The sequence below is a fragment of the Carya illinoinensis genome, chromosome 10 (genome assembly GCF_018687715.1).
Source record: "Carya illinoinensis cultivar Pawnee chromosome 10, C.illinoinensisPawnee_v1, whole genome shotgun sequence".
Taxonomy (NCBI): Eukaryota; Viridiplantae; Streptophyta; class Magnoliopsida; order Fagales; family Juglandaceae; genus Carya; species Carya illinoinensis.
Window position 1 is genome coordinate 17,692,066 of NC_056761.1, and position 144,179 is coordinate 17,836,244.

The window sequence follows — 144,179 nt, forward strand, 5'->3', positions numbered from 1 at the left end:
CTCTCTCTTAGTGTTATTGCTGAAAAATATAGAGGTTTTGTCCAAGTTCAATCTTTGACCAGAAGCTTGTTCATACTTGCTCAGGACTTGCTGTAGTCTACTCCACTCTGCTGGGTTTGACTTGCAGAAGACCAGGCTATCATCTGCAAATAGAAGGTGGGTAACATGTAGACCCCCTCTGATTGCTGGGATCCCAGAAACAAGGCCTTGCATTTCAGCTTGGTTGAGGCTGTGGGTTAAAAATTCTGAGCAGATGATAAAGAGGTAGGGAGATAGAGGGTCTCCCTGTCTGATACCTCTAGAGGGTGAGAAAGGTTCCTGAGGGCATCCATTGACTAGCAGTGAATAACTGACAGTCGATACACATTCCATCACCAAGCTTATCCATGTATCAGCAAATCCCATCTTTTCCATGATTCTTTGCATAAAAACCCACTCCACACGATCATAGGCCTTACTCATATCAAGTTTTAAGGCCATAAAACCATTCATCTTCCCTCTTAATCTGGTTTGCATAGTGTGCAACAGTTCATAGGCAATAACTACATTATCTGAGATTAGTCGCCCTGGGACAAAAGCACTCTGAGTTGGGGAGATTATGTTAGGCAGGATGAGTTTGAGCCTATTAGCAATAGTTTTAGAGATGATCTTGTATAAAACATTGCATAGGCTGATGGGTCTATAATCTGTTACTGCTTGAGGGGATTTCTTTTTTGGGATCAGAGTTATATAGGTCTGATTGAGCTCACCAATACCCTTTCTATCGTTGAGTGCCTCAAGGACTGCTTCTGTGACCTTCTTACCTACAGTGTCCCAATGATTCTGGTAGAAGGCAGCTGGGAAGCCATCTGGGCCAGGGGATCCCATTGGGTTCATGCCTTTAACAGCTGTGATTACTTCATTTTCTGTAAACTCCCGAGTCAATACAACATTCATATCTTCACTGACTGAAGGCTGAAAAGACTGCAAAGCAGCCTCTATATTAGATGGTTCAGAGGTGGTAAAAAGATTCTGGTAGAAGAGGAGGAAAGTTTTGGCCACTTGTTGCTGGTTATAAGCTAACACCCCTTCCTCATTGGCAACCTTTTTAATAGAGTTTACTTGTCTTCTTTGAGTAGCACATTTATGGAAGAAATTGGTGTTTCTATCCCCATCTTCCAACCACTTTTGTTTGGCTCTTTGTCTCCACTTCAGCTCTTCCTCTTCCAAAAGTCCATCTAGTTCTCTCTGAGCAGCTTTAATATGGCAACTATGATGGCCTAGATCAGATTCTTGTAGCTGTCTTAAGGCTTCTCTTTTTTGAGTTAGAAGCTTCTTATGGTTTCTAAAAGCCTCTTTGCTCCAGAACTTGAGTTTGTTCCTGCATACTTCCATTACTTTCCTAACAGCTGTTATCTTCATTCTTGCAGGGAAATTCTGTTTCCACACAGCTTGCACCAGATCACTACAACCCTCTCTCTTTTCCCAAGCTACTTCATACCTGAATATCTTCTGTTTTGGGACAACTTCTTGGTCAGGGTTCCCACACACTACCAATAGAGGATTATGGTCTGAGCATTGGCCTGGGAGTACATATGTCTGGTTAATAGCATAGGTGTTAAGCCAATCCTCATTTACTACTGCTCTATCCAGTCTAGATTTAGTGAAGCCATCACCCTCCCTTTTATTACACCAGGTATACTTGGATCCAATATAGCCAATATCCTTCAGACCACAATTAGATAGGGCCACTCTGAAATCCTCCATTTGTTGGAAGGGTCGAGCATTAGAGCCAATTTGTTCTTCTTGTAAGAGGATCTCGTTAAAATCTCCTACACACAGCCAAGGGTTGTTGATATTGGTATGGATTAGCCTCAGGAGATCCCAACTTTCACCTCTTTTTGCAGTTGCAGGTTGGCCATAAAAGCCAGTTAAGATCATTTTATTGCTTGTGATATCAGATTTAACAGAGATGGAAATATGGTGATGTGAGTATGAGTCTAACTCAGCCTCCAAGTTTATTTTAGACATTTTCAATCAGAGTTTATTTTAGAGAGAGAAGCTCTCACTTCTCTCTAGAGTTTCAAAACAGCAAATCCCCCAAAAGGGAGGGGGAGCCCTGCTCCTTTTTTTTTTTTTTGTCTTGTTTTGGTGCTCGATAATAAGACATCTGCGACGAGTAAAGATATGGTGGCATAAGCCTTGGATTCAATGGTTTTGTGGCCAACGTAGGCTTCAATGGTGATTCAAGGAAGCACTCTGTGGATGTGCATGGATATGGGTTTGTCCTGAGCAATTGTTTGTACATCACTAACCGTCGCGAGCCCTAGGCAATCTCACGGGTATAAAGTGCTCAAAGAAGTAAGCGATGCAGTCCGTTGGTAGAGGAAAGCACCAGAGCTCAAACTCAGCCGTTTGCGAAGTCATCTTTGGAGCCAAACTTCATAGTTGAGATGGACAGAGGAGCTCTATTTTCAGCAAGGAAAACAAAGGAGATCATCAAGCTGGGGTACAGGCTACTTGGGGCTAGCTCACAGTGGGGCAACCAGGGGGGTTGGCTCTAACATCTAAGAATGTTACCGTCACTAGCCATGACCTTGGTGAATGATGCAGCCATGGAAGGTGGTGGTGACTCGTGGTTTACTGTCAAGCTTGGTGTCCAGTCATGATGTGGAGTCACACCGTGAGATGTGGAGGAGGATTGCCGCTTCAATGATGAAATGGACTGGGCTGTAGTGGACGTAGAGGAGTAGAAGAATGTGGTTGTTCTATATGTTGGCTAGGTTGCAAACCACCCACGCATGCTTGTTGCAAAAGGTGAGCAGAAAGTGTTTGGTGTGGGTGTATGCCAAACACACATAGAACTTGAAGGGCAAAAGGTGCGCAGAAAGTGCGGCGTGGGCTGGACAAAAGTCCATCATGACAGGCCATTTATGAGTATTTTTAATATTTTAATGTTTTATGTTGTTTTTATGTTATAGTCGGTAAAAATAAATAGAAATAGTTTATTGGACTTATTATTCATAGCAGGCTTGTCCCTCTCCTCCATTGGAGGAGAATGGTTTCTCCCTTTCCTCCATTGGACGAGGAGGGTTTTCTCCCCCTCCTCCTTTGGAGGGTGGTGGCTGGATGTGCTTTCTCAGATAAGTCAAGATGGATACCTCTATTGTTTACAGAGTCTTGCATCTCAGAATGTCTTGTCATTAGAGAGTTTATTTGAAGTTCAGATAATATCCGTCACAAAGAAATTTGTATGTAGGGAAGTCTAAAATAGCTGAGTAGCCTGGCTTGTAATCGGAGTTTTTTCCCTATATTTATCAATCATAGCTATAACTTCCTTCATAAATGAATAGAAGTCTATTTCTCATTTTTTTTAAAAATGAAATGCTTTAATGGAGAAAATTGATCCACTCTTGATATTAAATTTTTTTTTTACTTCATTGAAGTACCATACTATCATGAGATTCAATATGATCAAATGATCCACAATGGTGTTTGACGGACGAGGTGAAGTGCTTGGAGTGCTCATCCATGACGTGAATAATGAATAAATGTAGAAAATGAAAAAAAAAAAAAAAAGAAACAAAAATTTACTTGATTTAGCACTAAGTATGATATCATGTAGGAGAGTGAAATCTACAATGTATGATATCCATACAAACTTTCATAATCTCACTTTGTTCTCTTTTATAATGGTTAAAATGGAGGAAGGTAGGTGATATGAAGAGGATGCTCAGGTCCCCTTGTGTATAGAAGTACTAAGGTTGGGTTTGGGTGTTGAGAAATGTTGTGAATAGTAATGAAAATATAGGTGAAAAGTAATAATAGAATATTGAATAGTAGTCAAAATTAATAAACAGTAGTAAAAAGTAATAATAAAGTAATAAATAATAGTGAAGTATGTTGAGAAGTGTTGAGGTAAAAAGTAATAATAGAATATTGAATAGTAGTAAAAAGTAATAATAAAGTATCCTCAACATCTAAACACAGCTTAAAAGTCCGATTTGCTAGTCATTCCTCTCCCCTTCTGTCCAACTGTCTCTTCCGCTTTATATCTTGTCCTTGTCAGACTTCAATCCCTACTTGTGTTTGTTTTCTCCTTTGAGTCTTGTGTTGTTAGATAGTTTTTTGCCTTATTACAACTAACATGCCAGACCACTTGTATTTGATCTCACATTTCTTCTATTATTGTGGAGATGAGAATGAGATGAAAATTTTTTATTTTAGATGAAATTTTAAAATATTATTTTTTAATATTATTATTATTTTAAAATTTAAAAAAGTTGAATTGTTTATTATATTTTATGTGAAAATTTAAAAAAATTATAATGATGAGATGAAATAAAAATTTTGTATTTTGTCTTGATAGCCAAACCTAACCCGTTGGATATTAAGATGAAAATTTTCAGTTTAAAATAAAAGTTAAAAGTTGAATAAAATATTATTTTTTAATATTATTATTTTTTAAAATTTTGAAAAAATTGAATTATTTATTATATTTTATATGAAAATTTAAAAAAAAAAATTATAATGATAAGATGAGATGAGACGAGAATTTCTAGTTTAAAAAAACTTCCAAAATCAATGGGGTGTGCATGGACTTGTTACATTTATACCCAATTAACATAATGATTTATTTTCATGATTTCATAATCCTTTTTTTCAGCATTGAAAATCACTAATTAAAGTTGTTAAACGCGTACTCGCTTATATTTGGTTTTAATACTAATTGTTGCACGTGTAATGCTAGATATAGTTATAGATTGTGTAAATACTGTAAATTTATTTTGAAAAAGATGGATTTATTATTAAAAAATTAATATTTTCATGTGAATCTCATATTGTATTTACTCATTTATTTTCAAAATAAGTGCGCAGCACTTATGCATACCTACGTAGTTTATAACTGTAAATATTATTTAAAATAAAAAAACGCTCAAATTTTTTTGATATTTTGTTTTGTTTTGTATGGGTGCGTTGGGCCACTGGAGCAATAGCCTGATGCTATGGACTTGGCTGAAGTAAGGAACCAAATTCAATGGAGAAATTGGGCCCTCGTATCTTCTAGTCCTTTTTTTTAATCAATTTTAATTTTGACCCTCATATCTCCTATAAGGATTAACATGATTTTCTAGAGTTTGTGCTCAAATTCTAAGTTCTACATAAATGATACAGTGCAAGTTTTAATTTATTTTGTTTTTAATTTTTTTCCAATGCAGGCGATGGGTCATGTTGTGACTCATGAGCTGGGAAATAATGCCTGCATTGCTATATAAAAGGGTTGCAATATTTTACAAATGAGTTATGCTATATACAGTTAATTTTACATATTCTTTGTGGACTCCTCTGATGTGAATGGCCAAAGTAATTATTTTATATTAAAAAATATGAGGCAACCAATCACATCAATAAAATATGTATGTAAAAATGACTTTACATAAAATTTCTGTAAAAAAGTAATAAATATATATAGATTTGGTGTTTCATGCTGCATGCTACCTCCTAATATGTTGTACAAAAAGGGTCTCTTGTTTTGCTCGTTTAAGACGAATAAGAAAACATATAAAGATCTTCCAATAAATGAAGAATCCATTCACATGCATTTTATTTAAATGAATTTGGACCACCTCTCTACTACTTTATTTTGTTTTATTAATTTCAATTTTCAATAGGGATTCGTTTAGAAAATTCTTGCTGGGGGAGGGGATTCTGTTGTACGTTGTAAAGAGAAACAACTTTTCTTTGTCCATAGACAATGTGTAAGAATATTAATCCTATAAACAATGTGCGGTAACTAATTATTTGAGTTGGCTATATATCATGATCATCTCTGATCTCTCCTGTTAAGAAAGTCATGAAAGGATAAGATATCTTCACTTATTCATGGCAACAATAGATCTTTATACTCAATTATATATCTTTATAGATATCATTTATCTATATTTATTTATATAAAAAAGAGATCTTTGAGGTTGATATGGTCTAAAATATTACATACTTAAACCACTTGGAAGTTGGAATCTTGATTTTTATGTAAAGGGTCTCATTTATTTTTCTTATTTTGTTTTGAATCTACTTGGACGTTGTTAATGGAAATGAGAGGTGGAAATTATGGATAAAGGAAGATATATATATATATATATGTATATAAATATATATTTCTATACATTAGGTTACCTAAATTTCTATTATATAGTTATTTAAGAAACTATCATCTTTGAGTTCCCTTTCTATCATAAAATAATTAAATTATCTAAATATGAATTTCTTTTTTATCGAATGAAATTACAAACTGACGTTTCTTGATAAAGAATGAAAATCTTAATTTCGCTTGTTATAATTTTTTTTTTTTATATATTTGAGTATTAATATTGTTTTTATCTTAAATTTTGTAATCTTGATCATCACAATGATATGAATGATAACATGGAATCGGAAGAGATTTAAAAAAAAATAAAAAAAGATTTTTGAAACATTTGATGCTTTTGATCAGACTAAGCTTTCATTAACTGCCACTACTGACACAAAAAACTTCCATAACTAACGTGGGTGACATTTTGTTCAAAGTCACATGCATTGCCTTTATTGACTCATTCATGACTTAATTTCTCTCTTCACTCTATCTCTCTCTCTCTTTCCGTGTCACAGTCGACACGAATACATAAATGGCCGAGTCATCTCCAGATGACATTAACAAAACAACAGTTATTCTGAATCATGGCCACGTGTTCTGTCGGCCGATTACACATTTGACCAGGCAACGCATGATCTGATCACATCATAATTACTCACATGCGTGGCTTTTCAGATCCAATTTCTTTATATATTAATTATATATTTATATATCCAAATTAAAAAAAGAAAATATATATGGCGCCACATACAGGAATAATAATTCCCTCCATCATGCATGTCTTCGTGACCATTTCTCCCTTAATTCTCCTTTAGATACTTTCTCATGATCGAGTTGCAATGCGAACTAATCAACCGCCCTCCATGTTTCTAGAAAAGAATGGTTGTCTGCCAATAAAACTTGTCGACCTTTTTCTTTCTAGGCTGCTTGGGAAACATCAGGCAGAAATCATGTTCTCACTACAAAAAAATGGACAATTGCAACTAATATATAGGAATAAAATAATAGTCTTTTCGTTATTATAAATTAGTCATAATTATCTATTTTTCTTATAGCGTCTCTTTGAAAACATGTAGATTTCTCTTGCCTCACGTGAATTACGCAGTTAAAACCTGCAGATCATCAATATGTAAAGGGAATTGTGCAACCACAGTAGTATATATAATATATATACATACATTATTTGTTTTTATATATATACGAAAAATAATAATAAAATCTAAAATAAAGAACATTATTTCTCGTACTTTTTACCTAAAATTAAAGTTTAAGGTCGGAGTAGATCGAGGTCGTTTTCCGGGGGGCGGTTGTAGAAAAAGAAAGAAATTATTGACCATTAAGATACAGTTAGGAAAACCAAATCAAATGTAAGTTCTCCACTACTCCATAATCATTGGTTACGTATCCACTTGAAACATGACACCTGTAGACTATAAAAAAAAATAAATTTTTATAATTAATTTATTGTAACGAAAAGATTGTTTACAATTAAATTTAATTATAAACAATCTTTTCGTTACAATAAATTAATTATAAAAAATTCATTTTTCTTATAGTGTTATATGTCACTACTATTTCAAATGGCCGCAGAATTCAACCTCAAATATTTAAAAGAAAAAAATAAGATTTATTAACTAATTTCTATGCTGGATCTTCACATTTATATGGTATTCGATGATCCACTCCTCGTGCGTCTCAATTCAAAGGTGAATCCATGTTATAGAAAGAAGGTATCAAAACCCACATGGCCGGCCTCCACACAACATTAAAGTTGAATAAAATATTTATATGATCACGAGATAGGGTTAGGTACGATGGTTACAAAGTCCAATATCATTATTCACACCCTAGCAAGCAGTACTACGTGGCCAAACTTCACATCCTTTTATGCTCTCTCTCTCCCTCTCTCCCTCTCTCTCTCTCTCTCTCTCGTGCATATTTTCTACGTCCAAGGAGGTTTAGATATCATATATCTGTATGTATGTATGTATATTGTATGGGGATAAACATATATATATACATGCAACAAAGAAAGATCAAGAGCTAGAGAGCTCTACCGCTCTCCCAACAAACAAAACAAGTCAAGCACGGCAGTACTCGTTCAAACGAAAACAACTCAAAGGTGCATTCGTTGTCAATGACGAGGCAAATCCTTTTCCTGCCTGCACCGCTCCTTATCGCATAAGTTTCATCCTCATGAACAGAAAATGTAAACTTCGTACAAGCTGGAAATTTCTAATATCATGACTTGTTCAAATAACGTTATCTAAAGTACATAAATCCGGGTCCCATCCTTGTAATATATATGTTCCATTTTCCTTTTGTCCATTTGTTTGTGTTTCCACTTACCCCCAAAAAAAAAACTGTTTTTCCCTACAACTTTTTGACCTAAAAACACTTGGTTTATATATACATGTGCATGTGTCCATTTCCTTTTAGAAGCACTAAAAGTCCACAACATTTTCTCATGTGTAGGTCAACCGGTTCGGCGTATGCTAGTTGTATACGTACCTCGACCCATCTTGAAGGATTTTTTTTTGGGGGGAGGGGGTGGGATCTTTCCATGTAGGAAGGACAGAGTCACAGACGTACACCAATGGCGCCATGTTTTGGCCTGCAGCTTGCACATGTACCTTATCATGATAGGGCACATGAGCTTTCAAGTACTCTGATTATAATCCTCGACTTTTGCTTCAAGTGCAAGTGAAAAGACATAATTGAGCTACCATTATTAGGGGCAGATGATAATAATAAACCAGGGGAAAAAAAAAACAAAAAACAAAAAGAGAAAACAAAAAAAAAAAAAACTGCAGAAACAGACTATCGTTTGGATTCTTCTTCAATTTAAATGTTAAAAATATCTCAGATCATCGATAAATTAATAATAGTGACCTATTTATCAATAACATTTGAGAATATTGACTGAGCACGAGCTTTGGTATTAAATTTCACTGCAGATAAATAAAGCCATTGACAGACTCGATCGATGGAAGAAAAAGAAGCACATGCATGATGGGAGAAGTCATCAAAGTCGATCAGGTCATCATGTGATGAAGTTGACAAATCAACCGAAGAAATCTCAACGAATCCAAATCGTGGCACTTTCCATGGGCACGTTACTATTATTATTATGAACATTATCCTATCATATGATGGTATTAAACAACTTTTCATGCTCACAAACTTTAGTGAACTTTATATATATATATATCCGGAAATAAAGGAATTAAAAAAGCTAGATATATAAGAGTCGACCGGCGACCCTCCTGAAGATCCTCCATTAATAATGCATTTATGAGCTTTAAAATAGTTGAGGATTCGGTGCATGGCTTCTGACGATTTTCAGTACTACTGCAGCTTGAATAAGACTTTGACCCAATAATAAGTTATTGTTTCTTCAAGAAGTTAGTTAAGTTTGTTAAGTTCTAGAGATCGATAGTTGGGATCGAGCAGCAGTCTTGCATGCAGGTTAGACGTTCGATGAAAATTAATTATAACGTTTGATTGGTTTGAGTAATTTATAGCTAGGAAGTCGGGATGCATGTGTGATTAATCTGTCAGAGACGTACGTACAGTAAAGAGTTTTTAAGTTTAGGGTGCTCTCATCACATGCCCATGTGTTTAGGCTTTACCTGTCCGGCCACATCTTCCATTACCAACTTTCCTTTAATTCTCTATCTGCAGGCAGGTGTGTGCGAACCATAGTTTGCTTTTATAAGAGTTTTTATTTCTTGTTCTCCCATAAAATAATATTAATAATAATTTTGGATTTGAGATAGATAGATATATATATATATATATATCACTATAAGACAAATGAACATTTGTGACGAAAATGATTATTTATAGCAAAAATAAACTCATTTTAATATAAAATAACTATTTTCACATGAAATAGTTGGTCACAAATAAGCAGCTTTCTTGTTATATAGTAGAGTACTAGTACATGCAGTAGTTTTTTTTTTTTTTTCTAAGCAAGCATATTTCATTGAAGTAAAAGATTATATAAGTTAGAGAGGGTGGGGTTCCCCAACAAATTCCCCAAAGCAAACAACCACAATACAAATGAGGTGGAAAAAAAAAAAGAAAAAAATGGATTTTGAGACCAATTTCTTAGTCTCTATCCAAACCCTACAAAGAGGGTATCGTCTTAAAAGACGTTTTGAAGGTAAGCCACTGCCAAAGGCAGTGCAAGCGGAAGTACTGTAGTTGAAAGCCTTGAAGTATTTGTTGGTGAGGTCCTTAATCTCTTTCACAAGATCACCAGTTAGGAAAAGTAAAACTCCGGATAGACTAATATCGAAAGGGCAGAAATGTAGTCGCCTAAAAGCCGAACGGCGCCTCTGGAGTGGCGCGTGAGGACCACGCGCTAGTTGAAAAGATGAGAGGTCAAGCTGATTGGAAGGATCAGAGGGTGGGGAGTCTGATGGTATGGCGCGTGTAGCCAGCAGAGCTGTCGGAGAGCGGCAACGCGTGATTGCCATGTGCGGAAACAAGCCGTGCGTGAAGGCCATGCGTAGACATTTTTGGTGCGGTTCCGCGTTGTTCCAATAGATCGGCGGAAGGCGAACGTGATGGTGGGACGCTTGTCAACCGTGAATGGCTAGAAAGCTATAGATCTAAAAAAATTCAAACCGGTAGAAAAACACTACCATATAAGCATATTCATATATAGATAGTAGAAAAGGAACGGAAAAAGAAAACGAGATGAAGAGGAAGGTGGAGCGCCGGAACTCACACCTTCCTCTCCGACAAAAACAAACGGAGAGATTTATTTTTCTAGAGAGAAGTCAAAACTTCTCTTTCTAAAAGGAACGGACATATCAAACTTGTACATGCAGTAGTTGTTGTTTAAGAATTCTTGATGAATGAATTGTGTAAAATTATATCATGGCCAGATATCAATGACAAATCTTGTAGAACCCACTCTAGCTATCTATCACTCACTCATTCTTAGTTTTAAAATTCGTGTAAGAATTCCAATGAATAATTTTTTCATTCTCCCAAAAGAACTTTTGTTTGTGAAACAATATTGACCGTTCGATCAAGTTCTAGAGAATAATACTATATTAGAAATAGCCATGTTGGCACAATAGTTAGTTCCTATTGGCTGCAATGTTTTCAACTTAGTAATGGATTGAAGATTATTGTTTGCTAAGATTATATCATCAATATAAATTAGCAAGGCAATAAAAGAGGAAGCATCATGTTTGATAAACAGAGAGTGATATGAATGTGCTTGATGAAACCCATAATCAAGTATTACAACAGATAACTTGTGAAACCATTGTCTAGACCCTTGTTGTAGGCCATAAAGAGACTTTTTTAGTTTGCAAACACGATGGTCCCCCTCTTTTGCGTAACCAAGAGGTATATCTATATAAACCTCTTTATTGAGGTCAACATGTAAAAAAAAACATTATTTACATCTAATTGATATAAATGCTAATTTTTAATAGTTGCTAAAGCTAACAAAGATCTCATTATAGTCAGTTTAGCAGCTGGGAAAAAAAAATTTAAAAGTCTAAACCTTCAACTTGAGTATACCCTTCAGCAACCAACTTTGCCTTGTATCTTTCTATGCTACCATCAACCTTGTATTTAATTCTATAAACTCATTTGCAGCCTATAGATTTCTTCCCTATAAGTAAAGAAGTAATTGTCCAAGTTTCATTATTCTCAAGAGCCTTGATTTCAACATTTATTGTTGTTTTTCATTCAAGTATATGGAAGGATTGGGAAAAAGATGTACGTTCTGTGTGTGAAGAAATAATTAAGGCAAAGTGTTTATGAGAGGGAGAGAATTTATGATCAAAAAGGAAACTAGAAAGAAGAAATTTTGTACCTGAGGAAATATCTGTAAAAAAAATAGATTGTAATGGGTGAGAAGCAGCCAACTGACAATAATAGTCTTGCAAGTAGCTTGGTTGTTTCTATGGCCTTGTTGATTGTCTAATGGGAAGAGAAGTGGTATGAGGAGATGAAGGATTTGTATTTGAAGAAGAGGAATTATGGACAGAAGAATCAGCAATGTCTGAAGTAGAGAAGAAGAATTATAGTAAATGGGATCAACAATATCTGGAACAGTTTTGGGTAGAGCAAATGAAAATTGTTGTGGAAAGGAAGATGAGAAGTAGGGGAAGAAAAAGGAAAAATTGCTGCATGAAAAACAACATCCCATGAGTTTAAAACAGTATGAGTCTCAAGATCAAATAGTTTGTATCATTTGATAGAAAATGGATATCCAATAAAGATGCGTTTTCTGGTGCTATGATCAAATTTGGTTCAATTTCTGGTTAGGGTGGATGCAAGACAAAGACAACCGAACACTCTAAAATGTGTATATGAAGGAGAAATGGAATGTAAAACTTCATAAGGTGACTTGTTTGACAGCAAGGGAGTTGGAGTTAGGACGTTAATCAAGTGGGTTGCAATTAGGACACAATCACTCCAAAATTCTAATGGTAAACAAACTTGAAAGGCAAGGAGCGAACAACATTCAAAAGATGTTGGTGTTTTCTTTCAACTATACCATTTTGTTGAGATTTTTCCACACAACTTTAATGAATTAAACCATTGATGGAGAAATATTCAAGCAAATGAAATTCAACTCCATTGTCTATTCTGTGTTTAATCTAAGTTTGAAATTTTGTTTCCACTGGACTAAAGAATGATTGCAAATAGGTCTTGGTTTGAGATTTGTTTTGCATAAGATAAACCCAATTAGATTTTGAATAGCCATCTAAAACGGTTAGGAAATGTTTAGAGCCATCAAGTGCAGAAATAGAAAATAGACCCCATATGCCACAATATGCCACAATGGATGAGAGCAAAAGGAAATGTGGAGACATTATTACTAGGTGGAAAGAGCAAGCATTTTTGTTTAGCCAATGGGCAAATTGTACAAGGAAAGGAATCTGACATGTATATATCGTATATAAATTTATTAAGAAATTTCAATCTAGAATAAGAAATGCGATCTAGTCTATAATGCCACAAATCAAAATCTTGATGAACCAAGGAAGTGATAGAGGAACCCGACCAAAGGTTGTTGCAAGAAATGATATAGGCCAGCTCTTTCCTCACTCATTCCAATCGATGTCCATGTAGATAGGTCCTCAAGAAAACAAATGTTAGAAATGAAAATGAGGCAACAAAAAGAATCATGGATTAACTTGCTAGCTGATATAAGATCAAATGAGAAAGATGAAAGACAAAGGACATTGTTTAAGACCAATTTCTCTGAAAGAGAAACTGTGCCAACATGAGTTACTTCAGCAAGATTACCATTTGGTAATTTTATTGAAGATTTAATTTCAGAGTTAATTGAAAAAAAGAATTGAATGGAATTGACCATGTGGTCTGCTGCTCCTGTGTCGATTATCTAAGGTGTATGGTTAGAAGAGATTGTAGGCACTGAAGATATAGATTTTCTTGAGAAAATCTCACAAGGAGAAGACAGCGGAGTTGGAAGAATACCAGCTAAAAGGGATGTGGAATTTGATTCTTTTAGAGAAGAAATAATCTGCTTTCCAGAGGGAGGAGTGCCATTAGAAGGTTTAAGAATTGCAAGCAATTGTTGACACTGCTCTTGAGTAAATGTCAATTGTGGAACTTCATTTCTTTCTTGACCTGCAGCATAAGAATATGTTTGATTTGTTGAATGAGTTGTTGCTCTTTTAGACTTGAATATGGGTGGAAAACCATGGATTTTGTAGCATTTGTTAGAGGTACACCATGTGTGTCCACAATGGCTGCATACAAGACGATCTTTGCAGAAGCCATATTGCTTGAAAGTTGCTTGAAAGATGAGTTGCTAGGTTTTTCAGATTTAGACATCAATGCAACAATTGACTCAAGATTTGGTGTTTGTTTTGTCAGTAATGCTGCAATCAATTCAAGATTAGGTGCAGAATCAATAAGCATCTCTCTTTGTTTTGCTTCTTGAAGCACAAGTGCAATAACCTTGTTAATGGAGGGAAAATGTTTGATTAACAGAATTTGACTTCTCAAACTATTGAAAGAGTCGCTCAAACCCATCAAAAACTGTTACACATATTCCTCTTGTTGTGATTCTTCAAAAAAATTTAGGATTTCATTAAAACATAATGGTAGATTTCTCTTAAAATTAGCCAATTCATCCCAATATAATTTCAACTCTGTATAGCAATCACTAACTAATTTTTGTTTCTGCTATAGAGATTTGATTGCTTTCTTTAGTTGAAAAATTATTAGTCGATTTTCTTGTGAAAATTGGTCTTTGAGATCTCTCCACATATCAACTACTACGTCAATGTACAAAATACTAGAACCAATGTTCTTGGCAACATAATTGATAATCCATGACACTACCATATCATTACATTGAATCCATGCCTGATAAATAGGATTTGCTTCATTTGAGGGTTTCTTGAGAATTCTGTTGATGAAACCGATCTTATTCTTCACACTAAGAGCCTTAGACATCGATCTTGCCCAAGAATGATAGTTATCTCCATTTAATCAATCTGTTACTAGCATAACTCTAGAATTTTCTCCATCAGGACTCGGCAGATCTTCGTAATGGATTTGAGAATAATGAGAAGAGGAAGTCATTATGAAATCCATGGAGAATTCGAGAATAAGTAATCATAATGTTTTGATACCATGAAAAAATGTGAATTCTGCCATAGAAGTTCCTGGAAGTAAGGTTTAGAAAGAAAGAGAGATACACGTAGAAGAGAAAGAGAATTTGAACTTTGCTTGTATTGAATCTAAGAATTATTTCTTTCAACACTTATGGAATTACATGTAAAGTGTTTATAGTAAAACAGAGTGCATACACAGTTAAATGAATTAAGTGAACTGAATACATTACAGCCAATAGGAACTAACAATTGTGCCAACATGGCTATTTCTAATAAAAGTTAAACTAATTATGCTATCTAGAAGTCGAATATGTGAGTAATTTAGTTAAAATATATGGTGCATTAAGAAATATAAGCATTGGCCAAAAGCTTGAATACATGAAATGTCAAACCAAATCCATCTTTGGTTTGGAGAAAACCATACAATCCATGAATGAGAGGGATTGTATGCTTTTCAAGACTTTTTCCCAGTAAATTAAATTCTAGGGCTATCGAAATCAAGATGGATAATCATGTCATCAGTATATTAATGCATATTTAATTCACCGGCCTATTCCTAGCTATTAGGTTAATTAATCTTTTTGAAATAAATGATGATTTTACTTGATATCAAAGTAGATCAGGTTTCAGCCAAGAGTCTAATGGCTTATGACCCGGTTTTCTAAATAAGAAATCTAGGTAATTTAAAACCCCCCATCCACTTATATATATATATATATATATATATAAGTAGATCATGTTCCAAATTTAAAACATAACCCCACAACACTTGTTTGAGAATAGTAGTAGAAATCATTCTAGTATGTCTTGAATCCAAGGGCACAAAAGTGCTCGAACTGCGCGCAGTTGAAGAGGACAGACTTCACTAAGAAAATAGTAGACTTGATGAGGATGAAAATCATGAAATATCCAAAACATGATATATCTATGTGTTCAATATCTAATTATAGTTTGGTTGAAGAAGCAATCCATTGAGGATGACGTAACTACTGTTTGATTTCTCATCATGATGATCAATATTAATTGAGGTACCACATGTTTGGGTTATTCTATAATTTTTTTCACTCAATGCAGTCATTATATATGTTAACAATTACTTAATTTATAAAATTTGATTTATAAGATTTAAAATTTAAAATTAATTTTTTAAATTAAATTATGTCATATAAACCATGTATGATGTAGAAATCTTAAAATAATACAATTTACTTGTATGAAAATTATCACAAATGTTTTAAACAATTACACACAATTAACTCGTTCTTACTATTAAAACTAATTAACAAATAATGAGAGATATAGTTATAAAATTGTGACTTGAGGTGTATAAAAAAAAAAATTATTTTATAATTAACTAAATTAAGAACGAGGTTGAAATAGTACTCCGAAATATTATAATTATGAATAATGCTAAATCCCTGCTGGGAGCCTTTTTTTTTTTTTTTTTTTTTTACTTTTTTTTAGTGATTAAGAAATTTTTTTTTAATATTATTGTAAATTTTTTTATTTTTTTTAAATATTTAAAAATATTAAAAAATAATGTAAAAAAAACAAAAAACAAAATTAAGCCAAGCGAGACCAGCGGTGGCTCCTATATTTATTTAGACCTTACCACGTACGTGTCATTAATATGTTTGTTTGAATTGACAAGGTCTATAATGTTGTCTCCCAAGGGGTGAAACGTGGCATGCCGGGGCCACCTTAGATATCCTCTTGATTCTTGCTCCTGTCTGTGTGCATGCCTCATTGCTTCCTCGATTTGATCCGGTCGGTGCATATATTTATTGGGGGGGGGGGGGGGGGCTCTACAGCCAAGTTGCTAACTAGTCCCGATGAGTTCATTTTATATATATATATAATATTTTTTAAATTAAATTTTTTTTTTCAATATTATTAAAAAATACTTTTTTAACCCCTAAAAAAAATTATTTTGTGACAAACTACCAAGACCCAACTTTCAGTAAGTTTAGCACTTCTGTATATTTAACTTACAATAAAAATTTGAGATGTTTCATTGCAACATAATTAAGATTCAACTGCTTAGAAAAAAAAAATTTAAGATTCAACTATTGTTTAGTTTATAAATATATTTAATAATAATAAATCTATAAATTAGTGAAATTTTTTTATAATACATTGAATTGTTAATTTTTTTCTAATAAATTAAATTTAACGTATCCCGACTACCTAATTTTAATTACATCAATATGTGAGTTTTATTTTTATAAAAAAAAAAAAATTGAACATAGTAATTCTCTTAAATCGTATTCATTAATATTAATGCAAGTTGAAATTTATCTCCTGTTATACTTCAAGTTCATATTATATGATCTTATAATAATATTTGTCACAAATATGTGCGTCCCTCAATTGCTATATGTCCAAAAAGAATTATTTTATATTTGTATAGAAGTTCTATAAAAGTGATTTTACATGATGATTTGTTAGTTTTCTTTTAAAATTCATTTTTTAATTAAATTTTTTTATTGAACTAAGGTCTCGTTTGATTATACAATTTAAATAAGGTGTAATTAAATGTTTTGTTAAAAGTTAAATAAAATATTGTTATCATATAATTTTTTAATATTAATTTTGTTTTAAAATTTGAAAATTTTGAATTGTTTATTGTATTTTATATGAAGATTTAAAAAAATTATAATGATGAGATGAGATAATTTAGGATTGGATAAACAAATGATGTCTAAGACTTATGAGCATTTACCTTTTTGTAAGAACTTTATATATAGACTTAAGGTTAGTTTGGGTTCAGATATGAGATAAGATGATTTTAGATAAAAATAAATAAAAAATTGTTAAAATATTATTTTTTAATATTATTATTATGAAATTTTAAAAAGTTTAATTGAGATTTGAAAAAATTAAATTGTGTATTATATTTTATATAAAAACTTATAAAATAATATAAAGAGAAGATTATATGAAATAAAATATTTTTTGAATTAAAAAAAAAAAAAGTCAACTCTAAACCACATGGTAAAAGCATTTTTTTTTTTTTTATAACGAAGTGGGATAAAAACTTACACAATTTGTATCCAACATTAGTAAAAAACTACTTCAAAACAAAAAAAAAAAACATTAGTTAAAAACATTGTTAAGGGGCATTTCGTGAATGACAAAAGCCATGAGGCCACCTACAGCAAATGATAATTAATTTAACAAAAATAAAACAACTTAATACTTATTATATTATAAATAATAAAAGCAATGTTGTCGGCAGGAGTTGGGATTGGTAGGGACAAGACTCCGTACGCATGGACGTTCAACCGTCGGAATAGGCCCACCATAACCAACAAAAAGGGATGAAACCACGTGTGCCTAACGTGGCAAACTGTCTTAACCGACAACAACTGTGACCTCGCCCCTCCGCCTCGATTCCTGCGTTAAGTAGCCCCACTTTTCACCAAAACCAAAACATTTAACATTTAAAATAATAAATAATAATACGTACAGTTATAAAATATATAAATATTATATAATTAATTTTAAAAAAATTAATCTATGATTAAAATGTTAATTATATTATATTTTTTTTTTATGGGAATATGCTACTGCATTCATTCATAATCGAAGTTACAACTGTGACTTATCAATACAGGAAAAACCAGACTATAAGTCAACTAACGCAACTGCTCAGGAGCTCCCCCGACAACAAATTTCTCTGTGACGGACATTGTCTAAACTTCTACACCTTCTCTTCTGACAACAGTCAAAAGAGAAAGCGCTCTGTCAAAAACAGAGCTAACGACCTTTCTTCCAAAGAAGAGAGGTACACTCACGCTCCATCCTCCCAAGGAGGAAGAGTACAAACCACCTAACTTCCTCCAAAGGAGGAGTAGGACTAACACCCACATTCATCCTCCAAAGGAGGAGTGGGACTCAAATCCATTTCCTTTTTATTAAAAAACTAAGCTAAACTAAAACAAACAACAAGTACAGAAATCAAATAAAACTGTGGCTTATGGACTGTAAAATTAAAAGGCCCAGTCTGAGACAAAGCCCAGACTAAGTGCCTGAGAAGGCCCGGCCCAAACCCGTTAGGGTTTCCAAAACAAACATCTGCCGCCGCCACCCTCTTTCCTTCCTCTGCATCTTCCCTCGACGAATCTCCTGCACCAGCGTACGAGAAGGCCTTCACCACGCTGAGCAACCGGCTTCTCACCAATGCTAGCTCCGTCACCGTCACCGACACCAGCCCAAGCCCCCCAAAAACCAACCATTCTCCACTTCGGCTAGAAGAGACGGAGAGCAGATACAAAAGCCAGAGACCAACAACCTCCATAACTCCACTAACTGCCCACGCCGAATACCCATGCGGTATGCACGTTCTCCGTCTGCTCTGGTATTCTGCTGTCCCTGCCCTCTTCCCAGCACCGAACCATCCCCCACCTCCCGATTCAGGTATCCAGCTCCATCGCCTTCAACCTTTCATCTTACCGGTACTCCAATCGGCAACCACCATTTTTGGACTTACAGAGACAATGCCGAGAACAAACCAAAACCAGAACAGAGCAAAGCCAAAACCAGAACAAACCAAAACCAGAACAGAGCAAAGCCATAGACATCCATGCACAGAGCTTATTCACCTATTGACTAAGAACACTCTTAACAAACAAAACACTCTTAACAAAACAAACCACACGAAAGCAGAAAAAACAGAAGAAACAAAAACCACCGTTTGACCGCATTGCTTGAAATACCAAATACCATTCGTGAAGGCAACCACCGTGAGCTGCGCCCGAGATCCATCCTAGAAAGCTTTATCCCCTCCATGCATCTCGGCATACATCCCCATACAATCCTCTGTTTTTCATGGATAAAACAGAGGTCCTATAACCCGTAGGAAGCACCCCAATCAGCAAGTTAATTATATTATATAAGTCTTATATTAATTTACTTTTTAATATTTTTAATTCACTTTTTTATACAAGTTTCATATTAATTTATCTTTTTTAAAAAAATTGCATGACACTTACACAATCACGACTGTAAATATCAATTCTTAAAAAAAAAAATAGAAAAAGATAAGGAGAGAGTTTTACAAGAGGTTAGGTAAAAATATCTCAATTTAAAATTTTTATCTTAATTAAAAAATTTTATCTTATTATTATAATTTTTTTAAATTCTCATATAAAATTTAATTTTTAATTTAATTTTTTTAAATTTTAAAATAATAATAATACTTAAAAAAATATTTTAAATTTTCAACTTAATTCAAATTGTTTATCTTACTTACCAAATTTGCCCTTAAAATATTCTCACAAATACAAATTCCAGCAGTGTTTTTTTTTCAATATCTCGACTTTTGTTTATTGGGAGGCAATTACACACACAATTTAATTTATAAAATTTAGATTTTAAAATTTATTTTATATATTTTAATTATATAACATAAAAATATATAAAATAAATGATTTGTAGTGTAAAGTTCTTCAAATATAATTATTCTTATCTTCATAAATGTTCGGCATATTTTGATGTATCCGTAGTTTGTATTAAATTATTTTTTAATACTTACGTGTAGCAAATTCACTGGTCGGTTCCAGATCATAATTTTTAAAAATACTGTATGTATTAAATTTCAAAGTTAATCCTCCATTAAACTTTTTGAAATTGCTCAAGAACAGTAAATATGAATAGAACACTATTCTCCAACATGGAACTACACTGATAGGCCAGCCTTTTTGTCCTCCAACAACCAAAAATTACAAAAAGGTGATGATGCTGATCAGTGATTCAATTGTCATGACTCCAAAAGTCTTCGTAAACTTTTAAAATCAAAGATAATATTTAGTTAAAGAATAATTCGATTTCAATATATTTACGCTATTCACGTAATATAATTTAATTTAAAATATAAATTTAAAAAAAAAAATAATAATTATAGTTATATGTAAAAATCGTATAATTATTTAAAAAAATTAATAAATACAGAACATATATTAAAAAAAATTATATATAATATTACTCTTTAAATCATTAAATATCTTAAAAATTTAAAGTACATTTATTCATTTATAATATTCTAACATATTATATCTATATATACTTTAGACTTTTGAGCAGACGTGAAGTATGTTCATGATCAAGACCCTCAAAGCATCCAAATTAGAAAAAGGGGAATGGAACAAAGAAAGTTGTGGAGTTATGATGTCAGAGCTTATGTGGTGACATGTAAAGCCGAGGTGGCAAGCTAAGAGAGGCGGTGGGTGGGGACCGGGTACGTACGTATCATGCAAGATTCATGGAATTAATTGGAATAAGAAGCTAGCCTTTGAACGTTTCCCCATCTCAATCATGGCAATTAATTTCTACATAACCCTACCCAATTGACTATATGTATGTAGAATCTTGATGGTCGAGGCGCCACCACGTTTGCACGTGATAGCTCTTATAGTCATACCACGAGTGCTTGAATATTATGCTTTGTTTATTTTCAGTAGTCTTAATCTTTAGCCATTTTTTCTTATCTTTGCACATGAGTTATATATATCTTTATTTGACCTACCTACCACCAATCCATGTAATTTCTTGTTGGTTGGTTTTTAAGTTATGGCGTCTTATGGTTGTAAAATAAAAAGAATTAAGACATTTTATTTATGATTACTATAAGAAAATTGCTTATTTACAACTAGTCAATTTTAACGAAATGATTATTTCTAATTAAATTAGTTGTAAATAATCTTTTAATTGCAATTAATTTATCATAAAAATTCATTTTTTTTTTTTGTAGTGGATGGAATGATAACAGTACCACATCATCTATAGTATTACTATAATAGTAATCTCTAATTACCTAATAATATTTCTTTCTTTCATCATTTCTCTTATCCTTAAACTCAAATATTAAAATAAAATCAAAAGAATATATCGAAAGAGAGTGTTTTTAATTCGGATTACTATATATACTATGACTTGAATAAATTAGAAGCAACCACCATATATATTATATATACGTATGTATGTATATGTATATAACCCCCCAGCAAACAATAGTGAGCTACATATCATTAAGCACTCTTTAATCAGAAATGATACAATCCCGCCCTTATTGTACCGTTCATTATTTTTAATTTTTTATTTAATAATTAAGAAAATGATTTTTAGTATATTAGTATTTTTTTATATTTTTAAAAAATATTTTAAAATGATAAAAGAATATGAATAAAAAAGTTAAAAAAATATAATAAAATAATTTTAGACTGACAGTACACTGAGCGGTCAGGTGTAGACAGCACAGTAGCGGGACTCTCCTTAGTTATACGTCGTTTTCTCACCTTAATTTGCGCGTACTCCCGGCCCCTAATACTCGTGAAAAATAAGACAACCGTCAACTTGTCTGGCCACCGGAAAGACCTAAAATTAAGGCGGTAGCCATTTTCTCTTATATCCACATTAATTATATATATATATATATTAAAAAAAAAACCTAAAAAAAAATTCAAAAACTTGTGGCAGGTACTGTAAATTGGCCTGGGAGTAATACTGGCAGACGTCATGTCTCAATCGCCAAGTTGCATGAAAAAAAGAAGAAGCAAAAACTATATTGGAGATCGATCATCCAAACCCTAAAATTCTTGGATATTGGATATATATATATATATATGTACTTATCCAACCAACTGTATGCATGCTATTGGGTAAAGAGATCATGACCGGCCCCCTCTGAATGCACCAAGAGGTTGGTGGTGAGATACCATGAATATTCAATGTTCATAAATAAGTACTAGCCGTGCATGTAGGTCAAATACGAGGAAAAATAGAATATAATACAAAGAAAATGAACTGTATAACTATAACTTAGAGTCAATTATCCTTTGCTATATTCATCATGAGTACCACTAATTTAAATATGCCTACGTATATATAATATGAAAAATGAATCCTAGTTGAATATTCCTTTGGGCATTTGTCCGTTGTTTGTTTGGTGGTTTTATCCTACGTGTAATTTACGTGGCATTATTTATTAAGTATTTTAAACCATTATAGTTAAATTAGTAGTGATAAAAAAAAATATGGTATTGGTACAATCATACCATGCAATCTAATCATGTAGAATCAATAAAAAAAAAAATATTTGTGATTAGTTATTTGTAACGAAAATAATTATTTGTGATGATAATAAATTTTATCACAGAAAATTTGATACCGAATGGTATAAATTATTATTTTTCTTTATTTTGTAATCATTTTTAAACCCTTTAAGCATTTTTAAAAATAAAAAAAATTACAAAATTATTAAAAAATAACTCATTAACTATTAAGTAAAAAAAAGATACAAAATATGTGTATGTTTTTTGGTGGCTCTATCCTTTCTTAATAGATTTATTTTGACCGGAAATAGTCATGCAACATATTGCCCAGATGACTAACACAAAAGGGTGGTGAATTGAATTGCATTTAAAAAAATAACAATTATAAATCAAATATACAATATAAAATATAAACAAAATACATAACAGCAATAAATATAAAGAGTAAGGGTAAGAGAGAAGCAAACTCAGTATGTTAATGAGATTCGGCCCCACTCCTATGTCCTCGTCTCAAGCTACCCCTTGAGAATCCTAAATTCACTATTCAATCTTGTTCAGGTGGAGATAGAAATCTATTATATCTTTGAACAATACCTACAAAGGATCCTTGTAGAACACCCTCTACACTTGCAATCACCTTATACGTGGTGATTCAACTATTTCCTGTGTAGAACACTTTCTACATACACAAGGGTTATACACACAATTTTACTGATACAAGAGCTGATAGTGGGTAGATTATCAGAAAACACTCATCAATAAGTGAAATAAGAACAATACAATACAAACTATATATTTCAAAATGAATAAGGATTAAGACTTAATACTTAAAGAAGAGAGAATGAAAGTTTTGAATGAATGTTGTATGCTCTAAATCTTGTAAATGTGAAGCTCTCAAATGATCTATTTATAGGCATATGAGACTTCATATTCAAATTTAAAAAGATTCACATGTCAAAGACAACATCATTTACTTTTTCAAAAAATTCAAATAAAAGGTTATTCCATTTCAATTGTCAAAGACAACATCATTCATTTTTCAAATACTTCAAACCTAATCTTTTACTTTTGGCATATGACAAAATGAACAAACTTTACTTTAAAAAAAAATTCAAATCTAATCTTTTACTTTTACATATGACAAAAGGAGCACACTTTACTTTTCAAAAAATTCAAACTTAATCTTTTTATTTTTTGCATATAACAAAAGAGCAAACTTTCCTTTTCAAAATTTTCAAACAAAAACATCTACTTTTTGCATAAGTCAAAAAAATATCAATCACTTTTAAAAGTATTCAAATAAAAAATGAACTTAATATTTTCAAAATTTAAACTTTTAATCAAGGCATGCACATGTGAAAGATGACAATCAATCATCTTTCAAAATTTTCAAAATATTCATGCACATGTGGAAAATATATTTTAATACTTTATAATAAAATATTAATTTTGAACCTTAGTCCTAATTTCAAATTTTTAAGAGATTTACAACATTACTCTATGACTTTCATATGAACTTATTCCCTTCTTACTCATTCTTGTTTTCTTGATGTGCTTGACTCTATTATGTAGACAACTTGAGCTTGAGACTCTTTTATTTTTTAAATTCATTTGTTATCACAAAATCTATGTGTAAATATATAATTACACAAAACTTAAAACTTTGAATTCAACACAACAAATAAACAGTTTTCTTATAGTACTAAATGACTATTTTTTGATGTAAAATCATCAATTTTTTCAAAAGTTTAAACTGATGGAAAGATATAAATTTTATTATTTATTTTATATCTTCACACTTTCCCTCACGTGTGGACTTAATTCTTCCTAAATAGGTAGTCTAATATGTAAAATATTTAATTAAATGAGTTTGAATGTAGAATTGGCGCTCAAACTCATAATCTCTATTATGATAGTGACTGATATTATATAAAAACACCATTTATTTTAAAAATTTAAATCGATATATCATTTAAAATATACGGAGTACTAGTGGCCCTCCAAATTAAAGCTTTTCCTTTCGGTCGTGAATCTATCCTTTTGAGAGTCTTTATTGAGCTTGGAACACATTCTGTGTCCTCAATTTTCTCAATTATTTTCCCTTTTGGACACGGAGTACCACTTTCGGAGAAGCGTCAGCTGCGATAAGGAAATTAAAGAGAAAAGAAAAGCCCTACCTTCATGTGAACTCGTTCTGCATGTTGACCACAGAATATCCTTTCCTTCCTCACTGCAAAAGGACTGATTGCCTAATATCAAAGACTTTTGTCTATGACAAAAGTATATTTCCTTCAAATTCTTAAAGTTGGTTTCAAATCAAAGAATTTGAAAAGGATAAAAAAAATAATAATAATCTTACAATTTTCAAAAGGCAGTGATAGACTTACTACCTTATCACTATAAATTTAATTTGATTATTTAAATATGAATAATTATATTTGAAGCCCTTCACATGTATAGAATTAAGGCACTAAGTATATATTGGTTGTTGTACGGATGGTGATGACGGTCGTGGTGGTTCGTGGTGGCGATAATGTAAGAAATTAATTTATGTTGAAGAGATTTATAGAGTATTAATAAATATCGTACGTGAAATCTACTTTATACATCCAATTCTCTTTGCTCTTAACAGTAAAATTTAAGCATAAATTCTATTTTTCTTTTTTCTTATTTAAGAAAATACAAGATTATCCTTTAGATAAATCAAGAATATATAATTTCGTACAAAAAGTTCAAAAAGAAAAAAAAGAAAAAAAAGAAAAAGAAGAAAAGGGAAGACTGGATATGCTAAAAGAGAAAAGCGGGCATGAATGTCGTATAATAAATCAAAGAAAGGTCCACCGGCAGGGCAGTGGGTCCAAGCGAAGAAGATAACCTAATTGGAAAATTTATAAATTGTAACGAAATAATTTGAGTTAAGGTGTTTTATTAAATTTTAAAAAAAAAATAAAAAATTAAATAAAAATATTATAAAATTAAAATATTGTTAGAATATAATTTTTATTTTAAAATTTAAAAAAATTGATTTTTTTTATATTTTATTTTAAAATTTGAAAAAGTTATAATGATTAGATAATTATTAAGTGAAAGAATTGAAAAATTAAAAATTTGAAATTGAAAAATATTTGTGTTAAAATGGTATTTAGATGTTAAAATGAGATTATATAAGATGTGTTTAGATCATTTGTGAAACCATACAGAATCTTAGACACAATCATTTTTCACCTTACATCTAGGATAAACAAAAGTATAAATTCTCTTTTCCTTGTTTTTTTTTTTTAAAAAAAAAAACAAGATTATCCTTTAGATAAACCAAGAATATATAATTTCATAAAGAAGTTCAAAACTGAAAAGAAAGGAAAAAAGAAAGGAAGACTAAGGCTCCGTTTGGATAGTGAAGAGAAAACTCAACTAAAATTTATTATTTTATCATTATTTTTATTTATTTTTTATTTTTTACTATTATTTATTATTATTTAATATTTTATTATTAATTTTTCACAACCTTTTTATTATTATTTCTAAAATTTCTAAAATCAACTTAATTACCTCCCAACCTAACTAAAAAAGCGAGCATGGAGATCGTAATAAATCAAAGGTCGGTCTAGCGGCATCGCAGTGGGTCCAAGCGAACAAGATAACCTAATTGGGAAGTGGCTGGGTTGGTAGATCTCATTACACATGAATAAAATGTGAGAAAAAAAATTACAAAAAGAAGAAGTAGAAACTGATTATGACTGAAATTGGCTCTCTTGTATCATGATTTGATTCTCTTCCTCTTTTCTTTTTCTTTTCTTGTCTTTCTTTTTCCCCCCCACTCTTTTCATGCTTATTTTTTATTTCGATTTCGATTCTGATTTTGATCTTAAGCTAGGCATTATCACAAGGACATGATCTTTATTTATTTTGGCTCTTTATTTTCTTCTTTTCCTTTCCCTTTATAGGCATGATCTAACTTTACTTAATTAATTTGAGTCAATGATGATATCAGTGCACCTATGTCATATGTAGGCCATTGAATAGAGAAACTACCCTTTTAACTAAGGTACTAGATGATAGAGAAAATGAAATTAGATGATAGAGTTTACTTTTACCTTCGCAAATTTGACAAGTGGGATGAGATATAAAATTCTCATCCCATCTTATCTTATCGTTACAATATTTTTAAATTTCTATACAAGACATAATAATTTTTTTAAATTTTAATTCAAAATTTTCAAATCTTAAAACAATAATAATATTACAAAATTATATTTTAAACTTTTATCTAAAATTAAAAATTTTCATCTCACCATTCAAATCTAAACATATGCCCTGAGTCTTAAAATGGGAGGACAAAGTTTTTGAAATTTTATAAAAATGACAAATTCCCCTTAAGTATGTGAGAAGCACTTTTTTTTTTTTTTTTTTTTTAGTGAAATAACTTAATTTTTAAAAAAGCACTTTTTATTTTATTTTATTTATATGGGATGGGGTGTGAGACGTTCGAACCTGATTTTCCTATTTGGAGACCATACTTTATGTTAGATTTTCCTATTTAGAGACTGGAGACCATACTTCATGTTATCTGGACTAAAAGATATAACTTAAATAGAATTAAAAAATAATAAAATAGAGTAGGAGCCAAAAAAGGAAGGAAAAATAAAAACTATATGTTATGAAAATGGTGAATGTGAGTTTTATTAATATTAATATTAATATTATTATTGTTGATAGTTTTTTCCTTTTTCTTTTTTTTTTATTTGTTTTTGCTTTCAAGACAGAGTTTTTCTCCAAATAATTTATTTGTATAAATCTCATATCCTTAAAAAAATATTTCTTTATAAGATGTTTAAGAAATTAAATCATGCTATTCTTAACACTTCGAACATAACTTTCGTATAATATCAACACTTGCTAAATCAATTATAAAGAATATTAATGCAATTTATTGCTATTTAAGTGGTGTGACACAGATGTAATTTTACTATTATTTTTTCCACCCAATATAAAATAAGTAAAATCGGAAAAAAAATTATTATTTATTTTTCTTTTAACTATTATTTATATATAATTTTTTTTAACGTGTGATGAAATATTTGGTAAATAATTAAAAAAATAATAAACTAATTATTTAATAATATATTAATAATTAATGAAATGATAATGGATAATAGGAAGAGGAGTAACGACTATTGTTTTTAAAATCATACTGTACCAATTGGTACGGTCAGTATATTTTGTATCGGCTATCGGACTGGTACAAAAATTCTACATATTTCGTACCGGTTCAAATATCGGCCCTAACCGGCCGATATTTTCACTTGTACCGGCCGGTATTTCGGTTTTATTTTTTTTTCATTTTTTTAAATTACAAATTAATTTTTTGACTTTAATTTAGACTAAACTATTTATAATTTATATATATATGTATTTATGTATAATTTATTTATATATAAATTATTATTTTAAAATATAATTAATATATATATTTATATATATAATTTATTTATATATCAACAATCTCAAAACGGTACACGAAATAATATCAATATTAAAATATTTAATCAATACAATATCCGGTACGATATTAAAAAATGGGTAACGACGTAACGCTATCACTGATGACCAGCGAAGCCAGAAGTGGGCAAAAAAGGAGAAAAAAAAATAAAGAGAGAGAAACGTTACTGCCTTGCACCGCGCAAGGGCAGTTTCGGCCTTTCATTTCAGGCATAATTTATATTTTTTTTTACGATTATTTTAATAAATATAAACTCTAAAAGAAAAGGGAAAAAGGGTAATTTTTTTAAATAAAAAAATAAAAATAAAATTGCGATATTTTCCCACTGGGTTTTTGGTTTTATATAATGCCGCCAATGCTAAGCAATCAGGAACTCATTCCTCTGGTTTCTCACCATTCTCATTTCATCCGCTTCTTTACTCTGGTTTTGGTTGGTGAATCTCTCTCTCTCTCTCACGCTCTTGGCACTGTGCCACCTTCGTTGTTGGATGAAGAAGAGAGAGAACGAGCGAGCATTTACGTTCAAAGACCCAGAGTATTCGACTAGAAAGATAAGATAAAGATACCGGATTTCCTTTCCTTTTGATCCTCAACCCATTTCATTGACGTGGTTTTTTTTTTAGTACCACAGCATAACAAAGGTTCCCACCATTTTCCTCTTCCTTATTCCTGAGCAAAATTGTTGTCGCTGATGCTAAATGTCTGCTCTGTTCTGTTCTATTTCTCTCATTCTGTCTGTTTACCAGATATAGGTGTAGACTAAAACAAGGTAAGAAAACGGAAAATGAAGTACGTGTTGGTGACGGGTGGAGTAGTTAGCGGTCTCGGGAAGGGGGTCACCGCCAGTAGCATTGGTCTGCTTCTCAAGGCCTGTGGACTGCGCGTTACTTCCATCAAAATTGGTCTCTGTTTCTTCTTTGATTGATTTTTATTCTTCTTCTTCTTCATCGCTGCTGCTTTTGTTTCCTTTTCGCAGTTTTTTAGTTGAAAACAGGTCAGCTATGTATGCCTTTTGTTTTCTCAGCTGCAAGATGGATATACTCTTCCGTTTTCCTCTCTCTCTCTCTCTCGTTCTTTTTTTGTTTTTCCTTTGAAAAAATAGTTTTTTTTCTTTTTCCCTAATAAGCTTCTTGAAGCTTTATCGCCACATTTTTTTTTTTAACTTTTGGATTCAACTCAATTTTTCGTGCATAAAATCTTTCTCAGAGGTTCCAAGTTTTAAATTATTTCCTTTTGAGAAGCAGATACTAAATTTAAAACGTAACTTAGACTCACAAATCTGTTTTATAAGCATGTCAAAATACCATTTAAATTTTCACTTGCTTTGCTTTCTGGACTCCTCTAACGAGAGCTAAAATTGGCAATATCACGCAAATACATCAGTTTTGTGTGAAAATTTTGGGCATATTTTTTCTCGCAACTCTTGATATGACTGCCATGGTTTGTTTTTTTTTTTTTTCTTCTTGATTCAACGTTTTGATATAGTCTTTGGCTCCCTTTTTCAGATCCTTACTTGAACACCGATGCCGGAACAATGTCCCCTTTTGAGCACGGGGAAGTTTTCGTGTTAGACGATGGCGGTGAGGTATAAAAGCTCTCTTTTCTGCGTTCATTATACTCTAATTTTACTGTGTATTTGCTTTGTAAACGCTATTTTCCTTCTTGCTTCAACTCTCTGACGGGGTCAACAATTCGTCGGCGTTTAGCCCCTCTATGGCCTAAACGGATAGTATGATGAAGTTGTTAATGCTGTTAAACCAGGCATTTGGTAGGCTATTTGGGTGTTCGTCCACATCGTACTGCACTTCATCGGATCAATTTCTTGTTCTGTTTTTGCCTGACCGCAATGACATCAACTGTTAGGCTATTATCTTTCTTTGGCACAAATAATATTTAAAGCTACCCATGTTAAAAATAGGACAGAAATGTAAATCAGTGGTCATAGTTTTGGAAAACATGGGAGATTGATCGAAATTGACTGTAACAGTATGAAACACGACTTTCTTTTGTGTTCAAAGGTGGACCTGGACCTTGGAAATTATGAGCGGTTCCTCGATATCAAGCTGACTCGTGATAATAATATCACTACTGGAAAGATTTACCAGGCAAGTTAGTCAAACGCCACATTTCTGTATGTACATTATATGTTTCCTAGCTGAAGATTATAATATACCCAGTCACTGAAGTTAATAGTTATCTTTTCTTCTTTTATGGCAGTCCGTTATTGATAAGGAGAGAAGGGGAGATTATCTGGGGAAAACTGTGCAGGTTTTTTTCCCTGCTATAAATCCATCTTCTTTAATTGTATTATTCTTAAATTGGGTATATATGTATGGCCCTAAGTCTGTTTATTTTCTTCTGTTCTTTAGGTTGTCCCTCACATCACAGATGCCATTCAAGAGTGGATAGAGCGTGTGTCAATGATACCAGTCGATGGGAAGGCAGGTCCAGCTGATGTTTGTGTCATAGAATTGGGTGGAACTATAGGTATAACAACAATGTTCTTGACCCGTGGAAGCACATGTGAGTTCTATGTTTTTCAAGGGTTATAACAACTTGACTCGATGCAGGAGATATTGAATCCATGCCATTTATCGAGGCTTTGGGGCAATTCTCTTACCATGTAGGTAAGGACATTGTCTATGCAGCTTCATATGACACAAGTGTCACACCTTATTTTTTGTATCTTATAATTTCATTTCTTTTGTTCATGAATTCTTCTCATTTTAGGGACTGGAAACTTTTGTTTGATTCACGTCAGCCTTGTGCCCATTTTAAATGTTGTCGGTGAACAGGTGACTTCTTAGATATTCCAGCACATCTTGTATGCAATATTTTTCTAGCATCTATGTACATATCTCTCTCATTATATTAGAACAATTTAATAATGCGGAGAATCTGTTGTTCAGAAAACAAAACCAACCCAGCACAGTGTTCGGGGACTAAGAGGCCTGGGTTTGACGCCACATATCTTAGCTTGCCGCAGTACAACGGTCTCCCACTCTCTCTTTGTTTTCCTCTTGTTCACGTGCCTGTGCTAAGCTGCACGCACACAGACACATAAGCACTCACTTTATGCTTTTGTTTTTACTTTATTGGATTTTCTAAGGTATTAAATTTAATGTGTTGACAGGCACTTGACCAGCATGTAAAAGTGAAACTCTCTCAGTTTTGCCATGTTGCGGTACTTTTACAAGAACCAAATTTTGATGTGCTTATAATTGAGATGCATACTTACCTGCTTTGCAAGATTCTCTTTATTGAAACTCCATGTTTTACAGGAAGAAAACATCATCACTCTCTATGATGTAACAAACATCTGGCACATTCCTTTGCTTTTAAGAGTAAGTAATTCTTGGGCGATTCTTGGAATGTGGTTGCTGAATATTTAATTACCATTACTCACAAATAATGTGTGGATATGCTCTTTATTCTCAAATAGGATCAGAAGGCCCATGAAGCAATCTTGAAAGTGCTGAACCTGCTGGGGTTTGTCTGATGATCTCAGCTCTTTATAATTCTGTTAACTTAGAGCTGGAATTTACAGGCATGCGCATCACATAAAATCATTTTCAGTTTTCAGCATCCTTATGCAATATTTCCATTATGGCAGTGAAGCAAAAGAGCCTGCACTCGAGGAATGGACTTCTAGGGCTGAAATCTGTGACAAGTTGCATGAGCCGGTGGGTCTACTGAGCAATTTGAGAAATTCAGAATCTTGTTTTGTTTCTAATTGTTGACAGAACTTTACTTCTATATATCAATCTAATTGACAGGTCCATATTGCCATGGTTGGAAAGTATACAGGCCTTTCCGATTCCTACCTCTCTGTACTGAAGGTGCAATTATCTGTTACTTAACTCAGAATCATTTTATTTTCAGCTGGAAATTTAATTTTCTCTTATGGTATAATCATTGGAGGTGTTGCTAAACACATTTGTAGCATGTATTTTGTATGTGGTTTCCCTTGATTTTAACTACACCTTACACATGCTTCCACTCAGTTTTTTAATTATGTATCTTGCTAAATAAATATTTATTAGTGGATAATAATGATAAGAATTTTCAAGACATGAACCCTATGCCTCAAAACTTGGACTTATACAGTAAGATAAGATGATTATTTCAATCCATGCCGGCATTGTTGTGGTTTGTTTATCACCGGCCCGGATTGTTTATACAAAACCAAAAAACTCATCTCATCTTATCTCAACTCATCATTACAACTTTTTCAAATCTTCATACAAAATATAATAAACAATTTTACTTTTTCAAATCCCAATACAAAATTAATATTACAAAATTATATTATAACAATATTTTATTCATTACTATTTAAAACATCTCATCTCATCTCATTTGTGTAACCAAACGGGGCCTTAGGATTCCTGATCATCTGCAGCATCCGAGCTGCTCTATTTTTCTGTAAGTCAGTTGTCTTGGAAATTTTAGATCCATTTTTAGCACCCATTATGTGTTCCAGAAGGTTAAAAGGGCAGATACACAGCTGACTCCTTTGCTGACAGAATTTAGCCACTGATTGTTTTATTCTTGTTTCTGCTGATTTAAAAAAAAAAAATAATAATTTAATTATCTTTCTTTGTATTCATACTGAAGAAGCTAGAACACGTTTCGTTTTGCTGGTTTACCTACTCATCTTAATTAAAATCTTCAAGATCTCACTGCACGCATAGAGTTGTGTGAAAAGAAAATGCTTTATGCATGTAATTTCTCTCTCTCTCTCTCTCTCTCTCTCTCTCTCTCCCCGTGTATATATATATATGTATAATTAAATTTCATTTCCATTAGATATGACATACAGATTGGTATAGCTTGAGTGGATATATAAGCATATAGTTTCTGTCTATATAAGATGTAATCTGTCTACAGGCTCTTGTGCATGCTTCTGTTTTCCATCGAAAGAAACTCGTTGTAGATTGGGTTCCTGCTTCCCACCTTGAAGAAGCAACAGAAAAAGAGGTTCAATAAGAAGTTTTAATGCTCATATTGTATATCTTTGTTAATTAATTCCTCATCTTACAAACATGTAACTTAACTCTTATTGCAGAATCCAGATGCTTATAAAGCTGCTTGGAAGTTGTTGAAGGTAGTTTTTTTTTTTTTTTTTTCCATTGGTCTTGGATTTGCTAGCTGATACTGCTATTTAAATATGATCTGGGCATCTCCTTTATTGAGTTGTGGTAACTTTCTCTATTTGGTCTCTGACTAGTCTTCATCTTTAGGGTGCAGATGGTGTTCTTGTCCCTGGAGGTTTTGGTGACAGGGGGGTGCAAGGGAAAATTCTTGCAGCAAAATATGCTCGAGAAAAAAGAGTTCCGTTTCTTGGCATTTGTCTAGGAATGCAAATTGCTGTCATTGAGTTTGCACGATCTGTTCTTGGTCTGAAGGATGCTAACAGCACTGAATTTGATCCCGATACCAGGAATCCCTGCGTTATATTTATGCCTGAGGTCATATTCTGTGCCTTTTGAGTTCATTTTTGTGATGGAAATTGTGTTTCCAAACCATTCTTAATATTGAGCTGAGAAGTGAAAATGTTGAGTGTGTGTGTGTGTGAGAGAGAGAGAGAGAGAGAGAGAGAGAGAGAGAGAGAGAGAGAGAGAGAGAGAGAGAGAGAGAGATGAAAACCTTCATTTTTCCCCTCCAATTTTCAAGTTGGCTATTGAACTAGTGATGAAGCATGCGATATATGTATTTAAAAGAAGTCCATTTCTGATATATGTACCATAAGCAGGGCTCAAAAACACATATGGGGGCCACTATGCGTCTTGGATTAAGGAGGACATATTTCCAGGTTATGGACTGCAAATCTGCAAGACTGTAAGTATTGCTTTACAAAGTGTTAGTACACGTGTATACAGGGAGTCAACAAGTAATCAGACTTCGTGGAGCTAAGTTGACAATCAGAAGATAATCTAATATAATGTTGACCCTGTGTTCAGATGGATGTTAGTAATAAAATGCTAATGAAATATTTTTCTTTTCAAAACTGTTTGATTAGATTATATATTACGTAAAAAAAGACTAATCTATTCAAATTGTAGGGTCTTGAATCAAAAGACAAATTTTATTATTAGGGCTATAACACAAAAAAAGAAAAAGAAAAAGGAAGAACAAAAACTCAAATAAATAAGAGGAGCTGTCACTGAATTTGGATTTGTGGTTCGTGGGTCCAAAATTTATCACTTATGTAACTCAGCTGTAAATGTCATGCATAGATTTATAAGTTCTGAAATAATTGTGAATGTGTACTAGTTTGCTGATGAGATGTATCAGGTTGGCTAACCTTTCATGCTATGCATTCATGTTAGGTATGGAAGTAGAAGCTTCATTGATGAAAGACATCGGCATAGATATGAGGTCTGTGTGATCAACATGTGTTAAATTTTCTTATATCAAGCTACTTTGGCAGGGGGATAATTCTTTATCATGCAGGTCAATCCTGATATGGTAGCTCGCCTTGAAAAAGCTGGCCTCTCTTTTGCCGGCAAAGATGAAACTGGTCAACGCATGGAGGTATACTTATCAGCCCCAAAGCATCGAGCTCTTACTTTTTGACTGTAGTGATCTGTACATAGTGGTTGCTCTGTATTAATATTTGGAATGCTGATGTTACAGATTATCGAGCTACCTAGTCATCCATACTTCATTGGGGTGCAATTTCATCCTGAATTTAAATCAAGACCTGGAAATCCTTCTCCTTTATTTTTAGGTACCTGTCTTATCTTTTTTGATATACCCACTCAATGTTGTTCAATAGTAGATGTTTTACCAGAATCAGTTACTGTTCTATTCATCTGCCATGTACACACTGCATCACATGCATGCCCTTTTTGGTTGGTATTCGTGATATTTGCTATGTTGCTACTAGTCCATTTCTTTAGGCTTGTGTATAGGCTACAATAGAATTTATTGAGGCCAATAAGGCTATGTTATGATCTAATACTTTCTGGTTTGCTTGGTCAAAGTAAAAGCCTCAGCTTGATCTTACCCTGGTATACCTTGTCAAATTCCGTGGTCCAAATACATAAACATGGATGTGTTTTACATTTAAGAGGAAAAAGTTCAAAAACCTGCATGAGTCGACATATTGTTACACAATGAAAGAGTTTTGCTACATACAAGCACAGGCGCGCATTAATCTGTGTACCAATACTGATTTATTCATACTTAAAATTTAAATCAACATTGTTTTCAATAAAATCTAATTTTTGACTAATCACATCATATTAGTGTACAGATTAGTGCACAATTGTGCTTGCAACTATATTTTTCCACAATGAAAACATTGTACAAATATATCAAAGTTTCTGACAAGTAAAGATTCTCTGCTATCTTGTTCAAAAAAAAAGGACTCGTACAAGTTTGAAAGTTATGAAGGTATATCAATAATTCAGTTGTATATCATGTTCAGATCCTAGGATAAAAACGTGGCACAACTGCCTGAGCGTCTATTTCATTTGATCTAATACCACTGTGCAAAGTATTTGTGTCATGAATGAATTACCACTTACAGTTTGAAAAAGAATGTAATAAAGAAGCATATAAGGACATATCTCAGCAAATCAGTTGATAATTGAGAATGTCTCTCTCTTGCTTTGATGGCCACATGTAACAGGAGTTTATTTGGTATGTCTTGCCAAAATGCGTCCAACAGAGTAGTACTGATATCAGCAAATATGGGTCAGCTTATTAATAATGAGCAGATTCTCATCCCAGAGTACAATTAAATAATAGATTTAGAATCTTCATGTTGTCAGAACTTGACTACTTTTAGGCGTATATATTTATATTGTTTTTTCTGTTTTTGGATCTTACTTGTATTTTCATATATACACAAGTTAAAATACTTAAAATGCATATTTATATAATACAAATCTCAAAAAACAAGGAAACAAAACCATGTTTACCAGCTGGTTTTGTGGAATATGCCAGGCAATCGGACAATTCTATCTCTTGCACGTTATTAATTTATTAGGTATCTATATTGACACCTCAGTCTATATCGGGTGAACTACTCGAAATATCAATTAGCCAAGAAAAAAAACATAGACGATCGTGAGTATAGGAGATGCATTGTAATTATTATGAGTAAGGAAGCACTCTAATATCAGCGCCCTATATATGGGACCAGATCGAAGAAGGATTTGCTCCATTCTATACGGCTTTGTATTGAAGGATTGCATTGTTAACAACCTTACTTTAGTATTTTATTGTGGGAGTTAGTCTACTTGAAGTATATACTGCTTGTTTTAACTTCTTCCCCATATACAAATGAGATCCTCAATAATGCTATACAAAATAAATTAATATTTGGAACTGCAATTTGTAATAGGTAATATCACATTAGCTTGAATTTGAAACTACTTATCATTTCACTATGGCCAAACTTATGCCCAACCAGCCTGTTTTAAGGTATTATTGGATGAACATGTTTTGGATCAACGGGTATAGAATTTGTGAGCATGCCCGATTTACAGCTATTCTGACAAATAGAACATCCTCTTCAGTTGTGAAAGATATTTCTGTCATTTTTGTGAAGTCTGACGATACCTTGTGCCATCTTTTAGGTTTGATATAGATGTCATATATGCTAGTGAGGATATTAAAATTTATAGATAAAAATATGTTAATTTATGTAGTGACTGTTAAAAAGAAACTTAAAAAGTATAAACTGAATGCTTTTCATGATAAATGTTCTTTTAGGTTTGTGCCTGAAATATTATTTAATATCTAAATATAAATACAGCCAAGAACACATTCTTCACTAATTTCTGCAAAATCTAGATGATCTTTGTGTTTAGAGCAGGCTTTTGATATCAGTTCGAACATAAAAATAATAAGAAGTGAGATTCATCAATATTAATGTTGTGCGAATTGCCATTGCTTTTATCTTTTAACGCTGCTTTGGCTTATGATCATGTATTCATTTACTAGTTAAGGGGGGCTGCAATTTCTTTTTTCTGCTAAAGAAGTCCTCCGGCTGTTGGTTTTTAATTCGGACCAAAGTTTTGTGACTGGGAGGGTTCAAGTTTGTGTAATAGGAGTGAAAGGAGGTTTCGTGGTTTGTTGGAGGGCTTCCTGCTGCTTGATATTAATTTCCATTTAATTATTTAATTACATTACTTAATGATGAACCTGACCCAATTTTTGATATGCTAATACATATTCCCCTTTCTGCACCAAAAGTCTGTAAAGGTAACTTTCAAATCTCCTCGTTCTACTGTGATATATAGGACTTATAGCAGCAGCATGTGGGGAATTGGATGCTGTCCTACAAGGATATGGGAGCCAAAGGAATGTCCCTAACGGAGTTGGAAATGATAGCTCGAAACTCAAAGTTTACCAAAATGGAAGTGCAACTAAGCCCACGATTGCATTGCCTGGTGAGGATTCCAATACTGGCTTACGAGGATATGGGTGCCAAAGGAATGCCCCAAATGGAGTTGGGAATGATACCGCAAAAGTCAAAGTGTACCAAAATGGAAGTGCAACTAAGCCCACCATTGCATTGCCTGATGAGGAGACGACAGACGGTGTCTTACAAGTATATGGGAGCCAAAGGAATGTCTTAAATGGAGTTGGGAATGATACCTCAAAAGTCAAAGTTTACCAAAATGGAAGTGCAACTAAGTCCACCATTGGATTGCCTGATGGTGTTTATAGCAATGTCAATGGGATCTACTTGTGAAGATTGTTGCTCTGTCTTATGTTATGGGACCTGGTTTTTTGGCGGTCTGGTTGGTAGGCTTTGGCAGTGGTGGGGTTAGGTAGACTTTTAGGTTTGGTATGTACAGTTATTTTGGGTATTGGTAGATATAACTATATCTAAAACACTGGTAGGAGAGAGTTGGATCATCCCGGTCTTTTAAACGGGATAGCTTGTTAAATTAACAGTTGAATTGCATTGAGAAGGTATTTGCAGGGTGTTCCTTTTCTATTCCACCTTGTTTTGGTGAATTCAGGGAATCCTTGCTATGTATGTTGTACGTACTCATGCAGTTTGCACTCTGTATACATTGTAAACACTGTGCAAGCGCAGCAATTCCATTTCCTGATAGAAAGCATCCCTTTTAAAATTGAACATCTCATTCGTTTTTTCATGGGATCTTTTTACTCAAGTATTGCCATAATCCCTCCTCCCCACTCCCTTGTTGGATTCGGAGAGCGTCTCATCTCGTCATTATAATTTTCTTAAATTCTCACACAAAATATACTAAACAATTCAATTTTTTTAAATTTCAATTCAATTTTTTCAAATCCTAAAATAATAATAATATTATCAAATAATATTTTAATAATATTTTATTTAACTTTCATTTATCATTTAAAACTATCTTATCTCTAAATCCTTTCTATAAACAATGTGAACACAACAGTAAATCTAGTGAAGTCCATATACTTGTAAAAGGTGTTTAGGTCAAAAAAAGTGAAGGGGAATGTTAATCCCCACAATCACTCGACCATTGTCATGGGTGCGGCCAATTCCTCTTGTATTATACCATTATAACATTTTACTTAAGGACTTGTTTGGATACTTATCTCAACTTATTTCATCTCATTTTTTTCTTAAACATTACTCAAACACAAATTATTTTTATTTTCAAATCTTTATCTTTTTCATCTAATCATTACCTAAGTATTACAATTTTTTCAAACTTTTAAACAAAATACAAAAAATAATTTAACTTTTTCAAATCTAAAAACAAAAATTATATTAAAAAAATAATATTCTAACAATAGTTTAACTCTAATATTTTTATTCAACTTTTTTTTTCCTCTCATTTCTCAAAATCTAATAAAATATTTTAACTCAAATCATTTAATCATTATTTACAAATTATTTTACTATTATATATAAATTTCTCGTCTTAACATCCATACAACATCTAAACGATGCGGTATAAGAGAGCTGTCCATCATCCATGGTGATGGGGTTCTATGGTATCAACTCCTCTGTCAATAAAGCTCCCCTAATCGAGCAATCAACGTTACCATAAAGAACCTCTGTGGACTAATGGTCCGCTTGGAGCCAAAACCAATCGATGAGGCAATGCAAAGCCTAGCCTTGTAACAATCCTACCTTTTGCATATAGATGAGATAGTTTTAGATAAAAAAATAAAAGTTAAATAAAATATTATTTTTTAATATTATTATTATTTTAAAATTTGAAAAAATTGAATTGAAATTTAAAAAAGTTGAATTGTGTGAAATATTTTATATTGAAATTTGAAAAAATTGTAATGATAAAATGAGATGAAATAAGATGAAACACTTTACGAATCCAAACCGGGCTAGGATGCATAAGATTCAGATCTAGAGAACTTTCACTGTGTAGCAGTTAAATTTAAACAGTTCTGTATCTCCCAGAGGGATTTCTCTCATTTATTTAAAAGAGTTTTTGAAGTCATTTGTCCCCATTAATTCTTTAATTTTATTCACAATGAGGACTTAGCGGAAATCAAGTCCTTTTCACTGAAATAAAAAAAAGCTAAAGCATCGACTTCCTATTAGAGAACGAAAGATGCATACCCGCAATAGATTGAACTTGCTTAAAACAAAAGAACAAAAATTCAACTATAAGGCGGATGCGTTGGTCTGCAGCCACCTCAGCTCTGGTGGTCAGATCTACCTTGGTAAAGGGTGACGTGGTGGAACACCTGGTGACCCAATTTTTTAAATCTTATATAAATAATTAAATTACTCAAGTGTATGCAAGTGTATTTAGAAAATCATAAGATTATGATGTGTCAACGTATCATTAAATAGTGTAAAACTGAGATCTACTCATAATTCTTTATGAGTGCATGAATAGGTGACCAAGTTGGTGCAATGAAAAAAGTATGCTAAAGTGGATTTTTTTTTTTAATTTTATTTATTTAGGAAAGGTAATTTTATTAATCATTCCTTTAAAGCAATGAGAAAATCCATCAAGGAAATTCCTCCATATCAATAATCACGTCTGAGACACTTATCTTAGCCAAAACATTGGCACCACATTTGTATCTCTGCTTGTTCATCCTCATTGCCACATTGCCTTCCCAGTCTCGAGCAATGATGCCTATACCAATCTTGCATTGAGCCTTATCCATTGTTGCATCCTAGTTTATTTTATAAACATTCGTAGGGGAAGGATCCCATCTATTGACTGTGCGACTAACTGAGACATTTCCTCTAGGAAGCTTGTCTTTTAACTCATTTAAACTCTACAACATATCCTGAGATGACTTCACCACAGAGTTGGGATGAGAGAATTCTACATTAAAAATAAACACATTCCTCCTTTGTCATATTTTCCTTGCCACAACTACCACTTCCTTCATCTCTTCACACCCAAATACTGAAAACATATCCCCTGTCATCTCTACAAACCTGCTAACAAGGAAGTGACTTCTGAATTTTCTTTGAGCATTGTCCCCAAAAATCTCTTGTTGCTACACAATACCTATAGCATGAGCCACTGTTACTGGTTCCTCCATACAGATAGGACATTTAGATTGCTCTACCACTTTCTTCTTGAATAGGTTAGCCTGAGTAGGAAGAGCTTCAAGACAATCTCTCCATAGAAATACTTTCTCTGCTAGTGGGACTTGCAATTTCCAAATCTGTTACCATACTTTCTGGTTTCTATAACTACATGAAAGCTGACCCTTAGAAGCCATCTGTAAATCCTTGTACAAATGGTAAGCACTCTTGACTGTAAACTAAGCATTTGAGGAGCCTTTCCAAATAAGCTTATCAGAACTGTGAGAAAGATCTATCGGGATTTGCACTATCAGGTTAGCGTCCTTCTTAGAAAAGACGTCTTCAATCAAGCCAGTTTTTTCAAGTTCTAGTGTTAGAATCGAAAAGCTCTTCAACATTGGCACTGCACTCAAGTATCTTAATAGGGCTTTGGATTTTAGAGGTTGTTGACTTGGGAATCTGTTTATCTTGCTAGATGCTTAGTTGATCTCTTGTCCCTATCCTCCATATAGAACCTTCTTCTATTAAAGGCCCAGCTGTAACAATACTTATCCAAATAAATGAAGGTTTACTTCCCAATTTTGCTTGAAAGAAAGAGACCTCCCTAAAGTACTTGGCCTTTAAGACCTGAGCTGCTAAAGAGGAAGGGTTGTGAATTAATCTTCAACCTGGTTTAGCAAGCATAGCAAGGTTGAAGCTCTCCAAGTCTCTGAACCCATTCCTCCTGCTGATTTGGCTTTTCTCATTGTTTCCATGCAACTTAGTGTATCTTTTTTTCATTATCTTGCTGTCCCAACCAAAAGTTCTGCATAACTCTATTGAAACTTTTAAGAAGACTACTTGGGAGCTTGAATACACTCATGTTGTACGTAGAGAGTTTGCACAACAGTCTTGAGATATATTTCATTTCCAGCTTGTGAGAGAGTTTTTACTTTGTTACTGCTAAGCCTTAGCCTAACTCTGTCTAGTATACCCCTGAACAATTTTGCTCCGGTTCTTCCAACCAAAGCAGGCAAACAAAGTTATGTTTCATAAGGCAATGTTGATCTGATTCCATTTATGCTCAATATAGTGTCTTGCACTTTTTGAGGAGTATTCTAATGGTAGGTTTGGATAGTAAGATGAGAATTTTTTGTTTTAGATGAAAGTTTAAAATATTATTTTTTAATATTATTATTGTTTTAGAATTTAAAAAAGTTGAATTATTTATTATATTTTGTGTGTGAATTTAAAAAAGTTGTAATGATGAGATGATAATTTTGTGTCTTATCTCAGTTGCCAAACCTGCCCTACTGAACTGAATTGAAGTCTTTTCCATATTCAATCTTTTTCCAGAAGCTTTTTCATAGATGCTAATGATACATCGTATGGCTCCAATATACCAACATTGTGAGTGGATGAACTCTGTAATTAGTTACTCATAATTTAGGTTTCAATACTTTAATTTGCCCTTTGAAAGTCTTGGTGGACCCACTTGTATGGACCATTTGGTAGGATTGTTGAGAAGGGAAATTAGATTATGGATTTCATCCATTAAATGAATTTATATACGTCAAAATATCTCCAAGTTCTTGCTCAAACTTGAGTGTTTTAAGTGGGAGACCAATATATATCCAAAATATTTATTATTGCCTATTTAGATTTTTTAAACAATATATATATTTTTTTGGAAACAAACATCTCAATTGTATTACTTATGAATGAACTATATACAAACTTTCCTGTATAACAAGATTTTGTATCTCTGGTGGAACACTCTCCATCCAAATCCTTTCATCAACTATAGACAAAGAAATTTTAGCTGGCTTATGTGCAACCTGGTTCCTTCTGGATGGGTATGATGTACTTTCCATCTGGATGTGACGCCCCCAAATCCCCATGTAAGGACACGGGAAAATCGAGACGTCCGGATGATGACATCACGGGTCATCATCCTATCAACGTGTGCCAAGTGTGTGTATAAGCGACGAATGTGTACGAGAAATACGCAGCGAAAAGCAAGTCAATAACTAAGTACCAGAATTTTTTTTTCTTGTTTAATACAAAACTATTCAAAACATACATAAATAAATATTACAAGACACGAATATAATTTAATATCAAATACAAAACATAACATCAGCATCCCGGCGGAGCCGCATCCTCGGGCTCAGCCTCCTCCTCCTCATCCTCGATCTCTGCACCAAAATCTACGGTACCAAAAATGGTGCCGCAGGTAAGTAAACTCCAAACACCACTAGAAAAAAACATATAAAACTCAAACAACATGGATGCAAGAAAAGCCAATGCACATGTCCCGCAAAACCACATTTTTACCACGCACGCCAAAAAACCCATTTGGCCCATAAAAACATATCCTTAAAACCAAGCCTCGCCATTATCCCAGATAATGGCCCAAACCACCATTTTCCCAGAAAATGGATCAAAAGCCTCAAAACCAAAACTCGCCATTTTCCCAGAAAATGGCCCACATCCGAAAACCATAAAAACAATCCAATTATGCATGCACCATGATCTCCCCGAGGGATCATCCGCACACCCTGGCTCTGTGCCACACCGCAGGTAACGACTACGCATGTGACACCTAAACGAGCGATGGCCAGACTCGCGCCCAACGCGTACCTGGCCAGGCCATCCTCTAGCCCTCGCCAGCGAAAGACCACGGAGTCGGTGAGTAGAGCGATGCCCAGACTCGCGCCCAGCGCGTACCTAGCCAGGCCATCCTCTAGCCCCGCTCTCGTCGTCGCCCAGCGACAACTCAGGGGACGTCACTCAGTATTATCCACTCCCGAGTGACCAGAGGAGCTCCACCGAGATAATAACCCATCCCGGCTTGGGCTCGTGAGACACACGCACTCGAAAATCCATTCACGCCAGCAAAACAGGATTTCTCAAATAAAATAAAATGCACGTGCGTGCACCATGTAAATGCAATTTCAATGCACAAAACAATCAACCAACCACAAATCAATAAATCAAGCAACTCCGTCCTCCATCCATCCAACCCCCGAACTCCTCGGACTCAGTCCGGAATCAACCAACCAGCAGCAATAATTTATTGTAAGAGCAAAATATATTTAAATCTAAAAGTAGGGTTTGGAAAATACTTACAGCGCTATACGGTATTTTTAGAAAGCTTGCGGCGTTGAAAACAACGGAGAAAAAGCAACGTAACAGTGAAAATTTCACTGGGCCGTGGGTTGTAAAATACCCACTTTTGAACGGGGATAAACCAAGGCTTGGGATTGATAGAGAATGGTCTAAGGATGATTATGAAGCTAGTGGAAGTGAAGTTTGGCCGTGGGTGGCGGCGAAAACGGTGGTTGGTGGCCGGATTTTTCAAAATGGAAAGCTAGCTCATGGGAGCTGTTCCGGTGGCTATTAGAGGCCGGAAATAGGTGGGTTAGGATGGCAAAGAACCGGTGATGAAGTGGTGAAGAGGTGATGGCTGGAGGTGGAGCGACGGCGGCGGATCAAGGCAAAAACCGTGGGGCTTTGTTGGGCGTTTTCTGACCAAACGGCTGGCCGGATGGGGCTGGGATTCGGTGGGGTGGTGCGCCGGAGGGAGGGGGTTCGACCGGTGGGGGTGGTGTAGCCCACGGTGGCCGGACGGCGGTGGGTCGGGGCTGGGATGGCTTACGGCGTGGGAGAGGAGAGAGAAAGAGTCGACGCACGGGAGAGAGGAAGAAAGAAGAAAAAGAAAAGAAAGAAAAAGAAAAAAAGAAAAAAAAAAAGAAAAAGAAAAAGAAAGAAGAAAAAGAAAAGAGAAAAAGGGAAAAAGAAAAAAAAAATGAGGTCCAATCCTCACTCCGAACAACAAAACAAATCCGCCGAGAATGAGATTAAAAACCGTAAAACAAATAAATAAATAAATAAATAAAACACAACATCCAACAAATAAAAACTAAATATAAAACGCAATAATTTAAAATAAATAAAGCAATATATTAATTAAATTAAAAACAACTCTTCAGTGAAAAAAAAAACACGTGAAAGCGGGTCATCACATCCTCCCCCCTTAAAACAAATTTCGTCCTCGAAATTTACAAGATCAACTACCAACTTTAAGCAAGCCACATAAAATCACATAAGTCATCTGTGATCAAAATTAAGATACGTACCTTCATTACTCAAACAAGTAAGGGTACTGCTCCCTCATGTCAGCTACTCGCTCCCAAGAGAAGTCCTGAGCTAACGGATCTCCCCACGCCACCTTAACCAAAGGTATTGTCTTGGACCTCAACTGTTGCTCCTTCCAATCTATGATCTGCGACGGAACAACCTCATAAGTGAGATCCGGTTACAACTAAATACTCTCTGGGTCGACGAAGCGTGGCTCTTGCTGTCCAAAGCTTTTCTTCAGGGATGATACGTGGAAGACATCATGAATATCCCCAAAATACTCTGGCAACGCAACTCTATAGGCGACGGACCCTACCTTCTCCAGAATCTGAAAAGGTCCGACATACCTCAGATCCAGTTTCCTCTTCTTACCAAAACGCTTAACACCTCTCATGGGAGAGACTTTGAGATAAACCCAATCACCAACTTCAAAAGACAACTCTCTCCTCTTGGTATCAGCGTAGCTTTTCTGGCGACTCTGAGCTGCCGCCATTTTATCTCTGATGATCCGGACTTGGCTTTGCATCTCTTGAATTATTTCGGGTCCAATAATCTTACTCTCCCCGACTTCGTCCCAACACAAGAGCGATCTACACTTCCTCCCGTAAAGAGCTTAATAGGGAGCCATCTGAATGGTCGCATGGAAGCTGTTATTATATGCAAACTCTATGAGCGGCAAATGGTTTTCCTAACTCCCCTGAAATTCCATGACACACGCTCACAACATGTCTTCAAGAGTCTGAATGGTGCGCTCCGATTGGCCGTCTGTCTGTGGGTGGTAAGCAGTACTGAACTTCAACTTAGTACCCAAAGCTGCCTGCAAATTTTTCCAAAACTGCGACGTGAACCTTGGGTCTCGATCCGACACTATACTCTTTGGTATGCCGTGCAGCCGCACTATTTCTTTCACGTACAAGCGTGTCAACTTACCCAAGAAGTCGGTGTTATTAACAGGCAGGAAATGAGCACTCTTCGTTAACCGGTCAACAATCACCCAAACAGAATTTTTCCCACTAGGCGTTCTCGGCAAACCCATTACAAAGTCCATCGTGATGTCATCCCATTTCCACTCGGGAATAGGGAGGGGTTGGAGCATACCTGCAGGTCTTTGATGCTCGGCCTTCACTTAACGGCATGTGTGGCATTTCTCAACATGTAAGGCAATATCCCTCTTCATTCCATCCCACCAATAATTTTTCTTCAAGTCCCGATACATCTTTGTATTGCCGGGGTGAACTAAATAAGAGGCCGCATGAGCTTCTGCCATGATCCGCTCATTGAATTCCGAATCTTTGGGGACCACTCTGCGATCTCGGAACCGAAGTATCCCATCTTTATCCATGCTATAATGCAACGGCCCTCGAGATTTTCTGACCCTTTTTCTAATATTCAACAGCTTTGGATCCTTCCTTTGAAGAGTCTTCAACTCCTCAAAATCAGTTACCCGAATATCAAGAACTGAAGATAAAATCTCTTCTTGCTGCGAACTCTCAATAAGGAGCCTTCTCATCCCACAAAGCAACGAATTCAATTCCGATGGCTCGGCTTCATCTTCCAAGTGCGATTTTCGGCTCAAAGCATCAACAACTATATTAGCCTTCCCCGGATGGTATTTGATCTCACACTGGTAGTCACTGATTAGCTCTAGCCATCGCCTCTGCCTCATGTTCAGATTTTTTTGGGAAAACAAATGCTTCAAGCTCTTGTGATCAGTGTATACCTTGCATGCTTCCCCATACAAAAAGTGCCGCCAGATCTTAAGTGCAAAAACAATCGCAGCCAATTCCAAATCGTGCGTCAGATAATTTTTCTCATGGTCCTTCAGCTGACGAGACGCATAGGCAACAACCCGTCCTTCCTGCATAAGGACACAACCCAAACCAAACTTAGACGCATCACTGAAAACTACGAATGGCTTATGCGGTTCTGGGAGCGCTAACACTGGTGTCGTCGTCAACCTGTTCTTTAATTCTTGGAAGCTTCTCTCACATTTATCTGACCACACAAATTCTGTATTCTTCCGAGTCAGAGTTGTGAGAGGTCCGGATAGGCGAGCAAATCCCTCCACAAATCTTCGGTAATAACCAGAAAGCCCCAAGAAACTCCGGATCTCGCGCACTGTAGTCGGACGCGGCCATGACAAAATGGCTTCTACCTTACTAGGATCAACAGCCACTCCGTCTCGGGAAATCACATGCCCAAGAAATCTGACTTCCTCCAGCCAAAATTCACACTTGCTAAGCTTGGCATATAGCTGGTGTTCTCTCAATTTCTCAAGTACCAGACGAAGATGATACACATGTTCTTCAACATCTCGGGAATAAATCAGAATATCATCAATAAACACTACCACAAAGGAATCCAGATAAGGTCGAAATACTCGATTCATTAAATCCATGAAAGCAGCAGGGGCATTAGCTAACCCAAACGGCATCACCTTAAATTCATAATGCCCATACCTCGACCTGAAAGCAGTTTTAGGCACATCCTTGTCTCTGATCCTCAGCTGGTAGTATCCCGACCTCAAATCAATCTTCGAGAACACGGCTGCTCCTTGAAGCTGATCAAATAAATCGTCGATCCGCAGGAGAGGATATTTATTTTTGATGGTCACCTTGTTTAATTCCCGATAATCTATGCACATACGAAGGGTTCCATCTTTCTTTTTAACGAACAACACTGGCGCACCCCACGACGAAGTACTAGGCTGAATAAATCCCTTATCTACCAGCTCTTGCAACTGAGTCTTCAACTCTTTTAATTCAGCCGGTGCCATGCGATAAGGAGCTTTATGTACAGGAGCCGCTCCAGGTTCCAAGTCTATAACAAACTCCATTTCCCGAACAGGGGGTAGTCCAGCAAGTCATCCACAAACACATCGGAAAATTCTTCTACAACTGGAATGTCTACCAAAGACTTCTCCTCGGACGACATGGACACCATCAGAACTAAGAATGCATCTGCTCCCCATGCAATCTCTCTTCTTGCTTGAATTGCCGATATAATTACCGGCTTTTCTTTTAACTTACTCCCCGCAAATTCCAGACAATCACCATCTGGAAGCTGAAAGGTAATTATCCGACTTTTGCAATTAATACTCGCAGAATATCGGTATAGCCAATCTATCCCGAGAATGATATCAAAACCCAATAGCTTAAACACAACCAAATCAACATCCAATAACCTTCCATCAAAATTTAACGGGCATCCCAACGCAACCTTGGAACACCATACTATTTCACCATCGGGTAAAGCCACCACCAATGACTTTGGCAAAGGTTCCGTGACCAAATTACACATCCGCGCAAACGTGGAAGATACAAATGACTGTGAAGCACCGGAATCAAACAAAGTGCAAGCATAAAACTCATACAAACGGACTCTCCCTGAACCAAACACACAACCCATGAAATCCAAAAAAACAAAGAAGAAACCAAATACACCAAAATTAAATCCAACATAGAATCAAATTAATCCATACCTGTAATTACTCCAGCATCATGGGTCGCTGGTGCCTCATCATCCACATCTCCGGGTGTGACAGCATAAACCCGGGCTTGCACTGCTTGCCTTGGATTTGTTCTTCCACCGCGTCTACCTCCACGGCTTCCTTGAGCTGTTCTTGGACATTCTCGGGCAAAGTGACCCTGCTGGCCACAATTGTAACATCGAGCCCCACCAGAAGGGCACTCACCCACATGGGCTCTATTACAAACTCCGCAAACAGGCACACGTCCTCCCATGCGAATACCTGAGGATGCTTGCGGTCGAGTTCCGGTCCGCTGAACAAATTTCTGAGGCGAACCCGAGCTGCTTCCTTCACCAGAAAAACTCCGCCTCTTATGACCCGGAGGGGAGCCCATACTCAGATTATTTTCTCGCTCCACAAGGGTGGCCACATCCATTAATTCCTGAAAAGTGGATATCCGATGGCTGACCACCATACGGCGTATATCAGGGCGTAGTCCCTCCTGAAAACGATCAGCTCGCATCTCCTCTGTGGCGATAAGGTGGGGAGCAAATCGCCCAAGTTCTATAAACCTTCGGGCGTACTGTTCCACTGACATGCCTCCTTGGACCAAATTTGAGAACTCTCTTGCCTTTTGCTTCCTTACTGATGCGGGAAAGAAGCGGTCGTTAAATTCTTTCTTGAAGCGCTGCCAGGTTACAGCGGCGAATGATCCCAGCTCTGCTTCTAACATCACCCTCTTGGTATTCCACCAATCAGAAGCGGTGCCTTGCAACAGATAGCTGGCGTAGAGTACCTGTTGCGCCTCAGTGCAACCACACACCTCAAAAATTCTTTCCAGGTCTTTGATCCATTTTCCAGCTTGAAGCAGATCCTCTTCTCCAGTGAAGTGTGGGGTCCTATGCGCTAGAAAGCGCTCATAGGTGCATCCGGCTTGCACAATGCTGCTAGATCCTCCCGGGTAAAGCCAAGACCCTCCCTGATATGGCCAAGGACCTCCTGGTTGCGGCCAAAGTCCTTCTTGTTGCGGACAAGACCCTCCTTGTGGTGGCCAGGGACCCCCTTGTTGTGGCCAAGGTCCCCCTGGTTGTGGCCAAGGCTCTGTCTGTTGTGGCCTAAAATTTTGCTGCATAAACTCCGTCATCTGCCGTATGGCTTGGGCTATGGAGTCATCTCTTGATGTATTGTCCTGTGGCTCCTGAGTAGATTTCTTTGGCCTTCCCATTTTCCTGCCACCACAACCTTTGACCCCCTTTCAGAAAACAAAAACAAATAAAACCAACAACCAACAAAAACAGAACCAAAGACCAACACCACATCACACAAAACAAAAGAAACCAACTTGCAAAAACATAACTAAATAAATAAAAACAAGCAAACAAGTTCAAACAAATAAAACAGTTTAAATAACTTTACTTAACATAATTTTAAAACACAACCTTAAAAGCATTCTGGTACTACTTACGGGACATGTGGTTTTACCCAAAGCCAAACCGCTCTGATACCACCTGTGACGTCCCCAAATCCCCATGCAAGGACACGGGAAAATCGAGACGTCCGGATGATGATATTACGGGTCATCACCCTATCGACGTGTGCCAAGTGTGTGTATAAGCGACGAATGTGCACGAGAAATACGCAGCGAAAAGCAAGTCAATAACTAAGTACCAGAATTTTTTTTTCTTGTTTAATACAAAGCTATTCAAAACATACATAAATAAATATTACAAGACACGAATATAATTTAATATCAAATACAAAACGTAACATCAGCATCCCGGCGGAGCCGCATCCTCGGGCTCAGCCTCCTCCTCCTCATCCTCGATCTCTGCACCAAAATCTACGATACCAAAAATGGTGCCGCAGGTAAGTAAACTCCAAACACCACTAGATAAAAACATATAAAACTCAAACAACATGGATGCAAGAAAAGCCAATGCACATGTCCCGCAAAACCACATTTTTACCACGCACGCCAAAAAACCCATTTGGCCCATAAAAACATATCCTTAAAACCAAGTCTCGCCATTATCCCAGATAATGGCCCAAACCACCATTTTCCCAGAAAATGGATCAAAAGCCTCAAAACCAAAACTCGCCATTTTCCCAGAAAATGGCCCACATCCGAAAACCATAAAAACAATCCAATTATGCATGCACCATGATCTCCCCTAGGGATCATCCGCACACCCTGGCTCTGTGCCACACCGCAGGTAACGACTACGCATGTGACACCTAAACGAGCGATGCCCAGACTCGCGCCCAGCGCGTACCTGGCCAGGCCATCCTCTAGCCCTCGCCAGCGAAGGACCACTGAGTCGATGAGTAGAGCGATGCCCAGACTCGTGCCCAGCGCATACCTGGCCAGGCCATCCTCTAGCCCCGCTCCCGTCGTCGCCCAGCGACAATTCAGGAGACGTCACTCAGTATTATCCACTCTCGAGTGACCAGAGGAGCTCCACCGAGATAATAACCCATCCCGGCTTAGGCTCGTGAGACACACGCACCCGAAAATCCATTCACGCCAGCAAAACAGGATTTCTCAAATAAAATAAAATGCACGTGCATGCACCATGTAAATGCAATTTCAATGCACAAAACAATCAACCAACCACAAATCAATAAATCAAGCAACTCCGTCCTCCATCCATCCGACCCTCGAACTCCTCGGACTCAGTCCGGAATTAACCAACCAGCAGCAATAATTTATTGTAAGAGCAAAATATATTTAAATCTAAAAGTAGGATTTGAAAAATATTTACAGCGCTATACGGTATTTTTAGAAAGCTTGCGGCGTTGCAAACGGCGGAGAAAAAGCAACGTAACAGTGAAAATTCACTGTGGCCGTGGGTTGTAAAATACCCACTTTTGAACGGGGACAAACCATGACTTGGGATTGATAGGGAATGGTCTAAGGATGATTATGAAGCTAGTGAAAGTGAAGTTTGGCCGTGGGTGGCGGCGAAAACGGTGGTTGATGGCCGAATTTTCCAAAATGGAAAGCTAGCTCGTGGGAGCTGTTCCGGTGGCTATTAGAGGCCGGAAATGGGTGGGTTAGGACGACAAGGAACCGGTGATGAAGTGGTGAAGAGGTGGTGGCCGGAGGTGGAGCGACGGCAGCGGATTAAGGCAAAAACCGTGGGGCTTTGTTGGGCGTTTTCCGGCCAAACGGCTAGCCGGATGGGGCTGGGATTCGGTGGGGTGGTGCACCGGAGGGAGGGGGTTCGACCGGTGGGGGTGGTGTCGCCCACGGTGGCCGGACGGCGGTGGGTTGGGGCTGGGATGGCTTCCGGCGTGGGAGAGGAGAGAGAGAGAGTCGACGCACGGGAGAGAGGAAGAAAGAAGAAAAAGAAAAGAAAGAAAAAGAAAAAAAGAAAAAAAAAGGAAAAGGAAAAAGAAAGAAGAAAAAGAAAAGAGAAAAAGGGAAAAAGGAAAAAAAAGAAATGTAGAAAGAAATGAGGTCCAATCCTCACTCCGAATAACAAAACAAATCTGCCGAGAATGAGATTAAAAACCGTAAAACAAATAAATAAATAAATAAATGAAACACAACATCCAACAAATAAAAACTAAATTTAAAACGCAATAATTTAAAATAAATAAAATAATATATTAATTAAATTAAAAATAACCCTTCAGTGAAAAAAAAAACACATGAAAGCTGGTCATCACACTGGACCTATTCTTAAGCACACATTTCATGTCTTCAACCATCTATCCAAACCACTCCCAGTTTTCCTTCTCACTATTGACAGCCTTCACAGCAATTAGGGAATCACCTTCAAATATTATTCGCTCAAAGTTTAGTTCTACACACAATGTTGTGGCTCTCCATAATGCATGTAACTATGCTACAACTAGACTACAACACACTCCCCTTGAGCTACATAGAGACACCAAAACCTCCCCCTTATCATCCCTTACCACAATACCTATCCCCATTCTTCCTTCTTTAATATTTAGCCCCACATCCCAGTTCACTTTAACCAGATCTTCACTTGGAGCCTTCCACTTATCTCTCCTACTTGTTGCAGGATGCACATCTCCCCTTTTGTCAGATCCTTGTGCCAGCTGGAACTCCTTTAGAGATACTTCTGCATGTTTAACAACTGCACCAAGACTAGCAAACTTTCTTTCAAAAAGAAAAGTGTTTCTTCTCATCCATACTCCTCTCATCACAATTGCCACCAACTCCAGATCACCTTTGTTCAACTTTTGAACCAAGCTGTTCCATAGATCCATGAACTGCACCTCGTTACTTGCACATTTCTGTACATAACTTTTTTGATCTACCCAGACATCCATGGCCCCTCTGCAGCTCCATAAACTATGAGTGACAGACTCCACCTCAGATTTACAAACTGGACAGCTAGCGTTTTCCACTACTTTTTTTTTAAACAAATTCCATCTAGTTGGTAGGCTATCATTCAAAGCTTTCCAAAGAAAAACTTTAACTACCACTGGCACATTCAGCCTCCACAACCTCTTACAGTCAACATCGACCCCAGCTGATTTCTCTGCTCTTTCTCTTCTTTTCCTGCTCACCTCTAGATGATAAGCACTTTGCACACTAAACCTCCCATCTTTTGTCGACCCCATATTTGCTTATCAGGTATGCCAGATTGACTTATAGGTAGATTGCATATTACCTTAGCCTCATCTTCACTAAATACCTCTTTTGTTAGCTCTTTTTTCCATACCTCTGAGGAGTCAATTAATTCCTTAACTCTAGCATCCTTATTGAGAACAACAGTTGGAGTTTGAATACAATGCGTGACAAGGGTTGGGATCCATTTATCTTCCCAGATTTTTATACTATGTTCAGTGCCAACTCTCCACACCAATCCTTCCTTAAGAAGTCCCATAGAGCTCCATAAACTCTTCCATATCAATGATGGTCAGTAGCCTATTTTAGCTTGTAATAGATCAGAATGTCTGAAATAGTTATCTTTTAACACCTTTGTAGCTAAAGATTGAGGGTTAGTCAACAGCCTCCAACATTGTTTTGCTAGCACAGTAGAGTTAAAACTCTCAAACTCCCTAAACTCCAATCTTCCCTCAATTTCTGACACCCCCATTGCAGACCAACTTTTCCACTGGATCCTCCTGTCATTTGCCTTGTACCCCCACCAAAATTTAGCCATAACAGCATCTATTTCCATACATAATTTCCTAGGTAGCTTGAAGACATTCATATAGTAATTAGGGACAGCTTGAATGACTGCCTTCAAGAGTATTTCTTTCCCAGCAGGGGATAAGAACTTATTCTTCCAATTATTTACCCTTTGCCAAACCCTATCCTTTATACACCTAAAAGTATTGTAGCGAGACTTGCCAACCATAATTGGCAAACCCAAGTACTTCTCACAGTTTAATATCAGTCTTGCCCCAAGCTCCTTAAGAATACCCTCATTCACATTTGCCTTAGCATTTGGACTAAAAAGCATAGTAGTTTTTTTGCTTATTTAGACTTTGGCCCGAGGCCAATTCATATAACTCCAAGATACTTTTAATTCTCCTCCACTCAGCCCAACTTGCCCTCCCAAAAATGATACAATCGTCTGCAAACAAGAGATGAGTCACTCTTGTCCCACCTCTAGCCACAACCACATCCTTTAGTTCTTTTCTATTCTCTGCCTGATTAAGCATGGCACTCAAACCTTCAGCACACAAAAGAAAGAGGTAGGGAGATAGTGGATCTCCCTACCTCAAACCCCTAGTTGGCTATAATCTCCCCTAGGCTTCCATTAGTCAATACTGCATAAGAAATTAAACAATATTAAATGCTCAATAAATGTTATAAGAAATACTTTATATCTCTATCTTTTTCTCACTTAATGTCTCAATATAATAATCAATACTCAAAAATTACGTTACCTATTTCATTAGTGGCAAGTGTGAACTCAAACAATTAGGTCAATCGATTAAGGATAGCAATTTCATGATAATTAGCATTCTAATGCTCAACACTTTATAGGCATGTAATAATGCAAGGAAATTATTAGCATAACTATATGGAGATTAGATATAGTACTGCTTTAATAATTAGTTTAGGAGTTCTCGATCATTGTTTAGATACAAGTTTGGAATCAAATGTCCGCATATTTTATATATGATCATACATCGGAAGTTTGATGAGGCCAAGACATTCTCACCCTTTATTAAATGATTATGATAAAACTTCCGATGCATGACACAAATATAAAATATGTGGACATGCATTTGATTCTAAACTTGTATCTAAACAATGATCAGAACTCCTTAACTAATTATTAAATGATTATTATATATCATCATCATTTTATATTTAGGAAATGGTATTTGTAGTTAGATTGTAGCTTTAAGAAAGGGCGAGAATGTTTTGACCTTATCAAACTTCCCATGCATGACACAAATATAAAATATGTAGACATGCATCTGATTCTAAACTTGTATCTAAAGAATAATGGAGAACTCCACAATTAATTATTAAAGCAGTATATTTAATTTTTTGTAGTTTTAGGATGTGTAGGTTTCATATACTCCTTTTAAAAAAATAGATGAATATTGAAATTAATGAAAAAGTCATTTTTTTAATAGCGTAATCCAATTTTTTTAAAAGAAGTACATAAAACTCACACATATTAAAATTGTATCTAACATCACCCTTTTATCAAGCCGCAGCCTAGGATTGATCATCTTCAGATTTTCAGCAGTCCATGCTCAGGCATGGCTAGTCCATGTCATAGCTAGCCCTTCGTCATACAAATGACAGTTAAATGTCATATAGATCAGGAGATGCAAGGGATGCAGACATATCTATAAATATTTAATATCTCCAGCAACCTAAAGGATTTTCGTTTATTTTTTTCCCCCCTAAAAGTCGTTTCCTAAACCAGTAAAGAATGTTAGTAAGCTGGAGAATATTTCGGTCAATCTCCACTAAAAGTTCTATTTCCAAGTCTTCTAAAATTTTCCCATAGTAATCAGCTAAATATTAGCCATTCTTTGTGTATGATAAAACAATAAAATTGTAATAATCCAAGTCCACCAAAAGCCCGGCCCAGCCCCTTTTTCTTTTCTTTCTCCTTCTCCTCCTACCCCATCTTTTTATTTATTTATTTATTTATTTATTACCAAAAAGCCGATAGCCACACGTCCACTGATCCCATCCCAAGTTTATTAAAAAATCCTCGTTTATGATTGAGGAAAACCGTAGTTACAAGCGAAGCAACATGAGGATAACAAAGCCCCCCAATTCCAAACCAACAAAATCCACATCATAACAATCTAAACAAGCCTAACCTCATAGCAAAAACTAAACAAACCTAAAGAACAACCCAAAAAATCAAGAAATACGTAAATCTACGAATCCCACCCAATCCAGCCTATACAAACCATGGACCTCACGGCCAAAATGAGCCACGTCTCTAACTATATTATTCACCTCGAAGGCCCTCCCACGAGCAAGGAAATCCACCACTTTATTACTCTCTCTAAAACAATGACTAATAGTATAATCAAATACATCTAGTAATATCAACAGTTTATTCCAATAATCCCAAAGATACCAAACTGTACAAGCTTTTGCTAATATCCAAGAAACCACCACCAAGGAATCACATTCAATATCAATGCAAAATAAGCCCACATCATTGCACCAAATGAGACCTTCCAGTACCGCCCGAAGTTCAGTTTCATTATTAGAACAAACACTAAAAGATTTGAAAAAACAAAGATGAAACTAGCATTGCAATCTTGTTGAATGCTTCCCCCCCCCCCCCCCCTCCCCCCAAAAAAACCGAGTCCAGGGTTTCCAAAACTACTACCATCAAGGTTGAGCTTGAACCTGCCCCTTGGGGGTTTAACCCACTTCACAAGTTGAACTCTTCTAGTTTTTGGTTCCACAATTTCCACACCCAGCCTGGTAAGCAAAATTCTATCCACCCTTGACAGCTGCTTCACTTCCATTCTTGCCTTACCGCAGTGCTGCCACAATCACCATATAACCACTAAAGGGATCAACAAAATCACAATCCCCAATTGAATATGCCAAAAAGCTCTATTAAACAACCCTTGAACTCTTTCTTTCCACCCCCTTATTCAATACGTGTTCAAGGTCTTCCTCATGCCCCTCATTACAGCAGTTGCGGCCCACTCCTTCTCCTTCATTTTCGTAAGTTCTTCCCTTTTCTCTAGCTCTCATCTCATCTCTCTCTCTCTCTACCTCGAGTGGCGGAACTAACAATTTCTTTTTAAAGCAGGCTAACTTTTGTTTTTATCGTGTAACACATTTATGTAAACTAAAAAAAAAGATTAAAAATTTAGAAAACATAACTATATATAAAACTAGGTATTGACAATTTACTGCATAAGCATAAAAATTTAATTCTAACAACACAACTTAATCTACGTTTCAGATTTATAAGGATAATATTTCATAGAATAATATTCATCCATTATTATTTTTGTAATGAAATATTTAGAATCTATTTTTTTCATAAAATATATTAAGTGATCTTTTAGAATGCAATCTTTCATTCTAGTGTGTAATCTAGTTTATTAATTTTCATATAAAATATAGATATTTTCATATCATATTAAACATATAATAATATAATTGAGATCTTAAATAAATGTTTTCTTGCTCAATGAAGTCTAGATGATAAAACTTCTAAAATATTTTTCTTATATAGATTATCAACCTTAAATGATTTTTCTTATATTTTCTCTTTAAATTTCTTATTAAGGAGCCTAATATTGTATAACAAAAAATTTTGGGATCCATATTAATAAATTTATTATTTCTCCTAAACTTAGTTTAAATTAATCTTAGTGAGACCATATCCTTGTGAATAGATAATATATAAAAATTATACAAAATTTAAGGACTATAGGACAAATTGGAAATAGGCATTTTTAGGTATATTGAAATTTTAGAGAGCATATGGGGATTATGGATTTTTTTTTTTGGGAGGGTTCATTCTCTATATTTATAGAATTATATATTTACTCTCTCTCTTTCTCTCTCCGTGTGTTTAGTAATTTATTTCTATTTGTTTTCTTTGTTTCCCTCTCAATTCTTATTCTTGCAACGTAGTAACCTTCACCCACAACCACTACTCCTTGTTGTTTTATCACCACCAATGACAATATTAGGTAAATTCTTTTCCCTCATAGGTATTATATTTAATAAATTTTGAATATAAAATTTATTAAGATTTGGTGTTGTGAATTGTTGAGAGTATACTTTGTAGATTATGTTGTTAAGATGTGTTGAAAATGAATTTAATATTCAACTGTGGTGTAGATCCAAATTGATATGGGATATTATTTACTTTCTCCAGAATAATTTAGAATAATATCAGTTTTTTTTTTTTTCAAATCATATATTTATGTTAATTCTTACTTTGTTTGTAAATATTTGGTATCAAATTTGGAAGTAATTCTGATTTTGATTTTGACCAAATTTTTTATAGGATTCTAGTTTATTTATGTATTAATTTCTTATACAATAATTTTGAATTTTATTATTAATCAATATTATTCAGAGTTTTTCTCTGTGTTTTGGGCAAATATCTTATCTTCTCCATGTGAATTATCTATTGAAACTAGTTCGCAAAATTAATCACTATTTTGTTCGACATTAGTTGGCATTAGAGTTTTAGCATCTTTCTTGGGATGATATCTCATTAGTTTCAATGGCTGGTGGTCATGGTCATCGTGGGCAGGTTCCAAATGAGGAAATCCTGCACCGTGATCGTAGTGTTCAAGATGTGATCATTAAGGATTTGTAGAGACAAGTTGCAGAGTTAACTCGACGTCTAACAACATAGGAGTTCGAAGATCGTGAGATAGAAGATTATGATTCCAGTTCCAGTTTTGAAAACTCATATCACAGTAGTGCTCTGTTCTAGGAGCACAGGGGTCGTGCAGGTAGGAGCGTCAGGGAGACGCCAGTTTAAGAATTGATTTACCATAATTTTCTGGTACTCTTCATGCTGAAGGTTTTGTTAATTTATTGCATGAGATTGAGTGGATTTACTATTCCAAGGAAAAATAGTTTGAGGATAGACATTCTTCCATATGGTGAAATTTCATACCAATCTACGATACCTATTCTGATGAAGATAACCTAGTGGATGATGTAACTATTTTTATTAACAATATAGAAAATTTGGAAAAAGAAAATGGTGGTGAAGCTTTGGAGTTTTAAGATCAAGAAACAACTTTTAAGACATTTAACTATATTGATTTTCTTGGAGTACTTGAAGATTTGTTTTCAAATTCTCCTATGCAAAATATAAATATATATATATATATATTTTAAATTTGAGATGTGAGAAAGGAACTTAATTTTGGAGCTTAAGATGTTCAATATTATTTTATTTTGAGCCGATCAAATCAACTTTAGTTTTTCCATGATTATCGAGACGATACGACAAAATGAAAGAAAAATTGGTCTAATGGAGCATCCAAAAGATCGAGGTAAGAAAATTTAGAATTTGAGAGCGAATTCTCTCCAACCTGACGAGAATGGTGCAGATCGAAATTAATATGGGATATCATTAACATTCTTCAAAATCATTTAGAATAATATCAGTTATTTTCTTTTAAATCATATATTTATACTCATTCTTGAATTGTTAGTAAATATTTGGTTTCAAATTTGGAAGTGATTCTGAATTTGATTTTTAAGAAAGTAAATAATATCCTATATCAATTTTGATCTACACCAAAAACTAATCATGCGGCCTTCCTTCCCTTTTTTTTTTAAAAAAAGAAGAGTCGAAGGTCACATGTACAAGTGACTCCTTTCCAGTTTTATTAATAACTCTAACTTATGGTAGAGGAAAACCATGGTAACAAAAGAACACTTGAGATTTACAAATATTCAATAAAAACATCCCAAATATCAAGCCAACACAAGCCAAAACACCAAAACCAAAGAGCAAAAATAAACAATAAACAATAAACTATAAAATAAAACAAAACCAAACTAAACAAGCCTAATAAACTTGACAATAACCATTAGGCTCGAACATGTGGTAGGCCAGCCTTATCCAATCGAAGAATACCTTTCAATTTACGTGGCAAAGAAATCAACAAATCTCTTATTGTGTCCTTCCTCTCCCCGTCGGGCAAGGAAATTCGCTGCATTGTTCCCCTCTCTAAATTGATGCTCAATAGTGATGGTCATATCCCTTGGAAGGAGCAAAAGATCCTCCCAAAAATCCCATAAATAACATGCCATGCACTTTCGACTAGCCAACCAAGTAATGACCAACATGGAATCACTTTCGATACAAATTTGATTGAAACCTAGCTCTTTGCATAAACTAATGCTAGAAATTAAAGCCCAAAATTCATCCTCATTATTCGTATCGTGACCAAAATAGGAAGAGAACGCACCTTTAAAATTTCTCTGATGGTCCCAAATGACTCCTCCCCACCATAAGTAACTGGGTTTCCCTAGCAACTCCCATCTACATTCAACTTGATCCACCCCTATGTAGTTTTCCCCACGACAATAAGCTTTGGTTAAGTCCTAGTGTGAGAGACATATGGGATGTCTAGTTCATGAAGAATCCCCTCATCACGTGCAGAGAGATGCCAGTGTTTTACCATAAGTGAGGAGATCTTCCTTATCCATACGTTAACTGCTAACCACACGCTTGCTGCCAAGTCCTTGTGATTCTCCATTCATGCCCTGCAATAGCGCATCCTGAGGTACCAAGTGATGATAGAAGGAAGGAGCCCAATTAAAAGATCTCTGTGACTCGACTTTGTGGCCAGGTTGAACCATTGCAACACTATCATCCACCATGAAAGACCTACGAATTGTGGAATGCCCAGCGCACTAGCAGCCACCTTCCAGACTTTAGAAGCAACACTCTCACACCGCAACACATGATCTAAAGTTTTCTCCTAGAGATTGCACCCAAGAATCGACAACCAGGCCATTAAATCTTACTTTCCACATACAAACAACCATCTTTTTCGGTAAAAGATGATGCCAAATCTAGTCCATCCCCCTTTGTTTTGTCCCTTTTATATGAATGATATCTCAAGTAGTGGCATAAGTAAAGAGACCATCCCCTGTTGGTTTCCAGATTCTAATATCCTTTCCTTCTCTCCTGGCACAATTTCAAGCATAATTTCTCTAGCCTTATCGGTACCAACTAGTTGAACAAGATGATTTTCATCCCAGGAGCCATCAATCCAGACATCATGTATACGAAAATCAGCTGGCTCATCATTCCCATCAACACAAAGAGGCCCACTCGCCAACCAACGATTAAACCAAAATGAAGACCCCCCTTCTCTTACCTTCACTTTGATGTTGTTAGCCACATCAGGAAGAACGAACATTATCGATCGCCAAAATTGAGAGGTAGTACGTCGAACTTCAGCTTGTAGAATGTGACCCTTCTTCACATATTTAGCCCGAAAGAAATGAGTCCACAGATTGTCAACTGAAAGCAATTTCTATGCAAATTTCATGAGGAGAGACTTTTGAACTTCATGAAAATTTCTCAGTCCGATACCCCCCTCCTTGATTGGTTTGCACATTTGATCCCAAGCACACCATTTCATTCTTGATTTCCAATTAATTTCACCACAAAAAAATGTCGACAACATAGAATTGATTTTTTTAAAACCTTCAACGGCACATTTAAAACTACCAAGAGATGTGTTGCGATACATGAGAGAACGTGTTTGAGCAAAGTGAGTATGCCACCTTGGGAAAGAAGCTTCAATTTTCACCCAGCCACTTTGTTCCGAATTTTCGCAAGAAGAGGTTCTCGATTCCCCTAGCGGTGTTGGTTCTCTAAGAGAGAGAGAGAGAGAGAGAGAGAGAGAGAGAGAGAGAGAGAGAGAGAGAAATGGACGTGAATTGCGAGGAAGAAGAAGATGCAATAATCAAACGACGCCGTTTGGTTTTAAATCCAATAACGTCGTTCTACTTATTTTTTTTTCTTTTCTCATAGATAAAACGACGTTTTTTGGTTTAACATTAGGGTTATAAATGAAATAGTCTGTTCGATAGTCCGCTTAGTACTTGCTAGTTAAACTCGAATCGAACTCAATTTGTAAAAAAAAAAAAAAAAATCATTCGTGAAAGCAGATACCCACTCGATTTGTAAATGACACATATTCGACAAAACTCGACTCAACTCGACTAAGGCTAGTTTAGACTCGCTCGTTTATGCTCGAGTTGACTCGTTAACTCGACTCGATTAAAACCCATTCATATATTGATAAATATATACATACACCTATGTATATATACATATACATGTATATCTACTAGCTAATAATATAAGCATATAACTTTTATAATTAAATATATAATATGTAATCTAATTACTTATGTTTATATAGTGGATATACTTCATAGGTATATTTTATAATTTGTATAATAATTAGTTGATAAAATTTAATAATGTCATATACTAGTATGTGTGAACCATATATGAAATAGATATATACTATCATATTAAGTATATGTATTAATAATATACGTAGGTAGGCATATAATATATTGTTATTTTGGATAAATATCAACTAGTTAGATATTAATTATTTATAAATTTTTTAAAATTTTATAATTCAATAGAGGTTCTACTTGGTGTATAAATTCAATATTAGTTCTTTTATTTTATTTATTTATTTAATTTATTAATTATTAAATCTTATACAAAAACAAAAAAACAATTCAAGCTCGAACTCGAGTGGCTCAACTCGAACTTGTTTGTGGGACAAGCTCGAGCTCGAGTTCAAGTTGATAGTTTAACTTATCGAGTCAAGCTTGAAGAAAGAATAAAAAAAATCTTAAGGTCGAGTATTTTGAGGCTAGCCGAGCTAGGCAAGCCAAAGACCAGCTCGACTCGGCTCAATTACAGCCCTAACAGACGTAAAACGACGTCATTCCACTTAAACTGGCGTCGTTTTAGATAGGTATAAATTTAAAAAAAAAAAAGTATATGTGGTTGACTGGTTTAGCGATTTGAGTCGGCCTTAAACCGAGACTGAACCGACATCCGTCAATTTTGTTAAAGTTCTGCCACCTACCGACCAGTTCCCTGGCAGTTCTAGCTGGCTCTAGACTTCGGCGATCGGTCTGTGTCAGTCACGACCAAGTTTTTGGTTTCTTGTACACCCCTATAAACAAGTGAAGTATGTTAGTAAGTTGGAGAATGTTTCGTACAACCTCCACAAAGTTCTATTTCCAAGTTTTCTAAATTTTTTCCTTAAGCTTAGTAATCAGCTTAACATTGGGCATTCTTTTTTGTCAGATAAAACAATGGAATCAAATGCACAAAGTTCCCCGATGCAACAAACTATATTTCATGAATCAAATATACACTTTTATGAATAAAGTTATCAATGATGAGTACGTGTACCTATCATGGCTTTATCCATCAAGTAAGATAGGTATCAAATTCACTTTAATCTGATGGAAGCATTTTCCCTTTAAACTCTCTTGGTCCGAAATAGGCTCATTGTATGAAGATAAGTTAATGGGCAGTAATTACATTCTTCATGGTATCTGTCACGGCAGGGGTGGACACATGAATAATTAGGCAGTCAATTGTGTCTAAGGCAACATATTTTGTGAGCCATGATACATATATAGAAATTTGATGAGGCCAATAAATTCACTCACCCTTTATTTAAAAGCAATTAGTTTAGCGTAGGCTTCAAACTATTATAATTTCATATTATAATTGCATGGTATATATTGAACATATAAATATTATATATGAACTGATCATGAAATTTTATATTGAATATATATAGGAGTAAGATCATTTATATATAGGCCCCGTTTGATAGTGAAAGTGTTTGATCTCATTTATTCTCATCATTATAATTTTTTCAAATTTTTACACAAAATATAATTAATAATTATACTTTTTTAAATCTCAAAATAATAATAATATTAAAAAATAATATTATAATAGTATTAAAAAATATTAAAAAAATAATATTATGTTTAGAGTTGACAATTATACTCTGCACCTACTGGAGGACAACATCTACCATATCTTCTATAGAATCTCCCTTTTTCGTAATAGAATCACCTTGATCTGTCTCACTTTCCAAAATAATAGTGCTGCCATGATCAAAGGAATTAGTGCTAGGCCTGGAAAAATCTTTTCCTATTTCTGCCACCATTTGGATTGAATTATTCCTAGGCTCCTCAGGTTTTCTTTTGAAAGTTAGACTTTCCTATTCTAATGTCCTACTCCCCACGGTTTATAATAAAATCATTTTTAAAAATTTTTGGAGAATTAACAAGGGAATAGAAAAGATATATGGAGAAATTGGGAGAAGGTGGCGTAGATGTCAGTTTGGAGTCGGATAGTGCTCAACCGAGTTTGAAATAAAATATACTTTAACAATTAAATAGTTTTTCATTTAACGTGGGATTGACGGTGATTGAGATTGTGTAAAAAACTTCAATTAATGATGATTATAATGAGAAAAATTCTAATGGCCGATTTTACATGCTAAAAAGAGTCTAACTTGTTCAATAAATAATAAATAAGATTTAACATAATTATTGAGTCTAATTAAAATTCCTAATCAATCTCAATACTTTATTGATTTTGGACTTATCTAATATGGCTCATTAAATATAATTTAGACTCAATAAAAATGATCAATATTCTAACCTTAGAATTATTGGGCCGGGTCGTTACACCTTAATAGTTATAACTTCCCTCCTTCCTTCCTTATTTTCCGCTTAATTATTTGACTTGGCATTTCCACACTCATCCCTGTCCTTCTTGCCTGTGTGCCATGACTGCCTCTCGTTCTGTGGTGGCTGAGCCAAATCGCCACCATACATTTTTGCCTCACTACCATTAAGTTTTGCTGGAAGTGCACATAACCAAGGACCATACTAAGATTTGGCTTCATCAAATTTCTTACAATCACTCAAGATGGACAAAACTTTTTGGCATACTTGATCACACCACACTGAAGACAGAAATTTGGGAGTCTTTCATACTTAAAATGAATCCACACTTGTTTCCCTTCGAAAGTCTGAAACTTACCTCGAACTAGGGCTATTCACTTGACTTAGACTGAGAAGTGACATTTCTGACCCGATCCGAGTTTGAAAAGTTCCGATTTTGACTATTCCAACTCGAAACAAGTTAACCGATCTGTATTCATTTTCAAAAAAATTGTTTTTTTTAATCCGATTTTTATTATTTTATTATTTTTAAATCTTAGTACTTCCAACTAACAGTTTCTTTGAATTTTGTCATTATTTAGAATAGATTGTTATGGGTATTTGTGTAGAGGGAACACAAAAATCCTCTACATGCTATATAGAAGAGTAGAGGATCTTTCAAATTTAGAAAAAAAAAAATCCACGTGAAAGTTCCTAATTTTCAGCAGCATAAATGGGAAATTTTTTTGTTTTAAAATTTGAAAAGAGAATCAACTTTGAATGGATTGGATGACCTAAAGATATGGAATGAGAGTTTTAAAAAGAAAAAGTTCCAGAAAAAAATAAAAATAAAAAACAAAAGAATGAAAGAAAAGAAGAAATCACAGAAGGAATCCACAAGAAATTCAAATTCAAAATGCGCTAAGAGACGGTTTGGACATACTTTAGTATTTGGACCGTAACATCCTATTCACATATTCGATTGATGTGATTCTTACTGGGTTGGAAAGATATCTTAAAGGGCTACAACTTTGTTAATGTTAAGGATTTCAAAATTCAAACTCCTGAAACCCGTACACGGCTGCCAAGATAAATCCAATAAGTTAGACGATTTTTTAAGGGAAATCAGGAAAACCTTAGGGTTTCTTTCTATCATATATAAACATATTATTGGCATGAAATTGAGGAGGAGGACTGAAAGGAGTAGCTGTAATTCTGAGAGGAAAAATAAAACTTACGATTTTTATAATTACAGAGTTCTTTTTTTCTTTCTATAATTTTTAGTTGCTAAATTGTTATTAAGGATGACGAATTCGAATTTATGTTTAAGAAATAACTGGATTGTTTTATCAGTTATGATTTGCTAGTTTTATTATTCTCGGCACCATCGACCTAAAGCCAATGAGTTATGTGGACTCCACTATGGTCTCTACCTTATCTTGCCTCAACCTTGTTGCAAGCTTGCAATACATCATCTTCGCCACTATTTGTGGTATGCTTGTTGTCTCTCTGCAAGCTTCTTATGTTCAACTTGGTTTCATCTTGCTCAATTGTTTTTATTTTTTTAAAGAAATTAGTTTACCCACTGAAAAAGGTAAGAAGCTCACCCCCAATGGAGCATCATTGAATGGACAAGTGCATGCGTCAATGTGAACAACACAAAAAGCCAAAGTGCTCGCCGCATACTAGAAAGGCAAAGTGCTCGACCCCAAGTGAGCACCATGGAGTGAAAGAGTGCTCGTGTTGATGTGAGCATGGTGGAGAGCAAGAGTCCTCACCCCTTTGTGAGTATCGGGGAGAGTAAAGTGCTCGCCACCTGGCAAGCATCATTGAAAGGCAAAGTGCTCACTCCAGGCTTGTATTCCCGAGATCAAGAGTGTGATACTACATATTGATTGATAAGCGATAAGAGTAGGTGATATATGGGATCCCACATTATTTGTGAAGGAAAAGTTCTTGCTCTTTATAATGGTTCTAATGGAGTTCCAATTATATTATTGACTAGTCCTTTTAGAGTATAGGCTCATATGTGGCTTGGGCTTTCTTTGAGGCTTTACAAATAGTATTAAAGCTTATCCTAACCAGAAATATGGGACTTGAGTTGTACCACCTATAACAGATGGGCCTGATAGGGTTGTTAGAAATTTTAGGGGATAGGGGGTGAGATTGTAATACCCCATATTTATTGATAAGTGATAAGGGTAGGTGATATATGAGATCTCACATTGTTTGAGAATGAAAAGTTCTTACTCTTTATAATAGTTATAATGGAACTTCAATTGTATCATTGACTAGTTTTTTTGGTGTATGGGCCTAGATGTGGCTTAAGCCTCCTTTAGGTGCATAAAAAGTCCTTGCCCCGACTAGCATCTTGGAGAGAAGAGTTTTTGCCCCCAGTTGAGCATCAATACAACATAGTGCTTAGCCCATGTGAGCACCACTTAATGAAAAATATCTCATCCCTAGGCAAGCACCGTGTAAAAGGCAAAAGCGCTCACCCCTGGCAAGTACCAAATAAATGCAAAATTGCTCCCCCTTGGAGTGAGGACCACATATAACAAAAGTGCTCGCCAACTCATGAAGAGCATGATGCTTGCCCTTAAGCCAGCACTAAAGAAGCACAAAAGTACTCACCCTCTGGTGAGCACAACAGATAACAAAAGTCCTTGCTACCAGGCTAGTGCCACTAAAAGAAAAAAGTGCTTGGCCCTAAGTGAACACCACATGTCGCCCCTAGGGTAGCACCTTTGAAAGGCAAAATTCCTCACCCCCGGGTGAGCATTGTGGATAACTTAAGTGCTCACAAAGTTCAACACAGATTTTGAAGGGCTAAAGTGCTTACCTTTAGGTGAGCTCCACTAAAAGAAAAAAAGCGCTTAGTCCTAGGTGAACACTGCATGAAAGGCAAAAGCGTTTACCCCTAGGCTAGCACCATTGAAAGGTAAAAAAATTTCGCCCTTGGGCGAGCATCATGGACAAAAAAGTGACAAAAGTGCTTGCCAAGTTCGGTGAATATCATGAGAACAAAAGTGTTCGCCCACTCGACTAGCATTGTGCAAAGGCAAAGTGAGCATTGATCCATAAAAGAGAGTTTAAGACCCCGTTTGGATGTTGAGCTAAGCTGAGTTTTTTATGAATAGTAGTGAGTTCAGATGATGGAGTGAGTTTTGTAGGGTCCACCTAAAATGAGTTTAGATATGTTTGGATGTTAAGATGAGTCTCGCGTGTAAAGAGGTGTTGAGTTGAAAGAGGTTGTGGGTCCTATGTGTAAAAAAGTTTTGAGTTGAGTTGAGTTTAGTGAGAGTTGGGTGTTTGGATATTAGACCCAGTTTAAAATTAAACTTAACTAAGTTCAATCCAACTTCCAAATAGGACCTAAAGTGCATGCTTAAAGGAATCAAGCACGATGCACATGAGCACTATTTGTATTACTTATTTATTCGTATTGGATTGAAGTTTTTGTTTTTCATTTGAAATGATTAGGAATGAAGCATGTGCCTTGCTTTAGTATTGATGGATAATGTTACAGTTTCTAGCTCATCTAAGGCTGTACAAAAACTAGCCAAACCGACTGTAATCGCCTTAGACTGGCCAACGAAGCACAGAATTAGATGAAATCGGCGTAGAATCGGTCTGCCGGCAGTAGAATTTTGTCAAAATTTATGTCGGCCGCTTCAGTTCTAGTTTGAAGTTAGATTGGACCGCTAAACAAACCTATTATATAATTATATATATTTTTAATTATACATATATAAAACAATGTAGTTTTACTTAAGTGAGTGAAATGACATCATTTTGAATCGTTAGTTAAAAAAATATATAAATGAAACAGCGTCGTTCACCCCTCTGTCCCTCTTCTTCTCTCATTCAACTTCCTCAGTTCCTCTCAAGTCTCGGACTCCATCAGTGCATCACGGCATTGCTTGCCACCTCTCTCTCTCTCTCTCTCTCTCTCTCTCTCTCTCTCTCTCTCTCTCTCTCCCCGCATGTAGGGCCACCTCCAGCACGCCATCTCTCTTTCTCTCAAACATCGCGGCATCATCGACTCATCGTGCCACCGAAGACACTTCTCTCCATTCTCTTTCATTGTGCCACCGAAGACCAAAGATTTAAATTTCATACTATATCAACTGGTACGACCGATATTTTTTGCAATGGAATAGTGACCAGTACAAAAAATGCATCTGTTTCGTATTGGGTCAAATACCGTCTGTACCAATGCATTTCAATCAATAACAAATAGTTTTCGGCATACCAACCTGTACCGATACAAGCCAAAATTAGTGAATTTTTATAATTAATGTAAAAATTCTGATTTTTTTCATAATTTTAATTCAAATTCTCACATCTAAAGACTATTTTCTTAACTTTTTTTTTAATTCACTTTTCTCAAGTACTAAAAATCAAATCCCTACTCCCATTTTCATGATAAAGATGAGTAATTATTTTTTTAAATAGTTGGATTGAGAACTTAGAAGTATTATTGAGTTTTATAAATATGTGTTTTAATTTTCTAAGATTTGCATTGAGATTATTTTGAAATATAATTTATACATATATAATTAATTTATTATACATAGACTATCCTGAAATGGTATCGGTATCAAAATATTTCGTTCCAGTGTTTTAACTAAACAACTACTAAAATGGTATTTAAAACTTTGTCGAAGACACTGTCGAACGGACTGGATTTACATCAAGACCGACGTCGACGCTTTTCTCCCCCTTCACTAGCCGGTTTCGGTCAAGATTTAAATATTTTCAAGATATTGGTTGGATTTCGGTTTTGTCTCAAAGAAAAACGCTAAATGCAGTCGTCTTGGGTAAGCGCGGCATAAGTGGGGGCTAATGTGGCATAAAAATTAAAACGCGCCGTTTTATATGATATGAAATTAAGAACTCCATAAATATCCCACAAAAGGACCTTCCCTTATCAAATCCATAGTAAACCCCCATTTGGTTCCCGAGAAACCAAAAACAAAACTCTGATTACTCTCAATCGCCGGGGAGTTACGGAAAAGGTGTGACCTCCAAAATCCCAATTTTTATCCTTTTTTCTCGGACTTTCTTAGCAACCAAACACGCCCAACAACAATTTAAAAAAGAAAAAAAAATTCAGCCCCATGCATCCATTTCTTGAAGCATTGAGAAATAGAAAAAGAAAATGGAAAAATCAACTAGCACGCCTTACCTCGAAAAGAAAGACGACAACGATGAAGTGAAGCTTAGTTTGAAATTTGGGTACTTTATATGGACTACACCAAACCATTACCTCCATGAAAAAACAACTGCAAAAATTCAAACTCCAAGTGTTCTGATTCTATCAAATCGTCGGTGATATTTTGATTGGCTTTAGAACCTAGGAAATTTGTTAGCTGGCTTGCATTTCAAATGATCTATGTCCGCTACACGGACGAGATAGATACCCTTTTGCATTGTATACGAATCAATGTGACATTGATTTGAAAGCACCACAAGAAAATGGTACGGAGAAACAAAGAGCGTGTCCTTTCGATTCCAAAGTTCTTCTGATTCCAGAAAAGCTCTTCAAACTCGGAAGTTCACAATGTCTTGTGGAGCAACTTAGCAAATTTTGAAGATTATATATATAATTATCTTATATTTCTTGTACTTTCTGGAACAAGGGGACAAAGGAAGGTGTAAGGGACAAATGAGAGTTGGATAGAAAAATCAAATTAGCAAATAAAAAGATGAGCGCTGTTTTTTTTTTTTTTTAATAGCAACTGACGTGGCAAGCCGACTCCCCTGCGATTGTATTTGGCGACTGTACCCAGCAGAATTGATTGTGACAACCCCTATTGAGCACGGTTTTTAGATACAATTCTGCTGGGTATAGTCGCTGAATACAATTATAGGGGAGTCGGCTTGCCACGTCAACTGCTATTAAAAAAAAAAACAGAGCTTGTCTTTTCATTTGCTAATTTGATTTTTCTATCCAACTCTCATTTGTCCCTTACACCTTCCTTTGTGCACTTGTTCCATAAAGCACAAGACCTTCCTTTGTCCCCCAGTTCCAAAAAGCACAAGAAATATAAGATAATTATTTAAATATATATATATATATATATATGTATAATCTTCAACATTTTCTAAGTCGCTCCACAAGACATTGTGAGCTTCTGAGTCTGAAGAGCTTCTCTGGAATTAGAAGAACTTTGGAATCGAAAGGACACGCTCTTTGTTTCTTCATACCATTTTCTTGTAATACTTTCAAATCAATATCACATTGATTTGTATACAATGCAAAAGGGTATCTATCTCGTCCATGTAGTGGACACAAATCATTTGAAATGCAAGCCAGCCAACGATTTTCCTAGGTTCTAAAGCCAATTAAAATATCACCACGATTTGAAAGAATCGGAACACTTGAAGTTCGAGTTTTTGCGGTTGTTTTTTCATGAAGATAATGGTTCGGTGTAGTCCATATAAAGTACCCAAAGTACGGTTGAGTTTTTTGTTTTTTTGGTTTTTTTAATTGTTGTTGGCTGTGTTTGGTAGCTAAAAAAGTCCGGAAAAGGGGAATAAAAGTTGAGATTTTGGAGGTCACGCTTTTTTCAAAACTCCTAGGCGGTAGAGAGTAATCTAAGTTTTGTTTTTGGTTTCACGGGAACCAAATGGGGTTACTATGGATTTGATAAGAGAATTTTGTGGGATTATGGGATATTTATGGAGTTCTTAATTACATAATACATATCATATAAAACGACGCGTTTTAATTTTTATGCCACGTCAGCCCCCGCTTATGCCTGACGACTGCGTGTAGAGTTTTTCTTTCACAAGAGGCTGCTCATCTCCCATGCCAGTGATATGCTTAACTTGTCGGTCTTCGGAAATAATGATGTCAATGTGTATGTATGGATGAAGTGAATAGGTGTATTAATGACGATGAAACACCGGGTTTCCATCTTCCAAATCAAGACCGTCTGAAGCAAAACATCGCAATAATACCTCCGCACCCCTTTCTCCCTTCCTCCGGAGCTCTTTGGATTTGGAGGCAGGCATTTTTCATTTCCTGCATATTTCTGGTGAATTTTTATCCCTCTCTATCTCAATCACACCTTTTATTTAGGATGCCATAAATCTCCATCATTTTTTTTTTTTTTCTGGTTGTTAATGATAACACTCATATATCGGTTTGGACACGGCTGATGTGAACTATATTTCATTTTTATGGCAGTTTCAAATCGGTCTCAAATCCAAATTTTCTGACATTTTGACCGTTCATGGATGAACCCTTTTATCGATGATCCTTTTATAATCATTTCTCGATATTGAATTTGGGTTTAATATGTTGATATGCTGGTAATTTTAATTGTTCTTTTCTGTTGCAGCTGCTTAGAAAATTAAGCATTTGGTAATGCATTTGAATGTTGAGTCTTCCTGGATTTCCCGTCATTTTAACTACACAATGCCAAAACTTTCTTTCAACTCGTGTGTGAGTTGTGTGTTTGGTCTGGTTCGGTAAATTCTGTTTCTACTTTTTCCCTTTTTCCGTTTTCAGATGCTGAGGGGTGTTTGTTTTTAGAAAATTTTCAATTTTATTTTTAGAAAAGTCTCAGTTACAGAGTACAAAAATCAAAAGAAACTTTCGCAAAAGCTAAAAAGAAAACGCATCTCACAAGATTCTTATCCCAACAATTTATCAATTTTACCTCCTTTCACAAACTCCAATAATAACATATCTAAAGATCTCTTATTCATATAACGTTCATGCTACCTATACTTCCACAAAATCTTGAAAAACACATCTAAATTTTTTTCAAGAATAATACAAATTAACAGAAGGAATGATTTCAACATTCTTCTTCTGCCAGTGGCAAAAGAAACATATAAATTCTTTGAAATAATTGATTCGATTAGATGTAAAGATGAATGTTTCCAAAATCCGTATACCTGCAAATGATCTCAAATGCCCGATACAGTTTTTTTAGATTTTCACTACTGAAGTGCTTAGTTGCATTTTTTTGGCAAGTTTATTCAGCATGTTTTGCTTCCCCCCCAACCAACCCCCCCCCGGGGGGCCCTTTATTTGTTATATGATCTAGAATTAAGTTTATTGATGGTTTGTGAAATTCTAATATTGTAATCCTCTTTTGTCTGAACTAATTTATACGTTGAATGTATAAATGTTTTAATCTTGAGGATTTGCATGAGTTTTTGAGTAGTTGGGTTTTTGAATCACTTTTGCTGAGATGGCTATTTTCCTTTTTTATTGTCTCCTTATCCCCATTTTTTGCAAGTGGGATATAAGCAGAGCAATGAGTAAACATCAACTGGAACTTGGGAGGCCTGCTTCAGGTATCCTTTGTAATACTTTGTAGTGTGATATTGTCACGAGTTGGCTCTAAGTAATTGGTTAGACTTATCAATCCCATGAATTTTTGTTGCAATGTAAGTATGAAACATCTATTTTAGTAAATTATGTGTTTTCTTCTTTTATTTTTTTCCCCTTTTTTCCACAGCAGGGTTTTACCTTCCTCTTGAGTTCAAATTTTAATTTATTCCAACTTTCTGGAAATGGATATGCTTCACCATTGGCACTTTCATATCTCATTACCATGTTATTGGGATGTGAGAATTTCATTTTTGTGTCTGTATATGTATGTCCATTATACTATTGAAGTGGTATCCAATTGCAATCTGCAATGATATACGTATAAGGTTTATAAGGTATATAAACGTGTGTGTGTGTGTGTGTGGAGATATATGTAAGAGCAAGAGTGTGAACCTCATGTAATAGAATTAGGAGCGCTTGAATCTACATTAGGTCTCTGAGTGTAGCATTTAGAATGCATCCTTTGCCAGACATATTTTGTGCATATGGATGTATATGCTCCTAGTTGGAAATTCTAACCTGCATGCTGTTGAACTATTCTTGTAGTGTTTTTGCATTCTGATAGGAAACTGAAGGATAAATGGGGGCCTTGTAGAGATAGGAGTGATTGGTATTTTATGTTCATCCTTTCATGTTTTTTCTTTGTCTTCACCCCTAATCTATCATTTTCATGCAAAACAACTTTTTATTCCATCTTCTGTTCTCAAGTCAAAACTTAACTCCTGAAAAATTATATTGTTTATATTTCCTAGACTATTCTGGTGTTTAATCTGTAGTCAATAAACTGCATGTAGTAAACATGTAGGCTAGACACTCCTCTTTGTTCCATATGAAGCTTAGATATTAGTAGTTGATTGATGAAATATTTTCAATCAGGTTTTCCAGGGCTTTTTAATAGTTTTATGACCCTTCGTTTTTGTATTTTTTGCATTATGTAGCAATGAGATTTATTGTTCATCTTATTGAACGATGTTCATTTTCTTGTACAGGTAAAAGAAGACTAAAAGATTTATTGCTTCAAAAAGATAATCGCTTTTGTGCTGATTGTGCTGCCCCAGATCCTAAATGGGCGTAAGCTTCAACATCTTGACACCTTAGTTTGGTATCTAGATATGTTCTGTGTGATTGTGTATTTGTGACAATTTATATTTCATGCTTGAGAACAAAAAGCAGAAGATGACGATTTTGTGTGGGAGCTTTTACTTGACATCCTATGCATGAAGTTGTGAGAATGAATAAAAATCATGAAACACATGTTATTTGCTTAGTCATATTCCTTTACGATTTTGAGGTATTTGTTGATAAATGCCTTGTCAGGTCAGCAAATATTGGAGTTTTTATATGCTTGAAATGCTGTGGTGTACACAGGAGCCTTGGTACCCATATATCTAAGGTAACTTCTCCATGATTACCTTACTTTGCCATTGTCACAATAGTTAAAATTTTATTTTATTTTTTTATAGGTCCCAATAGTTATAAAATATAAAAGGAAGCCAGTTGTTGATAGCCACACATGTTATGGTACTGGGTATATGGTGCATTTTGACAAGGATGGAAACTGATTTTGTTACTTCTCTTCGTTTTTTTTTTCCTTAAAAAGTCAAAAGTACCTGTGAAACTAAGAACTAAATGGGCCAAAGTAATATATGATGTCGTGGCCTTTATGTGGCTAGAGAGAAATATGCCTTCTTGAAACCAAGCACTAAAGCTATGGGCTCCTGGGCACTTGGACTGTTTGTCTTCCAGTCCACTTTCCGGTCCAGATCTCCCCCTTGAATTGTTTTAGGAAATGCCCGCTTTGACCAGTTGACTGTCTGGTGACGTGTTTGTTTGTTGCTTGAGTTGGCCTAGTTTTAGACATCAGTCTAATTCCATGGAATGAGCTGGTTCGACCTGCAGTTGAATTGTTGACACTCAACCTGAACTCCTTTTCAGGTCATGAATGGTGTGGGGTTTTAAAAGGAAAAACTGAGCTTAAGCTATCACTCTCACAAAATTAAATAAAAAATAAATAAGAATCTAGGAGAGTGAGGAATCAAGTTAATACATGTAGGATGGTCAATATCATTTTTCCTACCCAACAATTCTTACTAGTTTTCATGCTTACCTTAAATTTGCTTATATTTTGTTGGTTTAGAGGGATGGCCCTCCTTTTTTCTTTTAAATGTATACAAGTTCAGAAATGCATCTCTCCATTAATTGAGTTTTGACTGTTTGATAGTTATGATCGTCATACATGGTGGAATCTGCTCACTTGTAAATTTAGGGCTACTATCTGACCTATATGGGCGGGGTTTGCATTGCCCCTCGCCTCACCCCACCCTATGCAGGAGGGCTATTTAAGGGCTCACCCTCAGTCCTGCCCCTAACCCCCTGGGTTTTCCCCCACCTGCCATACAGGTGGGCAGGTAGGCCTTGCATTTTCCTGGGCCTGGTAAGTTGGGCTGTTTTTTTTAGGGTTTTGTAAATTGGGCCATTAAAGCAATATATGGTACCCAATTGTTGGGCCTGTTGAGCCTAATTCACAGTTACAGATTTAATCAAGGTTTTTTCAAAGACAATTGCTAGGCCATTTAAGCTCATACATTTTATAGATTATATTTAGATTATAAATCACTGACTGTTCCATACATGTGATATATGATTTCTGGGCCTGTTAAGCTCAGAAATTGTGGCCAATGCACCAAAAATTACTGAAAGGCCGAAATGACCGTTAAAACTTAAGACCTGAAAATACTACTGTTACGTAAAAATAAGTAGTGAAAAAATTATTTATCAAAAAAGTTAAAAAAAGAACCCAAAGAGACAAATGAACAAAGGGCTATTTTTCTAGATCAAGCATTGCCTCCTGCCCAAATGGTTGAAAGTACTATCATTATCATCAATTCGGGCTGATTCCTAGCAACAAACCATACAACTACATTTAAAAACAATAAAAACAGCAGCAAACTGCCAAACACATCCAAAATTAAAGCATGTTTTACATACCAAAACCATACAAACTATATGGAAAAACAATTCAAGTTGTGGTGGATCATTTCAAGGCCATGCAATTCAAGATAGAATCAAAACTTTGACAAATCTCATCTAATTGCTCTTTCATGAGACATTTGGTAAAAATATTAATTTGATGTCACATACAAAGAATCTGAAATGGTCAATGAGACATCATGAAAAAGCCTCCAAAATTTAAAATTAATATTTTCCCGATCATCAGCTCCAAGTGGCCCTAAAGGCTTCCTTCCACTCCCATCTTCATCATGGAAATAATGAGCATATTGCATTTCCTCATCCTCATGAGCTCAAAGGCCCTTTGTAATTTTTCAGCTGCTTCTAACATCAAGTAGGTTGAGTTCTATCTTATAAAAAAAGAGGTCGAGTTCTGTCTTGTGGGAACATCAAAACACAACTTACTCTCAATGTACTCTAGTTCCTTACAAGTCAAACTAATAAAATATAACTGATGAAGAAACTTTACATATCTGACCTCCTTTCTCAATTTTTGTGACCGAGTTGTGAACATCTTTTAAATCCTTGATTACAATGAGATTGGGAATATGTGCATGACATAGTATGTGTAGAAAGTTGCTTCCCAAGATGTTAGTTATCTTATGTCTTATCACGTTTCTCAAAAAACCAATGGTTGTATCATTAGATAAGCCATTATTAACCACAATGGTCAAAATCTTTGAGATACCTCACTCTACCAAGGATGCTCCACCATCGTTCCAATCATCTCATTTTACTAATTAGGAACTAGGCAAATTTTAAGTATTTTCTTGTTCAATTTACAATCACAATCGATAAAGTGGGCAGTGAGACACATGTAATTTATGTTTTGCACTGATGTTCATATATCGGTGGTGAGCCCAACCCTATGATCACTCAATAAGCTCTTCAAGATCTCTTTCCTTGTGTATAATTTAATAGCATCTTTAACCATGGCGTGGCGAGATCGTATATTAAATTTAGGTTCCAAATTCCTAGAATTAGCTAGGAACCCTCACTTTCTGAAAACCTAAAGGGAAACTCATCTATGATTGACATACGAGCAAGGGAAGCCTTCAATCTCTATGGATCAAATTTTATACACTCATCCAAAGTATTATTACTATCCCCATCTGCCTTCTTAAGCCTCCTGTCCAATCTAGTTTCATTTGTATCATTTTGTGGCCATCCTAAAGGTTGCTTCTTTCATTGGACTTCAATGTGAGTCATCGTTTGGGAAGCATCATATATCTTATAATGACAACCTATAATGGTACAACAATGGTTGCATTTGGCTGTAGAGCCGTTCACAATGATCCACTTCTGTCAAGTGATCCCATGCGAATGTCACATTCCTTTTTTTGGGTTGGTTTGGGAGGGAAGTGTAGGGGTACATGTAGGGGGGATAGTTGTTGGGTTGGGGGTGGGGGTTGTAGACGTGATGATCCTCCACAACAATTGAGTGGAGTTCACATCTACGTGACATGCCCACACTAGCATTAGAACTACCTTCCATGTTTTATTGAAACTTAAGAAAAACTACAGGATATCGAAACAAGCATACAAAATAATTGTGACTTGCTACTTCTAATTGCTTGATGTTCATGCTGATTTCCAATTTTAGGCTATATATATTCACCTTGTTAATTCTTATTGGTAAGTTTAGTAGTTTGTTCAAGAATGGACGACGTTATGTATATAGGTGTTTTTTATGTTCCCTCCCAACACAGGCACATACAATCACTAAACTTTTAGATTCTCTGAACAACATTGAATTTTTTTTTTTTTCAGGTTTTGTCTGTGACATTGGATGATTGGTCTGGTGATGAAATTGATGCCATGGTTGAAGTTGGAGGAAATTCTTCTGCTAATGCAATATATGAGGCTTTTATACCTGAAGAATATGCAAAGCCTGGACCAGATGCCAGTCATGATGAGCGTGCACAATTCATCCGGTTAGGCATGAGCTATAATTTCTTAAGCCATACATCTGTGAGACACTTTTCTGATATCTCTATATGTTTGGTCACTTAAATGGATTTGATATGAAAGTGGTCAAAATACCATAACCATCCCTTTGTGCTGTCCCATCGACCATTAAAAATCACCTTTTCCTGTCTATATCATGTTTTTTTCTATCAGACTTTTATGCTTATTTGACAGTTGACTGATCAATGTGTCTGGTTGGGTGGTTCATACAGAATTCAGTTTCGATTATTGTATATGTCTCAGGCACTTAGGGTATTCTTACATAATTACTATATTTTTGTAGGGCTAAGTATGAGCTTCAAGAGTTTTTGAAACCTAGCCTGCGGATTGTGTCACTTCAGTCTGGAAAAAGTTCTCTTCAGTCAAGTTCTTCTAGAAAGACTGTGGACAGTTTTCAATCAACTTCTTCTCACCATTTGGTATATTTTGTTTACCTTTTCTTATTTCCTGCAGATTCTTTACTTCAATGGCATAGGTACATCACTAGGAAGAGAGGTCATTTTGGAAACCATAGTTCTTTGCACACCTGGAAAATAGATTATATTTAATTGGTAGATATTTGTGGTTTAAATATACACAATATCTCCTGGGCACATGTTTGAGATGATAATGTTTGCATTTTGTTACTGAGTTGCTTCAATTGATCTGATGCTAAACATCGTAACAGGCAGGCATGGTAGAATTTATTGGACTATTGAAGGTCAAAGTTATAAAAGGTACAAATTTAGCTATCAGAGATATGATGTCAAGTGATCCATATGTAGTCTTGACTCTTGGGCAGCAGGTTAGTCACTGTTTCTTTCTCACTTTTTTCGTTGGGGAAACTGCAAATTCTACTCAGTTTTGTTTATTATTTTTTGAGCATGCATACAGTATATTCGTGTGTTAGGAAATGGCTCTAGGCAGAGCTGAGTGGCCTAAATGGATTCATATAGCCAATTTGATTTGTTGGATGGCAAGTCGGTTTCCTGCTAAAATGGTGGATCATGTATCTTCATTTTGATGTATCCGTTGTCGAGTTAATACTTCAGGTAAATCTTACATAGTAGACAGTATGATGATATTTTTCCTGATGATATTAGACTGTTCGGACGACTACAATCAAGAGCAACTTGAATCCAGTCTGGAATGAGCAACTAATGCTGTCTGTTCCTCATCATTATGGGCCCTTGAAGTTGGTAAGCCTCTCCTTTAATTTTTCTTCTTGATGATTGTAACTTTTTCTCTATATTTTGTTTCTGTCCCATGATTTATTGATGATTGCATTTGGTAGTGTTGGTGAAAGTTCTTGGCGCAATAAGCACAAATGTCATCTAGAGCCTAGGTGCGAAGTGCAAGCACGCACCGAACTGAAGTAAAGCGCACATTTTAAAAAATGATGTATTAACAAAAGATCCATAAAACACAATAGAAAAGGCTTTCTAAAGCAAAATGGTAATAAGTTTAGCCTATTAAATCAATTTAGTAGAGTATTATGCAGCATAAAAATCACTTAATAAACTGTTTAAATTAAATATAAACATAACATTTTATAGAATTTGCCGATGCTTTACTTAATATTCACATCTATGATATTTGATACCCATAATCAAATTAAGGTACATGGTTCAATCAAAATATACCAAGAAGGCCATGACCAAAAAAGCTCAAGAATAGTTTTTTTTAACGATATTATTAATAGATAGGCATAGCCCAAGTACACAAGATGGTATACAAGAGATCAAACCTATATAGCTCAAGAATTGTAGCTATGGGCTTCTATGCTAACATAAGCAATCAAATATCAAGCAGTCTAGAAACCCAACTTAGGCTATTACATCAGGTTCAAAGCATGTATATCACAGATGACAACATGTGGTGCCATGCTATATAAATGATCTTCAATATCAATAACTACTTAAATATATTTGATTGCGTCATTTTTGGATATTGAACTGATTTTTATAATTTTTTCTGAAAGACATTACAACAAAAGCACTCTTCTGTGCGCTTTAAGCTCACACAAAAAGTGCCAAAAAGTGCACTTTTGTTAATGCGCTTTGCTTTTGGTATGTAAAGCACTTCAGTTTTGGCGCTTTGTACTTAGGCCCGCTTTTGCCGACAATTATTTGGCGCGCTACATTCTACCTTTTTATTGTATTTGTAAAGCTGGAATCACTCTATATGACTAACTATGCATATAGGTTCTAGTTGCCTGTTGTTTTTCCTTTGGAAAAATTTCACTTAGCCCCTCAAATTACTTTGCTTTTCCCTGTATGTCCACCAAACTACGAAGCATCACTTAGTCCCCCCAAAAAAGTGATGTTGCACGATCTTAACGTTTACATTTTAATGGAGTAAATTGCAAAAGGAGCGACAATTGATATAAAAGTTGGATCTTAAGGGTGGACAAATTAGAAAAGGGGTGATAGTTTGAAGGTAAAATGACAACTTTGGTAGTTTGGTGGTCATATTGTGAAAGGGGCGGTAGCTTACAAGTATAAAATGTGATTTTAAATTATTATTATTATTATTATTATTGACTCTAGGAGGATGTGAATAATATCATCTAGACAGTAAATGAGCTGGTTATGTATTTGTTTTATTTGTTTTATTACCACTAACTGGTAGTGGACTTCAGTCCCCAAGTAAGCCCATTCCTTTGTGAAGTCTCCATTCCCCAAAGCATCTCGTTTTTTTCTATTTTGCTTTGTAGATTCAAATATGATATCTGCGTACCCCATCCCTTGACTAACTGAGTTAGGTCCAGGGGACCTGCCACCTGTCTCACTTGCATTACATCATTACTGTCAATTGAGAAGGATCCTCTCTGCAGAGAATTTGGTTGATATTGAGCATTGTAATGTTGCAGCAAGTATTTGATCACGACACATTTTCAGCTGATGATATTATGGGAGAAGCAGAGGTTGATCTCCAGCCCTTGATAACATCTGCAATGCCATTTGGAGATGCAGGGATGTTTGGAAACATTCAGATTGGGAAATGGCTGAAATCGCATGACAATGCCCTGGTAATTGATAGCACTGTTAATATTGTTGATGGCAGGGTGAAACAGGAGGTGTCCCTCAAACTCCAGAATGTGGAATCTGGAGAACTAGATCTAGAATTAGAGTGGGTGCCACTTGACCAATAGATACATATTTTTCTTGTTTCCTTCCCATTGCTTCTAATAAAAACTTATAACATTGATTTACTCATATGGAGTGGTTCAATACACTTGGTTTCTTCACTTGTATTTGTTAATTTTTTCTGCTTTCAAAACCAAGGATTAATACACTTATTTCTCTCCGTACACTTTTACGATGGGATAATTGTTTTGGTGATCTTCGCCAGAACCAATTTTCTTTAGCCATTTTATTATTATTATTCAGCTATTTCATGACAAGCATGGGTTTCTTAAAACACCTTCTAATAGAAACAAAGGTGTTTGTTTTATTGTTGGAGGGGGGAAACTATTTTCGTATCATTGAAAGGAGTAGGGAGGTCACCAAGGAGATGGTGCTCAACCATTCCAATACTTGTTGGCTGGTGGATATAGTGGAAGAGTGCTCATTATTGGTGGGAAGGAAAGATTTTTACAAGGCATATTGCGATGGGATTAAGGCTCTGTATGGTCATAGGTGTTCTAACGCTTTTGGATGTTTCTTGGAAATAATAGACTATGGTAGCAGTCGGCGTTAAGGTCTTCTAGTGATCCCAAAAGGAATGGAAGGAAAGGATTGGAAAAGCTTTATGTGGAGAAAAGCATGCTTTGTCCATGCATATTCCGGCAAACAAGGCTCCAGTGTTAGCTCTACGTCTGGATAGAGCGGTAGATAAAGAGAAGGAGATTGAGAGGTAGGTCAAGTCGTATGTAGATGCCACATTGGGTGGTGCAAGGAAAAGGGTGGCAGTGCCTGGTGGTATGGGTCACTCCTTGGCGTTACAGCAAAATGAAAAGAACAAAAAGGGGTGCGTAGCAGGGGAGTGTACCACTACTGCAGATAAGTATGGTTGACATGAAGTACTGGAAAGAGGGGGTGGAGTTTTGTCCTATGTCTGCCCGGCAAAAAGTGAGGCGCTGGGGGCTCTATTTGGTTTGAAAGAGTAACTTTTTGTCGTGAAGGAGGAACTTGGATTACCAAGGAAGGCAAGCTCTTATTTGTAAAGTAGATAAGGGTTTGGGCCGGGGCCTGGCCAAGGCTAAAGTTATTTTGATAAAGGCAAAGCCAAGGTAGTAAATGAGTCGAATCCACTTAGGCCTAGCAAATGGAAGGTCGAGATTCAAATCGCTCACCCAAAATGAAATGCAGACTCAAATGGACTAGGCCTTCCTTTGAAAAGGGCTCTACGTCCACGTCCATGTCTAGGCCTGTTGCACCGGTGGAGACGTAGATCTCTGGGTCTGTTGGCTTGTTTCTGATACATCGGTCGGGGGAGCCATAGATCTCTATGCTGGCAACACTTGGGATTGTTTCCGGCAGCACCTATCTTGGAAACCTAGTGTCAGCACCATACAAGGGGGGAGGTCGAAATGGAAGGAACACTTGTTTTATTTGAGTCTAATAGGGAGGGGTTTGGTGGTTTTTTGGTGGGGGGGGGGGGGGGGAGGGAGGTAAGATAGGATACAGGGAGGGTTAGGTCATCTGTTAAGGCAGAAGAACCCATTCATCTAAACTCATTTCATCCTACTCAGTCAGATTGGGTAAATTAAGAAATCTATAGAGATTAAGCACTATGTGTGGATTACATGCGAGGGTTTTGAAAATGAATTTATGGCCTTACTTACAGCCATAGAGGCTAGGTATGCACAATTCAAATTTGGTCCATCCCTTAATTTAGTTGAGAGAGAGAGAGAGAGAGAGAAAACTCAAGAGGCTTACGTGGACAATTTATGGCTCTTATATTGATTCGGAGAGAAGGCCATTGTGGGAAGAATTTGCAAGACTTCTTAGTTGGTCGAAGTTACCAAACTACATAGGGGGTGACTTCAATGTATCTTAAATTTGACGATTTTGTAGACATGGTCAGACAATGGTGATCTTCTTACAATTTCTAAGGTTGTCCAAGCTTCATAAGAGTAAGAAAGTTAAAAGCATTGAAACATGATCTAAAGCAATAAATGAACAGGTTTTTGGCGTTGTGATTCAATAGAGGTGCTCTCTCTTAGAGGAGCTATAGGGTTTAGAGGGTGAGAAGGAGATAAGAACCCTCTCTGAATCTGACCTTGGCCAATCTTTTTACTTATAATAACCAAAAAAAAAAAAAAAAAAAAAACTCTCTGAAACTGAGAGAACTCACAAGAGTCATATAGTCACAAAACTTGAAAGAGTAACATTGATAGAGATGATCTATTGGAGAAAAAAATAAGGGCACTATGGCTCAAGGAAGGGGATAAGTGCACAAAGTTTTTCTGTAGGGTGGCTAATTCTCATAGGAGGAACTACGCTATTGATATGTTGATGGTAGATGGTGCAGTTTCCTAGGATCAACTAGTCATCAAGAACCATATCATGCAGTATTACCAACACCACCTATATGAACAGCACACCTAGCGATCGAAAGTTGATGGTATAACTTTTTCAGCATTAGATCAACAGTGCACATGGTGGGTAGAAAGGCCTTTTGAAGAAGATGAAGTATGCAAAGTAATATGTGGCATGGCTAGTGACAAGGCTTCAGGTCCTGACAGTTTTACCATGGACTTCTTCCAAGCTTGTTGATAAGTGATTAAGGATGATCTTATGTGAGTCCTTCAAGATTTTCATACTAATGACATTTGAAAAAAGCCTTAATGGTACTTTCTTAGCATTCATTCCCAAAAAGATGGGGTCCGTGAATGTTAGAGACTATCACCCTATTAGCCCCTGTGAATGAGGTTTACAAGATCATTTTTAAAGTATTAGCGAATAGATTGAGTAAGGTGATAGAAAAATTAATTATGAATCTGTAAAACGCATTTGTCAAAGGTAGACAAATCTTTGACAAATCCAAGATTCAATCTTAATTATAAATGAAGTTTTGGATGGACGACTCAAATCTAGAGAATCCAGGTTTCTTTGCAAGGTAGACATGGAGAAAGTCTATAATTACGTCAACTGAAAGTTCCTACTTTATTTACTTAGAAGATGTGACTTTAGGGAGAAATGATAGAAAAATAGGTAGAGTTTTGCCTCTCTACAGTTCGATTCTCTATCTTGGTGAATGGCTCATTAGTGGGTTTCTTTGACTCCTCCCGTGGTTTGAGATATGGGGGCCTACTCTCTTTTTTACTTTTTTTTTTTATTTGTCATTGAAGCTCTTGGTAAGATGATTGTGGGCCATTGTGGAAGGTGGTTTTCTCTATGGTTTATTGGTGGGAAATAGTGATTATGGTTCTATTGATATTTTTCACTTGCTGTTTACTCTTATTTTCTATGGAATACATCTTAGGCACATATCCAATCATTGAGAGTTCTACTTCTTTGTTTTGAAGCTGTCTCAAGTTTGAGAGTTAATCTTTCAAAATTTGAATTGGTGCTGGTGGGGGTTGTCTCTATAGTGGAGAATTTAGCCTTTCTTGGGATGTAAAGTATCATATATACTCTTGAAGTATCATATATACTCTTGAAGTATCTTGACTCACTATTAGGTGCTTCTTTTCAATCAGAGAGGATTTGGAGTGGCGTGGTTGAAAAAGTAGAGTGCAGATTGGTTCTTAGAAGAGGTTGTATTTGTCTAAAGGTAATAGACTCACTTTGATTCAAAGCTTTTTCTAATCTATCCGCCTATTTTCTGTTCTTGCTTCCACTCCCCACAAAGGTTGCCAACCATATTGAGAAGCTACAACAATACTTTTTGTGGAGTGGATTGGGGGAAGAGTTCAAATTTCATTTGATTAATTCAAATCCCATAAAATATTTTAATTTAAATTATTTCACTACTATTCACAACTATCTCGTTACTATTAATAAATTTTTCATCTCATCTCATCTCATTTATATTATTATTTACAACTATGCTAAAATCTGCAACAGAATTTAAGTGATATTGGGAGGTTGATTTGGTTTTCTAGTGTATACATTATTGTGCCCAAAAATAAAAAAATGCAATTAATTGACTATAGAAGAATAAAGGGTGTAAAGTACGTATGGTTTGGATAGAGATATTTTTATCTCATCTCAGTATCCAAATATCACAAATATTTTTTAATTTCAATTTTTAATTTTTTATTTAATCATTACCTAATTATTACAATTTTTCTAATTTCCAAACAAAACAAAAAAAATAATTCAATTTTTTTTAAATCTCAAAGTAAAAATAATATTATAACAATATTATAACTTTATTATATTTTTATTCAACTTTTTTATCTCATTTTTCAAAACTCTGTAAATCATTTTTAATTCAACTCATATCAACCTAAATATTTCAGTATTAATTATAAATCATCTCATCCCACTATCTAAATAGGCATTGTCCTCTCTCTAATTTTTATTCAAATTTGGAATCTAATTTGAAATGAGATATGCAATATATATAATCTAATATTGTCTGTGTTCAAAGGTATCTAATATCCTATTATACAGTCTAATCTCTATCCCTAGGGGTTGGTTCAACTGGTAAAGGTCTTGGGTTTGAGATATGCTTCTCTTAGATCTAAGATTTAAATTATCATAAGTGCAAACAATCTCTAGAAATTATCGAATTGAGAGGTTTTACTCTTGAACTATCTTTGGTGAAAATTCCTTATCGAGGCCGCTGTTTCAAGACACTCAATATCAATAAAAAAAAATTTAAATTGAATTGTCTTAAATTGCACAGGACTATTTAATATTGAACAAGATTATTTTTCATTTAAGTTCTTGTTATCGTATTATTATGTGTCAATTCGAAACAGTTATCTGAATTTCTAAAATATAAATGACGACGTCTTCATGATGCGTACGACTGCATGTTCAAACCATTTATCTACCACTTCCAATTACATCTGCCATAAATGGCTCCTGCATTGATTGTTACCTGTTGTTTGAGAGCTTTGAACTCTTACAACTTCGGTAAATGTGTGAAAATGACCCTCAAAGGAAACGATAGTTGGCCCCCATTTACTCATTCGTCCGAATTTTTTAAAAATTCTTTCTAATTTCTTTAATTTCGGGCTTTCTTAAATGAAAAATGATTTCTCTAACTGATTTTTTTTTTTTTTTAAAAAGAGAAGAATTCGGTAAAATGGGGGGCCGAGTTTGATGATCCTAAGCATAATTTATATCCTTGCTGATAGAAATTAACCAAAGCTGATTTTAGTCCTCATGTCACAAGCACAGCGAAAACAGGCAATTTTCATCCATATTTCAAACACCAACAAGCAAGAAATTTGAATTTGTCATTTTCATGTAAATGTCTCTGATTTCTATCGATTTTAAAAGTATCCAAATGTGAACATAAGAAGCCAAGTCTCAAGTTTCATGTTGATGAAAGTTATTAAGAATTTGGTAATTTAAGTTTAAAATAATTTAAAATGTCACGAGATAAATATTCTATATTTAAATTTTTAAGACTCGATCATTTTGTATTATTTTCTATACTTATTTCATCGATATATGTACTAATGAACAAAACAAAAATCAATAATTTTCTCATGCATTGCTCAAATGCATGACTAGTTTTAATAGTTTTGGACATGAAGGGATTGTTTAGATTCAGAATGTTTCATCTTATTTTATTTCATCATTATAATTTTTTTTTTTAAATTCTTATACAAAATATAATAAATAATTTAATTTTTTTAATTCTCAATTCAATTTTTTTCAAATTTTAAAATAAAAATAATATTAAAAAATAATATTTTAACAATATTTTATTTAATTTTTAACTTTTATTTAAAATTATGTCATCTCATTTAACTATTTAAATGAACTCTAAATAAAAAGTTATGAATAAATAAATATTATTAATAATAAGCGGATTAAAAAGTGTACTTTTTCCTTTATATTTGTTATTTTGGTGAATGAAAGAGTAATAAATAAATATTAATTATGGAAAGTATTAAAAACCTTATCCAAGACAATCGGTTGAGGATGATGAAACCACAGCGACCGACAAAAGTGTACTGCTAGTTGGAAAATTTGTTGCCAGGGTGGGACTGGGATGGAGAGTGGAGGTTCAACTCTGACCATACATTAAGGTGTTACTTTTCTTCTTCCTTAAAAAGCATTCCCACTATTACTTTTCTTTTCTGCTTTTAACTTTTGACCATTTGGTGTCCGAAATGAACTGCATAAATATTAAATAGATAAATTTTATATAAATTTTTATGTAAAAATAAATTTTATCTTGAAAAAGTATAAAAAAAAAAAAAATCAATTTTTTTTAGTTGGATCTGCTTTTTTACAATATATATATATATATATATATATAATTTATCTATTTAAAACTTATACCTAATATTACTCCTAACATCATACTATCGAAACACCGACATCTACATTTTGTCAAAACAAATTGATGCATTAACGGTTGACTATGATGCTTTAATAGTCTTTTGAGTACTCCTAAGTAGTTTGATATATGCTAAGTCTTAGATTCGAAATTAAATATAAATTTATGGTATATTATTAGGTTATATTTGGATATAAGAAATGTTTCATATCATTTTATTTCATCTCATCATTATAATTTTTTTAAATTTTTACACAGAATATAATAAACAATTCAACATTTTCAAATTTTAAAATAATAATAATATTAAAAAATAATATTCTAATAATATTTTATTTAACTTTTAACTTTCATCTCAACTTACTATTTAAATGACACCTTTGTATTAGCAGCTTAAGAGCTCGTTGACCAAACGAGCATTAGCATTATTTTCTTTATATGTAAATGCAAAATCACATATTTTAGAGATTGTCTTTACCATTTAAGAAAAACTTCTATGTTGAATTATACATATTTGAATCAAAATAATAATAAAATATTATTATTATTATTATTCTAATATTAATTTTTTATAAAAACATAATAAAATGATATAAAATATAATATATTATAATAATAAAACGACGATAAAGGTAAAGGTAAATGTTTGTTATTTTGTTGAGGGAGAGAAATGATTCGACGAGGAAAGGGTTGTGAGAGAAAGAGAGTGAGAGGAGAAAGAAATTCATGTGTCTCCTGTGAGATCTGTTCTAACTTCCGTTAGAAAAATATAGAGTCAAAATGTATGAGTTTTGTTTTCTCTAAAAAATAAAAATTAATTAAAATAGATCTATTTTACTTCAGGATGAAAAAGTAAATGGAATTGCGTATATTACTTAAATATTATTACTGTTTTAAGGAAAGAAAATGACAAGGAGTCCGATTCCGTTTGGTAGGTAAAAATTTTTATCTCAAATTTAAAATTTTTATTTTATCATTACAACTGTCTCAAATTTTTATATAAAATATAATAAATAATTTAATTTTTTCTTAATTTTTTTAAATTTTAAAATAATAATAATATTAAAATATAATATTTTATCTTAAATTTAATATTTTATCTTAAATTTAAAATTTTCATCTTATTTACTAAGAAGAAATCCATATACCGAGGGATGAATGAGGATCCATTAATTTAATTACAGAGTAGGTTTCCGACAAGACATTGAAATCCACGTTGAATATAATGATGCCAACATGGGATTTTTTAACTATTTCAGAGAGTCTCATATAATGATTAATGTTGTTGAAATATCCTTTTTATATATAAAAAAGGAAAAAAGCTACTTTACTCACTGCTTAAGTGTATGTTAGGAAAAATAAAAAATTATTTTTTATTTTTTATTTAATAATTAAAAAAATAATTTTTAATATATTAATATATTTTTATTTCTTAAATATATTTAAAAAATATAAAAACAAAATAAAATTTTTAATTTGAACGGCACGCCGAGCAATTATAACTGGGCAGCATAGTAGCTCAGTTCTATAAAAAATTTTATAGACAATTATTTTTATATATTTTATTAATATGATTAATTACATTATTTTTTAATATAAAATAATTATTTTAATCAATCATATTAATATAATATATAAAAAATATATAAAAATAATTATATATATGAAATAAAACTTATATATATAATGATTAATATAAGATGTATCTCAACTTTTCTTGTCTGACACTCATCAGATATTGTAAAATTAGTCCAAGTGAATAATTGGACTCATTCAATGTCAATCTAGCTATGAAAGCAACACCTATATACTACATGCCTACATAGCTCTTAAATAATTCTGCCCATACACAAACTTTCAAAATATAACAATAAAAAAAAGCTTATAAATAGGCACGATTCAAATTGTAAAATATTTTTATTTTATAAAATAAATTTAAAGTATTACATTATTTTATAAATTTATTTGTATATAATTTCTAAAACTTATTTTTATCATTTATTTTGGTTTCCATAACGTTGTAACTTTTTTTATTTTAGAAAATCTGGAATCAGTTTGGATGAGAGTATCTTAGGACTGTTTAATTCCATCTCTTAAATAAAAGAATTGTGGTTTTAATTTTAAGAAAAATACTACTCATCATCTCGATCTATACCATATATTAATATTTGATTTGTCATTTTTATTATTCTATTTAAATACATATTTTTATATAAAAAATAATAAATAATAAATCACATATTAATATGTGATATAGGAAATAATTAGTACACTTTTTCTAAAGAAAACCAGAAAGACCTGGATGTTGATTGGATTGTCATATAAACAATTAATGTGATAGGCTCTTGATAAAAAGACATTGGGAAAGAAATTAAGTACTGATTTAGATAATGAGTTCAGATGGAATGAAAATTAAAAAATGAATAAAATATTAATTTTTAATATTTTTTTATTTTAAGATTTAAAAAAGTTAAATTATTTATTGTATTTAATTAAAATTTTAAGAAAATTATAATGATTATATTATATGAAATAATTTAAGATGATTTCATTATCCAAATTAGGCTTAGGTCTTGTTTGATTTCTAAGATAAGATAAAATAAAAGTTAAAAATTGAATAAAATAATATTAAAATATAATTTTTATCTTAAAATTTAAAAAATTTAAATTATTTATTATATTTTATATAAAAATTTAAGAAAATTATAATAATTATACTAGATGAAATAATTAAAACAGTCATAAGTATCCTTGTTTGGAATTTCTACGTAAAGTTGTTGCGATTACTATATGTGTTGATGAATGAGTTTTAAGCTATATTTGTGGAATAATGTGGTTTTTACATTGTTGTAATTTTTCTTTATTTATACATTTTTTTTTTAAAAAAAGAAAAGGAATTATCTCAATATAAGGTTTATTGCTTTTTGGATGAAGAAAAAAAAAATTAAAGAAGAGAAAAATATGTGAATTACGAAGGAAAATTGGAATATTTTCCTCTGACCTGAATTGGATAACAAAAAGCAAAGAAAAAGAAAGCAAAATGCTTCATTCTTAAGAAAAAGAAAGCAAAATGCTTCATTCTTAAGAATCACGAACCACTATCTGCAACTTATTCTCAGTATCATGACATGATGATGCCTCCGCCGAAGTTGGTGGTGGCACCGGCAGTGATCTTTGTCGTCGGGATTTCAACACGCAAATCAGAGTGGAGACCACTAACAAAACGACACCTGTTATGCCGCACGCTACGGTCGCCACCAGCAGCACCTCCCTCACGTGATCTCTCCCACGGGCAGTATCGCCGCCCCACCACGACCTGTCGTTGTTAGTGGAGTTGGAGTTCATGGCCTTCGGCATCGCCACGCTTGAGGAGGTCGACGTCGGAGAAGAAGATCCGCCGAAGAACGACCTCATCCCCGACGCCGACTCTTGTCCCGCCCCCGCTGCAGAGCTCTGATAGTCGAGTCCGTGGTACGACGGCCGCAATTCGTGGGAATCCAATTCTCCGATGAGCGCAATCAAGATCAACGGCGTGTAGATGGCGATCGCCTTCCGTATTCCTCTCAATGACTCCATTTTCACCGCCTTACTCTCTCTTATCTCTCTCTAAATTCAATAATCTGCTACTGAGAGTAGGAAAACAGAGTAGCTTATATAGAAGGATAATAAACGATGTCGTTTGTGTTGGGAGGTGCGCGAATGTCCGTTTTGTCCGAATACGGAAACGGCGTCACTCTGTCGGAGGCTCAGCTCTAGAAAAAGAAAAATAGAAAAAAGGTGCACTGCCACTGCTGGACATTTTGTTCCGTGTCTTTTAGCGGTGACAGGAAAAAATGAAAGCAAGCTCAATTCACATTTTTTCTGTTCGTGGGGTCACTCTACAGCTTTGTTGCAAATAGAACTTTTGATACACGTGTTATGTAATGAAAAATAATATTTATAATTTTAAAATTACATATTTATAAATAAATACGAGATTTATATAAAAATTTTAATAATAAACTCTATCTTTTTCAAAAAAAAAAAAAAAAAAAAGGTGAAATTTGCATTTTCTAAAATTATATATAATATTATTCTATAAATTCTAAGATTTATAGAGAAGGAAGAAGAAAAAAACTATATAAAATGGGTCACAATGCATGAATAATTGTAATGAAACTCTTTTTATAACTTTGTATCTCCTTCTACTCAAATATCTATGAATTATTACAGATCTCACGCCATATCCTTCCATTCGTTATTCCAATCATAATTTTTTTGAGAAATACTTTAATAGTAAAAAAATTATATAAAAATAAATATATAATTTGATATAGTATATCAAATTATAAATTTATTTTATTATAAAATAGATCTAATGAATTATATAATATTATATTAATTTATATATTTATTTTTATGTACTTCTCTTTGAATAACCATACCTATACAATATATTTTATAACACATATTTTACAACGAGGTTATTTTTATAAAATGAACTTACTTTACCTCATTTTGAAATATAGTTAGGAACGGTTGCGAAAAGTCACGTGAATTTATCATTTTTCTTGTTCATCATTTTTTCTCGGAATTTGTGTATGAAAAGTGGCTTTTGTGTGCATGTCATGCTTACGACGATTTTAAACAGTTATAAGCCCGTTTGGGTGTTGAGATCAATCTATTTTATCACTTTTATCTTACCTCATCTTAATATCTAAATATTACTTATATATTAATATTTTTTAATTTTTAACTTTTCAAAATTTTTCATCTAATAATTAACTAATCATTATAAAATTTCTAAATTTACGACTAAAATATAAAATATAATTCAATTTTTTCAAATCTTAAAACAAAAATATTATTAAAAAGTTATATTCTAATAAAAGAAGTGTTACACACACAAAAAAGTATATATACATAAACTTTCAAATTGATATGGTTTTTATCGATATATGGGTTCCAGGATCGATGCGTGCTTAAAACAAAAAAGTCTTCTCTCGTTTTTCTCTCTGAGAGCACGAGGTGAAGTTCAAAGGCAGGTGGGTGGCTTTCGCCTGGGCTGCTGGGTTACGTGAGAATAATATGGAGGATATCCAAGAACGATGGAGCAAGTTGAGACTGTCAGAGAGTGAGTCAAGTGTATTGAATTTGGATGAGGAGGAGGTGGTTGTGACCAAGGAGAAGGGTGAACGAAGTTTGGTGGGGAAGGTGTTTTCAGACCGTATGGTGAGCAAGGATGTTCTGGCTTCAACAATGGCCAAGGTGTGGTGGATAAGCAAACGGGCTGTGTTTCATGAGTGTGGACCAAACACTTTTATTGTCACATTTGCCACAGTTGCTGATAAGCAAAAAGTGTTATCTGGGAAGCCATGGCTTTTTGATAATTATGTGTTTGTTCTTAAGCTGTTTGATGGTTTTAATCAACCAAGCAAGATCACGTTTGATAGGGAAGAATTCTGGGTGCAGTTACATAACTTGCCGTTTGCATACATGAATCGTGTGCATGGGGAGAAGATTGGGCAGTCCCTTGGAAGAGTCATTGAGGTGGACCTCCCGGATGATGGCATTGGTTGGGGAGAATTCCTAAGAATAAAAGTTGAACTGAAACTCTATCAAGCATTGGATCGAGGAAGACTGATTAATGTCCATGGTGATAATGTATGGATTCCCATTAAGTATGAAAAATTGCCAAAAGTTTGTTTTATGTGTGGGTTCCTTGTTCATGATGAAGCTGGTTGTACGGCAAAGAGTGAGAACCTGTCCCAGCATGCTGGGAAGATGCATCAATTTGGGCCATGGCTTCGGGCAGCACCTCAGTATGTTAAGAAGGCTTCTCTTAACGGGAAGTACAACAGAAGTGATGGTGGAAGGTGGAGGAAGGGTCCGATGGACGGTGGGGACTCAGGGTCAGGCTCGGGACACCAGATAGGCGATAATCCAGGATCTAACTTAAGTTCAAATTTGAACTTGGATAATGAAGATAGCGTAGAGTTTGTTGCATGCACTAATCAACAAACTTTTGACCCGATGGCAGTTATAAATGATAAGGGGCTGGAGTTATCAGGTGATAAAGTAGTTGAAAATAAGTGTAGTGACCAGGAGATAAATACTGAGGAGAGATCCCCGGGATGCATCAAACAGACACTTCCTTTGCAAGATAAGGAAGGTTTTTTGGGCCTGGGCTTGGATATGGATCCGGTTATGGTCGAGGGCTTGGGCCCTGACCATGTTGGGGTAGCCCAAACAACAGGAATGGCTGGTGAAGGCAGCAATGACATGTTAAAGGCGGCTGTGGGACAGAACCAAATTGAAGCTGTTGATGAGACTCTTTTATCTGATACAGTAATCAGGCCTCCAAGGACTAGAAGGGGTTGGAAAAAACGTGCTAGGGAACAAGGCATAGTTTCCATTCCTAGGAGCCAGAGTGTTTCAAGGAAGAGGGGACTAGTGGCTGCAGAGGAGGGTTGTGAAGGGGAAGTAGAGACCAAAAAAGTCAAACATGATGAAGAAGGGGTTGTGTGTAGCACCCTTTCAAACTTGGCGGTGGCTGCGGAGCAGCGCCGCCAAGAGCAATGAAAACCTTAAGTTGGAACTGTCGGGGGCTTGGTAACCCCCGAACAGTTCATGATCTTCACTGTTTAGTGAAGGAAAAGCGACCAGATTTGGTTTTTTTAATGGAAACCAAGTTAGTTTCTCATAGATGGGAGTTCCTTAAGAGGAAGCTGAATTTTGAGGGATGTTTTGCTGTCAATCCTGTTGGCAGAAGTGGAGGCTTGGTTTTACTATGGAAGCTTGAGATAGGGGTGTCCATTCAATCCTATTCTAGATTTCATATTAATGCCATGATTAAAACTGGTTATGAGGCAGTTGAATGGCAGTTTACTGGTTTTTATGGACATCCTGAAGCTAGCAAGAGGCAAGGGTCTTGGGACTTACTGGTGTCTTTGAAACCTGCTGATCATATACCTTGGTTTACTTGTGGAGATTTCAATGAGATATTAGCACAAGATGAAAAAAGAGGGGGTAATGAGAGAAGTGAGGCTCAGATGAGTAAGTTCAGACAGGCATTAGAGTTGGGGGAGCTTTTTGATGTGGGATGGACTGGTTCAAGGTTCACTTGGTGTAACAAGCATAGAGATGAAACCTTTACAGTTGAAAGGCTGGATCGAGGGCTAGCAAACAAAGGATGGCTTGACCTTTTTAAATCTCTAAAGGTTGAGAATATGGCTGCTAGAAGCTCGGATCACAGACCTTTATGTTTTTCATATGGGAAGCAGTCAACTTTCTTAAGAAGGGGCCACCAGTTTTTCAAATATGAAGTGGCATGGGGTAAAGAGGAAGGCTGTAGGAACATAATCAGGGAAGTATGGTTGCAGGAGAGGCCTAATGATGATTCTATTAGTCATGTTCAACATAATCTAAGAATGAGCAGAATGTCCCTTTCAAGATGGAGAAGATCTACTATCCCAGATCTTGATAAAGTTATAAAAGAGAAGTCTGATTCCCTGAAACAGTTGCAGGATGATGAAAACCAACATAATGAAGATGAGATAGTGAAAATCCAGGAGGAATTGGGGGTCTTACTACATAAAGAGGATCTTAAATGGAGGCAAAGGGCAAAAAAGCATTGGTATCAAAAAGGGGATAGAAACACACGGTTTTTTCATGCATGTGTTATGCAAAGGAGGAAACAGAACTTCATACATCAAATTAGAAATTCTGAAGGTGTTTTAAGAAGTAATGAGGCTGATATTGCTTATGCTTTCAAAGAACACTTTCTGAATATCTTCTCATCCTCAAACCCAAGGGCAGAAGACATTGAGGCTTGTCTTCAATGCATAAGCAGCAGAGTGTCAAGGGAGATGAATGAAGAATTAGTGGCTCCTTTTCAGCAAGAAGAAGTCTCAATTGCCCTTCAACAGATGGGGCCTTTTAAATCTCCTGGTCCTGATGGATTTGGAGCAGATTTTTATCAGCACCATTGGGAGGTCGTGGGTCCTAAAGTGAGTAAGGCTGTTTTAGAAGTATTAAATGGGGTAGGTATGCCTAGTGCTTTAAACCAGACCAATATTGTTTTAATTCCAAAAGTAGAAGCCCCTTTTTCTGTTAATGATTTTAGACCCATCTCTTTATGTAATGTACTGTACAAGCTTGTAGCAAAAGTTTTAGTGAACAGGCTTAAGCATGTTTTACCTCATATAATCTCTAGTCTTCAAAGTGCTTTTGTTCCAGGTAGATCTATAATTGACAATGTGATGGTGGCCTATGAGATCCTACATACTATGAAAGCAAGACAAAAGGGAAGAGAGGGAAGCATGGCACTAAAGCTAGACATGTCTAAAGCTTATGATCGTATAGAGTGGTCTTTTTTGAAAGCTATCATGGAGAGGCTGGGGTTTTGTGAAAAATGGATCCAGTTGGTATTGGCTTGTGTGGATTCAGTCTCATATTCTGTCATTATCAATGGACAGGTGGGAGAGAGCTTCACTCCAACAAGAGGTTTAAGACAAGGAGACCCCTTGTCTCCTTATCTTTTTATCTTATGTGCAGAGGGGCTTAGTTCTATGCTGAGTCAAGCTGCTTTTAATGGAAGAATCAAAGGGGTAGCAGCAGCAAGGGGAGGGACTCGTATTAATCATCTATTGTTTGCTGATGATTGTGTGATTTTCAGTAAAGCAAGCAAAGAAGAATGGCTGGCTATTCATGAGGTGCTGAAGCTGTATGAGGTCTCTTCAGGCCAAATGTTAAACAGACAAAAGACAGCTTTACTCTTTAGCTCTAATATAAGGGATGCTGTTAAGAGGGATATTTTGAGAGAAGCTGGTGCTGATTCTTTAGGGGCTTATGGTAAATATCTGGGTCTCCCTACTATGATTGGTAGATCTAAATATGAAACTTTCAAAGGTATTAAGGAAAGGGTGTGGAGGAAGGTCAGCAGCTGGAAGAATTCTTTTCTGTCAAGTGCAGGGCGTGAGATACTTATTAAGGCTGTTTTACAATCAATTCCAACCTACACCATGAATGTGTTTAGATTCCCAAAGAAGCTGAGTAGAGAGCTGAATTCAATGTTTGCAAGATTCTGGTGGAATGGAAACAAAGAGGGAAGAGGTATTCATTGGAAGGGGTGGGAAAAAATGGGAGATATTAAGAAGGAAGGTGGGCTTGGGTTCAGAGACATTGATAATTTTAATAAAGCCATGCTTGCCAAACAAGGGTGGATGCTACAAACTAAGGTTGATTCATTGGCAGCAAGAATTTTCAAGGAGAAGTATTATAAAAAGGGGCAATTTGTTGAGGCAAAGCTTGGATATAAACCTTCCTATATGTGGAGGAGTTTATTGGCTGCACAAGGTTTGGTCAAAGCAGGAAGTGTGTGGAGAGTGGGAAATGGTAAGAGTATTGCCATTTGGATTGATAACTGGCTTCCTAATGCTGCAGGTTTCAAAGTTAGATCCCCAGTCAATCAACTAGAGGCTGATTCCAAGGTAAGCTCTCTTATCTTTGAAGATATCCATTGCTGGAATGAAAGGTTGATTGGGGAGATATTTAGTAGAATGGAAGCTGCTCAGATTTGCAGCATACCTTTGAGTTGGAATGGTGAGGATGATAAACTTCTATGGGGTTACACTAAGGATGGTATGTTTACTGTGAAAAGTGCATATCATTTGTGTAATGACATGGAAAGGGAAGGGTCGGGTGAGTGTTCAAATAGACAAGCTCAGATAAAAGTTTGGGAAGGTATATGGATTCTTGATGTGCCTAACTCTGATAAACACTTTCTGTGGAAGGCTGTAAACAGCATATTGCCTACAAAACAGAATTTGAGGCAGAGGAGAATTATTGAAGATGCTTCCTGCCCTATCTGTGGTCTAAAGGATGAAACTATTGATCATGTGCTATGGTCGTGTCCAGCTGCTACTGATGTTTGGGCAGAAAATGACAGTGGTTTGCAAAAGTGGATCTGTGAGGAAAAGGAATTTTTCAATATCTGGTCTGATATGCAGGAAACTTTGCAGAAAAATAAGGTAGCCGAGGCAGTTATGATCTTGAGAGGATTATGGACAAGAAGAAATAACTTGGTCTTTGAAGGCAAGTTTGAGAGTCCAACCAGAGTTGTCACCAATGCTTTATCCAGGCTTAAGTGCTTTCAAGCATCTCGAGCTGAGTTGACACTGACAAAGGGCCCCAACACAAAAAGAAGGGAGGATTCCAAGTGGAAGCCACCTGATAGGGGATCCTCTAAACTGAATTTTGATGCGGCCATAGATAAGGTTGAAAACAGGATGGGGTTGGGCATAATAGCAAGAAATCACTTAGGGGAGATTATGTTTTCCTTTAGTGCTTCACGACTGTTTCATGGTTCATCTGATATGGCTGAAGCGGCTGGACTTTGGAAAGCTATGGATTTAGCTTTGGAGCTGGATATAAGGAATGTAGTGTTTGAGGGAGATGCTGAAAGAATTATCAAAGGGGTAACAGAGGATAGGGGAGTAAATGCTTGGATGGATCAGATGTTCAAAGAGATGAGGGGCAGGCTCCTGAATCGAAGTGACTGGTCTGTGATGTTCATACATAGAGAAGGGAATAGTGTGGCTCATGAACTTGCCAAGAGAGCCTTGAGAATTGAAGGGGAATGGTGTTGGATAGAAGAGGGACCAGCAGAGATTGTTAGTCTTGTTTTTAAAGAAAAACCTTGTTCTAATGAGGAACTGTGAAATGGTTTTTGAGAGCTTGTAATCAGGTGCTATTTTGCACATTTTTGATGAATGAATGAATGGTATTGTTTGATGTTTCAAAAAAAAAAAATTGATATGGTTTCATTAGATCTATTTTACAATAAAATTAATTTTATAATCTGACATACTGCATCAAACCACATCAATTTATGAGTTTATTTTTATGTAATCTATTTATAACTAAAATATTTCTATTATTTAGTTATAAGATTGTGTTTGGTTGTTGAACCAAGTTCAACCTGTCTCAACTCATCTCAAATTAATCATTAATGTGATTCACTACTTTTCAACTTTTCATAAAAAAGTTAAACTCATCTCAATCTACTTCATACATTTTAATCTAAAAAGTTAAACTTATCTCAACCTAAAAAAGTTAAGACCCTATTTTGATATTGAATTGAGTTGAAATTAAATGAATTCTTTATAAATTGTAATTAGTTGAGATGATGTAGTGAGTTTTGTGGGATCCACCTAAGATAAGTTTTATATGTGTTTAAATGTTAAGATGAGTTTAGTTGTATTTATGATAAGTTAAAAAAGATCGTGGATCCCGTATGTAAAGAAATATTGAGTTGAAAAAGGTTATGAGTCTTATGTGTAAAGAGATTTTAAATTAAAATGAATTTAGTAATTTAAGAGTTAGATATTTAAATATTAAATTCAATTTAAAATTAGACTGAATTTAATTCAATCAAAATTTTAAACGAGGCCTAAATCTATCTTAATAGAATCTATAAAATATTATTATTCACAACTTAATTCAATTCAACCCATATGTAGATCCGAAAATAGCTAAGACAGACCCGGATGCCTTCTCCTGGAGTATACGAATCTCTCTCTCTCTCTAGCTTCGTGTTTAAGGATCCTTTTAGGTAGTTCGGATCTAATTAGCAGGCCTTGAATTCAAAGGGTGGACCAAATAATTAGACGTTGTAATTCAGACCAAGCCGCTCGGGCAAATCTGCATGTGAAGATCGCGAGTCTGTCCCATTTAGAGAGAGAGAGAGAGAGAGAGAGAGAGAGAGAGCTGTTGAAGTACAAGGTTGGGTGATTCTGGACCAAACATTGAAGATAGAATTGTAAAAGATTGATTTCAAGCAGTACCCCCCAACCCCATAAATAGTCTGGCTGCCGATCTCCCTCCCCATTTCAAACCCCTGGCAAGCTTCAGAGGAAGGAACATCCAGCAGAAAGATGTGGAGCTAGCTATCAGTTGGATGCATGTGCTTACCTTCCCATGCAAGCATTTCTGTACCTCAACAGACTTCCCCAACTGCAAGTCTAAATGGTTCACTGGAGTTATATTCAGAGCCTATAGCCAACCAAAATGGGCAGGTTAGTCTAGTACTTTTTAAAATGTTTTGAGTCCAAGAAATTTCCAATATTCTGGTAATAAACTACAAATTAGTACTTATTACTACTCCTTATCTTTTGTCACTGCCAGTAAAATCTTCTCCTTTTTTTCTGCTGAAATGGCAAATCTTTATTAAATGCATGAATGATGTGGAAAGAAACAGTGCTTCTTTTGGCCAAAGGAGAGGAGAGAGAGAGTAGAAATGGACATTCTGACCATGGTCAAGAACAGTATTCCTTTGGCCATGAACAGGATTATTTTTAATTTCTTATTATCATTCCTATATTGCACATTCTGACCGTGGTCAAGGACAGTACTCCATTGGTTGATGAGTAGAACAACTCTTTGTAGGAAAACCTCCAACTCCCAAAGAAAGTCTGATTTAGCTAGAGCCATCGACAGTCAATGAGAAATGACCCATCCAGAGTTAATTACACTAACCACCAATGTAGCACTTATTCAAATAACAAAAGCAATGATATGATAGAGTAAAGCACCATTAATGTTCATAAAACATGAAAAAATAAAACTTCTTCGTCCTTCTTTGGGTTTGCAATTCTTCACTACTGCTTCTACACCTACCCTTTTTCAAAGCCATTTCATATATGTGATTATGGATGCTTTGACGACGGACCTATCTGCTTAATTCTTGTTTAACATAGGTTGACACTGGTACTAACTAATGAATGGATTGTGGACACAGTATGCAGAGTTCTCAGCACTCTGTTCCTTAATCTCACGGAGAAACAGAGAGACAGAGGCTCGCAGACACAAGATGGGTAATTACTCGGAGGGACACATTTGCCACTGCCTACGACGGCTGGCGACCGTGCGGCGTAATGCAGTGGTAACGATCAGCGGGGACCGACGAAAGACAGGTGAGCAATTTGTGGAGGACGTTTTGTGCCTGGCTTTTGGGCTGCTGGAACTTGGCATCGGCGCCGGTGACGTTGTCGCCATCTCTGCTTTGAACAGGTTTTGACTACTAAAGCTTACAATTTTAAAGCGTGCAATTTCTGTACATTTATTTTATTTTATTTTATTTTGTTAGCTCTCAAATTTGCCATTTTTTTCGGAAATGCGAAACTTACGCATCCGATTTTAAATCATTTCCCATTTTATATATTTGTCTACCGTCTCTTGCTTTCGGCCCTGGAGTTCAGACAATTATGAAATTTTCATGAATTTCGTGTTTCTTTTTTCATAATGTTTAGATAGTACTTGAAATAACAGAATCTTCTCGTTATAGGATAAATTATGAGATATTTTGATAATTGTATTTTTAAGAAAAATCAAACTATTTTGCACTAAAATTTATGCTAACAGAGTGAATCCTATCCTTATATGAATGCCCTGTAACTAAGATTTTGGGACGTTTGTTGAAATACTACCTTTTCTTCTTGTTCTTTTAATCGTAGTTAATTGGATTGTCATAGAGACAAAATTGCAAGAGAATCAATCAATGGTGATGAATTTGTCTTTGTTACAGTGATTTGTACTTGGAGTGGTTACTTGCCATTGCGTTTGTAGGAGGAATAGCTGCTCCTCTGAATTATCGATGGGTGAGGACCATTTCGTTGATATTGTTTATTTATTTATTATGTTTATTTCTATCTTTTCTCTTTACCATTTTAAAGAAACTAAAATGACCAAGTTGTGGTTTGGTTTGAGATCCCAAGTAAGGATGCCATCTGCCCTATATGGCCGGGTACCTACCCATCCCGCACCTTGTCCCTGCTTGGATAAGGTGATTAAGGTTGGGTTTCAGTGTTGAGGTATGTTATGAATAGTAGTGAAAAAGTAGGTAAAAAGTAATAATAAAATATTAAATAGTTGTTAAAGGTAATGGATGATAGTAAAAAATAGGTGAACAATAATAATAAAGTAATAAATAGTAGTGAAGTATGTTGAGAATTGTTGAGGTATTCTCAACAACATAGCTTAAATCGACCCCTGCACCCTATCCTTGCTTGGGTGAAAATAGAAAAGAAAAGCGAGGACTGGATGTGGGGTCAATTTGAGGTGCGTGAGTCCCACATCTAAATAAATAGGGATCTACAGGTGTTTTTTGGTAGATTGGAGGGAGGAGATCCTAATATAGTAGAGCTGTATAGGCGTGGAATGTTAATCTGTTAGTGGTGATAAATCTAGTCTACCATGACCAAAAATGATGTTGGACATAAAAATGGGCATGGTGATGGAAGGTAAGGAAAGAAGGAAAGAGAGATAGAAGACTAGTGAAGAGGAGGAGAAAAAGAGGGGGAAGGAGGGAGAAGCTAGCTCCTCGCCTTCTCCTTCTAAGTAGCGCACATTCTTGGGGTCGTGTATATAGAGCAACAGGGAGAACTGAGGAGAAGAACCGTAGCCAGTACATCTAAAAGATTATTTTAAACTCAAAAGTGGTTTGTTTCCCTAGGGGTGCTACCCGTTGTCCTTGCACCCACTAGGCAAGGTGGAAATGACCACCCCGCACTTGACCTTGTCTTAAGCTACTGTCCATCTGCCCCGCCAAATGGGCTGGCAAATTTTTCAATCCAACACCCAGCCAAACCCCAAATATATAAATCCACACAAATCCAATGCCAAATCTTCATATCCACATCCCAAATATAGATCAAACTTCAAATGGGTAAACCCAACTACTAATAAAAAAAACATATTTGCAGTGAAGACCATTTTAAGATTATTTGCAATAATAAAACTCTATCAACAAAAGGTTCTTTCTTTTTTATTTGAGCAAAAGATGACATCTACTTTTTGCCTGGTTGAAAAAAATGCTTAATATAAGGGACATAAAATGACTTCCTTCTTGGAAGAAGAGTAAGCCATTTTTCCCGTCATGCACATCATTTCTTTCTATCCACTAGTCATTTTCCATTAGGAAAACTCTAGTCATCATCTTTGCACTACACACCATACATGATTTTTTATTTTTATTTTTATTTTTTCTCATACTAAGTGTGTGATGTATGGATGATGAATAGAAGAATTCCTTTAGTTTAGTAAGATTAAAATAAAAATAAAAAATAAAAAATCAAGTTTGGTGTGTGGTGTGTGAATGTTGAGTAGAAGGACTTTCTATTAACCTTTCTTTTCACCTTCTTCAAACGAACCAAGGGATGAGAACGTTTTTTCATAGAATATCTTCAGCTGAAACAAATTCAGCCGAAAATATTTTCATCTTATAATATATTAGTCTTACTGGGAAAATAATAGCGGTATGTTTTAAGTTGCTGTCATTTAAGCGGTTATCATATGAGTCCACCTAAAAATGTGGCACATCAAAGTGTGAGAATGACAAGATATAGAATTAAAAGTAGCATTGCTTGAAAGAAAGAGAAAATGAGAAATACACTTTGCACCCTTAAACTACTGTATGTTTTACATTGCGAACACGAAACTATTAAATCTGACATATTATATTCTCAAACTACCAAAAACTGACATTTAGCATTATCATTTAATTCTAACCGTTAAGTTTCATTTTTTATGATTTGAGAATGTCGAGTAATTATTAGGTAAGAGCACGAACACGTAATAGTCATCAATTCTATGATAGGATTTCATGTCATAAAATTTTTTTATATTGATGATTAAATAAAAGTTTTAAACATATGGCATGTCTGTACAAGACATACCACATCATCTGAACTGCAGTATTACCTAAGAATTTTTGGCATATATATATGTGTGTGTGTGTGCGCGCGCGCGCTTATGTATGTTTCAACTAGCAGAGCTTCGATGAAGCAAGATCGGCAATGCTGCTTGTGCAGCCAGTTATACTGGTTACCGACGAGAGCTGTCAGAGCTGGTACTCAAACTTCCAAAATAATGACATAACTTCCCTGAGATGGCATGTTTCTTTCACTTCTCCCTCCTCAGATTGCATGAAGACATGGAATGGTATATGTTTTTTTTTTTTTTTTGTGTTCTTTTATTTTTTTATTTTCCGTTGGACATGGTTTGGCCTTCGCATTTTCAATTTCACCCACTATTCTTACAATATTTCAGTTCCCATTTTCTAATGTCCCCCCAGTATTAACTACTGAAATTCTCAAGAAGCATTCTGGAATGTCTCTACCATTGAACTACCGCTGGGCAAGTGAGGGTGCAGTTGTGATTTGCTTCACTTCAGGTATACATTCAATTTATCATCACCATCATTTATTTATTTATTTATATATAATTTCTCTACGGATTTCCATGTTAGTAGAAAAATGTATGAAGGAAGACTTTCCAGGAAAGTCTCTAAGATAACAGTAAATGAGAGTTGGTCAGGAATTGCAGCTTCCTAGTTTGCATGATTTGCTTTTCGAGAAGAAAAAATTTATTTCTAAGCCTGGTTATTGGCACATCCAATGCACTAGTGATGTGGAAGCATTCTATCAGCAAACATAAAAAAGAATTGGTGCTCTTAACTTTTTTAAACTATAATAGATCCTATAGCAAGTGTTGTGTTTAAGTAGTATATATCTTTCGAGAATTACTTTCAGGAGTCATTTGTAGATTATTTTCTTGACTAATTTGGCCTACCATTATTGTTTTGGATTTGGGAACAAGTGACAAAAGCTGTACTTAAAGTTGGTATCTGATGAGTTATTAGTAAAATAAATAAAGAAATCTGCAAAACGTCATGAACTGTGAATCACTAGAACCTTAGATACATACACCACTTACAAGTTGGTGTGCAAACACACTACTTACTTTGAGACCCAAAAAAGTTATAAAATTTTAAAACCTATTACATTTTTGTGTTAGCTGATGTGGTAGGCTTCAATGCCTGTGGTGGGGCTTGTAAATAGATTTTTTCTTGTCAAAATAGTTTTGAGCTGATAGTAGCCACCGCTAGTTTGGAAGTTTGAGAGATTGGAAGGACAACATCAGTTATTGAATGTTTAAGGTACTAGGGTCTGGAAGAAAAAGAACTTGAATGGAATGTACACACTTCCTGCTCTGAATAAATTCTACAACTGAGGCTACAGGATCACCTGAACGCAATACCTAGTGAAGTTTTCTGACAATATGCATTTTGTATAATCTTCTATGTGAATAAAAGTGGGAGGTTATGGATTTTAGTAGTTTGTATTTGATGGTTCTGTAATGTACAGGAACTTGTGGGAGGCCAAAGGGAGTCACCTTAACCCATGCTGCCTTGATCGTACAATCCTTGGCAAAACTCGCCATTGTTGGTTACGATGAGGATGATGTATGGTTTTCCTCAGGATCATGTGCACGTATTCATTTTGTATTAATAAAAGATGATTAGTTTTTGGTTGTTGCAGCAATGAATTTAATACAACTTCTAGATTACAAGGAAAAAAAATACAAAATCTAGCAAGGTCAACCATTTTTACATTTAAATTGATTTGTATGTCTTATTCATCTCATACAGAATGACTTTCAAATTACTATTGTTTGGGGATTGTAGGTTTATTTGCACACAGTGCCACTGTGCCACATTGGTGGTCTCTCATCAGCCATGGCCATGCTAATGGTTGGAGGTTGTCATGTCATGATACCTAAGTTTGAGCCTAAATCAGCCCTCACAGCCATAGAGCAATATAGAGTAACTTCTCTAATCACCGTCCCTGCAATGATGGCTGATTTTCTTTCTTTAATTAGGTAAGTGACACTATACAATATAATTTAGGGACATTTCTGGGACCAAGTTCTTCATGCTGGTTTTTTGTTATATATTACATGTTGGTCTCCAATTTCAATTAATTCAATACTACATTGGTTTAAGAGTAAGCAAGACAAATGTTTGTATGACCTGTATACAAATAACATCATGTGCTAGCTTAAGATTAGCAAATTATTTTGAAAAAGTTCAAATTTATGAACCAAATGTTGTATTTGAGTTGTTCACATTCAATATGTAGTAGTTTTTTTATTTTTTTTCCTCCTAAGGTTAAAGTATCTTGGAACCCAACTTGGTACATGAGGATCTAAACGTTCTTCTTTGGTCAAGATTTCATAGGGAACATTTGGTCATTTTCGATCACAATAGAGTCAAGACTTTACATGTGTCCCAAACAATTTTGATAAACAAAATGTGTAGTATGAAGTAGCGGAAGGAGTATGTTAAGACATGTTAAAGAATGCTTGAGATCATTTGGTACGACATATGGAGCCAAGTCTAGATGCTTAGAGTTGAAGATTTCCCTCATGGAAGACAGATAGGGTTAGATGGAGTTATAGTTGCTTGGAGGTCTGGAGGTGGTGATTTGTAGAGTATAACTGAATCAGGTAGATAAGCACAAGTGAAGCCTCAAACAAAATTATTTCCTAATATGGTATTAATACAAATGTTGTAGTTGCTTACATACAAAGTGCAGTCCAAACAGGTGATGTTTATAAGACAAACTCGTGGTCTCACAAAAATCCTTGGATGTGTCATTGCGGACTCATTGTTAGGAAAAACTTTCATACCAAAGATTTTGACTTCTCTAAGGACTCTAATTGCTTCTCAATCCATTTAAAGTGACTCTAGGTGCATAATTCAATGAGTTTATAACCATATTATGTGTGCCATGAGTTTTTATTTCCATTTATTTTTTAGTTTTCTCCTAGAGGTTGGTTAAACCACACCACACCATATATATTTCAACTAGGCACCAATGTTTCAGGAATATAAAGCTCATATAAAAGAATTAACTAGAGGTTTTGGAACTATTGTGGTAAGAGGAAAAAGCTTTGGCCATTGATCTTGTGATGATTAATTTTAAATTATTATTCTTCCAAATATGTTAATGAAAAATATTCATTCCTCTATATGTGAATTATTAGTCGTTGGTAATCTTCAATGTGTAATGTTCAGTCAATTTTGCTATTTAGATTACTTGAAACAAACAATCTCATAACTATTTTCACAACAATCAAGCCCCTTGTTTCACTACTTTTCCTTCGTATTGCCTTCGATTTTTTTAACGAATAGTCTCGTCTCCTTCTAGATCATCTATGGTGCCGTTTGGCTAGTGAATTGAAATGAGATGAAAGTTGAAAGTTGAATAAAATATTGTTAGAATATTATTTTTTAATAATATTATTGTTTTGAAATTTGAAAATTTTGAATTGTTTATTATATTTTATGTGGAAATTTAAAAAAATTATAATGATGAGATGAGATAAGATGAAACACTTTTACCATCTAACGGGACATAATGTTCTCATTCAAATTTTCAGTCCATTCAGAAAATTTAATACTTTTGCCATGTCATAATGTTTTCATATTGTATGCTAGTTCTCTTAATCACGTTGAATGGATTTTCCAGGCAGAAGGAAAATTGGAAAGGGAAGGATACTATGAAGAAGATATTAAATGGAGGTGGAAGCCTGTCAATTGAGCTTATCAAGGATGCCACCTTATTCTTCCCAAGAGCTAAGCTTCTCACAGCTTATGGTCAGTATCTCTATGCCCCTTTGTTCATCGATTATTTTGATATGATAAATTCTACTGGAAAGTTATTTAGATCTTAGCATATGTTTGGAAGCAACTTCAAGTGAGTGTGGCTTCCAATCGCCAATCTCAATTTCAGCTATATACTTGAGGGAGAAAGAATGAAGAGTTTTTAAAATGAAAACTTTTCCTTGATAAACAAATATTCTACTTCAACAATGATTTTATCTTTACTCTTAATGTTTTCTGTACTTAACTCTGGTACCCACAATGACCAGCATGGTACTTTTAATGATTACTATCAGTTTATGATTAAGTTCAAAATGCCCTTTGCGCAAGATGCTTGGCATCTTCACTGCCCTAAGTATGGTTGGTGGATCAGATCAGGATTTGAGTCCACGTAGATGTATGCACAAATATCCAATAAAAAAAAAATACTAAGCTTTAGCATATAAAGTTGGTAAAGGAAATGCCTATTGTAAACATGTTCTTGACTCATAATCCATCCTCTTAACTAGTTGATGGAGCCATGTTCAAGTTAAGTTGCCATGTGCAGTAAGTTTCCCACACCAGATCAGCTTGGGCTTCTGAACATTTCTGCATGATGTTTTATGGATTAATGAAATTTTCATATGAGAATGTCACAATTAACACTTCTATCCATGCCAATGAGCTAATTTCTTATGTGAACAAGTGAATATAAATAAATGTCAAATCATAAGTATTTTTTATTCTAACTGATGTGGCCCACTCCCACATTGGTGGTGTATTTGGTATTTTAATAAGAGAGCATGCAAATAGATTTTTTTTTTTTTCATATAAAACCTAAAGCTAAACAAGGTCAATAATGTTTTATCAACTTGATTTCAACCTAGCTGAGTTAGATCTTGCCCAGCTATCTGCCTATGTCAATTGCAAAGTGTTAGAACTTTGGTCAACTTGTCTTATCTAGATACCTTTAGAACATAAGCTAGCTCTTAATTGCATGAATGTAAGTTAACTATTGTAGTTGGTTATTGACTTTATGGACATTTCTGTGCTTTCTACCCCAAAACCCTTTGTTTTATTATTTTTGCAATATGTAATGTTATTTAAAATTTTGAAGGAATGTCAGAGACATGCTCTTCGCTGACCTTCATGACCCTTCATGATCCAAGAATGGAAACATCCAGCAAGCACATCAAGACAATTGCTGATATGAAACATTCATCCGTTCACCAAACACAAGGTGTTTGTGTTGGCAAGCCTGCACCTCATGTTGAATTAAAGATATGTACAGATGGCTCTTCTCACATTGGAAGAATTTTAACTAGAGGTCCACATGTAATGCTTGGCTACTGGGGTCAAATTCCAGTAGAGGCATCTGATTCTACTAATGAAATCTGGCTTGACACTGGTGACATTGGGTCCATTGACAAGTATGGAAATTTATGGCTAACTGGACGTGCAAATGGTAAAATTAAGAGTGGAGGGGAGAACATTTATCCCGAAGAGGTATTAGTTAAATTAATGAGTTCTGGTACTTATAAATCTGTGTACAAACAAACTACTTACTGTAGGACCCATTACAGTTACAAGAAATGCCAAAATACTCATACTAACTAATGTAGTAAGATTCTACATCGATGTGTATTTGGTGTGTCAATAGGCAAACTTTCAAATATATTTTCTCTAACCCTTACTCTTTATACTGAGTGATATGCTGCCACTAAAAGTTTAGGTGTTTGGTTATGACTAGGTGGAGGCAATCCTGTTACAACATCCTGGGATAATTGGCATTGTCATTGTTGGGATTCCGGATGATAGACTGACAGAGATGGCTATTGCTTGTATTCGATTGACAGAAAATTGGCTTTGGTCTGATACAAAAGTTATACACTCGGCAGAAAGTGGAGGGCTAGTCTTATCTACTGAAATTCTTCTACGCTATTGTAGAGAAAAGAATATAACTGGGTATGTATCCAACAGAGGTATTGGTTTATATATGCTGTTTTATTAACATGGATTTTTTATTTAGTGTTTCCTTTTGTTTTTCCAAGGTTCAAGATACCCAAAATGTTCATTTTATGGGAGAAACCGTTTCCACTCACAACAACTGGGAAAATAAAAAGAGACCAAGTTCGAAGAGAAGTTGTGTCTCATGTGCAATCATTGCATAGCAATTTATGACCATTCAGCCTCATTTAATTGTTTAGAGCACCACATCCAGATGCTTAGGTGAGGATCTACCCACGTTCTTCTTGGCCAATAGCTCATATATGTGGAAGAAACAAACCTTAGTCTGGGACAGTAAGTGTGGATGTTTTGAAGAGTTGTTTTGGCTATTGTACCAAAACAAAATATATTATTAATCACATATTACCATATGATTACAATTCAAATTATATGATAATGCAATTCAGTTTAAATGAGATATATATGCCTATAGAAATGGTAAACATGCAGATGAATATGATGAAAGACTCATTGGATAATGTTTTGGTCAAGATAATTAAAACGTGTATTCTATTAACACATACATACTATTTACAAACTGTTTGATTTACTGGATACATATTGTTATAGAAAGATAAACTACATAAATAAAAGATACATCATAAGTATTAAATGCGAATTATGATATTCAGCCTTTGTGCTTGATAATAATATTACTGCTTGTTTCTTAGCATTCCAAGATATAAGAGAATTGCTGAACGTAGGGGGACTGTCTGCCATTTGGGGCAGTTAAGAGTCACAAAAGGCTGTGACTTGAAGATTACTCAATGTATGAAAGAGACCATAGCTTACAGAACCTTTCAAGTATCGCTTGACTCATTTTGCTGAAGGCCAATGTAAGGAAGTGGGTTAAATTATGCATGTGCTGGCAAGCTGATTGATAGGATAAGGCTGTCTCAAATTTTCTACATGTTTTGTAGGAAGAGCACCAACAACACTGCTGAACTCAGCTGAATCAGCGAGCCAGTCACCATCAGATTTAGACAACTTGAACCTTGAAGAACATGAAGACTAAGAAAGTTTATCAACCAACATTTGAGAATTATGAAGATCTATGTCTATGAAGTGTTCAGGTTGTGCCAACAAAGAAATTGAGAGGGCCTGTATCTTTAATGAGATACTCCAACTATAGTTAAGATAGATTAAATAACTAAGGAACGTGTGCGTGTAATAATTTTGCCATCGACATAAATGAGTATAAATCTATGAATGTTATAACTATGAAACAAATGTGAGGAAGAGTCAACAATAGATGTTAAAGAATCGATATTTAGCAGGGAAGAAGAGTGTCCATTGAACCAAGCTCCCTAGAGCTTGTTTTGAACCATATATTGCCATGTTTAATTGGCAGACATAATCTGAATGTTAAGTATCTCAAGATGCCTAAGGTTGTTTTATGGACACCACTTCCATCAATGAACCATGTAAAAAGGCATTGGATACATCCAATTGCCCGAGCCATGAGAAGTATATATACAACCAAGTGGATGGTTTTTAGCCAAGATACTTGTATGTTTTTTTATTGCATTATTGAGAGAGGATGTGGATAGAGGAGAATTGTGGCGTTGAAGGGGTCGGATTTAGAAAGAGTTTTCTTACAACTAATTACAGGATATTTTGAGTCAATGGCCTATGGGTCGACTGGCATCTATCTAACTATCTTGATCCTTAAAGGACCATGGGATTTTAAACTAGTGGGGTTTAAAAAAAATAAAAGACAACATCCGGTAACTTACTAATGAATCCTCATTTATAATGTGCAAAATCAGAGTAGGCAAGGTATGATAGAAATCAATAAAATTTGAACCACATATGCATGTATGTATACATAATAGGTCAATAAAAATTCAGAACCACATATATACATAGAGCTAGTAGATAATGTATGCATAATAGGTTCAAATATATACATATAGGGAAATGCTTGGGAGCTCCCTGGTAGCTACCATTGGCTTATTTATTTATTTATTTTTACTTAATGATTAAGTAAGTATTTTTTAATAATATTGTGAATTTTTATTTTAAAAAAATATTTTAAAGTGTTAAAAAAATACCTATAAAAAAAGTAAAAAAAAAAAAAACACACCATATAACTAGTAATAGCTCCAGTGATAGCTGTAGCGCTACCCATACATATATAAGAAAGGTCTGAATCACATCACATCAAATGCATCATTTCATGATTATTAATATATATCACAAAAATAATTGTATTTACAAACCCTTGTCCACCACAACTGGGTTTGAGTAAATAACTTGATCTAATTTAAAATCGTTATTTACTAATTAAGTCTTGTCATGTGATTATAAATAAGGACTCGTATCATTGCAGAAGTAATGATAGGTACAAGTCTCAAATAGATAAGTTTCATACAAGTCTTTTATAAAAAAGTGAGTCCCACTAATAAATAATAGTTTCTTTTACATTTTTTTAATGAGGTCTACTTTTTTACAAAAGCTTGCATGGGGTTTGTCCATTTGGTATTTGTACAGATCATTTCTACAGTTAAAGCTAGCTTACGAGTAATGCTATACACTACACTTTCATTCTACTAAATAAGATGTGGTGCAATCATCACCATTCAATGATAAAGAAGCATGCAATATAAATGATCATTTAATAATAATAAATGTGTCACATTTTACTTAGTGAGAAGAAAGTAGGATGAGAATGTAGTGTATAGAATTTTCTAAACTATTCATCTCTTTGCATTAATTTAGCCAAAAAAAAAAAAAAGAAACAAAATATTATTAAAATATTAGGGTATGCAAAGATAAGTGACATAACATTTTCATTCAAAAATTAAAGTAAATTTGTAATGTAAGTACGTAGGGCACATATGATAAAATTCTATTGATGCCTAGATGTTCCAAACTTCTTCAATGGGAACAGATCTGTTGAATGAAGAATACAAGATCTAAAGTGATGCAGAAACATTAAGATAAAACACTAGTGATGATGATTGTTATATAAACAACTATTATTCTTGTGGGGGCTGGACACAGTGCTATCAAAGATTCTTAAATAAAAATCTTGGTGTAATTAATAGAGCAATCCCACAAGACTTAGTTAAAATCTCCCCCTCCATAGTACATGAGTTGAAATTGTATCATGCTTGCCCCCACAACCTTTAACTAAAAACTCTTTAGTTGCTTAATTTATTCTCAGTAAAGTTCTTTAAAAAAATAAAAAATGATTTCCCATCATAAGTTCCCATGATGAAATGGCCATCATTCATTGACTTGCATTTGATTTTTATTGCAATCCCTCTTATGCCCAATTCAAGCCATCTTGATCTGAACAATAATTTGTCAATTTATTTTTCATTTTTGAGAAGAAACACATTTTTTTCATAAGGATAACATCAACATTTACAATAATAAAATTATTTAATTACACATCAGCATCTAGTAAGACTCTAGACTAAATAAAATCTAGATATTGAGGCCACCACTAAATTGTTTCATCCACCAGACGAGCATGACTCGCAAGTAGATGAGTTGCTTCATTGCCTTGTCTCCCAATATGTAGTACATCATATCCCTTAAAAAATAAAAGAATTCTTTGTATCTCAAATATTACGTTTCCATGCCTAGAATAGTTTGGTTCCTTTGCCCTGATAGCTTCAATCATAGAAAAAAAATCTCCTTCCAATAATAATCTAGGGAAACCCAAAGGCAAGATAATTTGTAAACCCCTCAAAACAACCAAAATCTCAATGTCATCCACGTCAAACAACCTAAATTCTTTTCGACACAAAACAAATAAACATCCCCTTTATCATTACTTAAAATAGCCCCCACAACCCTATAATAAGAAGAATTGAACAAAGCACCATCAAAATTAAGCTTAACCATACCTTGCACCAGAGGTTTCCATGAAAAGATGATATCCTTATGTATAATCAACTGATGCAATTTAATGGTATTGTACCCCTCAACAAATGCCAAACAATTATCAACCACTTCATACAACATACAATTAGAATTCTGAAATAACTTCATATTCCTATATTTCCAAACACCCTAAGAGATAGTAATAAAATGTGAAACTGAAGTTAAGCCAGATTGCATCAAAATCCCAACCAAATCATAATAATTACCCAAAATCTCCAGAAAATGTAATACAAAAAGACATTATACATCCAGCAATTTTTTCATTACTGGGCAACCCCAAAAAATATGACAGCAATCTTCCACTCCCATTGAGCAAAGAGAACGAATCGCATTAGAAACAAATCTTTTTTTTCAGCAAATTTAGTTTTGTAGAAAGACTATTTTTACAAGCTCATCGCCCAAAATTCTTAACTTTATTTAGAAGATTTAAATTCTAGAATTGGCACGAAAAGGATAAAGAACCTTGAAGATCATAACTACCCATACCAGTAGTAGAATCAAATAATGCCACAACAAGATTATATTCAGACTTTACTGAATATAAACCATTTTTAGTGCCTAACCATACAAACTTATCATCCCAACCCCTTGGCAATAAAGTAAGTTGAATGATAGCATTAGCAACTATAGGAGGGAATATAGATTAAATCAATTCCACATCACAGGAACCACTAAGCTGAAGCATAAGGATGTTAACTTTCGTATCATCATGAATGACATAATTAGGTGGAAGAGACTTAGGTAACCAGAAAATTGGGAGACATTTATCCTAAGTTATCTGAATATCATCACCCTTCCCTATCCTCCAAATACCCTCAACTTGCGTAAGAGATTTAACAGCACAAATACTTCTCCATACATATGAGGGCATACTACCCAAATGTGAATGAAAAAAGTTCGTGGTAGGGAAGTACTTTGCTTTATAGATCCTAGACAACAAGGAATTAGGATTTTGAATCAACCGCCAACCTTGCTTGGCTAACAAAGCCAAATTAAACAGGTTAAGGTTCTCAAAATCCATACCACCTCGCATCTTTGAAGAACACATCTTTGACTACTTAAGCTAATGTATATCTGTTCAGATTGACATTGTCCCCACTAGAATTTAGCAAAAAATCCTTGTACATCTTTGCACAAGATTTCGGTAATAAAAAACAGCTCATCTCTGTATGGTCTTATCCTTTATCACAAAACCAAAGCCATCAAATTGAATGGTGAATGGGAAATTAGATGTTAATTTGCTAATAGATAACAGATCTTTCTTAATATCAGGAATTACAATGACATCCTTTAAAATGAGTTTAGAATGGCTTGTGCCAACATGTGCTTGTCCTAGATGAGTAATAGATAGAACTTCTCCACTCCCAACCATGACACCTGTCACCTTTAGAACCATGATAAGGTGTTATAGGATGGAGATTACTTGTAGTGTTGGTCATGTGATCTGTTGCATTTATATCTTATGCCTAGCTATTTCTTGAGATTCATCTAGCTTAATATCTACAAAGTTATGAGGAATACTGTTAGCTATATATAAGTGATTGAAACGATTAAGACACTTGATGGGTGTGTGATTTCTCTTGTTACAGATTTGATAGATAACATGTTCATCTTTTGGAGTAGAAGGAGTAGAAGATTGGATAGAGTTGGAGGATTGACCACAAGACTGACAGTTGGATGATTTAGAGCCAGAGTTGTTACCTTAAACAAAATCACGATCCTTTGAACTAAAAGATGTAAAGTTATCTTTCTTATTTTTGTTTTCCTTCTGCCCATAAAAGACTATAGGTGAAGATGATAGTGCATCCAATTTGTATGTCTTAGTATAGTTTTTCAATAATGTAACAATTTTTGAGTAGGGAGGAATGAGGGAATGGGGGGTTGAAGCATGGTTGCAGTAAAGACTTCATAAGCCTTGTCAAGGCTATTGAGAAGCCACCAAGACTTCTTGTGATTTGGGACAGGCTTTCCAATGGCACCCAATTCATCACGAATAGTTTTGGACTTTCGCAAGTACACATTGAGTGCATCAATTTCACAAATAATAGATGTTAGTCTTTATTTAAGAGCAAGGCTACGATATGAAGAATTACATGCAAAAGCAAGCAACAGTGGTAAGCCCAACTACAATACGAAGAACTTCTTTACAAAAGATGGTTGTAAGCCATCCCCTGACCAAGCGGTCTATTTTGCGTCATTTTAAAAAGGTTGGGTTTTGCTGGGGCTCAAAGTCACCAGCAATAATGAATTGAGATAATGTGTAACTTTCCCTAGTCACAAATCCTTGAAGGTCTTATAGCTTTCAAGAATATTGATTATCTGTGTTTTTCAAAGAAAGAAGTTTGTAGATGAAATTTTCAGTGATATCAAATTAGCTATGTTTTTGTGACACTAGATAGAGGTAGTCATTGGTGGAGAGGATGTAGGATTGGGTACTAAAACTAGAAGACATGTTTAATTAGTTGCAGAAAGAAGATCTCTCTATCTTCCTAGCAGCTTTGTTACCATGAAGAATTTCAGCGAAAAACTTATCTCACGGAATGAGTGGATAGAAGCATTTCTATTCAATATGTATAGATAACTAATAAGAATATTACTATTAATGATAAATATAATTATAAGAACTGACTTTTATTAGGGTTCTAAGAATTATTGGTTTGGCTCCAATAATGTTTGAAATTTGTTTATGCTTATTATGGATAAAGCAACCCCACATTGTTAAACATAGAGGCTTGAGGCTATAAAATTTGGAAATAAAATCAAACTTTTAATGGTAAGACTATCATAAGACATTATGTAATAAAAACACAAAAATCTCATAAACATAATTAGAGATATATTCAAACCTTTCAACAACAACATATATATCTTGAATTTTTCTTCTTCCATGTATACTGTTAATTTCTTTTAGTGGTTTCATGTGAATCGCAATAGCTAAAACATCTGATTAATTAAGTTATTTTTTATTAGTTTATAAGACACTAAAACCATATAAAAAATAGAAAATGTTAATATAATGGTTACTTATCTTAGAGTCAGTATCCTTGTAAGCATCTAGTTCATTGAAAGAAATAATATTACATTTTGGAGGTTTTATTTTTGTTTCATCATCTTCGATGTCTTTAATAATTATTTTGGAATTTAGTATCCACTGATATTGATGTGTTTCGATTTTGTGCCTTCGATCTAATAGTCTCAAATGGCATGCTTATGTAATAAGATCGATACACATGCCATGTATTATCACCTAGATCAACATCTCTATTGAAGATTGTTGCCTGCAGTCAATTCCCTACAAAAAAATAAATATGAAAAAAATATTGATCTAAATTTAAAAAATAAATTTGATCAATAAACATTTATATGACATTTCTTCACAATGAAAGAAACTTAATTATTACGTTCATTTGTTGAAAAAATATTTCATAGAAAGGAATTTATAGAAAACAATAAATTTAATATGTATAATTTCTGAGAGTCTAATAATGTCAAGTTTTGATATTTTTCCAGTGAATTTTGTGATGTCCACTTTGGTATATTAATTTTTCAATTCTTTAAAGTAGATGAATTTTGTACTATTCCATTGGTGAATTTTGTTCTGTCTGTTTTGATTGATGTGTAAATGGTCTATATTTTTAATCTATTGACAAATGAGAAAAGAAAAAATGTTAGTACATTTATTTTGAACTCTATGTTACTATTATAAGAAACAATACAATAGAAAAATAATAACAACATTATAAAAAAATTAATTGTTTAGGCAAAAAAAAAAATTATTGAATTCAGTTACTTGCATAAGATTATAATGACTTTGTTAATGTTAGCAACTCCCTATATACAATGTTCTTTGTGTAATTTTTCACACAATCACATTTTGTTATTGATCTTATAAAAATTTTCACCGAAGCAACATTTTTGGCTATTGATAATACGACATATAACTGTCCAAGAGAAAATATTGGTTGAGGTAAATATATTCCAACAGAATCTAATATTTGCTCTTGTAATTTATTTTTTGTCATTGTAAAACTTAATCTGATAAGAAATTGTATTCTTTTAAATGGAAACCCATTACTTTCATTTGTATCTAACAGGAATGAAATTCTAGGTGTAAAAATGCTTTTGCCATTGTGATGATCCGCTAAAATTTTTGCATCAATGACATTATAACTAAAGTTACAACAAATCAACCGTGTATCATGACATAAACCTTCTTAAAAATTTATATTTCTAGGTAACATGATGGGACAATTTTTCGTAAATAATAATTCACGTGGGGGAAGTCTGTTTGGTGTTAAAGTATTTAAAAAATCTTACATAATGCCTTGTTCAAATAAATCAATTCTTTTATCAAAACTATAATATCACATCATTTTACTGAGAAATTTTTGTGTGACAACCCGCTTTTACATGCATTTTCATTGAAGGGTTGTTTTTAATTTAATTAATATATTGGTTTATTTATTTTAAATTAATGTATTTTAATTATTTTTTTTAATTTATTTGATGTTGTGTTTTATTTATTTAGTCGTTTTACGATTTTTGATATCGTTTTCGGCGGATCTGTTTTGGTTTCCGGAGTGAGGACTGGACCTCATTTCTTTTTCCTCATCTTTTCCTTTTCTCTTTTCTTTTTCTTCTTCTTTCTCTTTTTCCCTTTTCATTCTTTTTCTTTTTTCTTTTTCTTTCTTTTTCTCCTTTCTCTCCCGCACGATCCCCCTCCCCCGTGCGTCTTCTCTCTCTCTCTCTCTCTCTCTCTCTCTCTCTCTCTCTCTCTCTCTCTCTCTCTCTCTCTCTCTCTCTCTCCTTCACGCCGAACGCCCCTATCACCTAGACCCACCGCTGCCGGCCACCATGCGGCACACCACCCCCACCATTTTCTTCCCCTCCCTCCGGTGAACCACCCCACCAACTTTCATCTCCAACCGTGCCGCCGTTTAGCCGGAAAATCACCATCAAGCCACACAGTTTTTGCTCCGATCTGCCGCCGTCGCTCCATCTCCGGCCACCACCTCTTCACCACTTCATCACCGACTCCTTGCCGTCCTAACCCACCCATTTCCGGCCTCTAACTGTCGCCGGAACAGCTCCCACGAGCTAGTTTCTGATTTGGGTATTTCAGCCCTTCAACCACCATTTTCGCCGCCACCCAAGGCCAAACACCACTTTCCTTAACTTCATAAACATCCTTAGACCATTCCCTATCAATCCCGAGTTTTGGTTTGTCACCGTTCAAAAGTGAGTATTTTACAACCCACGACCACAGTGAAATTTCACTGTTACATTGCTTTTCTTCCGCCGTTTGCAATGCCGCGGGCTTTCTAAAAATACCATATAGCACTGTAAGTATTTTTCAAACCCTACTTTTAGATTTAAATATATTTTGCTAATTCAATAATTATTTGTTGTTGGTTGGCTGATTCCAGACTGAGTCCGAGGAGTTCGGGGGTCGGATGGATGGAGGACGGAGTTGCTTGATTTATTGATTTATGGTTGGTTGATCGTTTTGTGCATTGAAATCGCATTTACATGGTGCATGCACATGCGTTTTATTTAATTTGAGAAAACCCAGTTTTATTGGCGTAAGTGGATTTTTGGGTGTGTGTGTATCACGACCCCAAGCCGGGATGGGGTATTATCCCGGTGGATCTCCTCTGGTCACTCGGGAGCATAATAAACTGAGTGACATCCCCTGAGTTGTCGTTGGGCGACGACGGGAGCGGGGGCTAGAGGATTCTTGGCTACGAACTCGCCAGGCGCGGAACCGGGCATCGTTCTATGCACCGACTCCGTGGCCCTTCGCTGGCAAGGGCTAGAGGATGCTTGGCTATGAACGCGCGGGGCGCGGAACTGGGCATCGCTCGTTTAGGTGTCACATGCGTGGTCGTTACCTGCGGTGTGGCACTGGAGTCAGGGTGTGCGGATGACCCCTAGGGGAGGTCATGGTGCATAAGGATTAATTGGTTAACGGTTTGAGTTTGATATGGGCCAAATGTGACTTTTGGCGTGATATTTGGAAAGGTTATGTTTTTGGGCCAAATGGGATTTTTGGCGTGCGTGGAAAAAATATGATTTTATGGGTTTTGTGCATTGGCATCATTTCATGCATATTGTTTGAGTTTTATATGTTTTTATCTGGTTGTGTTTGGATTTTACTTACCTGCGGCACCATTTTTAGTATCGCAAATTTTGATGCAGAGATCGAGGATGAGGAGGAGGAGGCTGAGCCCGAAGATGCGGCTCCGCCGGGGTGCTGAAGTTAAAGTTAAAGTTTTTTTATTTGGTTTAAACTATATTTGTGTTTTGTAATATTTTATTATGTATGTTTTGAACAGTTTTGTATTAAATTAAGAAAAATTCTGTTACTTAGTTATTGACTTTGCTTTTTGCTGCGTATTTCTCTTGCACATTCGTTGATTTTTACACACACTTGGCACATCAATAGGGTGATGACCCGTGACGTCATCATCCAGACGTCTCGATTTTTCTGTGTTCGTGCATGGAGATTTGGGGACGTCTCAGGTCGTATAAGAGCGGTTTGGTTTTGGGTAAAACCACATGTCCCATAGGTAGTACCAGAATGTTTTTAAAGTTGTGTTTTAAAAGTTATGTTAAGTAAAGTTGCTATTTGATTTGTTTTATTTGTTTGAACTTGTTTGCTTGTTTTTATTTATTTGGTTATGTTTTTGCAAGCTGGTTTCTTTTTGTTTCTTGTTATGTGGTGTTGGTCTTTGGTTTTTATTTTTTGTTTGTTGTTGGTTTTATTTGTTTTTGTTTTCTTAAAGGGGGTCAAAGGTTGTGGTGGCAGGAAAAATGGTGAGACCAAGGAAATCTACTCAGGAGCCACGGGACGATACATCGAGAGATGACTCTATAGCCCAAGCAATACGGCAGATGACAGAGTTTATGCAGCAGAATTTTAGGCCACAGCAGACAGGGCCCTGGCCACAACAAGGAGGACCTTGGCCACAACAAGGGGGTCCTTGGCCACAACAAGGGGGTCCCTGGCCGCAATAAGGAGGGCCTTGTCCACAACAAGGAGGGCTTTGGCCACAACCAGGAGGTCCTTGACCACATCAGGGAGGGCCTTGGCTATACCCAGGAGGGCCTAGTAGCATGGTGCAAGCCAGATGCACCTATGAGCGCTTTCTGGCGCATAGGACTCCACACTTCACTGGAGAAGAGGATCCACTTCAAGCTGGAAAGTGGATCAAGAACTTGGAAAGAACTTTTGAGGTGTGTGGTTGCACCGAGGCGCAGCAAGTTCTCTATGCCAGTTACCTGTTGCAAGGCACCGCTTCTGATTGGTGGGATACCAAGAGGGTAATGCTGGAATCAGAATTGGGATCTTTCACTGCTGTGACCTGGCAACGCTTCAAGAAAGAGTTTAATGATCGCTTCTTTCCCGCTTCTGTGAGGAAGCAAAAAGCAAGAGCGTTCTCAAATTTGGTCCAAGGGAGCACAACAGTGGAACAGTATGCCCGAAGATTTATAGAACTTGGGCAATTTTCCCCCCATCTCATCACCACAGAGGAAATGCGAGCTGAGCGTTTCCAGGAGGGACTACGCCCTGATATACGCCGTATGGTGGTCAGTCACCGGATATTCACTTTTCAGGACTTAGTGGATGTGGCCACTCTTGTGGAGCGAGAGAATAATCTGAGTATGGGCTCCCCTCCGGGTCATAAGAGGCGGAGTTTTTCTGGTGAAGGAAGCAGCTCGGGTTCGCCTTAGAAATTTATTCAGCGGACCAGAACTCGACCTCAAGCGTCCTCAGGTGTTCGTATGGGAGGACGTGTGCCAATTTGTGGAGCATGTAATAGAGCTCATGAGGGCGAGTGTTGGCTGAGTGGTGGACCCCAGTGTTACCAATGCGGCCAAGTGGGACATATTGCTCGTGAGTGCCCCGTCAGAGTTCAAGGAAGCCTTGGAGGTAGACACGGTGGAAGAACAAATCCAAGACAAGCAGTGCAAGCCCGGGTTTATGCTGTCACACCCGGAGATGTGGATGATGAGGCGCCAGCGACCCATGATACTGGAGTAATTACAGGTATGGATTTAATTTAATTTTATGTTGGATTTGATTTTTGTTGTGCTTTGATTTCTTTGTGTATTTGGATTTCATGGGTTATGTGTTTAGTTCAGGGAGAGTCCGTTTATATGAGTTTTATGCTTGCACTTTGTTTGATTCAGATGCTTCACGTCATTTGTATCTTCTACGTTTGCTCGGATGTGTAATTTGGTCACGGAACCTTTGCTGAAGTCATTGGTAGTGGCTCTACCCAATGGTAAAATAGTGTGGTGTTCCAAGGTTACTTTAGGATGCCCATTAAATTTTGATGGAAGGTTCTTGGATGCTGATTTGGTGGTGTTTAAGCTGTTGGGTTTTGATATCATCCTCGGGATGGATTGGCTATACCGATATTTTGCGAGTATTAATTGCAGAAATCGGGTAATTACCTTTTAGCTTCCAGATGGTGATTGTCTGGAATTTGCAGGGAGTAAGTTAAAAGAAAAACCGGTAATTGTATCGGTACTTCAAGCAAAAAGAGAGATTGCGTAGGGAGCGGAAGCCTTCTTAGTCCAGATGGTGTCCACGCCTTCTGAGAAGAAGTCTTTGGTAGACATTCCAGTTGTGGAAGAATTTCCCGATGTGTTTGTGGATGACTTGCCTGAACTACCCCCCGTTCGAGAAACGGAGTTTGTTATAGACTTGGAACCTGGAGCGGCTCCTGTACATAAAGCTCCTTACCGCATGGCACCGGCTGAATTAAAAGAGTTGAACAATCAGTTGCAAGAGCTGGTAGATAAGGGGTTCATTCAGCCTAGTACTTCGTCATGGGGTGTGCCAGTTCTGTTTGTTAAAAAGAAAGATGGAACCCTCCGTATGTGCATCGATTATCGGGAATTAAATAAGGTGACCATCAAGAATAAATATCCTCTCCCACGGATCGATGATTTATTTGATCAGATTCAAGGTGCAGCTGTGTTCTCGAAGATTGATTTGAGGTCAAGATACTACCAGTTGAGGATCAGAGACAAGGATGTGCCCAAAACTACTTTCAGGTCGAGATATGGGCATTATGAATTTAAGGTGATGCCGTTTGGATTAGCCAATGCCCCTGCTGCTTTCATGGATTTAATGAATCGAGTATTTCGACCTTATCTGGATTCCTTTGTGGTAGTATTCATTGATAATATTCTGATTTATTCCGGAGATGTTGAAGAGCATGTGTATCATCTTCGTCTAATTCTTGGGAAATTGAGAGAATACCAGTTGTATGCCAAGCTCAGCAAGTGTGAATTCTGGTTGGAGGAAGTCAGATTTCTTGGGCATGTGATTTCCCGGGACAGAGTGGCTGTTGATCCTAGTAAGGTGGAAGCCATTTTGTCATAGCAGCGTCCAACTACAGTGCGCGAGATCCGGAGTTTCTTGGGACTTGCCGGATATTACCAAAGATTTGTGGAGGGTTTTGCTCGCCTATCTGGACCTCTCACAGCTTTGACTCGGAAGAATGCAGATTTTGTTTGGTCAGATAAGTGTGAGAGAAGCTTCCAAGAATTGAAGAACAGGTTGATGACGGCACCAGTGTTAACGCTTCCAGAACCGCATAAGCCATTCGTAGTCTTCAGTGATGCGTCTAAATTCAGATTGGGTTGTGTCCTTATGCAGGAAGGATGGGTTGTTGCCTATGCATCTCGTCAGCTAAAGGACCATGAGAAGAATTATCCGACACACGATTTGGAATTGGCTGCAATTGTTTTTGCTCTTAAGATCTGGCAGCACTTTTTGAATGGGGAAGCTTGTGAAGTATACACTGATCACAAGAGCTTGAAGTATTTGTTTTCCTAGAAAAATCTGAACATGAGGCAGAGGCGATGGTTGGAGTTAATCAGTGACTACCAGTGTAAGATCAAGTATCATCCGGGGAAGGCAAATATAGTTGCTGATGCTTTGAGCCGAAAATCGCACTTGGAAGATGAAGCTGAGCCATCAGAATTGGATTCTTTGCTTTGTGGAATGAGAAGGCTCCTTATTGAAAGTTCACAGCAAGAAGAGATTTTATCTTCAGTTCTTGATATTCGGGTAACTGATTTTGAAGAATTGAAGACTCTTCAAAGGATGGATCCAAAGCTGCTGGATATCAGGAAAAGAGTCAGAAAATCTCGAGGGCTGTTGCACTATAGTATGGATAAAGATGGAATTTTTCGATTCCGAGATCGTCGGGTGGTCCCCAAAGATTCATAGTTTAAGGAGCGGATCATGGCAGAAGTTCATGCGGCCCCTTATTCAGTTCATCCGGGACTTGAAGAAAAATTATTGGTGGGATGGAATGAAGAGGGATGTTGCCTTGTATATTGAGAAATGCCACACATGCCGTCAAGTGAAGGCCGAGCATCAAAGACCCGCAGGTATGCTCCAACCCCTCCCTATTCCTGAGTGGAAATGGGATGACATCACGATGGACTTTGTAGTGGGCTTGCCGAGGACGCCTAGTGGGAAAAATTCTGTTTGGGTGATTGTGGACCAATTAACACTGATTTCTTGCCTGTTAATAACACTGATTCCTTGGGTAAGTTGACATGCTTGTACGTGAAAGAAATAGTGGGGCTGCACGGTATACCAAAGAGTATAGTGTCTGATCGAGACCCAAGGTTCACGTCGCAGTTCTGGAAGAGTTTGTAGGCAGCTTTGGGTACTAAGTTGAAGTTCAGTACTGCATATCACCCGCAGACAGACGGGCCAATCAGTTAGCACCATTCAGGCCCTTGAAAACATGTTGCGAGCATGTGTCATGGAATTTCAAGGGAGTTGGGAAAACCATTTGCCGCTTAGAGTTTGCATATAATAATAGCTTCTATGCGACCATTCAGATGGCTCCCTATGAAACTCTTTACGGGAGGAAGTGCAGATCGCCTTTGTGTTAGGATGAAGTCAGGGAGAGTAAGATTATTGGACCCGAAATAATTCAAGAGATGCAAAGCCAAGTTCGGATCATCAGGGATAAAATGGCGGCAGCTTAGAGTCGCCAGAAAAGCTACGCTGATACCAGGAGGAGAGAGTTATCTTTTGAAGAAGGTGATTGGGTTTATCTCAAAGTTTCTCCCATGAGAGGAGTTAAGCATTTTGGTAAGAAGAGGAAACTGGATCCGAGGTATGTCGGCCCTTTTCAGATTCTGGAGAAGGTAGGGTCCGTCGCCTATAGAGTTGCTTTGCCAGAATATTTTGGGGATTTTCATGATGTCTTCCACGTATCATCCCTGAAGAAGAGCTTTGGACAACAAGAGCCACGCTTTGTCGACCCAGAGAGTATTCAGCTGCAACCGGACCTTACTTATGAGGTTGTTTCGTCGCAGATCATGGATTGGAAGGAGCAATAGTTAAGGTCCAAGACGATACCTTTGGTTAAGGTGGCATGGGGAGATCTGTTAGCTCAAGATTTCTCTTGGGAGCGAGTAGCAGACATGAGGGAGCACTACCCATACTTGTTTGAGTAAAGACGGTACGTTTCTTAATCTTGGTCACAGGTGCTTTATGTGATTTTATGTGCCTTGTTTTAAGTTGGTGTTTGATCTTGCAAATTTCGAGGACGAAATTTGTTTTTAAAGGGGGGAGGATGTGACGACCAGCTTTTACGTGCATTTTCACTGAAGGGTTGTTTTTAATTTAATTAATATATTGGTTTATTTATTTTAAATTAATGTATTTTAATTTTTTTTAATTTATTTGATATTGTGTTTTATTTATTTAGTCGTTTTATGGTTTTTAATGTCGTTTTTGGCGGATCTGTTTTGGTTTCTGGAGTGAGGACTAGACCTCATTTCTTTTCCCTTATCTTTTCTTTTTCTCTTTTCTTTTTCTTCTTCTTTCTCTTTTTCCCTTTTCCTTCTTTTTCTTTTTTCTTTCTTTTTCTCCTTTCTCTCCCGCGCAATCCCCCTCCCCCGTGCATCTTCTCTCTCTCTCTCTCTCTCTCTCTCTCTCTCTCTCTCTCTCTCTCTCTCTCTCTCTCTCTCTCTCTCTCTCTCTCTCTCTCTCTCTCTCTCTCTCTCTCTCTCTCTCTCTCTCTCTCTCTCTCTCCTCTGCTTCACGCCGAATGCCCCTATCACCCAGACCCACCGCCACCGGCCACCTTACGGCACACCACCCCCACCATTTTCTTCCCCTCCCTCCGGTGAACCCACCCACCAACTTTCATCCCCAACCGTGCCACCGTTTAGCCGGAAAACCACCATCAAGCCACACAGTTTTTGCTCTGATCTGCCGCCGTCGCTCCACCTCTGGCCACCACCTCTTCACCACTTTATCACCGACTCCTTGCCGTCCTAACCCACCCATTTCCGGCCTCTAATCGTCACCGGAACAGCTCTCACGAGCTAGTTTCCGATTTGGGTATTTCAGCCCTTCAACCACCATTTTCGCCACCACCCACGATTAAACTCCACTTCCCTTAACTTCATAAACATTCTTAGACCATTCCCTATCAATCCCGAGTTTTGGTTTGTCCCCGTTCAAAAGTGGGTATTTTACAACCCACGGCCACAGTGAAATTTTACTGTTACGTTGCTTTTCTTCCGCCGTTTGCAACGCTGCGAGCTTTCTAAAAGTACCATATAGCGCTGTAAGTATTTTACAAACCCTACTTTTAGATTTACATATATTTTGCTCATTCAATAATTATTTGTTGTTGGTTGGCTGATTCCGGACTGAGTTCGAGGAGTTTGGGGGTCGGATGGATGGAGGACGGAGTTGCTTGATTTATTGATTTATGGTTCGTTGATTGTTTTGTGCATTGAAATCGCATTTACATAGTGCATGCACGTGCGCTTTATTTAATTTGAGAAAACCCTGTTTTATTGGCGTAAGTGGATTTTCGGGGTGCGTGTGTATCACGACCCTAAGCCGGGATAGGGTATTATCCTGGTGGAGCTCCTCTAGTCACTCGAGAGCATAATAAACTAAGTGACGTCCCCTGAGTTGTCTCTGGGCGACGACGGGAGTGGGGGCTAGAGGATGCTTGGCTACGAACGCGCCGGGCGCGGAACCGAGCATCGCTCTACGCATCGACTCCGTGGCCCTTCGCTAGCGAGGGCTAGAGGATGCTTGGCTACGAACGCGCGGGGCGCGGAATTGGTCGTTACCTATGGTGTGACACTGGAGTCAAGGTGTGCGGATGACCCCTAGGGGAGGTCATAGTGCATACGGATTAATTAGTTAACGGTTTGAGTTTGATATGGGCCAAATGTGACTTTTGGCGTGATATTTGGAAATGTTATGTTTTTGGGCCAAATGAGATTTTTGGCGTGCGTGGAAAAAATATGATTTTATGGGTTTTGTGCATTGGCATCCTTTCATGCATATTGTTTGAGTTTTATATGTTTTTATCTGGTTGTGTTTGGATTTTACTTACCTGCGGCACCATTTTTGGTAGTGTAGATTTTGGTGTAGAGATTGAGGATGAGGAGGAGGAGGCTGAGCCCGAGGATGCGGCTCTGCCGGGGTGCTGAAGTTAAAGTTTAAGTTTTGTTATTTAGTTTAAAAATATATTTGTGTTTTGTAATATTTTATTATGTATGTTTTGAACAGTTTTGTATTAAATTAAGAAAAATTCTGGTACTTAGTTATTGACTTTGCTTTTCGTTGCGTATTTCTTGTGCACATTCGTTGATTTTTACACACACTTGGCACGTCGATAGGGTGATGGCCCGTGATGTCATCATCCGTGTTCGTGCGAGGGGATTTGGGGGCGTCGCATTTTGAATGAGCATGGTGTTTATTTTATCAACTGATTGATTTTTTGTTGTTAATACAACTCTTTATTTTTGCTGCAACTCCAATGTAACGAATACCCCCTATCTCAATAGTACATGGAAAAGTGGTATTCAGCCAAAGGTTTCATCATTTCGACAATGATATAATGGAATTGCGTAATTCATCTTTTGAGCATATTCAGAAGTAGATTTTTGCATAGTTCTGTTTCATGAATAGGTTGAAAGATGCTTTGATTAACTTCATAAGATTTAGCTAACTCCAACAGAGGAACTTTGGCAGCTGACTGCTTGGCTACCTTACGATTGAAAAACCCAAACAAAAAATCGTATCTAACATCATTCACTATCACAGTTGATCTGAAAGAAGGTTCATGGGATTGACTTTCTTTGATAGTTTGGTACATAGGTGTAGGAAGTCCAACTTTTTGAGCATACTCTTGCAGGCAGCTCTTGGATACATAGCAATTTGAAACACCTTGGAAACTTTCGTTAGTGGGCATATCTGTCTTTCTCTGAGGAATAGTTAATGGAACAGAGAGGAAAATCTTGGTCTCTTTAGGGAAATGTGTGAAAGATAGAAAGTGCCAAATTAAGCAAAGTAGATGCAGGGAGTATGAGCCTTTGGAGTTGTTGGGTCCATATAACTCAATTTGTCATTTAGATCAAAATCTCTTAACAATTAAAAATATCTCCAAAAAAATAATATCTACTAAACAATTTAAAGATCTAATATAACTAATTTTGCCATAAAGGTGCATGCAATTAGATCAGGATGATTTTGAACTTTTTTTTTTTTTTTAGATTTAATCTATCTAAGATTTCTTTTCAACTTGGATTACACATCATAGTTTAAAATATATAGATCATATTTGCTAAAATGTTGAACCAATGTCATTGCTTCTATATATCTTTTGCACATATTTCTCAAGCATCTAATAAAAGATGAAGGCATGTCACACCTGAGTCCTATTAGGAGAAATATTGCTATTAATTTATTTAAATTAAATTCGTTTTCATGTATTTTAAAATAAATGGATCATTATTTATGTGGTTTTAACACGTTTATTTTTTTATGTTTAAATGAGATTTAGAAAAAAGGAAAGGGAAAAAGGTATATTAGTATTTTTACATTTCATATTAAGTTAATCTGTGATGCCCCCAAAATCCCCACGCTCGAACACGGGGAAATCGAGACGTCCGGATGGTGACAACCCAGGTCACCATCCCATCGACGGGTGCCAAGTGTGTGCAAAGGCAACAAATGTGCACGAAAGAACACGCAGCGGATAACAAAAGTCATAACTAAGTACCAGAATTTTTCTTAACGTAATACAAACTGTTTAAAACGTACATAGATAAAATATTACAAAAAACACAAATACAGTTTTAAACAAATATAAAGCATAGCATCAGCAACCTGGCGGAGCCGCATCCTCGGGCTCAGCCTCCTCCTCTTCGTCCTCCAACTCTGCACCAAAAGCTACGGAACCAAAAATGGTACCGCAGGTAAGTAAAACCCAAACACTACTAGATAAAAACACATATAGAACTCAAACAATATGCATGAAACATGCCCAATGCACAAAGCCCATAAAACATGATTTTCCACACACGCCAAAAAACCCATTTGGCCCAAAAACACACCCTTTCCGAAAAACACGCCAAAAGTCACATTTGGCCTTTATCCGTCTCAAACCATTATCCATATTAACCGTATGCACCATGACCTTCCCTAGGGGTCATCCGCATACCCTGGCTCCAGTGCCACACCGCAAAGTACCACCACGCATGTGACACCTAACGAGCGATGCCCAGTTCTGTGCCCCGCACGTTCGTAGCCAAGCATCCTCTAGCCCTCACCAGCGAAGGGCCACGGAGCCGGTGCGTAGAGCGATGCCCGGTTCCGCGCCCGGCTCGTTCGTAGCCAAGCAACCCCTAGCCCCCGCTCCCGTCGTCTAGCGACAACTCAGGGGACATCACTCAGTTTATTCCGCTCCCGAGTGACCAGAGGAGCTCCACCGGGATAATACCCCATCCCGGCTTGGGGTAGTGATACACACGCACCCGTAAGTCCAATTACGCCAATACACAGGCTTTTCGCACTTAAACAAAAACACACGTGCATGCACCATGAAATGCCATATCAATGCATAATAAAATAATCCAACAACATAAAACAATAAAACAAGCAACTCCGTCCTCCATCCATCCGACCCCCGAACTCCTCGGACTCAGTCCGGAATCAACCAACCAGCAGATTAATTAATTGAAAGAGCAATATATATTTAAATCTGAAAATAGGGTTTGGAAAATACTTACAGCACTATATGGCAATTTTAGAAAACATGAGGCGTTGCAAACGGCGGCGAAAAAGCAACGTCACAGTGAAAATTCACTGTGGCCGTGGGTTGTGAAAAACCCACTTTTGAACGGGGACAAACTAGGGCTTGGGATTGATAGGGAATGATCTAGGGATGGTTGTGAAGCTATTGGAAGTGGTGGTTGGCCGTGGGTGGCGGCGGAATCGCTGGAAAGAGGCCAGATTTCCCAAAAAGGAAAGCTAGCTCGTAGGAGCTGTTCCGGTGGTCGTTGGAGGCCGAAAATAGGTGGGTTAGGACGGCAAGGGACCGGTGATGAAGTGGTGAAGAAATGGTGGCCGGAGGTGGAGCGACGGCGGCGGATCGGAGCCAAAACCGTGCGGGCTTCAAAGGGCTTTTCCGGCCAAACGGCCGGCCGGTTGGGGGTGAGATTCGGTGGGGAGGTGCGCCGGAGGGAGACGAAGAGGATGGTGCCGGCGGTGAGTTGCACGGTGGCCGGACGGCGGTACACCGGGGGTAAGAAGTTTCCGACGTGAGGGAGAGAGAAGAGAGAGAGAGAGAGATCTGGGGGGAATCGACGCGGGGGAGAGGAAAAAAGGAAAAAAAGAAAAGAAAGAAAAAAAGAAAAGAAAGGAAAAAGAAAGAAGGAAAAAGAAAAAGAAAAAAAAAAGGAAAAAGAAGAGAAAAAGGAAAAGAGATGTAGGGAAAAGATGAGGCCCAATCCTCATTCTGGAAAACAAAACTAAACCGCCAAAAAGAGATTAAAACCCACAAAACAACTAAAAGAAATAAAACACAACATCAATTAAATTAAAAACAATTTTAAAATGCAATTAAATTAAAATAATTAACTAAAATATTAATTAAAATAAAAACAACTATTTCAACGAAAATACACTCAAAAGCGGGTCATCACATCCTCCCCTCCTTAAAAACAAATTTCGTCCTCAAAATTTGCAGATCAACCACCAACTTAAAGCAAGCCACAAGAAAGCCCAGAAACCAACTGTGATCAAGATTAAGACACATACCTTCTCTATTCGAACAAATACGGGTACTGCTCCCTCATGTCCGCTGCTCGCTCCCAAGAGAAGTCTTGAGCTAACGGATCTCCCCAAGCCACTTTAACCAAAGGTATCGTCTTGGACCTCAACTGTTGCTCCTTCCAATCCAAAATCTGCGACGGAACAACTTCATAAGTGCTCCTTCCAATACTCGCTGGGTCGACGAAGCGTGGTTCTTGCTGTCCAAAGCTCTTCTTCAGGGATGATACGTGGAAGACATCATGAACATCCCCAAAATAATCTAGCAAAGCAACTCTATAGGCGACGGACCCTACTCTCTCCAGAATCTGAAAAGGGCCGACGTACCTCGGATCAAGTTTCCTCTTCTTACCAAAACGCTTAACACCTCTCATGGGAGAGACTTTAAGGTAAACCCAATCACCAACTTCAAACGACAACTCTCTCCTCCTGGTATCAGCGTAACTCTTCTGGCGACTCTGAGCTGCCGCCATTTTATCTCTGATGATCCGGACTTGGCTTTGCATCTCTTGAATTATTTCGGGTCCAATTATCCTACTCTCCCCAACTTCATCCCAACACAAGGGCGACCTGCACTTTCTCCCATAAAGAGCTTCATAGGGAGCCATCTGAATGGTCGCATGGAAGCTGTTATTATATGCAAACTCGATGAGCGGCAAATGGTTTTCCCAACTTCCTTGGAATTCCATGACAAATGCCCGCAACATGTCTTCCAGGGTCTGAATGGTGCGCTCTGACTGGCCGTCTGTCTGCGGGTGATAAGCAGTACTGAACTTCAACTTAGTACCCAAAGCTGCCTGCAAACTCTTCCAGAACTGTGACGTAAACCTCGGGTCTCGATCCGACACTATACTCTTTGGTACGCCGTGTAGCCGCACTATCTCTCTGACATACAAACGGGTCAACTTACCCAAAGAGTCGGTGTTATTAACAGGCAGAAAATGAGCACTCTTCGTTAACCGATCCACAATCACCCAAACAGAATTCTTCCCACTAGGCGTTCTCGGCAAACCCACTACGAAGTCCATCGTGATGTCATCCCACTTCCACTCAGGAATAGGGAGGGGTTGGAGCATGCCTGCAGGTCTCTGATGCTCGACCTTTACCTGACGGCATGTGTGGCATTTCTCCACATATAAGGCAACGTCCTTCTTCATTCCATCCCACCAGTAATTTTTCTTCAAGTCCCAATACATCTTTGTACTGCCGGGATGAACTGAATACGGGGCCGCATGAGCTTCTGCCATGATCCGTTCTTTGAAATCTGAGTCCTTTAGGACCACTCTGCGATCTCGGAACCGAAGTATCCCATCATTATCCATGCTATAATGCAACGGCCCTCGAGATTTTCGGACTCTTTTCCTGATGTTCAGCAGCTTCGGATCCTTTCTTTGGAGGGTTTTCAATTCTTCAAAATCAGTTACCCGAATATCAAGAACTGAAGACAAAATCTCTACTTGCTGCGAACTCTCTATAAGGAGCCTTCTCATCCCACAAAGCAACGACTCCAATTCTGACGGCTCGGCTTCATCTTCCAAATGTGACTTCCGGCTCAAAGCATCAGCAACTATATTAGCCTTCCCCGGATGGTACTTGATCTCACACTGATAGTCACTGATTAGCTCCAGCCATCGCCTCTGCCTTATATTCAGATTTTTCTGGGAAAACAAATGCTTCAAACTCTTGTGATCAGTAAATACCTCGCAAGCTTCCCCATACAAGAAGTGCCGCCAGATCTTAAGGGCAAAAACAATCGCAGCCAATTCTAGATCGTGCGTCGGATAATTCTTCTCATGGTTCTTTAGCTGACGAGATGCATAGGCTACAACCCGTCCTTCCTGCATAAGGACACAACTCAAACCGAACTTAGACGCATCACTTAAGACTACGAATGACTTATGCGGTTCTGAGAGTGCTAACACTGGTGCCGTCGTCAACCTGTTCTTTAATTCCTGGAAGCTTCTCTTACATTTTTCTGACCAAACAAATTCTGTATTCTTCCGAGTCAAGGCTGTGAGAGGTCCGGATAGGCGAGCAAAACCCTCTACAAATCTTCGGTAGTATCTGGCGAGCCCCAAGAAACTCCTGACCTCACGCACTGTAGTCGGGCGCTGCCATGACAAAATGGCTTCTACCTTACTAGGATCAACAGCCACTCCGCCCCGGGAAATTACATGCCCAAGAAATTTAACTTCTTCCAACCAGAATTCACACTTACCGAGCTTGGCGTATAGCTGGTGTTCTCTCAACCTCTCAAGCACCAGACTAAGATGATACACATGCTCCTCCACATCTCGGGAATAAATCAATATATCATCAATAAATACTACCACAAAGGAATCCAGATAAGGTCGAAACACTCGATTCATCAAATCCATGAAAGCTGTAGGGGCATTAGCTAACCCAAACGGCATCACCTTAAATTCATAATGCCCATACCTCGACCTGAAAGCAGTTTTAGGCACGTCCTGGTCTCTGATTCTCAGCTGGTAGTATCCCGACCTCAGATCAATCTTAGAGAACACGGCTGCTCCTTGAAGCTGATCAAACAAATCATCAATCCGCGGGAGAGGGTATTTATTTTTGATGGTCACCTTGTTCAATTCCCGATAATCAATGCACATACGGAGGGTTCCATCTTTCTTTTTAACAAATAAAACTGGTGCACCCCACGGCGACGTACTAGGCTGAATAAATCCCTTCTCTACCAGTTCTTGCAATTGAGTCTTCAACTCTTTCAATTCAGCCGGAGCCATGCGATAAGGAGCTTTATGCACAGGAGCCGCTCCAGGTTCCAAGTCTATAACAAACTCCATCTCCCGAACAGGGGGTAGTCCGGGCAAGTCATCCACAAACACATCGGGGAATTCTTCCACAACTGGAATGTCTACCAAAGACTTCTTCTCAAACGGCGTGGACACCATCTGCACCAAGAATGCATCCGCTCCCCATGCAATCTCTCGTCTTGCCTGAATCGCCGATATAATTATCGGTTTTTCTTTTAATCTACTCCCCACAAATTTCAGACAATCACCATCTGGAAGCTGAAAGCTAATTATCCGACTTCTGCAATTAATACTCGCAGAATATCGGTATAGCCAATCCATCCCGAGGATGATGTCAAAGCCCAACAGCTTGAATACCACCAAATCCGCATCCAAGAACCTTCCCTCAAAATTTAACGGGCATCCCAAAGCAACCTTGGAACACCACACCATCTCACCATCGGGTAGAGCCACTACCATAGACTTCGGCAACGATTCCGTGACCAAATTACACACCCGAGCAAACGTGGAAGATACAAACGACCGTGAAGCACCGGAATCAAACAAAGTACAAGCATAAAACTCATACAAACGGACTCTTCCTGAACCAAACACATCAACCCATGAAATCCAAAAGGCAAAGAATAAACCACAAACACCAAAAATTAAATCCAATTTAAGATTAAATTAAACCATACCTGTAATTACTCCAGCATCATGGGTCGCTGGCGCCTCATCATCCACCTCTCCGGGTGTGATAGCATAAACCCGGGCTTGCACTGCTTGCCTCGGGTTGGTTCTTCCACCGTGTCTACCTCCACGGCTTCCTTGAACTCTGACGGAGCAATCCCGAGCGATATGTCTCACTTGGCCGCACCGGTAACACTGGGGTCCGCTACTCATCCGACACTCGCCCTCATGAGCTCTATTACAAGCTCCACAAATAGGCACCCGTCCTCCCATACGAACACCTGAGGACGTTTGAGGTCGAGTTCCGGTCCGCTGAACAAACTTCTGGGCGAACCCGAGCTGCTTCCTTCACCAGAAAAACTCCGCCTCTTATGCCCTGGAGGGGAGCCCACACTCAGATTATTTTCCCGCTCCACAAGGGTGGCCACATCCACTAATTCCTGAAAAGTGGATATCCGATGGCTGACCACCATACGGCGTATGTCATGACGTAGCCCCTCCTGGAAACGATCTGCTCGCATCTCCTCAGTGGCGACAAGGTGAGGAGCAAATCGCTCAAGTTCTATGAACCTCCGGGCGTACTGTTCCACTGTCGCGCCCCCTTGGACCAGATTTGAGAACTCTCTTGCCTTTTGCTTCCTTACCAATGCGGGAAAGAAGCGGTCATTGAACTCCTTCTTGAAACGCTGCCAGGTCACTGCAGCGAAAGATCCCAGTTCAGATTCCAACAACACCCTCTTGGTATCCCACCAATCAGAAGCGGTACCTTGCAAGAGATAGCTAGCGTAGAGTACTTGCTATGCCTCAGTGCATCCACACACCTCAAAAGTTTTCTCCAGATCCTTGATCCATTTTCCAGCCTGAAGTGGATCCTCATTTCCAGTGAAGTGTGGAGTCCTATGCGCCAGGAAGCGCTCATAGGTGCATCCGGCTTGCACCATGCTATTGGACCCTCCTGGATACATCCAAGGCCCTCCCTGATATGGCCAAGGATCTCCTGGTTGTGGCCAAAACCCTCCTTGTTGTGGACAATGCCCTCCTGATGGTGGCCAGGGACCCTCTTGTTGTGGCCAAGGTCCTTGTTGTGGCCAAGGCCCTGTCTGTTGCGACCTAGCACTCTGCTGCATAAATTCTGTCATCTGCCGTATTGCTTCGGCTAGGGAGTCATCCCTGGAGGTATTGTCCCGTGGTTCTTGGGTAGATTTCCTTGGTCTCCCCATGTTCCTGCCACAACACCACACTTGACCCTCATTTAAGAAAACAAATAAAACCATCATAAAATCAACAAAAACAAAACCAACACCACACAGCAAGAAACAAAAGAAACCAGCTTGCAAAAACATAACCAAATAAATACAAACAAACAAACAAGCTCAAACAAATAAAACAAATAAAACAACTGTACTTAACATAATTTTTAAAACACAACTTTAAAAAGCATTCTGGTACTGCCTACGGGACATGTGGTTTTACCCAGAGCCAAACCGCTCTGATGCCACCTGTGACGCCCCCAAAATCCCCATGCCCGAACACGGGGAAATCGAGACGTTCGGATGGTGACAACCCGGGTCACCATCCCATCGACGGGTGCCAAGTGTGTGCAAAGGCAACAAATGTGCACGAAAGAACATGCAGCGGATAACGAAAGTCATAACTAAGTACCAGAATTTTTCTTAACGTAATACAAACTGTTTAAAACGTACATAGATAAAATATTACAAAAAACACAAATACAGTTTTAAACAAATATAAAGCATAGCATCAGCAACCCGGCGGAGCCGCATCCTCGGGCTCAGCCTCCTCCTCTTCGTCCTCCAACTCTGCACCAAAAGCTACGGAACCAAAAATGGTACCGCAGGTAAGTAAAACCCAAACACTACTAGATAAAAACACATATAGAACTCAAACAATATGCATGAAACATGCCCAATGCACAAAGCCCATAAAACATGATTTTCCACACACGCCAAAAAATCCATTTGACCCAAAAACACACCCTTTCCGAAAAACAAGCCAAAAGTCACAGTTGGCCTTTATCCGTCTCAAACCATTATCCATATTAACCGTATGCACCATGACCTTCCCTAGGGGTCATCCGCACACCCTGGCTCCAGTGCCACACCGCAGAGTACCACCACGCATGTGACACCTAACGAGCGATGCCCAGTTCCGTGCCCTGCACATTCGTAGCCAAGCATCCTCTAGCCCTCACCAGCGAAGGGCCACGAAGTCGGTGCGTAGAGCGATGCCCGGTTCCGCGCCCGGCGCGTTCGTAGCCAAGCAACCCCTAGCCCCCGCTCCCGTCGTCTAGCGACAACTCAGGGGACATCACTCAGTTTATTCCGCTCCCGAGTGACCAGAGGAGCTCCACCGGGATAATACCCCATCCCGGCTTGGGGTCGTGATACACACACACCCGTAAGTCCAATTACGCCAATACACAGGCTTTTCGCACTTAAACAAAAACACACATGCATGCACCATGAAATGCCATATCAATGCATAATAAAATAATCCAACAACATAAAACAATAAAACAAGCAACTCCGTCCTCCATCCATCCGACCCCCGAACTCCTCGGACTCAGTCCGGAATCAACCAACCAGCAGATTAATTAATTGAAAGAGCAATATATATTTAAATCTGAAAATAGGGTTTGGAAAATACTTACAGCGCTATATGGCAATTTTAGAAAACATGAGGCGTTGCAAACGGTGGCGAAAAAGCAACGTCACAGTGAAAATTCACTGTGGCCGTGGGTTGTGAAAAACCCACTTTTGAACGGGGACAAACTAGGGCTTGGGATTGATAGGGAATGATCTAGGGATGGTTGTGAAGCTATTGGAAGTGGTGGTTGGCCGTGGATGGCGGCAGAATCGCTGGAAAGAGGCCGGATTTCTCAAAAAGGAAAGCTAGCTCGTAGGAGCTGTTCCGGTGGTCGTTGGAGGCCGAAAATAGGTGGGTTAGGACGGCAAGGGACCGGTGATGAAGTGGTGAAGAAATGGTGGCCGGAGGTGGAGCGACGGCGGCGGATCGGAGCCAAAACCGTGCGGGCTTCAAAGGGCTTTTCCGGCCAAACGGCCGGCCGGTTGGGGGTGAGATTCGGTGGGGAGGTGCGCCGGAGGGAGACGAAGAGGATGGTGCCTGCGGTGAGTTGCACGGTGGCCGGACGGCAGTACACTGGGGGTAAGAAGTTTCCGACGTGAGGGAGAGAGAAGAGAGAGAGAGAGATCGGGGGGGCTCGACGCGGGGGAGAGGAAAAAAGGAAAAAAAGAAAAGAAAGAAAAAAAGAAAAGAAAGGAAAAAGAAAGAAGGAAAAAGAAAAAGAAAAAAAAGAAAAAGGAAAAAGAAGAGAAAAAGGAAAAGAGATGTAGGGAAAAGATGAGGCTCAATCCTCATTCCGGGAAACAAAACTAAACCGCCAAAAAGAGATTAAAACCCACAAAACAACTAAAAAAAATAAAACACAATATCAATTAAATTAAAAACAATTTTAAAATGCAATTAAATTAAAATAATTAACTAAAATATTAATTAAAATAAAAACAACTATTTCAGCGAAAATACACTCAAAAGCGGGTCATCACCTAATCTCCTTTTAATTCTAGCCCTGGGATTGGTAAGTGGGAAATATCTTCCCTTTGTGTGATGATCTTGACCATCCATTCTCTTAAAAGCATTTAGCCGTCATGTAGCCCCTTCATTCGTACGGAAAGAACAAAAAACAAAAGCAAATGAAAGGCCTTCATTTTCCTTCCTCCATAAGCTTCAAAACCCATTTCCCTCGATCGATTTACAAGTAGATTTAGTTGAAACCATTTCAAGAAAAGATACGAACACAGGTAAACCCTATAATTTCGGTTTATGATTTTGGAAAATTTGAATATGTGGATGTTAACCTAGAGTTTTCTCAAAATCAATTTATTGCTTGTTCTAGACAAAATTCTTAAGATTTCTCCTTCTATTTTTTGTTGGTGGCTAGATTCGCATCTTGGAAAGGGGATTAAGTCAAATGATACTCCATTCCTTAAAAAAATTTGTGAGAGTGGCCTGTGTTGTTAGAATCCAAACCATATGATAGGTTTTCTGATTTTTGTATTGATTGAATGTGTTGTAGTCATTTTCTGGTTGATTTTCATTAATTTCCCTTGTGATTGTTCTATTTTGGTGGTGACCAAATAGAGGAAAAATGAGTTTAAGTCATGCCCTATTTTTGTTTTAGCCATGTGCTTGTAATGGTATTTTATTTCGATTTTCCTTATATTCTTGATGTTAAAATATATTTTGATTTATTTTAATCCTCATGTTTGTGTAGTAAATTAAGGGAGTTGAGGTTTGTAATTTTAAATATGATTTTCTCAAAGTTATGACCTAAGTGAGCCATTAGAAATTGTTAAAGTAAATTAGTAAGCTTGTATGGGGATTTTGAGTGTACTGAATATTGTGCTTACTGTTATGCCATGTTTTAAAAAAAAATGAGATTTTTTTCTTGATTTTTCTATAATTTTAGTATTTTTAATTATGTGGTTAAAAGTTTGGTTAAGCAAAAGATGTTTAAAGGCATGAATGTGCTAAGGCTACAATTGTCTATAGAGGTGCAGAAAAAAACTCTACTATGCCCTGTTTTGAAGCTTAAAACAGTCCCTAAATTCCCATTTATCCCTCACATCATTTCCTTAACCCAAAATATGTTGTTTGGATGAAAAACCATTAAAAACAAGCGATTAAAATCAATCATTTTTAAGTCTAAACCATTTGTTTAAAACGGCTACCCACAATTTTAAAAGCTGCTAAATACCTTATTTACCAAAATCTTCAAATTTATAGCATTTTCTTGTTCTCTTCCATACTTAAATAAATTCATACCATTTGTATATTTTAACCCATGATCCCTATCTATCCCTCATGAAGAAAACTCAATAACCTTTAATGGACAATAAGCATGCTATTAGTTACTTTCATGAGTTTCTTTAAAATGTTTAAATGAAGAGTTTAATGTTTTGGCTTAGTGCCATGTATGGTGGGTAGTTGAATGAGTTACGGTTATGCTTATGGTTAATATTTTTTAAGTGAAGAGATGTTGAGGAAGGCACTTTCTTGGAATTAAAGTGGGCGTTAGTTAAGGTGTTCGTTAGTGAACCTTAGAATGAAATTGATGTTGATGTGTTTATTCTATTTCATTGAATAGGAATTTTTCAAGTTCATAGGAACCCGATGGTAAATCCCAGAGGTAAGTAACTGTGAATAAGCTCTTCACGGCATTTTCTCTTATTAAAATGCTTTCTCATTTCAAATGCTTTATGTGGTGAAAAAGTTTAATGTATAATGTATAAGCCTTCTTGGTAGCCCCTATGAAGCATCCTATAAATTACGAATGTATGTATGTGTATGATGTAAAGCATGCATATTCAAGACTTTGATCATGAGATTTATCTTGTATATGTTTTCTTGAAAGCTAGTGACTTTCTTTATTATATATGTAAAACATGAAACACGTGTTTATGAAAGAAAATGCATGTTGAATTGGTTTTAGAAAGATGATGAAATGCATATTGTTTTGCGAAAGAAAGTGCATTAGCATTGGATTTAGAACAATGATGAAATGCATATTATTTTATGAAAGAAAGTGCATGTTGCGTTGAGTTTAGAAGATGATCAAATACTATGAATGGAAATAAAATAAAGAAAAGGAAATGAAGGTTTTTGTATGAAGACATGTAAATGGCCAATGATTGAATGAAATCATACAAGAGAAAATGGGCAGATTGCAATGCCAGATTAGACCCATTGGTAGTGCATCCAATATTGTCATCCTAATTGAGGGATTTCCAACCCTTGGCCATGGGTAGAATTAGGTATAAAAGATACTTATAAAAAAAAAAGAATTAGGTATAAAAGATCGTTAATTCTAATACACAGAACGCAATAGTGTGTAACGGCCAAAATAAAGTGAGAATTTAAATTAAATATTTATTGTAAATGTTTTATGTTTAGTCAAATGTTTTTAACTTGTATGAGTTTTCAAAAGAAAATGTTAGATGATGTATGATATTTTAAATGCTTGATGTACTATTTACTGAGTATTAAATTCACCTTCGTGTTAATGTTTTAAACGTCCAAGAAATGAAGAAGAAGAAATTGTGGAGCAAAACATTGCTAGGTTGGGGGAGCCAGACGCCTAGCCCTAGCTCTAGATGTGGATGAGTCTTTCCTTTCATTTTATTTTGATGTTAAAACTATGTGTTTTGGTTGTTGGTTGTAAAAAAACTGTTTTGGGGAATTGTATTTTGATACAATTATTCTTTTGTGGATCGGATAGATGCTTCTACTTGGGAGATGATTATTGTTTTTAGATTTTATAATTAATTTGACTGTCCAGTGTTTTTGATAAATATGTTGTTTTTAAAACTTTAATATATGATAAAATGGAGAAGGTCTGTTTCCCAAAAAATTTCTTAGCTATGATACAAATTTCTTTGTTTTATAAGATGTTATTTATTAGAAAAAAAAATATATAGAGCTGAATGAAACGTAGCAGCATGTCCCACTTTTGGGGTGGGGTTGTTACAAGGCAAGATAATATGTTTTCCAACTCTTGTTGCTTTGAATGGAAGTAATCTAATCTTGATGTCTCATTTTTGACATATATATCAACCACAAATTGTTGCAACAAACGATCATATAATAACATAATAGATTTGTTCCCCTCTTTAATTTGTAACTTGAAACAATAATATTTTTAAATTTCATCAATAAAGTTTTCGTGATTCAACAAAAGAAAAAAAAAATTAGAAAATGAAACTATGAGATCTCCCACACAAATTTCTTGTACTAAGTGGCTTGTTTTGTAAACAACAACAAGGTTATGCACAAATGGATAAAAGATTACAAACCTGGTGCATAACCAACAATTTTCATTATAGAAGAAATGTCAGTTTTTTTTTGTCTTTCGCAACTCAAACTTGGAAATCTTCAACTATGATTCATAGATCTTTTCTCATTATCATTGAAATATATCAAAAATCATATTATCTTCTAATTTGATCATAACATCACATTATGTTTTAGAATTGTCTTCTAACTTAAACAAGCATATAACATTAAGTACAATAAAATCACACCAAATTTCCTATTAAGAAACTACTTTGGGAAGTAGCTCATGTAAATCATACATAACAGCAAAAGTTGACCCATAAATAAGATACTCACTTATAACCAAAAGAAAACTCCATGTAATAAATTCAAAACTCTACGTTAATTATGTTGGATTGAAATGATTCCTTTTGCAAAGTTTGTAGAACTACAAGTAAAACATCAATAGGTAGTTTTGTCATAGTTACATTATGCGACTAATCTACGGTTAAACATCATGGTCAAAATTATGAAACCATAGTATTTTTCATGATGAACTTACCATGGCATTGATCAAAACAAGATTGAGCGACAAAGCTCTATTTTATATGACTTTGTACCATTACGCAATTCTAGGTATTCCATTTGTTTTCTGTGAGATACCTGATGGAGAAGAGATTTATACTTCTTGTTATTGTGGGGTCTTCTAGGAATCTTCATAAACGTCTTCTTAATTCAGAATTGATATAATCCATTTGATATCTTAGCGTCTAAATCAATCTTTTCATTTTAAAAGTACACACAACTAAAATAAGACAGATTTCAAAAGTTGGAGCATACAACATTTTAAAGACCATATTAGAAAATTAAACAAAAGGGTTTAAAGTTGCATAACGAAGGAAATACATACAATTGAATACAATCTTAAAGATACGAATGGAGTGAAATATCCATCACAAAATGGATTTTTGTCTAAAACAACTATTTGTAAATTATCAGAAGATTATGCATCTTCCTCATATTTTAATGGCATGCCACTTCCCTTTTTTTGGGTACATTCAATGCACAAAACATCCATGTCTAAAGTTGTTAAAGTTTTCTTCATGGAATTTGAAGAGAACAATTTGTTAGTAATGCTCATTCTTCTCAACCGTCTTTCTAATCTCATGTCAAAATCTATGGAAGGCTAAGTAGTAAACAGAAGAGAACAAAGTTCGGAGGGTTTTCGTTAAAGTAATGTGATAGTAGTAAACAAAACTATCACATTACTTTTAATTTAAAATATACATTTTGCTAATTTAGTACTAGTACTCTTTGTTAAAGTTTGAACATTAGATAAATTAAGAAAAAAAGATTATAATTTCACAAGGTGATCATAACGGTTAGATTGGAAATAGGTATAGCTAGATAGTTTGGTTTGTGGCAAAGTATTTACTTTGTCTCAACATATGTTTGTGATTTCATGTGTACATCTGATTATGGTTGAATTACTAGATACAATTATGTCACTTGTGGATCACTGCTAAATGGCATGTTTGTTGTTGTGTATGAAGAAGGGCTATGAATTGAGAACTTGTAGATAAATAGACCATTAGAGGTCAAGACATTATTATTGGTAATAAAATAACATTTAAGATTGAGAAATAGATTAATAATTTAAAAAGTACATAAAATGGATAGAAATTGTTGGATTTTATCGATTTGTTAATTATCTTATTTGCTAATGAAATTGAAGGAAACACAATCATGTCATTTGTAAATATATTTGTAGATATATAATGTAGATAAATTTGTAGATATATTTAACGCTTTAATTGTAAAACAAATTTCTACATTGATATAACAATTGAATTTAGAAACCATATATGGATTATATGGTACAACCCAACTATTATTTAAATCTTTTCCTCTAATTTTGGTAGTTATTCCATCATCAAAATGTCTACATAATGGGAAACCGTCATCTCAATAGTTGTGTTAGATGCAAATTCTTTGAAATATTGATTCTTGCAAGTATAATTTTTCTTCATATATATATTGGTTGGTTTCAGTATTCCATACGAATCATGTACCATATGTTTAACAACAATTTTATATAAATACAATTATTTTTATCTTATTATATATTTCTGCTAAAACAATTTCATCGAAAGATTCAGAAGTATAAATTCTCTAATCTTTTTGTAGTATAATTATGAAATGAGCGTGTGAGATGCTTTTTTTTTTTTTTTTATGCTCAATTGCATAGACATATGTTGTAATTTTATTAAAAATTTCTCATTTGAACAAGTCATCTTTTAGATATTCTAATTTTGTCCTAAAAGTGCGTGCAATTATATTAAAAATATTTTTAACTTCTTCTTGTAGATTTAATTCATTTAAAATCTATTTCCAACTTCAATTGCACATCATAGTCGAAATCTCCCACACATGATTTCTTTTACTAAGTGGCATGTTTTGCAAACAACAATAAGCTTATGCAGAAATGGATAAAATGATACAAACTCAATGCATAGTCAACAATTTTCACTAGAGAAGAAATGTTTGTTGATTTTGTCCTTTTGTAAATATATTCAACTTTAAATTAAGTATGTAAATCTTTAAAATATGACTCATAAACCTTTTCTTATTATCATAGAAATATATCAGAAATCATATTGTCTTCCAATTTGATCATAACATCACATTGTATTTTATGATTGTCATCTAACTTATTTAAGTATATAACATCAAATACAATAAAACCATACCAAATTTTTTATTAAGAAACTATCTTGAGAAGTAGTTAATCTACGTCATACATAACATCAGAAGTTGGCCTATAAATGAGAAACTTACTTGTAACTGAAAGAAAAATTCACGTAATAAATTCTAAACTCTACGTCAATTGTGTTGGACAAAAATTATCTCTCTTGCAAAGTTTGTAGAATTACAAGTAAATCACTAAAATCAACATCGAAAGGTAGCTTTGTCATAGTTACATCATGCGGCTAATCTACCATAAACATAACAGTCAAAATTATGAAACTATAGCATTTTTCATGATGAACTTATCATGGTGTTGATCAAGATGAGATTTAGCGATAGATTCCAAATTATATGAATTTGTCCCATTATGCAATTCTCGGTGACGTTCCATTTGTCTGTTGTGAGATACTTGATGGAGAAGAGATTCATACTCACTTTCATCGTTGGGTTTCTAAAAATTTCAAAAAACTTTTTTCTAAATTGAGAATCGGTATAACTACCCCGACTTCCATTTGATGTTTTGGCGTCTATATCGATCTTTTCATTTGAAAGGTGCACACAATCAAAACAAGACATATTTTAGAAGTTCTAGCATACAACATATTAAAGAACATACTAGAAAAATAAACAAAAGGGTTTAAAGTTACAGAAGGAAAGAAATATATACAAATGAATCAAATCTTGAAGATACGTATGGAGTGGAATATCCATCATAAAATGGATATTTGTCTAAAATAACTATTTCTAAATTAGTAGAAGACTTCTCGTCTTCCTCATATTTTAATTGTACGCCATTTCTTGTCTTTTCGGTATATTCAATGTACTAAACATCCATGTCTAAGGGTATTAAAGATTTCTTCAATGAATTTTTAGAGAATTTTTTGTTAGATCACTTGGGAGCGTAATAAACTAAGTGACGTCCTCTAGGTTATCATTGGGCCACACGAGATCGAACGAGATGGTAATGCTCTCATGTCGTGTAACATCTGGGTCCAGAGTGAGGCTGTTTTAAAGAATTTTTTGATTTTTATTATATGTGTGAAAAATCCATTTGAGTTTTCAAATATATTTTTTTTCCTTCTTTCTTTTTAAGTAGACTACGGGCATAAAATTTTTGGTGTATTATGATTTTAATTTGGGTTTGATATTTAAGTTAAAAATCTTTTATGAGCCGATATAATATTCAACAAGTTGGATTATTATTATTATTTTGAGTTTGATTCGAGGTCCAAAAATTCATAGAAGAACTATTTTCTACAATATTGAAACCGTGCGCCCAAATATTTGAAAGGGACCATCGAACAACCAAGAGCCCAAACCCATTTCCCTAAGAATCAACTATCAAAATATTTTCCACTTTCATGCATGTTGCGCAGGTCACTCATGCACGTTGCTCCTTTTTGTTTACCTCTAGGGTTTTCAATAGCGGCTATTTATATCACTACTATTATCAAGCTACCATATTTATCCTCTCCCGATTTTCTCTCATTTTTTTTCACTCCCTACGATTATGCAGTTTACCCCTTTTCGTTTCTCACATAAAATCTTCCTCTCAATAGATTTAGATACTCAAACTTTCCCTACTTATCAATCCGTATTCTACTCCCTCACGACAGTTTTTCCTTTTCCCTTCTCTAGGGTTTTTCCATCACCTATATATATATATGCATATGTTATTTCGTGCATTTAGAAACGGCTCAAAACTCTTCTTTGTGGCACCTCCACTAAACCTCTAGCTCATTGCCCTGCCCCATGTGAAACCCGATCGACCACTTGCCTAAGCTACGCCACTGCCCAGCCATGCGAAACCGTAGCCACCACCCAAACCTGTCCACGAAAGCCACCCCAAACTGCTGCAGCCGC

General features: G+C 35.9%; 5 protein-coding genes and 1 long non-coding RNA gene across 23 annotated transcripts; 4 read left to right on the forward strand and 2 right to left on the reverse strand.

The window, feature by feature from the left end:
* The first annotated feature begins 28,653 nt into the window (after positions 1–28,653).
* LOC122279180 (CTP synthase-like) lies at positions 28,654–38,395 on the forward strand. 2 transcript variants are annotated; one of them, XM_043089581.1, is made up of 22 exons: positions 28,654–28,931; positions 29,037–29,192; positions 29,796–29,875; positions 30,309–30,395; positions 30,508–30,558; positions 30,660–30,777; positions 30,861–30,917; positions 31,021–31,085; positions 31,200–31,283; positions 31,424–31,474; positions 31,572–31,634; positions 31,733–31,779; positions 31,904–31,973; positions 32,067–32,129; positions 33,181–33,270; positions 33,359–33,397; positions 33,534–33,761; positions 34,046–34,131; positions 34,623–34,671; positions 34,747–34,827; positions 34,930–35,023; positions 35,930–36,972. In XM_043089581.1, the coding sequence occupies exons 2-22, from the start codon at positions 29,075–29,077 to the stop codon at positions 35,971–35,973; spliced, it is 1,665 nt and encodes a 554-aa protein (XP_042945515.1). In that variant the 5' UTR covers positions 28,654–28,931; positions 29,037–29,074; the 3' UTR covers positions 35,974–36,972. The 2 variants fall into 2 exon arrangements, with proteins under 2 accessions (XP_042945515.1, XP_042945514.1); XM_043089580.1 differs by lacking the exon at positions 35,930–36,972 and adding an exon at positions 37,548–38,395 and having other exon boundaries at positions 28,655–28,931.
* A 14,871-nt stretch (positions 38,396–53,266) lies between these two features.
* LOC122278506 (uncharacterized mitochondrial protein AtMg00310-like) lies at positions 53,267–53,815 on the reverse strand. Its single transcript, XM_043088688.1, has one exon. The coding sequence runs from the start codon at positions 53,813–53,815 to the stop codon at positions 53,267–53,269; it is 549 nt and encodes a 182-aa protein (XP_042944622.1).
* A 17,008-nt stretch (positions 53,816–70,823) lies between these two features.
* On the forward strand, positions 70,824–80,656 carry LOC122279669 (ADP-ribosylation factor GTPase-activating protein AGD12-like). Of its 11 annotated transcripts, none has more exons than XM_043090431.1 (10): positions 70,938–71,081; positions 71,234–71,358; positions 72,297–72,354; positions 73,381–73,462; positions 73,709–73,784; positions 77,171–77,334; positions 77,652–77,787; positions 78,036–78,152; positions 78,451–78,546; positions 80,220–80,656. In XM_043090431.1, exons 2-10 carry the CDS (start codon positions 71,353–71,355, stop codon positions 80,499–80,501), a joined length of 1,017 nt encoding a protein of 338 aa, XP_042946365.1. In that variant the 5' UTR covers positions 70,938–71,081; positions 71,234–71,352; the 3' UTR covers positions 80,502–80,656. The 11 variants fall into 11 exon arrangements, with proteins under 11 accessions (XP_042946369.1, XP_042946364.1, XP_042946362.1 ...); XM_043090432.1 differs by lacking the exon at positions 71,234–71,358 and adding an exon at positions 71,388–71,517 and having other exon boundaries at positions 70,940–71,081; XM_043090429.1 differs by lacking the exon at positions 71,234–71,358 and adding an exon at positions 71,388–71,517 and having other exon boundaries at positions 70,940–71,081; positions 72,311–72,354.
* Positions 80,657–89,708: 9,052 nt separating this feature from the next.
* Positions 89,709–90,438, reverse strand: LOC122279614. Its single transcript, XM_043090343.1, has one exon. The coding sequence runs from the start codon at positions 90,338–90,340 to the stop codon at positions 89,846–89,848; it is 495 nt and encodes a 164-aa protein (XP_042946277.1). The 5' UTR covers positions 90,341–90,438; the 3' UTR covers positions 89,709–89,845.
* A 7,863-nt stretch (positions 90,439–98,301) lies between these two features.
* LOC122279262 (2-succinylbenzoate--CoA ligase, chloroplastic/peroxisomal-like) lies at positions 98,302–109,454 on the forward strand. 7 transcript variants are annotated; one of them, XM_043089767.1, is made up of 12 exons: positions 98,302–98,820; positions 99,543–99,814; positions 100,329–100,401; positions 102,613–102,742; positions 102,876–102,974; positions 103,948–104,045; positions 104,268–104,461; positions 106,114–106,241; positions 107,344–107,732; positions 107,977–108,191; positions 108,905–109,069; positions 109,154–109,454. In XM_043089767.1, exons 1-11 carry the CDS (start codon positions 98,707–98,709, stop codon positions 109,059–109,061), a joined length of 1,869 nt encoding a protein of 622 aa, XP_042945701.1. In that variant the 5' UTR covers positions 98,302–98,706; the 3' UTR covers positions 109,062–109,069; positions 109,154–109,454. The 7 variants fall into 7 exon arrangements, 6 of the variants coding, with proteins under 6 accessions (XP_042945701.1, XP_042945698.1, XP_042945697.1 ...); XM_043089763.1 differs by having other exon boundaries at positions 98,304–98,820; positions 102,574–102,742; XR_006229538.1 differs by lacking the exon at positions 109,154–109,454 and adding an exon at positions 108,285–108,455 and having other exon boundaries at positions 98,305–98,820; positions 102,574–102,742; positions 108,905–109,039.
* A 26,971-nt stretch (positions 109,455–136,425) lies between these two features.
* On the forward strand, positions 136,426–139,108 carry LOC122279106. Its single transcript, XR_006229461.1, has 3 exons — positions 136,426–136,558; positions 137,905–137,946; positions 138,838–139,108. It is a non-coding gene; the product is annotated as an uncharacterized LOC122279106 (long non-coding RNA).
* The last annotated feature ends 5,071 nt before the right edge of the window (positions 139,109–144,179 follow it).

Coding starts and splice junctions, on each gene's coding strand:
- LOC122278506 (XM_043088688.1), bottom strand. CDS start 53,815: ATGCTTTTTAGTCCAAATGCTAAGGCAAATGTGAATGAGGGTATTCTT.
- LOC122279180 (XM_043089580.1), top strand. CDS start 29,075: ATGAAGTACGTGTTGGTGACGGGTGGAGTAGTTAGCGGTCTCGGGAAG. Junction 30,559..30,659: donor ATCTGGGGAAAACTGTGCAG/GTTTTTTTCCCT, acceptor TCTGTTCTTTAG/GTTGTCCCTCACATCACAGA. Junction 30,918..31,020: donor GCAATTCTCTTACCATGTAG/GTAAGGACATTG, acceptor TTCTCATTTTAG/GGACTGGAAACTTTTGTTTG.
- LOC122279669 (XM_043090428.1), top strand. CDS start 70,911: ATGGATGAAGTGAATAGGTGTATTAATGACGATGAAACACCGGGTTTC. Junction 72,355..73,380: donor ACTTGGGAGGCCTGCTTCAG/GTATCCTTTGTA, acceptor TTTCTTGTACAG/GTAAAAGAAGACTAAAAGAT. Junction 78,547..80,219: donor ATTATGGGCCCTTGAAGTTG/GTAAGCCTCTCC, acceptor GTAATGTTGCAG/CAAGTATTTGATCACGACAC.
- LOC122279262 (XM_043089764.1), top strand. CDS start 98,707: ATGTGCTTACCTTCCCATGCAAGCATTTCTGTACCTCAACAGACTTCC. Junction 104,046..104,267: donor TTGGTTACGATGAGGATGAT/GTATGGTTTTCC, acceptor TGGGGATTGTAG/GTTTATTTGCACACAGTGCC. Junction 106,242..107,343: donor TAAGCTTCTCACAGCTTATG/GTCAGTATCTCT, acceptor AAAATTTTGAAG/GAATGTCAGAGACATGCTCT.
- LOC122279614 (XM_043090343.1), bottom strand. CDS start 90,340: ATGGAGTCATTGAGAGGAATACGGAAGGCGATCGCCATCTACACGCCG.